A 144,179-nucleotide genomic window follows, 5' to 3' on the forward strand; every position below is an offset into this window, starting at 1 on the left:
CACAGCAGAATAAATATCATGTATTTATTGAAGGTTTGATTTTTTAAATTTGAGGAAAACCATAAATCTCTTTGAGAATCTGTTAAATTCCATGAGCCCTTTCCCCTTATGTATACATATGTGTGTCTGAGCGTGTGTGCACATCTCAGATACGGGTCATGGATGGAGTCCACTCAACGATCCCCATAGAACAGAGAAAAATAGAGGCTAGGGATGGTTTGGAGCCCTGAACAATCTTAAGGCAGGCAGAGTCACCCTTCTTTTGTCTGTTTTATATTTTAGGATCTTTGTTTAAGATTTCATTGGGAAGAGGATTTTCACTGCTTCGAAGACAATTTAAGATCCACTGATGTATTAGAAAGAAAGAGCAGAGGATGAGCTTTGGGGAACAGAGGACCCGCCTTGGAGACCCAGGGTCTGTGTCGTTTTCATCCCTGAGCTTGGGTTCCCTCGTCTCCAAATGGGTTTTGGAGGGCAGGGGGTCATGGTTCCTGCTCACAGGGGTGCCATGTGGATTCAGGGCCCATCCTGCCTCCCACACAGGAGGGCCCGGCCTGTTGACTCTCTGGCTCCGGACAAAGCTTTGCTCTTTGCCTGAGGGGTCCAGGATACGGGTCAATGGGCGTCTCAGCCCGTCTTTCAAAGTTAGCCCGCAGCTCCCTTCTCATTCTGCGCCAGAAGGGAAGCCGTCCACAACCCAGCGCGGCTCCTCCATCCTCTCTTTCTCTCTGCCACTGAGAAAGAAATGCTGACAAGCAGCGAGGGAAAAAATAACACTGGTAAAACTTTCCCTAGTCTTGGGGAATTTACTTTCAAATTTGTGCCGGATAGAGTAATTAGTAAACTTGCTCTTAATAGTGCTGCGAAGATGTAATTTTTTCACACCTCCCCTGACTTTGACACTGCGGCTTTTGAAACTTCATTTTGCACCGTGCCTCATTGTTCTTTAATCTGCTGCACTCTGCATTGAGTATCGCGGAAATTTCGCACTTACTATGTCAATAACATCTGGCAAAATTGCCACCTATTAAGAGTAAGTGTTCTTTTTTCTCCGGTGACAAATGTGATGGTGTATTATATTGGTTTCCCTTGAGAGGCTAAGGAGACGATTTTAAAGCAGACACAAATGCATTAAAGAAATAACCTGAACTCTAAGAAAAGGTTACAGAAAGTCAGAAACTTTTTTTTTCTGGTTCTTGTTCTGGGTTTATTTATTTATTTATGGAGGGAGGGCGGGACTGCAGTGCAGCGACGCGCCACCCGTCTGCTCTCTCCTCTGGAGCAGTGTGTCCCCACCCAGCTCCTGCACTGAACGGGAGCCCTTCTGCACCTAAGCCCTTTCCAGGCTGGGACGGCTAAAGGTGGTGCCAGGACCCTGGTCCTCGGGCCACCTTGGAAGAGCAGGGCCGAGCTGCCTGGGTTGGCTCCACCTCCCATTTGCTGTGTGGCCTCAGGGAAGCAATCTGAACTTTAGGAACCTCTGTCTCTTCCTCTGGGCCATGGGGATCATCAAGGCTGCCCTTTGACGTTGGCCTGAAGGTCAGTGCTGTTTGTCAGGGGTCCTGAACACAGTGGGCCTTCAGGTGAATGGTACCTGGTACTGTCGTGATGACTTAGCCCCGTTCAAAACTCTGTAGGTGTTTACTTCTTTAAAGTCCAAGCCGTCGGGATCCACCGACATCTGTGATCCATGAATTCAAATCCCCAAATTAAGCATCAATGAGACTGGAGCAGGAAGGAGGTGCTCCACAGGCCTCCAGTTCGTCATCCCAGCCAGAGCTCGTCACAGGCAGGGCAGCTTCCTCTTCTATCAGCTGTTCACGGAGAGGAGAGCACAGAGTGAAGGAGGAGACCCGTGCCAAGGAGCTGGCACCTCTGACAAGGGGACTGTCTCAGCAACTGGAGTGCTGTCACTGGCCTGGCTACTGTCTGTGTCCCGGGACCAGCTGGTCTGGCCCAGGCGCCCTCTGGGACAGAGGCAGGTTAGTGCTGAGTTCATTGTGACAGTGGCCACTCAGTAATGAGTGTTTAGTGTGCCTCAGTGTGTCAGCTCGCGGGATGCTCACAGCAGCTCTGTGAAGTTGGTGCTCCTGTTGTCCCCATTCCACAGGTGGGGAAACAAAGTCACGGAGCAGTGGAGAAACTTGCCTTAGTTCTTGTGCATCAATTTCAGAATAAAGTTCACTCTCCCTGCTCTGGCGCCCAAGGCATATGGCCCGATCCTATTTCTTTCTGATCTCAAATCCACCACTCTCCCTTAGCACCTATGATGGGAGCAGTTTCCTGAGTGTCCGCCTTCCCATCTGCCTTGTTTTCACATGGCAATTTCTTCTGCCTGGAACCCCTTCCTTGGCTCTGCTGTCTGGCTCATTCATTCATTCATCTGTTCATCTCTTTCACTGAGGATGATGTTGAAGAAAGGGACATGTTTATTAAACTCTGTCCACCTCAATGTCTCCATCTCTACAATTAACTCTTGTGGGAGATTAAATTCAATAATGTAGGTAAAACTTCTGTTAAGGGGCCTAGGACTTAAGAAATCAGAAGTCATGAATTAGCAGTCCCCGAGACGAAGTGACCACAGATGCGTATTGTCGAGTCCTCATAGGGCACTTAAAAATTTGAATCAGCTGCTGACATATACAAATTAGGAGATTTCATAAGACAAATGTAGATTTCTAATTACTATTTAATAAGGCCACCCTGAGCTCACATCCTCACACGGAAACCATCTCATTGGCCCTGTTAATATGGGGCACGCACTCTGCAGGTTGCCACAGACCCCACCGCTCCCTGGTGCTTCACAGCTGGTCTTTTACTTGTTAAAGATACCAGTTTGGCCCCTGGAGGTGTGTGAGTTTACAACCCTTGCAAATAGTTACTTAAATCCCCTAAGCGATCATTTCTTCATATACACTGTGTATGTTGAGCACACCTGTCTGATGCCAGGTCTGGTCTAGACGCCAGGGATACTGAAACAAATAAGCTCAACCTTCAGACTTGTTTTGGATGTGACCTCTTCCAGGAAGCCTTCCTTGATATGCCTGACTGCATTGGAGGCCCAGGCCAGGTTCTCCCCACAACTTGGGTTTTACCTGTCTTTATAGTCATCACCCAAATGAAAATAGTCAGTTGACTTGTCTATTTCTCACAATAGACTACTGTGCAGTCCTCAATCACAGTGACTGAGTCTGATTGATCTTTGAATTCCCAGCCCTTACACAGGGCCTGGTAGAGAGGCAGCCTCTGGGCTTATTTATCTCAGGAATGGATCAATGAACGGATGACTAGAAACAAAAGCTGAACCTACTGGACCCTCCATCGCCTGTCTCTGAACCAAGGAAGCTGAGCGAGTTACGTCTTAAGCTGCTTCTTGCTCTAAAATTCCAATTCCGGTTCTCAGTTGAAAAACATCAATATTTAGATGACTGTATTTTCTTTCCAAATGCCCACAATATTTTATGTCCTGATAGTATTTACAGGTTGTCCTCAGAGATAACTAATTGGATTTGCCATCCAGCTCGCAGGGAAAACGTATGGAGGATGGTCCCTCATTATTCATACCGGAGGGGATAGCTCGATACCCAAACTTACATCGTTGTGATTCAGAGAACACCGAAATGGTGCGGGAAGAAATAATGTCCCTGCTGTCACCCTGGTCTTTCTTTCGCATTTACCACTTGGACAGAGCCATTTGCATCTGAATTGAACCTGCGTTAAAATTTCGAGTTTATGTACTGCCGGTTATAAACAAAGAGGTTCCAGAAAGAGCGGTGGGACTGCAGAAGCCGATCCCCCCCGTTTCTCGAGGGGCGCCTTCCTCGCTGACCTCACAGCTCTGAGGTGACCCATCTCTTGTGCTTCTGAGGCCAACATTCCCTCTGTCAGTATTTCATTTAAAATGAGAGCGAGGGACAGGACCAGCACTTCGTGAGATGCAAATACAGAATTAACGAGCTCTCACCCCTCCTGTTTCTCTTTGTATTTACCCCCCAGCCCCATTTTCATCCTTGTTCATTTATCTTCCTTGCACCTTTCTAAGCTTCTAAATTCTTTTTCTCTTTGGGGGAAAAATAAAATTTAAAGTGCTGCATTGAAATACTTCTTGTATTCTGTCTCTCCTGCTGGCCTTCGCCTCTCGGAGGGTGTGGACCGTGTCTCCCCTCTTTCACGTTCCTGGTGTGTCTGACATAGCGTGACTGTGATCAACAAAAGAAGGAAAGAATGAGTGAATGATGGAAATCTGACTTTGGCCACCGACAAAACGTCTGTACAAGCCAAGCCCTGTGCTAGTCTTACTCTGTGATTTCATTGAATCCTCGCAACTCAGTGTCGCTGGCATTCTTCTGGTCACTATTATTGTTACTGTTACTATTGTTATTTTCTAGATAAGGAAACTGAAGTGCAGAGAAGTTAAGTGACTTTCCCAAGGTCAATAAGAGGTGAAGCCAGGACTCAAACCCAGGAAAAGTAGTCAGTGCTCATTATAGAAATGTTAGGAATCCATTGTGTGTGTATGTGTGTGTCTAAGACAATTGGTCATAACTTGAAAGTTATAAAGCCAGGATTTGAACTTGTGTCTCTCTGACTCCAAAGCCGGTTCTGTCATGTAACTGCTCGCTTTCTCTGTGGCCAGCTGCAGTGGACAGACATCAGGGCTGGTACTGGCCACATCCAGGATCCTTCAGTGCAGAGACCTTTGTGATGTGGCTCCAGGAACCGCATTTCCTGATGCTGTTTCTCAGGGTCCCGTGTTATCTCTTCCTTTGACGTTTTCCCCTAAACTGCTAAGATCCATCACGGTCTGGGGTTTGGGGCTCGGGGGCAGACTGAGCTTTCCTTCAGCCTAGACATTCACTCTGTTGAATTCCTGTCAAGCTCCCATGGGAAGAGATGGGGGGGAAAAAAAATCTCAAAAAATTATTCATATTTGGAGATGGAAATACCGTTTGGCCACCAATATAACGTTCTTAAAAAGCCACTTTTGGCTAAGTGGAAACAGGGTCTTCATCACTCTACATACTGAGGATTGTAGTAGGCAGAATTCTAAGATGCCTCCCAAGATGCCTGCCCCTGGGGTGCACACCTTACCTCATCCCCTCCTCTTGAATAGGACAGAGCCTGTGACTATGATGGATGTCATTCGCATGGTTAGGTTACATGGCAAAGGTGAAGGGATTCTGCAGATGTAATTATGGTTCCCAATCAGTTGACTTTGAGTTGGTCAAAGGAGATTACCCAGTGTGGGCCTGATCTGATCAGGTGAGGTTTCCTGAGCAGAGAGAGTCTCCGCTTGTCTATTGCCATGTGGTGATAGAGCTGTGGATGAGGGCATGTGACGAGGATCTGATGGAAGCCCCACAAACTCAATGAACTGAGTCTTGCCAACAACCAGTCATCTTGGAAGAGGATGCTGAGCCTGTGATGAGATAGTGGTTCTGGCCGACACCTTTATTTCAGCATGGTGAGACTCTGAAAAAAGGACCCAGCTAGCTGGTACCCAAATCCTGACCCAGAGAAACTGTGGGTAATTAATTTGTGTTGTTTTAATCCTCTAAGTTTATGGAAATTTGTTACACAGGGATAAAAAAGTGACTCAGGGATGTATCAGCTAGTTGTTGATACAATAATGCTGAGTAACGAGCAACTGGGAAAACTTACGGGTTACAACAATAAGCATTCACTGCTCATGCATCTGTTGGCTGGGTCAGCCCTGCTCTTTTCCTCCAGGACATGTGTGGTCTTCCTTGGTAGTGGCAAAAGAACCAAAGGACAAGCAGAAACACATGAGGTCTCTGGGGCCCAGGCTCAGAACTGACACTCTGTCATTCCTGCCCATACACTATTGCCCAAAGCAAATCTGATGGCCGAGACCAAGCCAAAGGGCGGAGAAGTCCACCCACCCTTGAGGCCATGGAAGCAGGGAGGGTTAAAGAAGTGCAGCCCACAATGCAATCTAGCACAGCAAAGAAATGGCAATGGTGACAGACATATTTATTGGTGGTGATAAACAGGAGCAACGACCCCTGGACTTGTCCACTTAAACTCTAAGGATGATGAGAGACTGCATTTTGCTAGGACAGGATTCAGTTAACACTAGTCCAACTCACCCAGATGACTTCCCTCCACCTCCTCAATAATCTAATTCTAGTTTATAATCGAATGTGGGAGTTTGACTCTTAAAATGCATGATTGCCAAGTCGTTTTCTTGATTGGCACTTAGGGTTCATCGCGCTGGAAGTCCGGGAAGGATGCTTCATCCAGGGACAAGGCTTTGGCTGCAATCCAGATTCTAGGAGGCTGCAGATGAAGGACCCCCTCTCAGCCTCTATTCTGATGTCTTAGGATGAGGACAGGCAGGTTCAGGGTGCTTCATCCAGATGGCATCTTTGTTGAAGCAGGATTGCATTCGTTCATTCATGAAAATATGTCCTGAGGACATAGCAAATGTCAGGTAGTGTACTGGACCCCCGGGATGGAGGTGCAAGCAAGACATCATTGGGGTCCTTGAGGGATCATCCTCTAAGGAGGAAGCTAGTCTTTGAAAATAGTCAATTATGCTACAGGGTGGTAGGTACCAGAGAGCTGTGTGCTAGGTCCCAGGATGACTCAGAGAAGGAAGGGAGGCGTTGCCAGGAAGAGTTTCATGGACAGACACGCTTCATCTTTCTTGAAAGACGAGAAGCAGTCTCTAGGGGAGGCGGTGGGACTGTAGCAAAGGGAGCAATGTCTACAGATGTTCTTAATGTTTTGGAGATCACAGACCTTGGAGAATCTGTTGAAAACTATAGATCTTCTCTCGGGACTCAGGATGCTTAAAAGTCTATGAACACAGATGTTTGTCTACTATTTCAGAGCATTTCTCAAACTGTCAGCAAGAGTGGTCTCTTTGGATGTGTGCTTGGAGTTTCCATTTCTTCTGCATTCTTCTTGTTGGCCTTGGGAGTCCTGGGCAGAGCCTGGGCAGACCACAGTGCCCCGAGAAGAGCATTCTACCGTCTCCTGATTGGCTGGAAGCTGCTCACACCTGTGAGACTGGCTCAAGTGCCACGTATTCTCAGGGGCCCCAAGGGTGAGGCAGGGTTCGCTCCCGAGTCCCTCGGCCCAGGCACGTCAGCAGTGAGATGTGAGGGAGGCTGATTCGGTGTCACCTCCTGAGGGACATGAGGTTGCCTCTCCAAGCACTAGCTCAGGGGAGTGCACCATCCTGTCAGTCAAAGGCACCTTTATTTGTATCCTGCGATTACTTTTCTCTTAACTTGTCTTAGTTTCTCTCTCCCTGTCTGACTGCTGATTGCTCAGTTTCTGCCAAGCAGGAGAGAAGAGCCCGAAATGAACCCAGAACTTCTGCAGTGTGAGGCAGGAATTTAACAGGTCTCTGAAGAATCCTGACAGTAGGCCTGGTACTGGCTGGGCTCCATAAAAGGTACGAGAGTTGTTTCCTGGATTACATCGCTAACTCAAGTCTGTTCCGGAGTCATCTTTGCTCCCCTCCACCAAATGGCCCAAATGTGGCCATAGGACTTTTATTCTCCACCGCACAGAAGAGATTAGGCTAATAATAAACAACAACAGTCAGGAATGGATCAAGGCTGGGGAAGGCGACAGTGAAATAAGCAGGAGCAATTCTAAAATCTGACCTTCCAAGCTCGTTCTTGCCTGAAGGCCTGTGTGCTCGTTGTTCCAAGCAGGGAGCTCTGACCCCTGGTCTCCACGTGCCAGGACCCTTCTTGTTGCCAGGGTCTCTCCTCCAATGCCACTGCTCCCCTGGTCCCTGGAGCTAAATTTACCCAGACCGCCCAACGACTCTACCCAACAGCCAGCGTCACTCCCTGCTCAGCACTTCCGACAAGCTGAAACCATCTTGTTCTCTTATTTATTTGCTTCTTTATTTTCTCTCTTCTTCCAAATGGAACATAAGCTCATCCTGCAGCACCAGGGCCCAGAAGAGACGCTCAATAATTACTAACTGGGAAAAAAATGGGGAGTTTTCTGGTTTGCTTTCTGGGGCTCAGAGGCCCCAGACCAGCCTTGGGATTTTCTCATTTAATTTCTCAGCACTCACCTCTCTGCTTCTTAACAACCCCACATACAAATGGGTGGATACACTCACACACACACGCACACAACACACACAAATACGCACCACACACGAACACACGCATAAACACAAACACACACTCACTCACTCATCCAGAGGAGGAAACCTTCACCCCTTCAGTCAGAAGTTGTGTCAAGAGCGCCTTCCCCATGAGGACGTGATTTGAGAAGGCGGTGGGTGGCGGGGTGGGGAAGCTGTCTTTCCTGCAGAGCTAACGGGTCAGGTCCTGAGACACACACCAGAGTCAACCCCTTTAGTTTCCTGACACTAATGATAACCTGAAGAAGATAGAAATGAGACCGGTGTCGAGCGCCAGCCTTCACAGTTGCTGGGAGTGGGAAGGGCAGGACAGAGGCCAGAGGAACAGGAGTGTTCTAAATTAACTTCCGAGGTTTATAGGAGCCATAACAATCTGTTTATCTGTCTTTACCAGCCTCCTAATAGGCAACTGGAGGGTCAAGACTTGAGCATTTAACGTCCCATTACGTGTCCCGGAAAGACTTCTGCCCGGTCATTACTGCTTAATTAGACCCTCTCCCAGTGCCTTGATGAGGCCATAAGAGGAGCCTTCAGGAACTCGACGGTGATGGAGAGTCCCGCTCTGTGGCCATCGGGCACCACACCTGATGCGACAGTCTCTGCGATGGGCAGAAGTGTAGGACGTGGAGTGACCCCAAAGAGCCAGTGGGGCCTAAATCCCTTTTGCAATTTGGCGGAAAAGCTTGCATTTGTGTTGTTTTGTTGGTTTCCAGAATGGCCTTTTTGAGGGCCCCCTTTCAGGATTTCCACCTTACATTGTATCTTTCAGTCTTTTCTTTGTACGTTGCTTTTGTGGGTGGCAGGATGGCATCTGGAAGGAGGGCAGAATGGGGGACACACATCACCACACCTGTCTGCACCTCAGTTTCTCTAGCTAGGAAAGCAGGATATTGATGCCTAGCCTGCCTTCCCGTGGGCCCTTCAGACGACTGAGTGATATCATTGGTGTGCAAATGCTTTGCAAACCATGAACTAGGACATTGTGGGTTTACTTCTGATGAAGGTTAAAAAAAAAGCCTCTGCTCTTTGTAGACAAGACTGGCCTGTATGTTTGCACTTATCCCCCCAGTGGAGCACAATTACCTGCCCTTTTCTACTTTCCCGGCAGTTTTACACACAGACTCCTACAGATTGCACACCTAGCTCTCTCTGATCGGTTACACTCAATCGACTACTTGATCACGTCCTTGCCTATGCACCCTCACTGGATCTTGTGCTCCCATGGGGCGAGGACCGAGCCTCACTCACTCCTGTATCCCAAGGGCCCAGCAGAAGGCCTGAAACTGACCATGTGCACTGTGATGGGCAGGATTGTGTCCCCCCAGCTTCATACATTGACATCCTAACCCCCAGCATCTCAGAAGGTGACTGGATTTGGAGATAGGTCTTTACAAAGGTAATTAAGGTAGAATAAAATCATTAGGGTGGACCCTAATCCAATATGGCTGATGGCCTTATAAGAAGAGGACATTTGGACACAGACATATGTAGAGAGAAGACGATGTGAAGACACGTGGAGAAGACGGCCATCTGCAAGCCAAGGAGAAAGGCCTCAGGAGAAACCAATCCTGCCGACACCTGCATCTTGGACTTCTGGATTCTACAATTGTGAGAAAATAAATTTTTGTTGTTTAAGCCATTCCATACTTTATGGTACTTTATGGAAGGCCTAGCAGATTAATACATGTGCATTTTTGATATAAAAGAACCACCTGTGTACATGTGTGTATTTGCTGTGGGAGGGGGAGGAGGAAGAGGTGGGGCCATGTAGGTAGGTAAGGGGTAGTCCATAGGACCGTGAAGCACCTACTATGCACTTGGTCTTATGCTAGGAGCTCTACATCATTATCTCCTTCTAAGTTATTTCATTCGTTTTACAGAGGAGGAAACTGACTGAGAAAGACTAAGTATCTTCTCCAGGTACTTCTGAGTACCAGGTAGCTCTCTTCTGAGCATCCCTCCTAAAGAAAGCTGCCTTCTTGACATCGCCATGTGGATTCCTCAAGGGCACCTTAAGATCACCTTGTCCAAAGGTGACCAGTTTCTCTCCGCTGCCCATTACCTCCAGCTTTTCCTGCTACCTTTGATGGGGACTCCACCCACGTGGCATTCTTTCGTGGCAAGTTCCTCATCTTCTGGTCCCCATTACAGGTGCCACAAGTCCACCCACTTCTCCCCACCTGAGCAGCCTCCACCCTCACCCAGGCCACCAGCACTGCTCACCTGGGCTCCAGGTCTCCTAGCTTCCTCTCTTGCCACCTGCCAGTCCCTGACTCATACGGCAGTGATGTTTTCAGAGCACACATCAGGTTAAGTCCTTGCCTTGATCAAATAAAACCATTCAGAGGTTTCTCATTCTCCCCACAGATCACTCTTCTTGATCTTCTCCCATTCCGACCTTGCCCCACGTCCCACTTCAACCTGCTAATGCTGCCAGCCGCTCTGGTCCTCTCTCCATTTTCTGAGTGTGCCTCATTTCTTCACGAGCTGGCCTCTCAACCCTATGCTACTCTTCTTGCTCTTCAGTGTCATTCCTCTTTGGCAATAATCTTGGAATTAGGAAAGCCTTTTTAAGCATGACATGAAATCCAGAAGCCATAAAAGCAAAGATTGGTATATTATACTTTTTATAAATTTAAAACTCCCATTTTGCAAAACATGTGATATTTCTTAGACTAATTTCCTTAATATATAAAGAGTTCCTGCAAATCATTGATATAGAAAAACAATCCACTGGAAAATTAGAGAAAGAATGTTAGCATACAATTCACAAAAAAAGAAAACACAAATGACTATTAAAAATATTTTCTCAATTTGTGCATAATAAGGAAAATGCAAAATGAAAATGAAAAGAGGAAAAGGACTCAGTACACATGATGCATGTGAGTGGTAAACCAGTATATCCTCTTTGCAGGACAAGTTGGCCAAATGTATTAAACTTAACACGACTCAGACTCTTTAACCTGGTGGTTCGACTTTAGCAATTTAGCTTTCTGAGGCACTGACACATACTCACAAAAATGTGCTCTTTGTGGCTTTGCTTGGAATAGTGATTGATTGGAAACCACCTAACTTAGATTTGTAGAGTAAATAAACTATCAAATATCCTTGCAATGCAGTACCAGGCAGCCATTAGAAAGAAAGAAGCAGATCTAAATATCTGTTGATATGGAATGACCTCCAAGATAGATAGATACATACATGCATACATACATACATACATAGATTTATTTATTTATTTATTTTTTGCTGAGGAAGATTCACCCTGAGCTACCATCTGTGACCATCTTCCTTTATTTTGTATGTGGGTTGCTGCCACAGCATGGCCACTGACGAGTGGTGTAGGTCTGTGCCCAGGAACCAAACCTGGGCTACCAAAGCAGAGTGTACTGATCTTAACCACTAGCCCATAGGGTGGATCCCTCCAAGATATATTTTAAGTGAAAAAAGGAAAGTGCAGAACAGTGTGCCCAGTATGCATGGGAAGAGCTGTGGCTTTTCCAAGGAAAAATAGTAGACATAGTGGAAGACTGTTTTTGTACCATTGATTTTTTAACAATACATGTGGTTTACTTATTTAAAAAAAATTAAAATTGGTATTTATTCTTAACAATATATTTATTGATGTAAATCTGCATTGTATTTATATGTATATACATAAGTGTATTTCTATAACCATATAAGATAATTTAAAACTATATTACATATTATATCCATAATATGACTTAGGACTATGGCTATGTTATATTATAGGATATGGCTATAATATTACCTATAATAGTTATGTCATATTATATATAAAATACATTAATAGTGCTATAAATACATATAAATACTTATGCAAATATTTATATTCTATTCTAAATGTAGACAAAAACTGGAAGGAAATATACTGAAATGTTAATTTTGGTTTTCCCTGGGCCTGGGTGGTAAAACTATAAGTAATTTTTATTCTCCAATGCATCTATTTTTTTAAATTTGCATTATAGAAATATATATATTTACATATATTTATAATCAGCACAGATTTCTAGGCTGTTTGTTTAGTTTTCTCATTGTTTAATTTTCTTTTCTTATCTCTACCTGTTTTTAAAAACCTAATAATACACTTATATATAATAATATAAATACAACGACATTGATATCTGGCAAGACACACTTTGACATTCGTTATTTCCTCTGGATGCCCTCACCAGTCTGGAAGTAGCCAGAATCTGCATTAGAGCCCCCATTTTACAGATGAGAAAACTGAGGGCCAGTCCCGGTTAGTGAGTGGGAGAGAGGGAGAACCAGGCATTCTTGACCGGCCTGCATGTTGGACTCTCCTCTTTGGACAGGCTCCAGGAAGCGGCAGGGGCTCTCCTGACTCTGGAGCCTGACCTCCTGGCCTTCCAGGGACGTGGGCCCACGACAGAGCCCTGCCATTAGGGGAGTACATGGAGGCGATCTTTAAAGTGACACTCACAGGACAAATGAAGGACCCCTACTCCTTTTTCCTCTCCCTGCTCCACTTCACCACTGTATTTTTAAGAAACAAGATCATGGATCAGAAAGTGGATGGATGGGTGACATCTAAGAGTAATGAGAAATTGGAGAACGCACCCATTTATTTTTCTTCCCTTTGCTGCATTTTTACTTGCCTTCCTTTTTTAAAGTGAAGAAACTTGAGTCTCTGAAGCTGGAGTTCTCCATCCAACCTGTGCCAGATATGTCCAGGTGTGAGTTTAAAATTGGGGTTGTCCGTGCGCACCCCCGAGCCGAGGCCTTTGCCCGCACTTTGGCATTTAAGCTTCCCAAATGCCTGGAGAAGGGGCTTCCTCATTGCCCTCAGATCATGACACTCCGTGCTCGGAGCCCTCCTCCAGCTTTCTTATCCTTTCTGCGGGCCTTCCATCTTCCCCTATCCCTGCCCACCTCTTACGTGATCGCTCCGCTCCAAATGCAGCCCCCTGTTCTTCCTGAGTCTGCCGAGCGGCTCTGCCCTCTAGGCCTTTGAATTTGTTCTTCCTTCTACTTGGGTTTCTTGTCCTCTAAAGGGACATGTGGCTTCTCCTCTTGCTTCTTTTTGTCCTTGCTAAAATGTCACCTATTGTATGAGAGCTTTCTTTACACTGTACATGGATTTCTAAAACTCTACTCTGGAACTCTGTAGGATTCCACGGGCCCTTCATAATATATTTTTCTCCAGAGCATGTATCCTTATGTGGCACGGTGCACATAACCTCCCCCCAACCAGAACAGAGGACCCATGAGGATGCGGACATTTTTGTGTGTTTCCTGCTGTCACAGGACCATGCAGAGGGTCAGATGTGATAATTGATGCAAAACCGCTTTGAAATGATCTGATGCTGTGCTAATAAGAGAGGAGACCCAGCTTCCTCTGACCGCCAACTCCTGGTGGAATGATCCGGATCGTTCCATTTGGCATTTTAATTATACAGTATCTTGCGTCACAACTTGAAGTGTTCTCATTTGATTTATTTACTTATTTGATAAACATTTATTCAGAACCAACTATGTACCAAGCGCCTCAAAAATTCAAAATTGTTCCTTAAGAGCAGAGAATAGAGAATCATGTTGATCTCACCCCAGCTTTCTAATCTCTCCCACCTCATGCCTGGGACAGCGCGGGTTGAGAGTCAGCCTTTCACAAAAGGGAACAACGACAAAAACAAGTCACTGGGTTATGCACATTTCGTCAGCTCAACTGGTACCAAATGCTTGTAGGTTAATGAATTAGGAACACCAGTTTCTTGGTACAAATATGCTCCCAGCTTAGTTAAGAGGTTCTGCAGTTTGAATTTGTTTGGGTGAAAACAAGATGGTTCCAAATTTCTGTGTAAATCTGAAACCAGACAAGTTTCACACAGTTGCACATTTCAAAAAAAAGTTCTGCTCCCGTTTGGTAAGTATTCTGTGTATTTTAAAGGAGAAAAAAAAAATCCCCTCATAGTTTCCAATCGCAAAATGATTCTTTATTTCCTCTCCAAAACCTTTTATGTGCAGGGAGTTCGAGAGTGTAGACCAGCTTCCTGCTATGTGTGCGCAACTCTGGGACGCCGAGAGTCACTTTTGTGACATGTCAGCTCTGAGAAACGCCATGGAACCTGTCAGAACATTCCACGACACATAAATACAAAATGCTCTTTCTTACCCATGTCATTAGGAACCTTTATTTGGGGCTTAAAACCCAGCCAGGCCGATATGAACCCGTATGTTGTGAGCTTTTCCTCCACACACACACATCTTTATCTTTCTGTTATTCTCTGCGTTAACCACATTCTTAAAACTTGGAGCTATGCCAATTTTTTTTTTTTGCAAAAAAAAAAATCAAAAGTTTTCAGTATTGAAATTCACGACAAATTACAGACAGGTTTTTTTCCTTCCTCCTTTCTTTTTTAGAACAACGTGTTCTTAGAGAAGTGTCTACTTACTGAAATGGGAAAATGTGGAAGCTGAGTCTGCCTGTGGATGTGAGCCGCCCAAAGTGTCGAGACTGTGGCTGCCCTGGGCTGAAAAGGACCAGTGTCTGGCCTCTAAGTCATGGGAAGACAAGCTTCGGATGCCAGGCTGTGGTGTGGCTGTAACAGAAAACAGGTGGCCCTTTTGTTTTGCGCCTGCGTTCTTGTGCTGTCGGCAAAGGTGGGCCCCGGCAGAGCTGGCGTGAGTGAGCGTGGCTGAAGGGGTCTCGTTGGTGTCAGGTGGTTACTTATTCCAGCACTACGATGCGTTCCGTTCGGGGCCAAATGTGGTGGCCTCTTCTCATTTACCCCCCCAGGCAAATATCAAGGAAATCCTGCAGTCCGCTATAACCCATGATTTAATATCTCGGAAAAGGTGTTGTGTTTTTATTTTGTTCAAGTGTTTGCTTTAGGGCTGATATTAGCGTTGCTTTTAATACATTCCTTTGATAAATTCTCTCCTCTGAAGAGATGTCTTTTTCTTTTCAAGGCCACACCAAGAATATAACTTCGGCTTATTATTGGAAACTGGTGTCTTCTAGCTACTGGTTAATTCATTATCGCACAGCACAATTTTAAAAGACGCTCACAGCCTAGCTCTTTGGCATTAATATCTTTGCATGTATGTTTGTGTGTCTGTGTCCATGCGAGCACTTCATTTTAACGAGATATGCGAGGGTACTCATAGAATACCATAGTTTTGAGTTATTGTCATGCCCATTTAAATGCTTAGGTAACTATGTAGAAATTTCAAAAATTTAAGGAAGCACCCCAAATTGAGTAATCAAGAGAAATAAGCATTTAATGCAATTTTAAAAAAAGTTAACTCCCAGAAATTCACGATGAACAAAATACCTCAATTTTAAATAAAGACAGAACCTGGTTCTGTCTACCAATATTAGAAGAATGAAATTGATGTGCCGGTTTCTGATATCTCAGGGACGATTTGGGGCAACACCTGGCAGGGAAGCCATTATCACAGATTTTTATTTTAGGATAAAATGTGACAAGCACAGGGGTACGTTCTGAAAATCGGATTCCCTCCTCCTTGGCCTTGAGGTTATTGGATCAGAAGCTCGAGCATTTCTAGCTGAATCTGTTTTCAGTCTTGGACAAATACTTTTTATTTCTTAAAGCATCTTGCAGGGGGAGCTAGGGAGTAGCAACTGCTCAAAGGAGCTCTTTATAAAGAGACTTTTTTTTTTTGGTCTTTGCTGGATTTTGATAGCAACTTTTGAGCAGGGCCGAGAATGGGTGGATGGTTGGTAAAGGTCATTGTCAAGGACGTGGGGTCAATTAGTATGCAGATCAGAGCCAGGGAGTTCAAAGGTATTGTTCCAATTCAATCACATTAGCCAGGGCAGAAATGAACAAACAGCATGACCTTAATCACCAAGCCGTACCCATTCATTCTGTGTGTGTGTGAGTATGCATGTGTGTTTGATGTGTAAGGGTCTGGCCGACTGTGGGACAATATAAGAAAGCCACCCCCTCCCTTATCATTTGTGAAATGCATACATTCCCTTCCGTGTATATGTGAGGGATGATTTAATTGAAGGCGAGCAAGCAAACTGGATTCGTTTTTCAATGCATGCCTTCACACATACCCAGACACATTAAAACGCTTTGGGGAAAAAATCTCACTCGTATAATGCCAAGGTATGTTTTTTTCCCCCTTACTTGCAGACAATCCTATTCAAAATGTGCACATTCTTTCAAGCCCCCTAAGTGAGAGGACTTGAAATTCCACATTCTAAAATACAATCTTTGCAGCCTAAATATACCTTTCAACTGTGTGGTTAGAGCTATCATGGAGATAAATGAGGAAATTTTGAATTTTTAAAACATCACAGGAAGAAGAATTTTTTTCCCCCTCTCTCTTCTCAAAGGAAAACCCAATTATTTTCCTGATTTGCCGGTGTTACACGTTGGAATGTGGGCAAACCAATAGACGCCACGCGTTCCCCGTGTCCTTAAAACCATGCGGCAGCGGAGGATAGGAACACAGATGCATAATGTAAATAAGGTGCGCATTCCACCTATAATTATATCTACAGCACACGGGACATACTTTTGTGTTTTGGGTGGAAATGAGGAACAACACGCGGCTTAGCCTTTGACAAAATGTGCCATTTAAACAGGTTCACCTGATTCTGAAACACTTTGCCCTCCGAGTCGCTGTTTATCCGCGTTCCCGTGTAAGTTGCTGCATCAGTTTGGATAAACAGTTGCTAAACTCAACAATGACTTCGACTCGAGTGGATTACCCCCGGAAGCTGGAGGCAGCGCTGGGGGAGAGTGCCGCCTCGCTATCTTCATTTCCATCTCAAATCAAACATGATCGGTAACTAAGGTTTTCCAAATCCAGTCTCTGCCCCCACCTCTGGCCCTGGGAAGACAGTTAATCATAGCTCACGAAGATGAAAGATGCGCAGGGAAACGCAACTCTTGCTGGCAAAGCTGTACCCCAGGGGGTCGTGGATGCCGGGGGAGGAACCATGATTCCTCGATGCAATAACATATTGAGACACTTCCAGCTTTACACTCGCTATCGAGTAAATACAGGACATCTCACCCATGAAGGGTGATTATGGCTCCTGAAAGCAGGAAACTACTTATTAAAGTCTTGTTCCGGAGCAAAAGAAAGACAAGAATCATTAGTGATAGAAACAAACAATCTGGGATTTTTCTCTATAGAAATATATTTCCTCTTAAAACTGTTTTGCCAGTTGGGTTATTATTATTATTATTATCATCACTAGTATTAATTTTGGTCTGAAATTGTTTCCCAAGCAGTTCTAGTAAGTGGAGGTTTCAAAAGACACTTTTCCGTAGCATCTCTGATTATTTTTGGTAGTACCTTTATTTGTAGCATAATTAAAGGCATTTTAAAATGTAAATCTGCCGCCCAGTTCCATAAAAATATTCATTCACTGTTTGGTATTTCATTTGAAAATATTAAGCCACTCAAAAAATCTTAAAAAACCAAAACAAAACACAGGATCCTTAAAACCGAGCGTTCACCCAATTATTCACAGAGGCATCATGTCTCCTTTGATCCTGCTATTGTGATGTTTTCCCTGAATTTTGGTCTAAGGCAGGCATTTTCCTTTCCTTTTTCTTTCAGCTAAACAAGGTCATAGATTTTTTCCCCCCTAAATGAGGACCAGAAGCCCCCCGTCCAAGATTAAGTCAGTCCTACAGTGTTATAAAAGTGAGCGCTTCTTTCCTATAATAAAAGGTGTTTAAAAGGTTCGCTACAGCTTTAAACAGAATTACAATTTACTTCTTTCAAGTGTCCAGGCCATAAATTCTTCTCAATTCCCTCTCTCTCTCCTTGTCGGAATTAATGAGATCAGATCTGATCAGGGCGCTGATGTGTTCAGCGCCGAATCACACAACAGCGCGCGCCCCGTAATGGAATTTGCATCTAATGCATACATAAATCAAACATCTTTCTGGACATTTTCATATGCATAATGTCATTTCATCCAGTTCTCTCTGTGCAGAGGGGGAGATTTTTCTCTCTGAGAGAATGACTTTCTTTAATGCTTTCATTTTATTTTCGCTGACTGCAGTCCCGGAGAATGCGCTCGGTCGGAGAATCTTTCGGGGCGCGGTTGACAGTTCCTTTTCCAAGAGGGGTCCTTCACATTTATCATGCCTCTTCCTCGGGGGCTTTGTTATGCAAATGTGGCTGAAATTGATAATTCCAAAGTGCTTCATTTCGGCTCCTCGGCGGTTGGAGATGGTAGATAAAAAGAAACTGACAAGACGCACTGATTGCCCTCAATGCATGTAACTCTCTTGCTAACAAGGCTGGATATTGTTAAAAATTCCTATTGTTATGAGGGTGGCGCTCCCATTATGCAGGCCTTGCAAATTTCTGATTTGAATATTAACCCTTTAATCACCCGTTCCCCCCTAACCCCCTCCAAAAAAAAAAAAAATCAGTTGCCATCAAATGGCTTAAGGACCCCAAACATCAAATTATTCTTCTATTATAGTGAACAGCTGCGGTACATTGAAAACACTTCATTAATCATTTGTTCCCGAAGTAAACTTTACCTTGATTTTCAAATGCAAAGAAAGGGGGTTATCTTAAGCAAAGGAGGACCTCTTCCCAAGTGGTAAGGAAAGGTGTGGAGACCGCACCTCCTTGAGTGTGCACAAAGGGCTGAAAATTAATAACTGAGAACAACAGTTTGTGAAAGGAACCTGGCCTTTGCCCGGCATCCTGATCTTCTGCAAACGGCGCTATCAGTATTTTAACTTGCCCACACTCCTGCTTTTTCTGTTCAGACCAAAGAAGGCCTCAGGGAGGGGATGTGTGTCTTCTGTCACACAGAGCTAAGTTTATTTTACCTGTCTGACCAGGCGCAGGAAAAAAAAAAAAATCTCCCGGCATCCTCCTTCCACTACAGGACACAGAAATCTGAATACTATTTCCAGGGAGGAATTGCAAATTGAGGCATCTCTGGTCATTAGCATACCAATAAGGTGCTGGGAAGGACTGGGTTCGTAGGGAGGGCTTGTGGGCTGGGGGCTGTGGCAGCAGGAGGGACCAAAACGCCGGGCACCTGGGGAGTGCGGTGATGGGACATTGGGACATTCCTGCTCAAAGTCGAGGCTGGGCCTGCCCGAATACCAAAACCGGAAGCCAGACTGAAAGGCCTCCTGTTTGCAAACACACACACACACATATGCACGCACACAATTACGAGTTCCCCCAAAAGCGAGCAGACCCGTTCATAGCTTCTCCGATTGAAAAAACAGAAACTTAACAGGAATCTGCCTGTTACCTAATTAAAATTTGGCGACTAGAATTTCTTAGCAGCTTTCCCATGCTGACTGTGTCTCCAGAAACGTCCACCAGGTAATTGGCCTTGCTGTGAAAACTTGGGGCCATTTAGAATTCTATTTTCTTTTGGAAACATTGCTAGTTTAGGGAAAGAAAACCTGCAGATTGGTGAGTTACACTTAAAAAAAATTGTCCCTCTCGAACGAAGCCCCCAAGCTTGGAAAAGTAAGCGTCTCTGAGCTTCCAGACTAGAATTACCCTGATGGTACGCGGCACCCGATGCTCATCAGAGACGGCATCAAAGTGGTTCAGCTCGGTTCTGTAGCCTTGCACAGTGGAACCTGCCAAATAATGGCAAATGAAAGGGATGACAAGCACAACGGGCCTTTCTCACCCCCTGGACTAAGGAGGTGACTCGGAGGGGGCGGGAGGTCTGTGGCACAACCTCTCCCTTGCGTGCACACCTGAGTCATGGTGCAGACACACGTGGATGTACTTGCAAACGTGCGCAAGACACAACACTGTGAACATCCCCCGGAACCACGTAATCACGCACGGACTCATGACACACACAACCCAGGCTGGCTCTCAGGAGCGCTGGCCCCTCTCTTTGGCAGCCCTCACCTGCATGCCAGTCCAGGTAGGAAGGCAAATTAACCCACTGTCGCAGCAGCCCTGCAGAGTCTCCTCCCGCCAGGACATTTTTTCCCATCACCTGAAAACACTAAGCTAAATTTTAATGCCTTGTCATTTTGAGTACCAGCACCCCAGCCCCACCTCTAAGAGATTTTTTTTTTTTAAAACATATTGTTTACTGCAGAAGCAGATTTTGGCGAAGTGGTGAAATCAGGAGATCATCTTCCTATTTATAGTGTCCTTTGGGCCCACCAACTTGAGCGTCTCTCCTGCCTTAATTACGCGTTTCTGTCAAGTCCTGATATTTATGCTAGCTGTTATTAATATCAGGAGTGCGGACCTGTTTGCGTAATTAAGATTGCAGCCCGCACTCCCTAAACTTAGTGTGAGTCATTAAATCAGCAGGTTATAGTCAAAGTTGTAGTCAAAACAATGCTTATTCATTAATATCTGCTATGCTAATCGGCCCCAATCACCATGGGGGTAGCTGAACCTGTGCTGGCCAATCCCGGCCCCGCGAAGGATCAACTGGATTTTAAAAGCTTACACTTTCCTAGGAAAAGAGAAGCCTTATCTATAGTTTCAAAGAAGCTTTTAGGATGCAAGATTTAAAGATGCGCCTGTATGCATTTAATGTCTATTTTATTTTCAATTACACTTTGCAGCGAATCTGAATACCTCACGTTATCTATAGATTGCATGATATCGCTGGGCACTTGAAAGTGAGGTTTTCTGAGTCTATTTGATTTGAGAGTCTTCTTTTCATCTATTGGCAGGGTGGTTCTCCCCACCCCCAACCCCAGTTTCTTTTTAATAAGAAAACTTGGTAGTTGATTTCCATCCGTGTACTCACTGATGCCCAGCAGGTACCGGAGTGTAATGACCCGGTGAGGGGCGTGTGGGCATGGGCCTGAACTGATCCACGTGCATCTCGGGGCCTCAACACCTCTGCCGGGATGTGGGGCTGAGGATGCTGTTCTGTGTGCACAGAGGAAAGGTATAGGAATGTCCTTGCTCGCTGGCATTTAATTTACCAGTTGCCTCTGAGCTGGGGCTTTGGCAGCTTCTGCTGGAATCTGAAAGACAGCCTGTCATACCGAGGGCCTGCTGCCGACTGCTGAAATTGAGAAACTTGGCAGATATGCAAACAGTAACCGGGTTTGAGTTGTTTTGATTACAAGTTAAACAGAGAGCCTTTGGCAGGGCCAACGTATATCTGCCGAGGTTCTCGCTCTCTCCTCTTCTTTCTCTTCTTTCTTTTTCTTTCTTCCTCTTGGCAAAACGCGTGGAGGTGGCTGGTAATTTCTGCAGAATCCCGTAACACCTCGGCTTTGCGGAGCTGGGGGTTTAGCGGGATAAGGAGAAAGGGTGACAGTCTCCCTTTGGACTCACTTTCTGCTGTGTGTAGAATGGGGTTAATAATGTGAAATGTAGCCCTGGATTCAGAGTCTTCAACACATTCAGAATTTCCCCTCTGGGTGGTCTTCGATGATGGAGCCTCGTATTTGTAAATCTTGTGTTATTTAGCAACACTTGGAGGTTTTGAAGATTTAAGAAATACTTGAGAGGGCCTTTTAAAATAAGCCATGTTTCAAAGGTTCGCCCAGAAAGAACCCTAGAGAAGGGGGAGAAGTCTGCGTGGCTGTGTTTCACTTTCATTTCATCCAGGTTTCGACCTTCAGCGCTGTCTGTCCAGTCATGCCCGGCGAGTTCGGGCCCATGACTGTTAACTCGTACATGCTGTGCTGTCTTGCCCTCCTGGTGACTGTATGTGGGGCAAACAGAAAGAAAGAAAGAAAAGAAGGAAATCTCAACCGACGCTATAGAGGTGAAGAGAAGGCCCCAGCTCCTTTCATTGCATTTCTCCGTTTTCAGAGGCTCCTCTTCATTTCAGCCAGGGGTCTGAGGGATCTCTACCCTAACTGAGCTGCTCCAGCCATTTTAAGGCAATACCGTGTTAACTCTGGAGGAAGGGCGAGGACGACATCTAATTGTTGCTGCCATTGTCTCGGGCTGGCTGGCTGGAGGCAGAATTCCGGGAGGCTGTTTCACGTGGCAACAAACACATTTGATTTACAGAAATGAGACTTTTTGTTTCCTCCTCCACAAGTAGAAAGCTGAAACTCTGAACACTGTGACAGAGTTCTTGGAACGAGCCCAGATATATCGAATCAGACTTTTTTTTCAATCTACCAATTTGACCATAAAAAAACTTTATTGAAAAACATAAAAAAAAAAAACAACTAAAAAACACTGGGCTCAGTAATGTATCTCTAAAGAAAGTGAGTTCTGAAAGGGCCTCATTTGGACAAAGTTAATTACTGCACAATAATTGCATTTTAAATTCAGTTTCTTTCTAGATGCAGTAAATTGTAAAGCTCATGATTAGGGAAAAAAGTAAGTTCCTGCACGTACAACTTGTTAATTGCCTTTGTCAGAAACTGACGTCCCACTGCTTCCTCTCCCCTCAGAGAAAGAAAACTGCCTGAGTTGGTAGGAGCACAAGCCCTGCAGACAGGGAGGAGCTCGGAGCTTCTGGACCTCAGGAGCTCAGGACTGCACGTGGGAATGAGGCCAGGTGGGTTCCTAGCATCACAGCGCAGCTCTGATCCTGTGCCATGAGGGGAAGGACAATCTTACTTAGCCCAGTGTTATCTCTTTACCACTCTCTTTTACAGGAACTCTGTAGGTTAATCTTCTCCAACCCTGTGTAATAGCTATAATGGATGGTCCTGTTATTTGTTTAAAAAATTTTTTTAAAGATTTGCACCTGAGCTAACAACTGTTGCCAATCTTTTCTTTTTTTTTTTACTTTCTGCTTTTTCTCCCCAAATCCCCCAGTACATAGTTGTATATTTTAGTTGTGGGTGCTTCTAGTTGTGGCATGTGGAATGCAGCCCCAGCATGGCCTGATGAGCGGTGCCGTGTCCACACCCCGGATCCGAACCAGCGAAACCCTGGGCCACCGAAGCAGAGCGCGCAAACTTAACCACTCGGCCATGAGGCCAGCCCCTGTTTTAAATTTTTTTGTTGTGATAATATATGTTTAACATACAATTTGCCTTCTTAATCGTTTTTGTGTTCAATTCAGCATCATTAATCACATTCACAATCTTGTGCAACCATCTTCACGACCTATTGCTAAAATTTTTCCTCACGCCCAACAGCAATTCTGACTCCATTAAGCAATAACTTCCCACTCTTATTTCTCGCCTGCTTCTGGCAGCCTCTAGTCTACTTTCTGTCTCGGAATTTGCCCATTCTAGATATGTCATATAAGTAGAAGCATGCACTATGTGTCCTTTTGTGTCTGGCTTATTTCACTTAGCATAATGTTTTCAAGGTTCATCCATGTTGCTGCCTGTGTCAGAACTTCATTCGTTTTTATGGCCGAATAATATTCCATTGTGTGGATACACCACATTTTGTTTATTCATTCATCTGTCAGTGGACACATGGGTTGTTTCCTCCTTTTGGCTGTTGTGAACAATGCTGCTGTGAAATGCGTGTACAAATATCTGTTTGGGTCCATTTGCAATTCTTTGGGTTATATATATATAGGAGTAGAGTTTCTGGGTCATATGGTAATTCTAGGTTTAACTTTTTGAGGAACCTGGTGATCCTATTTTACATGCGAGGAAACTGAGTCTCAGAGAGGTTAAGTAATGGTCTATTACATATGAGTGGCCAGTCACAGAGCTAGGATTTCAACTGGGATCTGTCTGATGTGAAAGCTCAGATATGGGGCCAGCCCGGTGGTGCAGTGGTTAAGTTCGCACATTCTGCTCCTCAGCAGCCCGGGGTTTGCCGGTTCGGATCTGGGGTGCAGACATGGCACCACGTGGCAAAAGCCATGCTGTGGTAGGCGTCCCACCTATAAAGTAGAGGAAGATGGGCATGGATGTTAACTCAGGGCCAGTCTTCCTCAGCAAAAAGAGGAGGATTGGCAGCAGTTAGCTCAGGGCTAATCTTCCTCAAAAAAAAAAAAAAGTAAGCTCAGATTCTTTCTCTGTCATATTTCCTCCTCAAAGGGAAAGGGTTCCTTCACTCCAGGAGGACTCCCACCAATTGCAAGGTGGAAGTTCACCTCCGAGGCAGTCATTCTGGGACAGCCACATCGGTGGACCAGCAATCATGCTCCCCTGGGCATTTCTAGTTCCATTCAGGCAAGCCACCAGCCCCCTCTCCAAGCTTCCATCTTGGAGGGTACAGGTCCCCGTACCAATAGGGTGGAATTATTATATACAGACTTGAGTGGCATGTGCCATGTTTTAAATAAGTGCTATAGAAAGACCAAATTGATGTCATTTGTTTTTGGTGGTGGAAGGGACATGTGAATACTGGTGACCTGAAATGATTTGTGAGATTTTCAACTTTTTTCCTCTCTTCTTGTGGATTCCTAAGGCTACTCGTGTTTCCGATGAACACAAATCCCAGGTGTTTCTGAAAACTATCCATTGTTCTGTTCTTGTCTGTTTTCTGTGTGTTGGGCAGGACAGATCCAGTTCTCAGCATCGTGAGTCCGTGTGTATGGATAACTAGAGACTATGCTTTTTCCAACTAATGTCCTAAGTGCTTAAAAGTTATTTCTGTGCTGATTTAACATGGAAAGCGTCCAGGTAGATTAATTTTATGGGCTCTTTTTATGGGGGTAACATTTCAAAGCCTGCTTCTGGATCAGTTTCATCAGATTTCATTGGCACCTTTTTCTTAATCATTCACTGATTCAAGGCAGAAATTTGGTCTAATTTTTAAAAGTTTTATTGTAGTCTTTTGTGAAAGTGATTGACTCTTTTTCAATTCAGAATTTTATAAAATTGCTATTTTCAGCATTTTTAAATCTGTATTAGCCAAGGGAAAATTTTTTTCACTGTTCACCTCAAACGCTCAGAATTGCTATTAAAATCTATTGGGTTAACCAAATCCATTCTTTTTAGAGAGTAAAGTTAAATAACCCATTTTTACACGAAGTGGTATTGAAAATTGTGGATCACTTGAAGTTGCCATTCCACTTGGGTTCTGAGGAGTTTTCAGATTTTTGAGACTGAAAGCCTCTGTTAAAGGTAAATGTCCTTCAATTTAGATAACCCTTGTGCTATACGACAAATTCAAATCATTCTTTCCTCAAGTTTGTTTTGTTTTCAAGGTTATTATTATTTTTTCCGGTTCATCTCCTCTGTGTCCATTGCCCCAACCAGAATGAATTCCCAACTTTCTTCCTTCTAGAGCTACTAACTTGTCCCAGCTTGCCTGGGACAGTCCCAGCTTTGGTACTGAAAGTCCCATGACTGGGAACTTCCTACGTCCCAGGAAAACCAGAACAGTTGGCCTCTCTCCTCCGTCACTCCTCTTCTCCATACTTAAACGTGTGAATTATTACGCCAAGATTCACTGGCACGCAGGTCTTACTAATATGTCAGTGGACTGGTTAAATTGGGTATGAGCACACCACATTATTTCTACTGTGTAGTCACAACTTGTGCCAGTACGGCTCTGATCTATGAATGACTGGATGGACTTTGTGTTATTGATTTGACAGAAGGAATGTGTTTGCTTGTGTTGTGTATTATTCTTTGGGCATATTTGCTACGTGCATAATAGAGCCTACACGTTGTAATGTGCTTGTACAATAGTGCACGTTTGCGTGTGATGTGCCATTCCTGCGTTATGGAAACGTCATCGAATGCATGAGCAAGGCATCGTGTGCGAAGGAATCACTGTGCGTTGTTGACAACACACTTTAAGTCTTGATACTTGGGCTGTTTAACACTTTTTCTCTTTTTTTAAAAAATATACCAAAAAGGCTAGTCTGTATTATGGACTAATAGCTTGCAAAATTGCTTTTTGCAAAATGAATGTCCTTTGAGGCTTCATAAATTCATATAAATAGGCATTTGAAATATATAGATGTTTACATGTCTATCCACTGACTTGTTACAGGCTTTGTGAAGAATATTTACCAAGGGTGTTAAATTTCTCCCCTTTTAAAAAATGTTAAAACGTTTTGGTTTGAAAAGATAGGTTCCCAATCATGAAATTTAAAAACACCTTTAACTCTCCAGGCTCCTGCGATAAAGAAGTACACTGGGAGGAAAAGACAGAGATCCAAAGGGGAAAAGAATGATGATTTCCTTAGTGGCAATAATACTGTGTGAATTAGGGGTCCGTACATTCTGAGTGATTTATAACACTTGAAATTTATTTTAAAAATGGTTTCACGTAAGGAAATAACAAAGGCTGGTTGTTATTCATAGAATGGATGAAAGAACATGAATCTAAATATGGATCCGAACAGCTGTCTCTTAAAAGGATCTTATTATACCATTTATTTAAATTATTTCCTTAAATTTTTCTTTTAGACAGTGCACTTAATCCTGCAAAGTGGCATTCTATATTTGTTTATATTTTAACTTCCTCACCATTCTTCTCCTTCACAGTTTCTCTGTTGGGATAACTCTTGGGCTCAACTTATCAATACAGTATTTATTAACTGCACTTATTTGTCACTTACCTTATATTATTAACTCTGTAACAAGTACAAAGACCATCGATTTTAAAGGGATTTATTATTCTGAGGCTAAAAATACCTTGTTAAATTGCATAAACTTAGCAATTATACATTTTTCCTCGAACGAAAAAAAATCTGAATTTGTTAGTAAGCCAGCCTAAATGGATGTCACCTTTGGTTTTAAAAGCATTAAAATTGGCTTTAATGCCTCTCCAACTCATTTAACATTTATGTACACATGTGGAATGAATAGTTAGAAAGCAACAGAACACCTTGTTATTAAATACACTTTTGTCGTTATGATTAGAAATAAAAGCAATGTTCCCCATTTGGAATATTAACTCATGTAGAACAGAGAGTGATATATTTTTTATGAATTGAAAACCAAGTCAAGTAAATTCAACTTATTTCCAGATACCTTCTAGATTTGAAAGCCAAGTGTCATTGATAACTGTAGAAAGAACTCCTCTTGTGGGTCACATGAGGTTCAAAAAGGACAGTTGACAGTATCCTCTGTATGTCTTTGACCCCATGTGTTGACAAACCTAAAGCTTATCTGATTTTACCTCCATCACATGGAACAGAATCCCCGATTTGGCCATGGGTTTATGTAGTCAACTATCTTTAATTTTCTCTTAAGGAGAAGACAACTCATTTAATACTCTCTTCACTGTAAAATGTGACTGATAATGCAGTGGGTCAAAGACTGGTGTGCCAATTTGAATTATGTAAATTTAGATAGTTTTATATAAAATGTGAATAAAGTTCACTATGTCTTGATTTGAGATCATGTCAATGAGAAAAAAATATGTAGTTTGAAATGTAAAGTAGTAGAAGATTCCGAATTCGTCCCGTCAAGAGAACTGTACACTGTACAGACGCCATGGCTGCATCACGCCCCCTTCTTAATCTGGAAAGAGGACAGATCTGCCATCTTTTATCAGAATTATCCACATGATGTGAGTTTTGAATTGGGTCAGTTCATCAGGAATGGGGAACTTTGGAAATTCCTTGGGGGAAAGTGGGAACTTCTTGTATTGGCAAGAATGCCTGTGAAATCATTTGCATGGTGCCTGGCATGCTGCAGGACCACATGCAGCTGGCATTTCCTGTGGGTCAGCTGAGCAGCACCCTTGGGGATCTGAGCATTGGCTTCCCTGTTGGGGACATGGGGTTTCTCTCCAAATCAGGCAAGCACGTAAATTCCGTTTCATTTCAAAGGACAAGAATCCAGCTGTTTATGGGTCTAGAAGCAGAGTGCAAAGAACTTTATGCTCTCTGTAGTGATCCAGAATGAATGATTACTCTCTATTTCATTATACTAGTCATTTCTATAACTACTTGACCTTAGTGCCTCATTAGAAAAATGCCAAAATGAGTGTTTTCCAAAGTCTGGCTTCTAACTTCTTTTTAAAATGAATGAATGGTTTGTCGTGTCTTTCACAGAAATTGCACAAATAAAATCAAGTTTTGTCCTATTGCAAAGGATAATCATTTCAATTATATGAAAGAAAATTAATTGGTACTATGAGATTACACCCAATCTACTGGAATTTGGGGGGAAAATATTAAAGACCTAAGATAAATTTCCAGAATTGAATTTTATAATGTGACTTTCATCTTCTTATTCCAATACTTGAAAACAATGCTGAGAATTCTGGTCTGAAACTTGAGACGGATCGATATGTGCTGATTCCGTCTAGAGTCCTAGGCAGAAACATATTGAAGCTAAAAACTTCAGGGTTAATTATGTCAGAAGCCTGAGGCTGGGTTGCAAGAGGTGAAGGCTTTTACGACAAAAATAGGTGAAACAAAATTGTAGACACACACTGGGGAGGATATGTTGTTGTGTATGTGATGTATGTTTTGAGAGAGAGAGAGAAAGAGAGAGACAACACTCTAGACCTTGAGAATCAAATTGTTTTCAAATTTGTGCACTGCGAATATTCTTTATTGTAAAAAATGTTTCCAGGCTGTGCCTGATGTCGATGTGAAGTTTCTTCTTGTGATTATAACCCTTGTCTTCATCTGTGATATGTTAGATTATCTTGGAATGTTCATGCTTGGTATACCACAGGAAAAATACTCGGAAAGTATTTATAAAGTAAATAAGCTTTAATTAAATATCATTGTCAAGCATTAATCATTATAGCGCTGCTCCCTATGGAAATAAGGGGGGATATTCAATTTGTTTTGATTATGTGTGAATTTTAACAGAAGCCAGTTTGTCTCTTGCTGTGCTCCTCATAACGGAGCTCTCATGTGCCTTGGTCCAGGAACGGGCGAGGAGAATGCCTTCTGCTGCGATTCAGCATGAGAATGAGTCGGTTTTGATTGTGTACAGGGTAGCGATAAATATTTTGGAAAATGGAGAGAATATCTATACACAAGTGACGCAATCAGATATGGAAGGAGGTCTGTTTCTGTCAGTCCATACTTCCACGTGGACAGGTGCTAATATTTTTATTCTAAGCGGCGAGATTGGGAAATTTTCATCAGAAATATGAAAGTGGCACAAACATGCTGCCAGTTGTCACTGACAGCCAGAATCTTTTTTGGGAACTTCTACCACCTGAACTTCCTGAGTAATTTTTAGTTGAAAATGGCAATCAATTCTACACAAGTTCCAATTTTCCCGATGAACAGTGTGTCATGTCCTTCTTTATAAATCCACAAGAATGTTTTTTAATAAATATTCTGTACTGAAAAACCCCTTGAAATCTGTTGAAGCAAGGGTGGAATGTGGCCATAGGGAAAGAGAAAGGGAGTTAACATCTTTTAAGCTCCTACTATGTGCTGGACTCTTCATTTGCATGCTTCCATCTGATGCTCACAGCAAAATGGAGAGTAATTTGCAAGCTTTCTGTTTTCCAGATCACAAATAGAAGATGGGAGTGTTGAGGGATGTGTTCAAGGTTCCATAGCTGGTAAGTGGGGTTTCTGGAGCAGGACCCAAACTGTCTTGGCTCCAAACCAATGCTCTTTCCACTAAAGCATCTGCTTTCCTTGAAGATGAAGGTTCATTTTTAAAACAATTGTGGCTAATTCCATATTTAGCTAAGTGAAGGAAATGATGAAAAGCAATTCAAAATGAATTAAACAGCAGAAACCTAGCAGACATAAATGGGATCGAATGCATAGCAGGGGTATTGTCACCCCGTTAGTGTTCCAGCTTCCCTTGACAGTGAGTTCCATCCATTTCTAGTCCACTGAGCCCCTAAAGGTCAGGAAAGCACGTGCCACGTGATGAGCTCTACACCAGGTTCCAAAAAGGGACTGGGGAACAGAGAGGAACAAGAACGGTCCCTTTCCTCAAGAGGAACTCTTGCGATGGGAGGCAGACGCATTCATTCATTTCTTCATTGATTCATCAGGTGTTTACTGAATACCCAACACTGTTGCTACGTGGTGAGAACACGGTGGTGGCTGGCCATGGTCATGTTTAAAGACAAATGAAGAAAACAGCCAGGTCAGTAGGATATGATTAATAAGCATAACCTGGGCCTTGAGAGTGAGGAAGAAAGAGAGTTATGGGAGTTCAGTGATGGTCCACCTGGCCAGCCTGGAAGGATTGGGTGGTAAAAGGAAGACTTCCTGGAAGAGGTGCCCAGGAAGTAGTCAGATGAGATAAGTAACTATAACGGCAGGCAGGAGAGAGATGGCTTGGAGTGGATGGGAGAGCTGAGCGTAGGTATTTTGAGGTGGAAGCGGTAGGAGGAAGCCGGAGGCAGCATCCATCATACGCCCTGATGTTCCAACTCCATCCTGTAGCCTCCGTGGCCCCGGGAAGCTATTTGGTCTGGGGAGGGCCCTGGTCAGTGGGGCTTCTTAAACCTATCTTTGCATAGAGGGTTAAAATGAAATGAGTTAGAGGTGGGTTATTACTGGCTGAATTATCTCCTCCCCAAATTCCTGTGTTGAAGTCCTGACCCTCCGGATCTCAGAATGTGACTGCATTTGGAGGTCAAATTTTTAAAGAGGCGATTACATTAAAATGAAGTAGTCGGGATGGGTCTTAATCCAATATGGCTGGCGTCCTTAGAGGAAGAGATTAGGACACAGACAGGGGTAGGTGTGTGGGGACACCGGGAGGAAAAGCCAGCCACGGGCAAACCAGTGACAGAGGCCTCAGAAGAAATCGAGCCTGCCCATAACTTGCCCTGGGACTTCTAGCCTCTCAAACTGTGGGACGATAAGTTTCTGTTGTTTAAGGGCCCCAGTCTGGTCCTTTGTTACGGCAGCCCTAACAGACTGAAGCAGGGGTCCATGCAGGGCACCTGGAGACCAGGTAAGAGCCTGCTGTAGCCGTGCGGGTGAGGGATGAGGTTTGGCCCAGACAGAAAGGAGAGATTCAGGCTGTGGAGTGGACAGAACAGGACGTGGCGGAGTGAGTGGTTGAGGGTAATGAGGGAGGCAGATAAATTGGGAGCATACCTGTGGGGGACGGGGTGATTGGGAGGCTCCTACGCTGAAGTCAGACTCATGGGAGGAGTGGCAGGTGACCCATAGAAGGCAAGTAGTAAAAGACAGGTGTCCTGTTGGAGGAGGTGTGGAAATAAGGACCCTGATTCTTTTTGCAGGTTGACTCGGTTCTATTCATCAACTCCAAGGCTACCGTGGGCCTTAAGTACTGGGGAAGTGAGTAAATGCCCCACTGCCCATGATTCCTTCTTGTGTTTCCCTCTTCCGCTTGGTTTTGCATCAGCGTGTGGGCCTTTACATGGAATGGGAACAGTGGACCAGTGGGATGCCCTGGGCCTCTTTCCCAGACCTGGGCAGAGCGTGCTGTGTTCTCTGCGCGTTTGTACGTTGACCACCTGGGTTGGCAGTGGATTCCCACCTGCTACGTCTCCCTCGGGAACTTTTTCTCTACAGTTATTTCTTAAGAAGACAAAATCAGGGCAAGATCTGTGGATCTGTTTCTTTTTCATTTGCAGTGGGCCCAGCCCTTGTTAACTAATTGCAGAATTGTGTTGATCGCCAGCATTTATGGGGCATTTTCGTAAATGCTAGTTGATTTCAGTGACCCAATTTTTTAGGCTGAAATCAGAATGACCTTAAACTTGGTTTTTCTATTCTTTTTAAGGAGACCTTGACGATTCCCTCGTCTGGGTTCTTGGAGCACCAGAAAAGCCCCCTGTATCACCCCACGTCTGGTTTTCTGATAAATGGCTGGTTTTCATCTTTCTCTGCTTGAAGACAGAGACTTTTTATTTATCCTGAGCTCTTGGAGAGCAAGAAACCTTTGAGAAGTATTTGTTTAATTGAGTAGAATTGAATCCAGCCAACAGGAAGCTGTGGTTTCCTGCTTGCCCAGTAGAATTCTGATGGGCACCTTCCTTCAACGGTTAGTCATTCATTAACACATGTTGGCTAAGCATGTGCTGGGCTCTGTGCTGTGCAAAGGGAGACAACAAAATGGAATATAACAGTCCCTGACCTCAACAAGCTTCCCATCTAGACGCCAATGAAAATGTTCACGTTGGTTTTTTTGTCGTTGGTGGTGATAGTGATGGCGTTCTTTTTCTTTTCTTTAATACTCGTCTCTTATGGAGAAGGTATTCTAGACATATCCTAGTTCTAGATATGCCACCAAGAGGGGACTTAGAAGATAAAGCAGCAGCTCCTAAAGAGTTTCTCGAGCTCTTGTTCTGTGCTGTGAACTGTCCCATGCCCTCGATGTGTGTCTCATTCAGCCCAGGCTGCCGTAATAAACACCACAGGCTGGGTGGCATTTAAGCAATGGGCATTTATTTTCTCCCAGTCCTGGAGACTAGAAGTCCGTGAAAGGTGCCGGTAAATTGCTGGCTTGTAGATAGCACCTTCTCATCCTGTCCTTACAAGGCCTTTCCTTTGTGTGCCTGGAGAGAGAGAGAGAGAGAGGGCCAGTCTCAGGTGTCTCTTCCTCTTTTTATAAGGCCACCAGCCCTATTGGATTAAGGCCCCACCCTTATGACCTCATTTGACCTTTATCAACTCCGTATAGACCCCATCTCCAAATACAGTCACACTGTGGGGTAGGGCTGCAGCACAGGAATGGAGAGGGGGCACACAGTTCAACCCATGACAATGTGTTTCTCTTCTTTTCTCCTCATGACGACTCTTGGAAGTGGATGCTCTCCCTCTCTCCTTAACTGAGATCCAGGAGTGTAAGCTCAGGGTCCCAGACCTGCTAGCAGGCAGAGCTGAGCTCCCCACCTCACTGGGTCTGACTTCAAGGCCCACTGCTGTCACTCCACCTCCCTGCCGAGCGCTGCAGGCCCCCTAGTCAATGGGCCATGGCCAAAGTTTGCAACATCTTTTGTCTATTACTATGTATTTTGTTTAATCAAATGTAATGAGGTTTGTGGAAGCAGTAAACTGAAGTTATTTTCAAGTAGGAACTGTATTTAGCACCGTTAATTGAATCAGTCTAGTTAGTTAGAATAGAGCAGTGGCTGTTTGCCCCGTAATAGGAAATTGAGTTTCTCATAAAGCAGCTAATTCATGTCCTGTTACACTGCAGAACACACCGCAGACCGAGCACCCCGCGTCCGCTCGCGGCCTTCTTGGTTCTGCCTGGACTGCAGCGTGGCTCCGCGCAAGTCATGACGCTCTCGCTGCCTTCAGGCCAGGCTGATGGGAGGGGACAGCAAGAAAACCTCAGCTACTGAGTGGGGCTGGATGTACATGATCACAATGAATCTGCTCTGTGCTGTTAGGCATGAGCGACAAGTGGGGAAAGGAAGTCTCAGAGAGGCTCAGTAACAAGATGGAATGACACTGGGGATGGAGAAGCCTGGGGAAAACCCCAAATAGGGTATGTTTTGCCTGTCCAGTATCCATTCCCCCTTCTGATAACTGTACCGCAATATAACTTCAGGGGACTGGGACAGAACAAAAAAGGCTGCGAAGGCCTGGGTACTCCCGTTGACAGATGGAATGTAGCTCTCCTGCCCCGGACGCTGGCTGCCCTCAGGGACTCGGTCCACCGCTGGAGTCCAGTGGAAGTGCTGTCCTGGAATCTGTGAGGCTGGGTCATAAGGAGTCTTCCTGCTTCCTCCCTGCTTCTTGGAACCCAGGCGCCAGCCATGAGGGAGCCAAAGACGATCGGGAAAGGCTCGTGTGGAGAGGAGCAGAGGGCCCTGGCCCACAGCCCCAGCTCCGCTACGTTCTTGCTAACTTAGGAGTGGGCCTTCCAGTCCCAGTTGGGCCACCCCAGCTGGAGCCTCATGGGACAGAGACGAGCCGTCCCAACCAGCCAGGCCCCAAGTGCGAGCAGAACAAATGTTGATTTTTTAGGCCACTGTTTGTGGTGGTTTGTTGTGTAGCAATTGATGACCAAAACAGGGACACGCTCTTCCCTCCCTAACTCTCTGTCTGCATAGTTGGGTGGAACTGACTCTGTCCTGGCATTCATGGCTAGTCACATGACGTAGGCCTGGCTAATCAGAGCTGCAAATTTCCAAGGCCACAGTCATGCAACTAATCAAACCAGTGACACTCAGTTTGGGGACATTTGTCAGAATTGAGAGAACATAAGTTTGGACTTTCCAGGGGTTGCTACAAGAGGAGGGCCTGCCTGAGGACAAAGCCAAAATGTGGAGAGTGAAACCAAAAGTCAGAGAGAGAGACTAAGGCATGAGGCCATTTTCCAGCTCCTGGATTCAGCTATGCCTGAAGCCACAATGTCCCTGCATATTTCCATTACTTGAGCCCACACTTTCTCTATTTTCATCTTATATCTATTTTTTTCTCACTCACTACCAGAAATTGAAATACAATAAGTTAATTTCCTTGTCCAGAGAGGTACTTTTTATTTCTCTAGACTTAATGCTACTTTTTTTTTTTCAAAATTCTCTCCAAGTCTCATCTATTCCACCTAAACACAGATGTGCCTGCCTCTAATTGCTTATGTGTATCATTTTTCTCTTCTCTCAACCCAACAGCATTAAAAAAATCATTCTTGATGGCACCAGCTGTACCTGAGTACAAACACACTCACTGATATGTGGCTCTTACCTCTATTGGTAAGAATTGTGCCTGGTCCTCCTCAATCACCTCTACCGTCCCACTTCCCCTGCTTATCATTAAATGTTGTGTCTTCAAGGCTTCACCCCTGCTTTTCTGACCTTTCTACCACCCTGCTCTCCCTGCGAGATCTCCTTGATTCCTGTGCTTCATTACCACCTGTGCTGACGATCTCTCATTGAGAACTGAATTGAGGAGCTAGTTCATAAATTCTGGATGCGACTATCTAAGTGCCCAGTTGTGATGGTTAATTTTATGTGTCAACTTAACTGGGTCAGGGGTGCCCAGATATTTGGTCAAACATGACTCTGGGTGTGTCTTTGAGGGTGGTTCTGGATGAGATTAACATTTGAATTAGCAGACTGAGTAAAGCAGTTGGCCCTCCCTAGTGTGGGTGGGCCTCATCCAATCAGTTGAAGAACAGAAAGACTGAGTAGAAGGGAATGCCTCCTGCCTCATTGCTTGAGCTGAGACATTGTTTTTTTCTTGCCTTCAGGCTCAAACTGAAACCTGGGCTCTTCTTGGGTCTTGAGCCTGCCGGCTTTCAGACTGGAACTTACACTACGGGCTCTCCTGGGTCTCCAGCTGGCCCACTCACCCCACAGATTTTGGGACTTGCCAGCCACCATAGTCACCTGAGCCAGTTCCTTATAATAAGTCTCCGTACACACACGCGTGCACACATACACATCCTGTTGGTGCCGGGTCTCTGGAGAACCCTGGCTAATACACCCTTGGACACCTCCTCCTGCTGGCCTCATTAGGGTCTAGAAATGAAGTCAGCATTCCCTTTACTCCCCAGTCCTCCTCTCCAAATGATTCTCCTCTGATGAGTTCTCCATCTAAGTCTACAGCGCCATCCATTTTCCTAGTGACCGGTCTTCTTGGTTCTGGGTTGGAATTGCATGGTATTATCTGCCTCTCTCCCCCGCCAGAAGGCAGGCTTCCCAGGGGAGGGCATCTTCTCTCTGGTGCCCTGCGGAATCCCCGGGACTTAGAACAGTGCTCGGCACACAGCAGACATGCAGCGATTGTCTGAAGAATGGGTGAGATAACAGTGCCTGCTGTGTGGCTGCAGTAGGGCCAGATCCTACGTAAGGCGTACTCCTGCCCACCCCATAGCAGCTCAATGAGCTGGGTGTTCTTAGTCCTATGTGACGGAAGAGGAAATATTGGCAAAGAATCTCACCCAGCTGGCTGCGCTCAGATGCGTTTGTGTAGCGTTGGATCCACACAGGGTCACAGGGCTGCCCTGAAGAATAAGGTCTAATGGTGGGGCTTGTGGAAAACACCCCTGGGACCCTCATGTCTGAAAAAGCTGGGAGCCGCTGTGCTTATACGTCCTGCTCTTCTCCATCGTGCCTCCTCACGGAGTTCTCTAGATGCCTGCAGGGCTCACATTTGACCTCGCTCATTGGAGGACTGGCCCCTGAGGGTTGGTACCATGCCCCTCATTTCTTCAGCATGTCCCCTCCCCTGACCCCTAGCACAGGCTGTGACCCCTCAGTGGATGTTCCAGGAATGTCTGACAGTTATGGTTTGGTCAAGTCATTTCATCTCTTTGCACTGCGTTTAATGCACACAAGTGGCACAACCATCCCTCAAAGGCAGTTGAGAAGGTGGCTGAGATGTGAGTGGACTCCCACAGAACCGTCTCTGTTTATTGTACTCCTCCTGCTTCCTCCCTCAGACAGGGACATCCCCGACCATCCAGGTACCCTAGGTGGAAACCCCCGAGTGTGTCTTCATGTCTCCCTCACCCCAGATCTAAGTCCTGTGACTGTATTTTGTGAACATCCTCAAGTCTGCTCCTTCCTCATTGCCCCATCACTGCTTTGGTTTGGATCTTACCATCTTGGCTGGACCACAGGAGCAGCTTCTCCTCTGGCTCCTGCTGTCTACCTCCTGCCCTTCCATAGGCACTTCCCTCTACTTAAAATGAGCGTCTGGTCATGCCCCTCACCTCTATTAAAGACCCTTCATTCCTCCATTTTCAATGTCAGCAGTGCTGGGTCACGTCCATCTTACCCTTCAGGTCTCTCCTGTCTCTTCTTCCCTTAACGCATCTCCCGGACCGACCCTTCTGCCCTCCTCTGCCACTTTCAAGGGTTCCTGTGATTACATTGGGCCCACCCAGATCGTCCAGGGTAATCTCTCTCTTTAAAGTCCGTATCCTTAATTATGTATGTGAAGTTCCTTTGCCATGTGATGTAGCATGCTCACGGGGTCCAGCATGGAGGGCTTCAACACCTTTGGGTTATTGTTCTGCCTCTTGCAGTGCCTTCGCACCCTCTGTTCCCTGTGCCTGGATACCCAATCATCTCTCATTTGTTGGAGGGCTCTTGCCCCTCTCACATGGCTTTCCAGAAATATTGCTTCCCTTCTGCAGTCATGCCTGTTGGTCCCAATCCCCAACCCCCCATCCCTTGTGTTGTTCACAGGCAGAGCTGTCTTAGAGCGTCAGCCACCTGGCCCCCATTGACTTTCACCAGAACTCATTTCATTTCTCAGTAATGATTGGTTTGCAAGGCAGTCTTCTCGGCTAGGACAGAGGGTGCCCAAACACAGCACCCAGCACAGGGCCTGGCACATAGTAGGTGCTCAATAAATGTATACTGAATGAAGGACCGAAAGAACGCCTGTGTAGACTTCCTTGCTTCCTAAGATGACCGTTTGGCCAAGGTTTGTGCCTCACAGGACAACATTGTACCGAGCTGGCATTTGTTTGCCTTCTGGGGCCACCCAGGACATGTGTGTTATTTGCATGAGTGGTAGGGCAACCTGGTGATCAAGGCAAAGGCTGTGGAACCAGATAAGCTGGGTCACTTGTTAACTCCCCCACTTAGGAGATGGATGACTTTGGGCATCTGAGTTACTCCATCGAGGCCTCAGTTTCCTCATAGGAGAAAAGAGGTTAATAACAATGTCTACTGAAGGACGCTGTGAGGATTAAGCTAATCATGCAATGCCTGGACAAAGGCCACCGTAAACTGGCAGAAGCAATGTTCTCCATGGTGATGCTCCAGAGCCGTGAAGTCAATGGCTGTAGGTTGTTGCCAGAATTAAGATTTCTGGTTTCTCCTGCCATTCCTGGTTTGATAGGGTTTAAAGTTCCTTCTGTAAATGTTCCTAAGTGTCCTGCAACAGAATATCTCTTTGCAATGCACCCAAGGGCCACTCTGTTCCCCTAGAATTCAGCCACAGAGAGAGGAGGGCAGGGTTGGTAGAGAAATCCAGTCAGCACCCCTCAGGGAGGTGCCATGCAGGGACCCACAGCCAGGTGGGCTCTCACTGCAGTGAGCAGACTTCCCAGCAGCCTGGACTCCTCAGGACCCTAAGAGGAAGCATGGCAGGGCCCAACTTCCATCCATCCGCTTCCGACATGTGCAAATCCCAAACACTTGGGCTGGAAACCGGAGGTAGAGACCAGACTTCTGGCAATCCAAGATGCTGGAATTCATTGGTATTTAAAAACACTTCCCTGCCCTTTTTCATTATACAGTCTAACATTTAGAGACTCCAAAATCACTACTTATTAGTACAATACAACTCAGAGAGCTTGGAAGTGGTGTTGGAAAAAAACACTGCATTAAGAAGTAACAGTCTGAGGCAATGCATATGGTAAATAGAGAGTTCTTCATGAAGCACTCGACCCTGTTGGCCTGACTATTCACTGAAGAAGTGCAGGTTGCTGGCGGGAAATGCTGCCCTGTGTTGCCTGAACCAGAAGGTTTGGCAACAAACCGTAAGATTTACTTGAACATTCGATTATGTATCATGTCTGATCTTTCTCTAATGGATTGCTTTGTGCAACTGTTGTCTCCCCAGCCCTGCTATAATGGGGTAAGTTCTGTCCTACTTCTGCAGCCTCTCACCGTGCCTGGCCTTGGTCCGGGAACATAGCAGGTCCTTGAAAAGTACTGAATGAATTGATTTGGAAAACTCGGAGGCTTTGTTTAACTTTCTTTAACTTCTTAGTTAATTCTAAAAGAAATATCTGGGGAAACTATAGAGCAATAGAGAGAATGAATTTTTCAAATAAGTTTGTTTTATTATACTAATATAACCGCATTATTTAACATTTTGTAAACAGAGGTAAGAAAAGAAAGACCACCTGTAATGCCCCAACTGTGACAAGGATGCTATTGGCTCTTCCGTGTATTTTCTTATCCTCTTTCTGCCCATGTGCTTGCTGTTATACACTGCTGCTGCGCCATGTGCCTTGGTGTCTGTGTGTTACGCTTAATGGTATGGTCTTGTGGTTTAGATTTGTGCAGTGATGTCTTTGACCTAGACAGTGAGATTTAACAGAAGCATGAGGGGTTTGACTGCCAGCTTTTGGTGCTGCAACCATGTGACCCTGAATGAGTCATTTCCCTCTCTGCGCCTCAATTCGGGCGTCTGTAAAACAGCCAAGGTGAACCATCCTTGTTCTTCTTGTGGCTCTGCACAGGTGCGTGGCCCCAGTGGGAGAGACACAAATGGTGATGGGCTCCCTAAAGGCCACGGCGCTCCTCTCAGAGATCTTTAAAAAGATGAGTGAGAGGAAAAGAGCAAAATAAACGTGAACTTCAGGGCGTAGGAAGAGAAAAATTCCAATTAAGAGGTGCATCTATGGGTGAACAATGGCCCCCAAACTTTTCTCTTCACTCTCTTTCTGTTCATTATTTTTTTCTTCTTCATCTTTCCTTTTGTTAAAAGCTTCTTGTACCAATTTCTTTTTTCCTTTTAACGTTCTAATTTGAGAGGAACCTATGTAGAGATTTATTTGGCCAGAAGAAAAACCTGTGAAGCTTTTATTTTTAGAGCTATGCTCTGTGGTTTTAAAAACTGTGTTTCCACCACTAAATAACACGAGGGCCATTGAAGCTTACACAATGAGATTGGAAGAAAAGGTAATTTTTAAAGGCGTTTTTACATGAGATCTGTTGAGAAAGGGCAATGACATCAGGTCCTTCTAGACATCATTCACTCCATCCATTAATCAATCCGTTTCAGGTTCAGTGGTGGAGTTTGTTGGTGAGCTGGGAGAGAAGATTCTCCAAATTGGATTTCAAATGCAGTGGCCAATTCTGAGTCTTAGTATATTTCTCATTACAAAAAAAATATATATATATATATATATATGTGTATATATATAAAATCACACATATATATGCATACACATATGCAAACAGAACTTCTTTGCATTAGAATCAGACAGCAGAGGTACGGATTGAACCAAATACATGATCCGGAGTAATGGCCGATGGTATGCAACTGAGAAGCTCCTCTTAGCGATCACCTTATGGCTCTGTTTTAAGCTCCTTAAATATGTTCCTTCATGTTCATCACAACAAGCCTGAGGTAGCCTACTCCTTTCTTTATTGTGTAGATAAGGAAACCAAGGGAGATCCAGTAACTTTCCAAGGCCCCTTAGCCACACATAGTGGAACCCAGTCTGTCTGCCCCAGAGCCCACCTGCTTACCCTCAGTGACTTGCCACTCCTAGGCTGTCTGGAATCGTGGACACATACATCTCGTTTAGGCCTCCTAATAAATAGGTTGTTCCCATTTTACATATGTGGAGCCTGGGTTTTGTTCAGAGGGCTGGGGCGATTCTCCTCGGCTCACGCGGCTGCTGGGCAGCTGAGCACCGCTCTTCCAAGTCTGTGCTCCCCTCATGGATGCCCCCAGGCTGAAGACCTGCTAAACGTCTGCTTCCTTCAGTGAAAATGTTGACGACAGTCCACGGTCGTAGCTAATTCTGAAATGTTACGAATCTAAAGCTATCCACCGTTCAGTAATTAATCGTGTTACTGTTTGTACTTTGAAATAGCTTTTCTTCTCAGAAGAGTAAGTTTGATAAAGATGACTAGCCCATAAGAGTCTGCTTGATCCTAAGGAATTAAAAAGAGCAGCCGGCACAGAAAAGTTCATTCGTGGCGTGGTTTCTCCATGAAACGCATATCGAATTCCAAATGTGACTGTGTTGTTATTGTTTCTTTCGGAGTCAGGAGCAAAATACTTGCTCTGCTTTTCCAGCTATCTCGCCCTGTGAGATGCTCCTGGCCCATCCATTCAGTACTAGAAATTTCAGTGCGGCAGACGAAAACTGGGGGTAGTCAGGGGGAGCGATCAATAGGGCTTTAGAAATTGATGGATGTGAGTTCCAGTTCTGACTCTGTCAGTCGCTCACTAGCCGGCCGGCCTTGAGCTGTGCCTTCAGCTCCCTGTTCCTTATTATCATTATTTGTCCCTCCAGAGCTGGGAGTACTAGCACCTAAGCCCTTGTATATCTGTACCAGGGATGAGAGAAGTGGTGTGTATGGTGCCTGGCACAGTGTAGGCACCAGGATGGGGGAACCAAATCAGAATCTAACACTGAGTGGAAGAGGACTCGGCTGGTAAGTCCAGGAAGTGTGCCTGGCGGGAAGGCCCTTAAATCCATATTTTTTGGACCATTTATTCTACTTAGATTTAAAGTACTTAGAACAGTACCTGACACAGGATTAGAATCAATAAATATTAGCTGCTATTATTATTATTGTTATGTCTTTATTCGAAGAACATTTTGAATCTGCCATGAAGCAAAGGAACCAAATGGCAATGTAAGAGGGAGTTGCAGAATTCTTTTTCTTGACGAAGTGTCATTAAAAGATGCCATTGACAGTATTGGCAGCTTCATTAAGAAGTCTGTTGATGATGGTAATAAGGCTGGCACATTTGGGATTCAGATTGACACTTCTCAAGACAGAGGCAGACTCGGGCTGGCGCGGCAATGCCAGGATACGGCTCAGGATCTGGGAAGGGCTGGGTGCCTGAGAGCGCGGTCTGGCTAGAAGAGTGCAAGCCTGGGATGGGAGCCTGGCGCCCCTGGCCCGCATAGCTCGCTCTGTTCTGTCTGGTGACTTTGTGCTCATCACTCCACTTCTCAGGAACTCAGTTTCCCAAACTGTAGCAGACAGAGCCTGCTCAGCTGTCCATCAGCCCTCAGATAACTGGAGGCTTGGTCTTTCCGTAGCCACAAAATAATACAAAAGAAGCAGAAAACAGGACTTTTCGTAGGCGGTGTCAGTATCATATTTCTGTTCTAGAGAAATGACATTGGAATTGGGGTGAAGAAAGAGTCAAAGGAGGAGACTGGAGATCAATAGGGAAGCTTTGCCATACCCCTGGCAGAAGATGACGGGAGTAGACTAGGAGAGTGGCTGTGAAGGAGGGGCTGGAGACGACCACGGCCCTCACCCAAAGGATGAGGACCCCTTCCCCATTAATGACATCCTGCATTGCACGCAGACTCCCGGAAGCAGCAAAGCTTAACGGGAAAGAAGCGGTCAAGGACTATTTGAGTCTAGATATTTGATGAGATTGATGTGTTATAATCCAGGCTACAGGGACGTGTCCACCTGTCACCAGTGAGTGGCTCGGGGCACTGTAGGAATGTAACCTAGACCCATCTTATGGGTTGTCTCTGAAATCCTGAACAAGGTTTTGGACTGCATCTTCTCTCCTCTCTCCTCCCTTCCTGCTTTCCCCCATCTCATCGTCTTCCTGCCTTCTTTCCATTTTGTGTTTCAAGCAGTATTTATTCCCATCTCCTTTGTGTTAGCCTGGACTTTTTGCAGAGCCAACGAATGGACACACAGCTAGTTTGTGGATTGCTGGTTGTGGATCCCTATGGATCCCTGGTGGGGAACCATTGGCCAATATTTAAGATCCCCATTCCAGCGCAATGCCAGCAAGTATACAGTAGAAAATGGTCTTACCAGTCAGTAAGTATAATTCAGTCATAACAACATTGGATTTTTAAATGGGAGCAATCACTAATAGTGGTTTTAAGGATTGATCCCAGTTCATCCTCCTGCCACTGTGACATCTGTCAGTCAGGTCAAGGCTGCCTCTTGGTCTGTTATCTGATTCACATGTGAATGTGTTTGGGGAATAGGCTTGTACTCAAAATGTAAATAGGTGTTTTACTCTCCCTCTTAAAGCTATTATTGTGTCGCTGGATGTCTTGCTGCTGCTAAGGGTCTGTCAGCATTTACATTACTGAGGCTTATTTTCTAAGGCTTAAAATGCCATTAAAAATCTGTTTGACTTGGTTGTTCAAATGGTCAAATTATCCAAATTTCTTAAAAAAAAAAAAATCTATTCGGCTCTTTATGCATTGGTGAAAATATGCACATTGTTGTAGAGTCTTGGTTTCAGAACCCTTGCCATGTTTCCAAGACTAACAAGCTGACATTTTCCCCTCCTAAACTGAGTGTTATTTTGGTCATTTTGAGTTTTCTCTGTAAAAGTTCCTTGTGTTTATAAGGAGGCTGCTGTTATACTTAGGTGGGAATTAAGGTGGATTAGGGCATTTTCAGCATCCTTGCATTTAGACTTTTGAAGAGAGAGAAAAAGCAAAGATGTGCTAAGTGTGACTGGTGGGCAGGACCTATGCATGTAATAAAATATTCTCTCATTTAAAGTACACAATAGTCTTTCTTTTTTTAAAGATTGATTCTGAGCTAACATCTGTTACCAGTCTTGTCTTTTCTTCTTCTCCTCAAAGCCCCTGAGTACATAGCTGTATATTCTAGTTGTAGATCCTTCTAGATGTGCTATGTGGGACGCCCCTCAGCATGGCTTGATGAGTGGTGCTGGGTCTGTGCCCCGGATCCAAACCGGTGAAACCCTGGGCCAGTGAAGTGGAGTGTGAACTTAACCACTGGGCCACAGGGCTGACCCCCTTGCACGATAGTGTTCTGAGGTAGGAACTCTCATCCTTCTTTTATAATTGAGGAAACTGAGGTTCTATATCAAAATGGCGGAATTGCAGTTCAAGACCAGCATCCAAGCCTTTGCACTCTACTATACCCCATCCTCAAAAATCTTTGAGAAGCTTGTGCTAATCTCAAAGGTCAACCAAGACACAAAATCAAGATTAAAAACTTTTAAGGGACTTTACTGACTCCAGTGGTTTTGATGGCATTTAATTTTCCAAAAGTTGGTTTGGAAACCAAGCTCCCTCTTTTTCTGCCTTCAACAAATATCTGTTGAGCATGCACTATAATGAGCCCTCTTATCTTCACACTTAAGTAATTGTGCTAATATCTGCAATAATTTGCAATTAATAATTTCTACTTCAGAGCTGTCACTCATGTCATTCTTTCTGCTTATAAGGACCCATCTAACTCTTTAAAGCTAAGAAACTATTGTCCTGGTTTGCCTAGGAGGGTTCCAGTCCATAGCCTATTGTCTGAGCTTAATCATCAATGGTTCTATCTTCCCCCTCATAAATGTTGTAGTTTGAATGATAATATATCTGGTCACCCTATGCAGGGGCCAAATCTAGCCTTGGCTACTCAGCAAGACTTTCAGTGAGAATCCACCCTAATAATCTTAGAGATTTCTCAATCTCCTGTTACTGTTTTGATCATTTCCTCACAATGGTCAATTAACTCTTCTCTGAATGTTGCACTTACATTTCTTTATACTGATAGTATCTTTTGTTCCTTATCCTTCGTGACCTCCCCAATAGGAGCAGAGGGGGCTCAATAAATATTTGTTGAATTAATGGGCAAGTGAATTAACTGGAAAGGAAAGGATCCTCCTCTTTCTCCCCTACTTTGGCCAGTTCGAAAGCTTCTCCTCCTTGTGGGCCAGGTAGTGAGGCCGTTTCTGCAGGAGACCTTCTGTACTTCTGTAGGTCTCCCAGGTTACCCAATTCCACTCTGTCTTTATCTGTTCGGGTGCTTATTCCAATGTATGATTTAAAAAAATCACAAGTGATCTCTCCCAGTGCTTGCTCCAGTATAAAGTGAATAAGTGAATGAACGTCTTCTTGACGCATGTGTCTTCACCAGGGTTTTTCTAATAAGGTGGGCACCTCAGGGAACTTCCAGACTGGGGCAGCATTCGCTTTCTTGTAACAAGCCTTTTAAATGGCAATAATTTCATTAAAACACTGAATGTCAAACTTGGGCAGGTGAGCCAGCCCTGATGGCCTGGTGATGAAAGTTCGGTGTGCTCTGCTTCGGGGGCCCGGCTTTCGTTCCTGGGCGTGGAACCACACCACCCGTCTGTCAGTAGCCATGCTGTGGCAGTGGCTCACACAGAAGAACTGGAAGGACTTACAACTGGAATACACAACTACGTACTGGGGCTTTGGGGAGGGAAAAAAAAGAAAAAAAGAGAGGAAGATTGGCAACTCATGTTAGCTCAGGGTGAATCTTTCCCAGCAAAAAACAAAAAAAGAAGAAGAAGAAGAATTAAAAAAAAAAAACCTGGGCAGGTAATAAACTGTACTAATGATTTCATTTACAGAAGGCAGCTCAAGATGCACATGCTGAGATTTTTTCCTCATCCCAAACTCAGATGCACCTGCAGTAAGTTCATTTACCTTTTAGGTTGAAGGTGGGTATTTTAATGGCTGCAATCACATTATGGTGGTTGGGAGTATGGCCTTTGGTTAGAGATATATATTAGTTATCTATTGCTGCATAACAAATTATCCCCAAGCTTTGCGGCTTGAAACAACACACATTATTATCTAATAGTGCTTATGGATCAGGAATCTGGCCATGGCTTAACTGGTTGCCTCTGATTTAGGGTCTCTTACAGAGCTGAAATCAAGGTGGTAGCAGTCACTTCAAGGTTGGATCAGGGAGAGTCTTTTTCCAAGCTCATTCACGTGGCTGTTGGCAAGATGCAGTTCCCCAAGGGCTGGTGGACTGAGAGCATCAGATTCTCTCTGGTGTTGGCCAGAGGTATAGAAGTTCCTTGCCACATGATCCTCTCCACAGGGCTACTCACAATATGGCAGCTTGTTTCCTTCAGTGTGAGGGCCCAGAGAGAGAACCCAAGATGGAAACCCGAGTCTTTCTGTAACTGGTACCAGAAGGGATATCCCATTGCTTCAGCTGTATTCCATTCATGAGCCGTGAGTCAATAAGTCCAGCCCACACTCAAGGGTTGGACATTTCACAGAATGTGAACACTACGAGGTGGGGATCATTGGCGGCATCTCAGAGGCTGTCTACCACAACATGCCTGGGTCCAGATCCTGGCTCTTTCTTTCAATCTCTGTAGGTCTTGAAAGAAATTACTTAACTTCTGAGGATCAAATTCCCCATCAATCAAATGATGTCCACTTTAGACGTGGTTGATAGATGGAAATAATATTTGTGAAACACACATAATAGGTGCTTGATAATAGGTAGTTAATTAATATTATAATTAATATTGGTGAATGCTGGGGGCTTTTGATTCTCAAGCCCACGTCCTTAGGAACACAAGCTCCCTGTGGACCCTATGTCTTCGATTGAGAACGATATCATAGTTTCAAACTTATCTGATTTTGAATTGCTTCCTGTGCATGAGGAAGTTCTCTGTTATTCTGTTCTTCTGGAAGGTGAATATGACACTGACTCTGTTATTTATGTCATTATTTTTAAGCCAATGGAGTCAGCCACACAGTGAGAGAATTTGTTCATTCCTAGTCATATTTCCTGCATTTTCCCCTTGCCATCACTGTCTACACCTCCTTTCCTTTCCCCAACTGTTAGAATTCATTGCATCTGATAACTGCTGCTTGTACAGAGGAACTCTCCCCACCAGGGATAAGAGCTAAGAGGCAGTGTCCTCAGGGTCTGACAAATGAAATCAATATCTGTGTGAATGAAGGACCCAACTTTGTCTCAGGTCTCTCTACCCTAGACTGGGACATCCTTGAAGGTAGGGAGTGTGACGAAGTCATCTCTGTAGCCTTATAGATGCTTCTCTGTATCCATAGTCCTCTGTATCTCTGTGGAGAAGATCTATCTGGTAAACAGCAGGTGCTCACTAAATATTTCTTTAATGAATGAACAATCTCACTGCCCTTTGTGGTTAATTATCATATAGCAGATTATTATACCTGTCTGTCTTCAGCTTCCTTACCTTCGAAACAGGGATAACAATGGTGTTCTTCATGGGGATGTTATGAGGAAATTAAACAGGTTAGTATTGGTTGAGTGGTGGCTGGCAATTAGAAGGCATGCAAAAATGTCATCTAGGGGCTGGCCCAGTGGCATAGTGATTAAGTTCACGCGCTCCGCTTCGTTGGCCCAGGGTTCACAGGTTGGGATCTAGCACTGCTCGTCAAGCCATGCTGTGGTGGCGTCCCACATAAAACAGAGGAAGATTGCCACAGATATTAGCTCAGTGACAATCTTCCTCACACACACACACAAATGTTATCTAATAAAAGTCCTGTAAGGATTTTGCAATGAGTGAATAAATAATGGAAGTGCATATACCTATTGTGGCCTTAATGGGGAGAAAGTCAGCCACCCACATGAGAGGTGCAATGTACAAAAGGTGTGGGATGAACAACTACTGAACAATATTGGCCAAAGGCTATACACCAGATCTTCTTGTTAGGATTTGGCACATTTAACTGCAGGCCCCCACATCCCTGATTATGGACCAGTTCAGTGAGTTTGAAACTGAAATTCTTCTCATATCTGACTTCTACTTTTCCAAAAGTTTCAGGTAGCTCCAGAGCATTTTTGGGATTCAAGTACAGCAAAATACTGAGGTCACACCTAAGTTTGCCAACAGGCACACCTGGAGCAAGGAGACTCCTACCTAAATGCAGATGCTCATTCCCCAGCTCCTTGAGGTCCAGATATACTCCATCTTTTATCACCATCTCCTCAAAACATCCAGTGTGTATTAAACATATTACACATTTGTTGAATACTTGACTGAATAAATGATTAAAATTCCATGGCAGTTTCCAATCTAAATAAACTTACAATATTGTCCAGGAAACTAACAATAATTATAAAATTATAAAATGCATTTGGTGTTAATCTGGCAGAAGGAGGGGCAGAAAACACATCTTGAGGGGTGTGGTGATGGAATCAGGGGCAACCCAGGGGCCATGACTCTGTAACAACAGCAGCAGGCAGGAAGCATGGAGAGGGAGACCCTAAGCCTTGGTCTCTCCCACTGCACGGCCTCCTGCCTTCCCAACCCAAGCACCCTCCTCTCCCATCGTGAATGGATCACCTGCCTTCATTTGGGATTTGAAAAATTTGAAACTATCTTATTCACACCTATGCATGTCACTTCTCGACTTGAAGTCTAACATGCTTCCTAATTTACATATAATTCTTTTGACTCATGTAAACTGCATTAACAAAAAGAGGAGCGATGCGATAAATTACTAGTGACAGAGGCCAGACTGGATCGCAATTATTTTTATAAGCCCCTGGTAAGCAATGATGTTCTGTTTTTACAGCGCATAATGTCCTGGCTTTATTGGGATGCTGGCAGCATCCACGAAGCACGTCTGTGCTAACTAGTTACACAGGTAGTAACTCTGTGAGAAAGTATGGTGCCTGGAGAGGCCCAATCTGCTCCAAAGTTTAGAATTATCAGATGGCGGGCTGGCCCGGTGGCCCAGTGGTTAAGTTTGCACACTCCTGCTTCGGCAGCCGGGGGTTTTGCTGGTTCGGATCCTGGGCGTGGACATGGCACGGCTCATCAAGCCATGCTTTGGCAGCGTCCCACATGGCACAACCAGAGGCACTCACAGCTAGAATGTACAACTATGTACCAGAGGACTTTGGGGAGAAGAAGAAGAAGAAAAAAGGAAGATTAGCAACAGATGTTAGCTCGGGTGCCAATCTTTAAGAAAAAAAGAATTATCAGATGGCACCGCTGCTCCTGGAGTTCTCTAATGGGAGCAAGTGGGGGTGGAAAGTGTGCTGTAGACTGTGCGTCCAGGAAGACTTGGGTTCCTGTCTCCTTCTTGTCATCTGACTAGTTACAGAAACTGAGCTAGCCTCTTACTTCTCTGATATCCCAGTTCCTTGCTTTTCAGGTGGGAATGGTACTAGGGTCAACCAGAAGGACTAGAAGAGGTCACAAGATATCTAAACTAATAATGATACAAGCTAATATTTATTGAGCACTTACATGTCGCAGGCACGAAAGTATGTGTTTGATATGCATTACCTGAGGACACCCCTCTGAATCAGGGATCACTGTTGTCTCTATTTTACAGGCTGGGAGACTGAGAGCTAAGAAGGAGGAATTATTTGCCCATGACACTATAGCTGAACCTCCTGTCTATCCGAAGTTAAAGATGAAACTTTTGGCCGTTAAGTTGTCTTCTCTCTTCACAGGTAAACAATCTCCAGCAACACTCACTCATCCCAGGGAAGATGGGCATCTCAGGATCTCCTGGTGAGGGCCTAGCCGGGCTCTGGGGCATGGGAAGTTCCCACTAGAGGTGGTCTGGCTTTGAGCATGCTGGCTCCAGGTTGTCTTAACAATAGTTTCTCTTTGCACCTGCTAATCAGCTCCCCTGGCCCCAGAATAGGTACAGGGTGTGGTTGTGTTTTTCGAGAATCTGAAAAGCGCAAATCTGAAATTGTGATAGATAATGTAGGAATAGTCTTAGTTTATGCACAGATTTTGAAATAATGCAAACCCTACTTTACATTTCCTCCTCCAGAGAATTAATCTTGAATTGTGCTAGTTTTGAATTACGTGAGGCCTTCGGGAATAGGCCTACATCCCTGGCAAGAAAATTAATCACCCTATAAATGACTTAACCCGCCTCTCAGGGCTTGGTGGTGGAGACTGAAAGCAAGAATGCAAATTAAATGACTCATATCGGCATCCACAATGCCTGAGCTCCCTCCGCTGCCCTTCTGTTCTAATGACTCTCCTTCTCCTAAACTGGCCTCCTCGCTCCCTGCTTCACCCTTCCTGCTACTTGCTGGTTTCCAAACTCTTTCTGGGGCCTTTTGTCAAATGCCACTTCAAGAATCCCCCAAAACTGAATTCACCCCACGATGCAGGGCAGCGTGCTCCTGGTTCTGCCTCCATTTTCTCATCAAGTGGGGTGCAGACACAGGGCATGCCGGGAACGTATTCCTCTCACTGTAGGTAGTCTCAGATTGGCGCCTCATAGAATGTGGGTCCACGTGGCTGAGTCTTCAGCTTTTGGTTGTTTTTTTTTTTTTAAACTAGAATGGGTAGGTTTATGAGAATTTGCAGATGTGTACAATACTGTCTTGGCCATCCCCATGGCAACTTCAGGATGTGAGTTGGTGATTGCTGGTTTAATCTTTATCTTCCTCTCTTCCGCCACTGCAGAATCTAGACCGGGGATCCTTGACTCACAGAAACCACACTTTTCTTGCTAATCTGTTGTCTTCTTTCTCCTGCAGCCTCACTGCTAGGGAAAGGCTAAGATACAGGACTTTCTTTGATCTATTTCAAAGAAAGCCACTGTGGGAAAACCCGGTAGTGGTGGGTGATCTTGTGCATCACCGTCTTTTTCGAGTGAGGAAGTTGAGACCCAGAGGGCCAAAGTGGGAACCCATCTCTCTGCTCTCCTCTGCCTTCCCAGGATTCTTGCATTAATGATAGGAAATGGAGATTCTCGACTTGTTGAGACGTATCTGAAGAATCTTTAAGAAAACTTATATTAGCTTGCTGGGGCTGCCCTAACAAAGTACCGCAGACCGGAGTGCCTTAAACTAGAGCCATTTATTTCCTTACGAGGAGGAAATTTCCTCATAAAGAGGCAGGAAGTCCAAGAGCAAGGTGTCAGCAGCGTTGGTTTCATTCTGGGGCCGCTCTCTTTGGCTTGTAGGTGAGGGTTTTCTCCCTTGTCTTCCCATAATGCCCCTCTGTGCTGTCCATGTCCTGATCTCTTCCTATAATAACACCAGTCAGATTGGAATGGGGCCCACCCTGATGCCCGTGTTTCACCTTAATTACTGTTTTAAAGACTGTGTCCCCAAACACTGTCACATTCTGAGGCACTGGGAATTGGGACTTGACCATAGGAATTTTGGGAGGATGCGAGTCGTCCATAGCACTTCACCCTCTGCTCCCCCCACCAATTCATGTCCTCCCGCATGCACAATGCATTCATCCCTTCCCGGCCCTCAAGGTAGTAACCCGTTCCAGCATCAACCGGAAGTCCAAAATTTTCTTAAATACTACGTAAATCATTTATAGTTGAGACTCAAATTATAACTTATTCTGAGGCAAAATTCCTCTCTAGCTGTGAATGCATGAACCCAGACCGGTTATCTGTTTCCAAAATACAATAGGGAGGCAGGCATTGGATAGACATTCCCATTGCAAAAGAGAGAAATCAGAAAGGAGAAAGGGGTCACGGGGTCCAAGCACGTCCAACATCTAGCAGGCAAATTCCGTTAGATTTTAAGGCTGGAGAGTAATCCCTTCTGGCTCCAGGCTCTCTGTCTGCTGGGCTCACCAGGACAGCCTGGGGCCCACCCGGGAACTTCTGTGACGGTGTCGCATCGCCTCCCACCATTGTCCTGGCAGAGGCCTACGGATTTCCTGAGAACTCGCCGTGTGGCAGAAACACTTCACATGTGTACATGACATTAAATTCTCACCGCACCCCTAGAGGGAAGCTCTGTGACCAAATGGCGGGGAGCCTCCCTTTGTCAGAGGAAGAAAGGAAGACGCAGAGAGGTCACGTTCCTTGGCCAGGGCACATAGCTTTCAGCGGAGGTGCTGGGATCTGAACCCAGACAATCCAACCCCAGAGCCCTTGCTCATCCGACCTCAGCATCCAGGTGAGGCTCCTGCTCACGAGCCTTCAATCATCTCTGACCTGCAGCGTCAGCACCAAGTGTTTGTTGGTTTACTTGTTTGTTCCACGCCCCCAGAAGGAGTTAGATGAAAGAGAAATCGTTGTCTTGCTCCAATCTACATTCTCGTAGCTCAGACAATGTCTGGCACATGATACACTCAACAAATATTTATTGATGATGAGTGAAAGCAGGGAGGCTGTGATCCCTCCTTTGCTTTGACTCACAGAAAGTCCTTCCATTCAGCCAATAATTGGTGTTCGTAAGTGGAATGTGCTTAAGAAGGAACACAAAGCCTTACAAGGTTGTATTATGCCATTTATAAGTGTCCAGTGATCCACTGCTGTGCTCTGACTCACGGAGCTGAAATAAACGATTTGCCTAAAAAAAAGAATTAACATTCATTCCGCCGGTAGAAGCTCTTAATTCCTGTTACACATGTCAGCATATTATGACTGGAAGCTGTCAGGTTCTAATGACTAAAATTTCATTTTTCAGGCTTTTCATGTTGTTTGAGAACTATAGGTTAGAAATAATTCTGCAGCTAAGTTTCTTCCTCATCTGGTAAATTTAGCCATTTCTTTCCTTTCCATATCATTTTTTTAAATATCCTTGTTTACATTAATACCTTGAGTAAACTAACCTCATGCTTCACTCAATAAACAGGGGGAAACAACTCAACAACCATCGTGCTTTTCTTCTGGAAGCTGCTGTCCATTTTATGGGATGTAATGTGATTTGGCAGTTGACAGATTCAATGCAAAATTATTTCTACTTGGCAGAGTGGATCAAAACATGGATTATTTTAAATAAAGAACCTTAGCACAATTTTTTAAAAAATGAAATATATTGTGTACCTTCGTATGGATAAATGACCTTGACATTGACTGTAACTTGTTTTATTATCCTTGAAATGGGAATTTGTTGACATGATATTCAATAAATAGAAATACTGCAATCCTTTTCACTTACCTCAGATACTATACCAAATAGGAATTATTGATCCTCCCTTTATTACACTTGTTTCTGAAATGCTACGTGGAGAACAGGGAAACCAAGTTCCAATTTAAGTTGTTAATAGATTGGTCGCAAAATTTATGTTGTCCATGTCCAACAAATCAAGAATAAAAGCTTATGAAAGGCTAGATCGTCTGCGTTGAATTACTCATTCTTTATCCTGTAAAAAGCCTTTAGCTAGAGAGTGACCAAAGAATTTTAAATCTCTCATTATCTATAAGTCATTGCTCAAAGTGTCCCTAAATGGGATTAAACAGTCGTCCCTCAGGTTCCCTCAGACGACTGGCCCTTCCACCCGCTCCTTGACTTAGATTAAGGCTAATCTTACTCTTTTAGGGAAGGGAAAGAGCTATCTTTCCTTGAATGACTTTCCAAGACTCGAGCATCTAATCCGTCATGGGAAATATTCCATGCAGCGATGACTTATTTCATCTCTTTGTCAAAGGATTTGGCTCGGGGACAAGCACGTCTGAGTGGACTTGATCACCATGTTGGCACCTCCATGCTGCGTGGTGACGCTGGCTCAGGAGGAGACCAGACATAAGCACCCTGCAGCAGCACAGGTGCTACTTCCTGCCTGGTGTGACTACAAGGGCAGGGCTGTGTGCTCTGCGTGCTTACTTCAAATACTCCGGGGGTTAATACAAAAATTCCATTCGCCCTGTTTCCCTATCTCCCTCCTTTTCCTTCCTTCTTTCCTTTCTTGGTTCTTGCTTTCAATTCATAAGCATTTATGGAGCATGCACCAAGTTCACGGCCAACACTGGAACACCCAGATGGATCTGGTTTCACGGTGCTCAACCGGTGTTGGTCTCCTGGGTTGCCCAGACCAGCCCGGGGATGGAGACAACAGCAGGGCATGACAACGTGGTTGGTGGGCAGTGTGCCCAGTGGGAAATGCCTCAGGCTAGGAATGAGGCTGGCCTGGCTGTGACCTCTTTCTCTCTCCTTGACCTTTGGAACCCTTAATTAAATTGTGAAGGAGTGAGTGTCACACAGTAGGCCCTCAATAACTGAGCACTATTATTACAAGAGTGTCTCAGAAGTATATACTAGAGAGGCCTGGGGAAATGTGACCCCTTCACACGAGGGAGTCGGGGAAGGTTTCACAGGGGCGTGAGATGGTTGACCAGGTGCAGCGGACAACCGGACTATGGAAGACCCTGGGTAGAGTGTATTTCATGGGGAGAGAATGAAATGAAATGCAAATACAAATAAACCCATCTGAAAAGTCATGAAAACATTGCCACAAATACCCGAAGGGACCAGGTGGATTCTACACAGGAAGATCACAGACGGGCCACCAGGGAAGCAATGAAATTTTAAGGACTGGAGGGTACTTGCCCATTGTTGCTAAATCTCCTTCTTTCAAAAGTAGCCAGAAATCTGCTTTATGATGCAAAATCTCCAAATGTTTAAGGGGAGGCATCTATTTAAAAAAAACTAAAGACAGTGTGCAAGATAAACCAAATATATCTGCAGGCCACACAAGGGTTGTGGCCTGGCAAAGGTCTATTTCTTGTCTGGACATATAGATTTCATTTTTTCATTCCCAAAATTACTTGCCAGGGACCTATCAGCAATGAACTCAGTAAATGGTACCCTGGTTGGTGCTGATCACGGTGGGATTTGAATGCTAGCTCCAGAACCTAATTAGCTGGCTGACTTGGGGTGATTACTCAGCCTCAAGTATAAAATGATGATTTTAGTACGTGCCTTGAATGCTGTTATGAAGCTTCAATGAGGGGGTGCAGGTGAAGCTCCTGGTATGGGTCTGGTGCGCTGTGTGTGTCTCACAAAGCTTTCCCTTTCCTGGACAGTAGGAGAGTGAGTAAGAGGGAGCCGAGGTGTGGCCAGGTGTGTGAGAGCCAATAGCAGTTTGGACGAGAGAACAATCTACACTGTTCACATGGGGTGACCTTGGGTCTGACTAGGGGAGACTTTGAGGGCTCCTCCTCAGCAAGGGTCTGAAATGGGGTGTGGCCAGTCTATAAAGAATAGCTTTAGGGTCTTGGCAGGGTGGGGAGTGGGTGATCCGCTGGGACCCATTCCAGGGCGGCCTCGTTTCTTCACACACCTACAAGCCTCGGAGACTTGGGTTTCAGATTCTGATGTGACAGGAAGGCAAGTCTCTGGGGAGATGCCCACCAGTCCAGCAGGGGCGGTTTGGCGTTGGCGTTGTGATCCTGGATGCCCAGGGTGGCCTCTCACTTCAGTTGGCATCATGCTGACAAACATTTGGCATGTGTAAAGTTAGGTTTTAAAAACAAGTTCCCTGTTTGTTTTATTTACAAAATAAATCGTGCCCATTGCAGCAAATCTGGAAAACATGGACAAAGGCAGAGAAGAACACAAAAGTCACCTCTCGCCTTCCCCTTAGCATGTGCATCGTGACCCTGCCAATGTTTTCTTGCATTTCCGGGTCATTTATGTTTAGATGGACCATTTTGTGGCCTGGTTCAACATGACGTCGCTGTTAGAAGAAACATCTGTCTGACATTTGAAAAACAAATGGTAGAGACTTTCAAACGTTCAGCTTCCATCTGTCTCCCCAGGGTCCCCCTCTGCTGCCCCTTGCTCTCTCCCACCCCTGCCCTCTCCCCTTCCAACCTCCCCAAAACTGGATTGCAAACCAAGGTCATTTGATTCTCTTCATTTTCTCCCCATTCTCTTCTTTCTTGCAGCTTTTTTTTTTTCTTTTCAAGTAGTCACTCTCTGTTAGAGTTGCCGGATGAAATATAAGATGCCCAGTTAAATTTGAGTCTCAGTTACACAATGAATAATTTCTTAGTGTGTCTCATTGAACCTTTGGGATATACTTACACTAAAAACTTATTCACTGTGTATCCGAAATTCAAGTTCAACTGGGTGTTCTGTATTTTTCTTTGCTAAATCTGCAGGTAAATCGAACAAGCTGACTTTGACTTCTTTTGGCTTATATTGCTACAATGAGGTCCAGGTATAAAGAAATTGAGCTATAAAAGTCAGAATGTCCTCTGGAGGGCTTGGCTGGACTGGGCTGGAAGGGGAGCAAACCAACACATTTCTTTATTCTTATATACGTGTGTGTGTGTATATATATAGTCACGTATGTTTATTTTATGAGTGTTGGCTCTTGTGTGTATATGTGTGCATGCACACGCATATACATGTGTCTACATGCATCATCCTTTTTTTCCAATAACAGCACATTATTAACATTTTTCTTACAGCATTACATATTTTGGGGGCAATATTATTTTTTAAAAATCACCTAAAATGTAATTATATGAATGTAAGCTTACTCTAACTATTAAACATTTTCACCATCTCCATTTGTTTAAATTATAGTTAATGCTGCAGTAAACATTCCTGTAAATATATCTTTATCTGAAGATTTGATTATTCCTAGAGATAGTTTTGTAGGTCTGAAGTTATTGAGTAAAAAGTGGACAAAGAGTTTAAGCTTCTTAAACATGTTACCTCTGGAAGTTTAGTTACTCTCCTTTTATTCAGGAAATATCGTTATTGATGGCTAGAATGCGCGGGACTGGGCTAGACAGACAGCAGGCGTTCCCTCCTGGAGCACAGACTCTGGAGGGCTTCCCTTAATAAAGGTCCCTGCCTCCCCACACTTCTCCAAAGTAACCAAGGACAAAAGGCCAGCTCCTCATTGCTTTAACTTTCCGTTTTAAATTGCCAGCCTCGATGAATTGATTTCATGTATTTGGCTATTTACGTATGGTTTTTGCTTTGAGTTGGTTATGCACTTTGCCCATTCTTTCTTTTGAGATATTTGTGTGTGTTAATTAATTTGTTTGATATCTTTATCTCTGAAGGCTGTTAGTATTGTTTCTGACATATTTCTAGCAAACATTATTTCTTTTGCATTGCATTTTAATTTTGTGTATGATGGTATTTGATAGAGAAACCTTTAAAATTTTATACGGTCAGGTGTACTGAGAACTTTTGTTACGGGCTTTGTCATGAATTTTATGCTTGGGGAGTGTTTTTATTCATCCTGAATTTCAGTATCTGTCTGTATTTTCCAGAAGTCCTTCTTTTTATTGAATTTTTTTTTAAACTTTAAATATAATCTACCTGAGATGATTTGGGGTTTTTCCTTGTAAATCTGTCACTTATTGGGTCATCGATCTCTTTATAATTGGATTCTGATTACTCTTTTCTTATATATTAAGTTTATACACATGCTCTCACATACACTAGTCTGCTTCAGAACTCATTATTCTAATCTATTGCAAGCAAGATTCTAGCCTCACATTATTTCAATTGTCATTATGATGGTTTTATAATAGAGTCAGTTTAAAGTAGGGCATCTTCTCTTTACTTTTTCAAAAAATTTTTTGGTATTTTCATCTAAATCTTTCAAGTGAAATTTAAAACCATCCATGTACCCTCTTGCCCCTAAAATATAAACAAATGGAGATTTTGATTAGAATTGTGTTCAGTATAGATATTAATTTGGAAAAAATTGGCTGCATTATCTTTTTGATCTAAAATCAGTGTGGGCTGGAATTCTTGAGTGACCTTTGGCATAGTGTTGAGGAATTTCAATGAGGGATTAAAGATGGCAGCCATGTGGGATAGATAAATGGAAAATTGGAGCAAAAGATGCCTAAAGAGAATTTTTAAGACTTTTTCTTTGTGTAATATAATATAAAACGGCTTTGGCATTTTTAAAGGCACACCAGTAAAGATACAGATTTTTTTCCAATTCTTTTTGATTGTTGTATTTGTGTTTCCTCTGAATGTGATTTGTGCTAAGATGGCTCATCCTATATCCTACCTTTTTGCAGGATGCTTATCTTGTATCTGGTTAATTTATTGAATTGGCTTAAAGCTATGTATTTTTCTTTCAGTTAATTATGTAAGATTCCAGATATATTATCTAGTGATTTATAAAATTAATGATTATGAATGATTAATGAATATGTTTCTTCTTTATGATATGTGCAACTTGTGTTTACTTTCCCTTCTCATAACATTGTCTGGAATATCAGAACAATGCTAAGTATGAATGGTTGGGGCTGGTGTCTCTGCCCCAGCCTTGACGTGAATGAGGCTATGTCTGGGATACAAGCATTACATATTATATTGACTGTTGTTTAAGAAGAAAACTCTTTAGGATATTCAATATCCTTCTAGTCTTTGAATGCTTTGAAAGATTTTTTTTAAAGGAATAGGTGTTGAACTTAGGAAATTTATTTTGGTTCCTATAAAGATCATATTATGCATATAATTTTTCCAACTTTGTCGTCTTAATGTGGTTTGATAAATTAATTTAATGGATTGTTAATATTAAGCACTCCTCACAGCCCTAGTAAAACATCTAGAATTCTCTTACTCTATGTTTGACTTAATTTAGCTAGTATTTGATTGAGGGTACTGTCTGTGTTCTCATGACTAGTTTAGATATCTGGGGTTCTTTGTCCCGCTATTCATTGTCAGCTTTTGATCTGGATGTGAAGTATCTTTATAGCATGAATGGAAGATTTTTGCATTATTATGTATGCTCTGATCAAATTATGCATAATAATAATTACCCATTTCTTGAAGTTATAAAGAACTAGCAAAATTACTTGGCCTAGGGGTCTTTTGGGGAGATAATTATGTTGAAAATTCTTTTTTCATGTTTTCCCCATGGCTATAGGTTTTCTAAAATTTCCTAATTCTTCTTGGATTGGTTTTTGCTATTTTCAATTTCCCAGAAAATTATCCATTGTATTATGTTTTCAAATGTTTTTATATAGGGCTGTACATGCTATATTTTTATAATTTTTGTCTCATTTGAGACTGTATCTAATTTCTCATGTTCAATTTTGTACAGTTGTTTGTTTTTAACTTGGATGGTTTTTAATAGTGGCTTAATATTTTTCTTTCTAAATACCAGCTCTTATGATTATTTACTAATGCTGTTATATCAGTGTGTAGCTGGTTACTGTCTGACTTCACTGTGTGTATTTCTTAGCTTCTTTCGTCCTTCGATCTGTCTTGCTCTTCTCGAGATGGTTTCTTGTTTTTAAGTTACATACTTTGTGCAATGTGACTTTTTATGTTTCGAATTCTAATTTTTCTTACTATACTTATTGAAATGATTTGGACTTCACTCCATGTGTTGAGTAGCTGTTTAATAGTTTAGCAGCTGTGATCTACATGTAACGCATTATTTGTCCCGAACCATAGTTTCTCTATCCTTGAATTATTGGTTCTGATTAATTACTCAGTCATTGCCAGTCTATCTTCAGATCATATTTTCTGGGATGAGGATGGTGGTAGTATACTTTCTTGCATAGCCAAATGGTTCTTTTTCCTTCACACACGATCCCTTGGCTGGGTATAAAATTCTTGAGTCATGCCATTTTCTTCTCAAAACTCATTAGACTCTGTTTCACTTGCCTCTTGAGAAATTTTGAAATCTGAGATTTGCCACATTTGAATTTTTTTTAGTAGGCAACTTAATTCTTAATTCTTAATTCTTAATTCTTAATTCTACCATCAGCTCCCCAAGTTTGTAGGAAAAAATTTTATCCAGAGATTCAAAGTTCCTTTAAGAAATGAGTTTCTTTAGACAATGCCTCTTTCTAATAATGTGAGCCCGTTTGAGGAAAAAACTCAGATATTTCCAATCTGAATTCTTCTGTATATATTTGACTAGCTTTTCAGCTCTGTTGGCCCTGGTCATGTCCTCTGAGATGCCAGCTTTCTGCACAGTGGGTCTTTGCTCTCTCTCTTCACATCTTCATCTCTCACATAATTTGTATCTCTCTGTCTTCTTTGCCTAAATCTGGGGTCAGCAAACTTTTTCTGTAAAAGGCTAAATAAGGCTAAATGGCTAAGTATCTTCAGCTCTGTGGGCCTTGCACTCTTTGGGGCAACTACTCAACTCTGCCTCTGAAGCACACAAACCCACCACAGTCAATCCATAGACAAGCAAGTCTAGCCATGTTCCAATAAAACTTTATTTAAAAAAACAAGCCACAGGCCAGATCTGACGTCTGGGCTGTAGTTTGCTGCCCTCTGCTCTAAGTTCCTGGACGGCTTCTTTAGTTTGCTTTCTATGTTCTAATTTAACGTCCTGCTATGTAGAGTCTGTTCTTTGGCTCCTCCAGTCAAGTGCCATCTGATGATCGACCACAGGCTTTGGATGGCTGAATTTAAGTCTCAGCTCTCCCACTTACTAGTGTTTTGAGTTGGGCAAGATATTCAACAGCCGTGTGCCTCAGTCCCCTTGTCTGTCAGGTGAGCATGATGAAAGAGGCTACTTGGAGAGCTGTGACAAGAATTAACTGAGCTAAGAGATGTAAGGCGCTTAGAACAATGTCTGGGACATTGTAAACCTGTGGCAAATGTTAGCTATTATTCTTTTATAATTTCTTTCAGATCTCTTTTTAGATCTCAGACTACATTTGAACCTGCTATGTTAAAATGGTTTATTTCTTAGTACGCTTCACATTTTCTATATTGTATTTTAAAGAGAACGTAAAGTAGATGCATTCTAAAATTTCTTAAGTTTGCTGTAATGAATTCTTTTCTCAGGTATGCTTTTCATCTGCGTTTTTATAACACTGATTCTCATTTTTTATACTTTACTTGGGCATGGTTTGGTTTGTTTTATGTTCAGTGTTATTTGAGTAAGAATTGAGCTTTTCCTCACTGTTATTCCTGCCATTTCCAAAATAATCCTCTTGGATCTTAGTTCTAAGGCCACATTGCCATGCAAAGCCTGTTGCCAAATTTCAGGTGAAGAGGTGGAAAATGATGGACCCAGCCTCTGCTTGGTCTCATTAGGATTTTCCCCCACCCTGTCCCAGTTTTTTTTGTTCTGGGATTATTTGAGAAAACTATGACTCTTCTTATTTTGACATATACAGAATTATATTCTTTAAAATTCATTGCTCCTGGTGCTGGTCCTGGATTTCTTTGAGCTTCTGCTTACTTCATATCTTAGCATGCACTATCCTCTTACGTTTGAGTTCTATTCCTGCGCAGTAGCTGGTCATAGGGAGTTCTAGTCTTCCATATGGCTGCAAAAGAGGAGGGTACTGATGAGCAGAAATGAGAGTGAATGGTGGTTCTCAGTGTCTCACAAAGTACTCAGCAGAGCAGGGGTCATCAGCAGGTGTTGTATTCAGTGGTGGAGTCTCCAAGATGCTAGAGAAGGGATCAACAGATGATATACTTGGGAACTTTTTCCTGCCTCCTTCTTGCTGGCCATGTTGCTTTATTCAGAGTTAAGACAGCCACTGACCAATCTTTTGTTCACCTTTAAAGCAGAGAGTGAGAAATTTGTCTTTGAGGTAAGTTGGTTGTCAGGGCTATTGTGGCTTAGGGTGTTTTGGTTTTTACTTATGCATATTTCAATGGCAGTGGGGCCAGGCTTCCTTAGACAGAGCTCCATGACCACCAGGAAATTTCTTGAATGTGACTTTTGTTTTTAAGGAAGAACAGCCATGAGCTAACATCTGTTGCCAATCTTCCTTATTTTTTTCCTCCCCAAAGCCCTAGTACATAGTTTTCATTCTACTCATTTAATAAAGCAATTCTATAAACACACAAATAAACATGACTTACTTATGTTAGTTGGAACATTACCATTTTTAGCAGTCAAAATATCAAACATCAGCAATTCTATATACTTTGATCTAATGTATTTTTGTGAATATTATTATCTAAACAAATGATTCTTACATATGAACAAATGGTGTTTTCATATTATAAGTGATCTTTATCTGCATCACAACTTCTACAGATTAAAAAAAGAAAGAAAGAAAGAAAGAAAAGCCCAAAATATCCTTCCATCTATAGATGCTAGCAAATGACAAAAGGAGTAGCAATACGGGCAATATTTAATGAGCATCTCTGCTTGGGCCCTTCCACGCATAGTATTTTATTAAATCTTTACAATAACTCGAGTGTAAATACTCTCATCCCAACTTTCCCAACATAGTTGTATGTCCTAGCTGTAGGTCATTCTAGTTCTGCTGTGTGAGATGCCACTGTAGCATGGCTTGATGAGTGGTGTGTAGGTCCGTGCACAGTATCTGAACTGGAGAACCCTGGGCCACTGAAGTGGAGTGTGGGAACTTAACTACTCAGCCACAGGGCCAGCCCCTAGAATGTCATTTTTGATAAGACACAAAGTCTAATGGAAAGAGCATGCACTATGGTATCAAACATATCTAGATTAGAATGCTGATTCTGGCACGTAGCTGTGTTGCTTTGATCAAGTCATTTCACCTCTCTGAGATTGATTCTTCTTAAGTATGAAAGTTGGGATGAGAGTATTTACACTCGAGTTATTGTAAAGATTTAATAAAATACTACGCGTGGAAGGGCCCAAGCAGAGATGCTCATTAAATATTGCCCGTATTGCTACTCCTTTGGTCATTTGCTAGCATCTACAGAAAGAAGGATATTTTGGGCTTTTCTTTCTTTCTTTTTTTAATCTGTAGAAGTTGTGATGCAGAAAAAGATCACTTATAATATAGAAACATCATTTGTTCATATGTAAGAATCATTTGTTTAGATAAGAATATCCACAAAAATATATTAGACCAAACTATATAGAATTGCTGATGTTTGATATTTTGACCGCTAAAAATGGTAGTGTTCAAACTAACATGTCAGTCATATTTATTTGTGTGTTTATAGAATTGTTTTATTAAATGAATAAAATGACATGATTCACTTGAAAATCTGGAACACAGGGTTTTGCTGGACCTTAGACTGCCATATAAGTAGCATGGAGAAGAATTTGCTTTTGGAATTGACAGTGAGGATGAGTTCGGAAACTATGAAGCCCAGGGTGAATGCCTAATTCTTCTGAAATGAAGCTGCAGACATATCTCTTGGAGTCTGTGACTGAACGGACAAAACAAAACTTGCATTTGAATTTAGAATTCACTACTTAAGGGACCGGGGGATGCTGGGTGGTTCCTTCACAGCGCTAGCTTCTTAGTCCTCACTCATTCACTAAAGGGTACCTCTTTGGCTTACACCAAGGGCTGACTGAGAGAAGACATTTAGAGTTCTGGGTCAGTGCAGGTCTGTAGCAGGAGCTCAGTATATGGCAATGATGCTCTAGTGAAACGGGTTTTGTTGTTTGTAAGGACAGGGGCTTGGTAGAGAAAGAGGAGGAGGCATTTTAGTGTTGGAAACCACTCACAAAGTGAGAAAAAAAATTGATGCTCAGCACTCGGGAAACAAACAAGAGGTCCAGGCATCGGAGTGGTAGAAGAGGTCACGACATTTTGACAATGGTGCATCCTATGACAGCAGGGTTAAGATGTGAGGTAGATAGCTTTTAAGGTGATTGCCAATGATCAGCACCTCCTGGTATTCACGTCCTTGTGCAAGATCCTCCTCTTGAGTGTGGGCTGGACCTGCTGACCCACTTCTAGCAGATAGAATATGACGAAAGTGATGGGACGTCACCTCTCAGATGAGATTATGAAAGACTGACTTCTGTTCCGTTTGCACTCTCCCTCTCTTGTCTTCTTACTTCCTTACTTGGCTGAGCCAAGCTGCCATGCTGGGAGCTACCCTGTGGAGAAGCCCACAGGGCAAGGATCTGGGGACGACTTCCACCCAACACCCAGGGCAGAGCTGAGGCCTTTAGTCCAACAGCCCCCAATGAACTGGGTCCAACTGTGTGAGTGGGCTTGGAAGCAGACTCCTCTCCCTTTGAGCCTCTGATGACTGCATTCGTTGCCTCCTGTGAAAGACCCTGAAGCAGAGAACCCGATGAAGACATATCCAGATCCCTGACCTACAGAAACTGTGAGATAGTAAACGTGGTTTCAAGTCATTGTGCTTTGGGATAATTTGTTATGCAGCTACAGATAACAAATCCAAAGCATCCATGGGAAAAATAAAGATCCTTCTGTGTGATATTGAGGTCTGGAGTGCCTTGTGTCAAGGCAGTAAGGGTACAGAGTGGCTTTGAGACCTTCCCATCGGCAGAGACCGGTCTGGCAAACAGCTGGTGGTGGCTGGAAAAGGAGACTCACTGAATGGATCTTCCTCAGACCTGGATTTCAAGATCTGGCAAATAAAGTAAATGAGAACAGATCAATGCTGACCGGTGTGGCGACCCAGGAGTTTGTAACCCCATTTCCACCATGATGGACCCTGAGACTATGCCCCTCTGGGACACACAGCTAGAAAAACACAGCTCTGGGGGAGAAGAGGACAGTAGAATCTCATTTTGGAAATTATGCCTCTGAGAGCGTAATTCTTTCAAGTCCGGCTAATCCCTCATCTCCTTCCACTTTTCTGGTTTGTCAGTTGCCTCTGTCTTCTGAATGACAGACTGTCCAGGTGTCACCGGCTCCACATGGAGACATGCCTGATTCCACCAATGTGCCCTCTACCATTTTTGTTGAGCATCACGTGCTAAACTTGCTTCTCAAATGGAAGCGACCTCAGAAGCCTGTGGCATGGTGGAGAGAGCGTGGTCTTGGAGTCTGACCGGCCTGGGATCTGATCCTAGCCCTCATAGTTATGTCCCGGGCAGTCTTGAGGAATTCGCTTAATCTTTTGTGCCTGAGGATCTGAAAGTGGAAAATGGAGGAGAGAATACACACTTCATTGGGTGGTTCTGAAAATTAAACAAGATCCAGATCTGAGCACAAGAGCCCGGGACACAGTAATTGTTGGGTATCGTTAACGGTGTGGTTGCCTCTATTACCCGTATCATTTTTATATGATGGTTTCCATGGAGGGCCCCAGGCAGGCACGTGTGGAGTCATTCTGGTCCTCCTCTGGCTGATGGACGCTGCACTCCCAGGCTCCCACCTCGGAGCTGGCGCTCAGCCCACATGTCCAGCCCCGGGACAGACTAAGGGCAGGGGGATGTCAGGTAGGAGAACCCACTGGGAGGCCTCGCTGTGTGACAGAGCCAGAGGCAGTGCCTGGGCTGTCACCGGTGCCTGGGGACACAGCCAAGGAGGTTTCGGAGGGGAGCCGGATGGGGCCAGCCCTCCTCCCAGTGGGCGCTTTGTGCCCGAGGCACAGCCAGGCTGCAGTGAACAGGGCTCTGCATGCTGTCACCGCCTGTCGCATGGGCCTGGTCAGCCGTGTCTGCACATCCACCTGAGAACCAATCAGGGACCCTCCCTGGACTGAGGGGACATTGCACCTTCAGAGAGGGAATGAAGCCGGGGAAGAAGAGAAAAAACACCAAAAAGGGAGAGGTGCGGGGTTTATTTTATTTGAAGATGGCACATCCTTTTCGTTAAGACGTAAATGGCAGTGGTGGATTCTTCTCTTGGCTTCTCCAGGAAGCTGTATGATCCCCCTGGCCAGGGCTCCCCAGCCGTGGGGGGCCAGGTAAGGAAGAGATGTACACTACCGCATCGAAAATACTGAGCACGCCTAAACTGGAGCGTTTATGAGGCAGAGTGCTTAGGCAACGGGCAGAGGGGCACTTGGACCATCACATTCCAGGGCAAATAAATCTGAGACCCTGGAACAGCCTAAAAGAGCGTAGCATGTATTCTCTCACTGCAGTCAAATTTCCAAGAATCTGGATAATGTTGATGGTGCCACGTGGTGACACTGCAAGAAATTCCTGTTCATCCCGGGTGCAATGATTATTACGGCAGCAAACACCCAGTCGAGGAAGTTAGGCTCCGACCCTGGAGACTAGTCGACGATCGCCTGTAGCATATTGTTCCACTCCACTGGCATCCTAACTAGACAGCTTTAGTTTTAGCATAAAATCCATATTCCAGCCCTTTATGGAGCAGAGAGGCAAACTCCAGTGCTGCCGTTGCAAGCATCAAACAGCATTAGAATGAATTAAGGAGATTAAAGACTCTCAGAGCCCTTGGAGTCCTTCTCCATCCCTCTGTTTTCTCCAAGGAGCTGTTTTAAAGCCAGAGGGCAAATTGGAAAAAGGGAGTGGTAAGAATGCAAACCAGTCATGCCAACCTCACTCTGCAACCGACGTGTGATTCTTCTCCACGCGCGAATTTAGTTGGGGGAGAGGTCTTTAAAAGACACCCAGAGACAGGGGCACAGATATGTTTGGAGTTGCACAGTGTGGTCTCTTCAAAGGTGGGCACACGCGTTGACAGCCATCCTTGCCCCTTGATGGATGGAAAGTCCTCCTTCGGTCCGGCGGTGTGACAGAACCCGAGGAGGGCGTCAGATGTGTGCACTCTGGTGTTTGGAATTTAAGTAAAATCTGTAATTTTCCCCCTGCATTTCCTCAGAGAAATTAGCTATTCTATTCACTGCATAAATTTTCAGGTTTTGCTAGCACGACACTCAGGGTGTTGAATTTTTTATGACAAAAATGCTGTAATAATTGTTGAACAGATGTAAGTGTTGGAGACCCGGCTCTGGCAGACCTCACGAAACCTCGATTAGCAATTTAACCCTGTCGGCGCTTCTGTCCGCCCGCCGGGGAAGAGGAGCTGCAGTTTTGAATTGTTTCATTGGGATGTGCACAAAGGCAAAGAAAGAGTTTTCCGGAGGGGCGGGGAGGTCCTTTAATGAGCTCTTATGCCCAGCCAGGGAAGGAAGAACTCAGTGGATCCTAACCCTGAAATTACCACGTTACCAAGTTGTCTCGCTGGATGATTAATGAACTAATTGACGCGGAGGGACACTTGTCATTGATGAAGTGGCTTCCGAGCATAAGAGAGAACCAACAAAACAGCCTTTCTTGGGCAGCAGAGAAGTGACAGTCTATACCAGCTTCTGGGCTCCGCCCGGCGTAGGCCACCGGGCCCCCATTTACACCTCAAAGCAAAGTCACAGAGAGAGCTTCCTCTCTGCACGCAGTCTACACAGAAGGCAGCCATGGGGGACTTGCCGAGGACTTTGTCCACCGAGTGATGAAAGTATGCAAATGCCTCTGAATCAAAAGGTAAATCAAAAGAAAATGGCAGCCCACAAGACGAGGCGGTGGTGACAGCCCGTCAGCCGCGGAGCCACCCGACAGGCCTGGTGGCAGTGCGGAGGCTGCCAAGAGAACCGCCTGAGGAGGCTGCCACCGAGACAGATGTCACGGCGAGGAGAGCGCGCTTCCGTCGCTTTTGGCGGGGCCTGACGGAGCAGGAAGTGGTACTCCATGTGCCACTTAGGAGAATAATGATACTAATGAAACAGGGAGTTGTTAAGAGGGAGAGGCCGGGGAGAGAGGCTGGCGAGAGAGGGAAAGAATGAAAAGGTCTTTCACAATGTTTGGTAAAGGAGGAATTGAATTAACGGCCATCCTGAGACGAGTGTGCATGTGTGTGTGCATACATAAGTGTGTGCACGCCCATACATCTTTGGTGTAAGGATTTAGTTTTCCTTAAGGGGCTTCAGCCATCTTGGGACATATTGTGGTGGAGAGCATGATAGTTCTGCCTTTTCAGAAGAGGAGGAGTAGCCACAAGGCAATGAGATCACTGGCCTTGGTTTTGAGATTTTCTTCCTGACTTTCCTAGGAATGGACTTTGCGTTTCTTGAGAAGATCTCATTACCCAATATACAGGCAGGGCCCCAGCTGAGGGTGCAGGCAGAGCAGGAGAGATGGAGGCAGGGCCAGGAGAGTGTCCATATCTGCTTTGCTGTGCCCGCCCTGTGATGTCAATAGATGGGTGGGGAACTTCAGCACAGGGGCCCAGAAGTTCCGAGGATATTCAGATCCCAAGTGCTGAAAATAACCCAGGCTCCCTTTCATGGACATTTCAAACTAAAGTTAATATGCAATCAAAACAGCCAGAATGTCGAACATAATAGCCCTGATATGTTTTTTTTTTTTTTTAATTTTTTTTTTAAAGATTTTATTTTTTCCTTTTTCTCCCCAAAGCCCCCCGGTACATAGTTGTGTATTCTTCGTTGTGGGTTCTTCTAGTTGTGGCATGTGGGACGCTGCCTCAGCGTGGTCTGATGAGCAGTGCCATGTCCACGCCCAGGATTTGAACCAACGAAACACTGGGCCGCCTGCAGCGGAGCGCGCGAACTTAACCACTCGGCCACGGGGCCAGCCCCCCTGATATGTTTTTTAAACATCAAAATCTTCTAAAAATTGCTTCTGACTTTGGGGAGAGGCATCTCTGTGTGTCTGTGTTCTAGAAGGAGCTGTTTGGTCTGTACGTGGGGAACCCAATCTCAGAATGTGTATGAAAAATAAACTTTGTTTTTCAAGGTCTAAGACAATTAACTTTCATCTAGGAAGTAATTATAGATAGGCTTTTAGTCATAAATGTATAACATCGGCTACAAAATATAACATATTGGTTTGACCATAAGAAATCCAATTTCTAAAATCTCAAAAAAAAAACAAAAAAACAAAAGCATGTGAGAGGAAGGCAGTCAGTGTAAGGAAGAGCCTCAATACATAGTGATCAAGTGCTTGGAGGTGAGAGAACTTTGCCCTTCATCTTTGTTTCCACCGTCTCTACCTCAAGCTCCATTTATAGGCAGGGCGTCTGCTGGTTTTGCAGTGTGGGAACAATTCTGGTGTCTCCGCCAGTATCTAATTTTTGCATGTACTTCCAGAGGAATTGCCTGTCCATCCAGACAATTGTTGAAAACTCTCATAGGTATAACTATGTGATGAGTCCTTCAGGGCAGCAAGAACTGGGCATGGCCCAGCCTGGTGGGGAGTGAGCAGGGAGCCCTTGGGTAAGAATCTGTCCTGAGTCCAACTAAAGCCTTCACCCGTGTGATCCTTAGCGTCTCAAAGGCTTAATTTCACTATCTAGAAAACGCCGTGATTACCCTCCCCACGGAGGTGTGGCCAGGATTACAGGATGTAGAAAGCTCACATTGCAGTGGGCTTTGTGATGAGTGCTTCGTAAATACGTGTTGTACTGTCACAAAACAATTAGGTGCTAGTAATTGAACCCACAGTATGGGTTCTACTTAGAATTCATTGTACACTTAATTTAACTATAATTATATACCTTCAATTGTAAATTATATGCAGTGGGATTTTGACATTTACTTCTAATATCATCTCACTAAGAGTTGCTATCTGAGAGAATTGTCTCTTTTCTGGTCCAGTCCAGATGTTTCTCTTTTTCATCCATGATCTGCTGGTCCTCTTCACTGTGCACCTTTGTTTTGGGTTTCATGTACTGTACATCAGTCTATGCTTGGACAACCTCTTTTTTTTTTTTTGCATCAAGGTCCTTATTGCCCAGAGCAGAATATCCTCAATCTACAATTATTCAATTCAGAGTTCAAACATTGCCCTCCTCGAATATCTCTGAAGAAGAAGATTGCTTTCTTCCAATGTCCTCTGTCCTGATTCATGACCCTCATTTCTAGGTTGCCACTATTTTATTTAATGCATTCCTACAGTAAACTGCCTCATGTTCTTGGATGACTAGGATGGGGCCCAAATTCATAATAATTATCATAAATCTCTCTATCTCTTGAGTTCATGCCACAGGGCAGGCATTGTGTTGGGCTTTTCATACATATTTGGTTCATGCCATGTCTTTGAGGTGGATACCATTTATTTTCTCCCATTATCCTTTTCCCTGCCTTCTTCTTGCCAATAGAAACCCATTTTGCAATGGCATCAAAGTATATAGCTAAAGGTTCATTTTGCCAGGCTCCCTTGCTACTAGAGTACACAAGTAACAAAGTTCTAGCCAACGAGATACAAGAAGACCGCCAGGAGTCTCTAAGAAAGCTTTTGCTGTCCTGGTAAGAGAGGACAGACCTGGTTAGGGCAGCTCTGTACCTTCTTTTTGCCTTGAACAGTGCTGTGATTCTGGAAGATCCATACCCATCTTGCAGCCATTAAATGATGAACCAATGCACCAAGGATGGCCAGGTGCAAGAAGAGAAGACATCTGGCTTGGCTTGCTGTGGTTAAGCTACTGCATCAGCCTGGGGCTTCCCGCTTCAAGTCTTCTTAGATGAGAAGAAGAAAATCCTCTTTGCTTAAGTAAGTGTAACTTAGTTTTTCCATTACTTGCGGTTGAAAGTATTTCTGATTCCATGTTAATATTTCTCTTTTTCAGATGAGGAAAACAAAAGCTCAGAGAGCATATTTGAATCAGCAAGAAGGAGCTTAGGAAAGCTTCAATGTCTCTGTGCTCCTGCTTGGCTGCAGGGCCCATGCACTGGGCAGATGAAAGATGGCCACATCTTTTTAGACGCTCCTCCCATCAAGAGTTCCCTCTCTTTGGACCCTGCTTGGGTTCTGTAACTACTCTGAGGTAAAGATCATGGCAGAAGTGGTGCTCAGGACTTAAAGTCTGGCAGTATCCACTTCCTGTCTTTTGGAACACTCTCCTTTAAAGGTCTAAGCCATGTGAGAAGTCTGACTCTTCTGTGACCACCATGCTAGAAAGGCCACATGTTGGCATTCTGGTCAACAGTTCAACTACCCCAACCAGACAGCGTGTCACTGTGTGAGTGAAGCCATCTTGGATCTTCAGACCAGCCCCTTGATCCATGAATACCGTTGAGTGATCGCTGTCAACACCATTGGAGCAGAAGAGTCAGCCAGCTGAGCCCTATCCAAATTCCTGACCACAAAATCATGAGGTATGAGTGCTGTTTTAAGCCGCAAAGATAGTTGGTTATGCAGAAATAGATATTGACCAATTGCCATGAATAATTCATTATACTTACAAAATGCCAGGAACTGTTGGAATTGTCTCCTCCATGCTTTATTTCATCTGAGTTGCTTTTGAATATTTCTGCAGAGTCATGGTCACAGCTCTTTGTATCTTATTGCTTGAAAAACTAGACTCATAACCTTCATTTTTCTTCCAACCGCCCCTGAGTGGGTTGGAAAGAACTCATGGGCTCTGGCTGTTTGGTTGCTAGTGACTTTCAGATCTCTGGTTCTAACAGCGTGGCAGATTGAGCCAATGAGTATGGCCTTCCTGGCACAAATACATGGAAATACTGGAGAAATATAATGATATTTAAAAATACATGCAGGAGTTCAAAAGACAAGGAATACTAGGTCCTTGAAATGAAGGTTCAGTTTGATGATATTGTGGTATCCTTCAGGGGTATTGGTTATCAGTCCTTGGGGCTGGAGATTTATTGCCCACATTGGGACAGGAGAGGTAGCTATATGTGGTGGGAGCCAGAACTGGGCTCCCAGCATAAAACATGCACATTCAAAAAATCTGATAGACCAGCAGCAAGAAAACTTGCCTTCTACCTTGGCCTCTGGGTAGGAAAAGAAAGTCTGTTGTGAGAAATCAAAGCTACAAACCTGTGTGATGAGTGGGAGTAGGGTCCAAGTTTACATTGCACTTGGATGTGGGAATCCCAAGTCTAGAAACCCAGGCATGGGTCTCGGGTCCCTGAAGAAGCAATGCAAAGCTGTCCTCTAGGAACACATTCCGAAACGTGGGCCACTGGCAACTCCCACAGATTTAAAAGCAGACCAAGACCAAACCAAATCTACGCCAAAGATACACTCAATAAACAACTACAAAACTCCACTAGGGAAGAAGACACTGGAAAGAAAAGCAAGCAGACATTTCAAGTTGGAGAATGGGCACCTCGACAAGTAGAAATAAGAGAACATTCTGAAAGAGACGATAATATAACTATATTGACATATTAAAAGGGATTAAAGCAGAAGGTGATAAAAAAAGGTTAATTTTCAGGTTGATCCTAGCTAAAAACAGATCCCATACAGAAAGGTCCATGGGTACCATCAGTCTTTTGGAATACAATTATTAAAACCCTTCTCTGTTCCAGGCTGGAATTTTATTCTACGTTCCTGTTAAGTGCAGGCCGCTGGGCAAAGGGAGAACATTCTCTGTGCTAAGGAGAGAACACCTGTCAGTGTTCCTCAGCTGAGTGACAAGTTTGGCCAAGTTCATGACCCCAGGAAAGGGAACTTTCAACTTAGACTAAGTGTTTGTCACTGGAGGAGACTCGAGGCAGAAACGTTGTGCAAAGCAGCCGGCTCTGCCTTTGCGGACAGGCCCAGCTCTTTTGTTTACTGACTATCTCGGACTTGATTCATGAGCCCAAGTGTTCGAGTCACAGTTAAAACCAGGGAAACAAACCAAAACCCAAATCAAGAAATTCCAAACCATAGCGCCACTCGTAGTGGTCCACATCCTTCCTCCAAATATGCACCCACTTAAGGGTCCATGCGACTCACATTTGGCAAACTTCGATTTCTTAGCTGTTGTGGTGGCAGGGTTTTCTTGTTTGTCTTGAAGAAGATGGGGCAGTTTGTACACAGCTGTGGAATAAAGGAAATCCTAATGTATCTTCACAGTGGATTTTGTTTGATGGTTCTATCTCATTTGCAATAACTACTATCCTTTCTCCACTTGGGGAAGATTGATTTTCTCCACAGCCAGCCCTTCCACCAACCCCAGAGGTGGGATCTAAGCGGGACAGTGACCACTGAGCCTTCAGGAGGGAAAGGCATCTGCTTCTCACACTGTTGCTTCTCAACTTTGGCTGCACATCAGCTTTAAAACATTCCAACACCTGGGCTGCACTCAGACCCAAGAAATGAGAATCCTTGAGGGTAGAACCAGACTAGTAGTGCTCGATGGGATACAATGCTTGAGTCATTCTTACTAAAAAATTTACTTACTGAAAAATGATTTGTTGTTTATCTGAAAATCATGTAGAATCTGTATTTTTATTTGCAAAATCTGCAACCCTAACCCAGGCATTAGTGTTTTTTCAAAGCTCCCCAGGGGTATCAGTGTGCAGCCAGTGATTCTCAAAAGTTAGTATGTATTTAAGAATCACCCAGAAAGATCATTGACAGCCAATTCCTGGGCCCCACTTTCCGGGACTCTCATCCCGTACGTACATCTGGGGTGGGCCTGAGCCTTAGCATTCCGAACAAGCTCCTGGGGATGCTCTGGCTGTGGGCCTCTGCCCACACTTTAGGGAGCAGCACCGTGTCGCAGAAGACCTCGGCTCTGAACTCAAGTCTTCCAACCCCTTCTCTGTCCTTCCCACTACGCAGAGATCTCATGGATTTTTCTGTCATCCTTTGGCTGTTCCACAAATGTATTTCTCTTGGTTCTCTTCTCAGATCCCTTGCTTGAGGAGCTGATTCCCTGGGTTTAGCTATATTTGACCATTAATATGTTTTAGTGAGAAGCTAAAGCTAAAAAACCACCCTGAACCCCTCCTAATTGGTTGTCTTTAGGACCCATTATTTTCTCTGCCTCTTGTAAACTCTCTGGGGCAAATGAAGGAAACCTAAGGCACAGTTCTTGTCCTTAAAGGAATTTGTTGCATCTGAGACAAGAAAATTACATTTACAGAAAAAAAAAATAAGGCAGTTTATATACTTGTTTCATATTGAGAATTATTTTCTGAGTAAAAAGAGAAATTCAGAGAAGAACTTCTCAGGCTAGGATCAATGGGGTGAGGAGTGGAAAGAGGAGGCAGGAGAACAATGATTCCAGCACCTTCTAAGACTCCATTTTTGTTTCCAGGAGCTCTACCTTCACTCAGTGGCTTATCAACTGTGTGATCTTGGGAAAGTTTCCTAAACTCTTTAAGCCTCAGTTTCCTTCTTTGTAAAAGTCACACTGAGACTGACTTCGTAAGTTGGTGGAGGATTAGAGACAGAATCATTCTAAAGTGCCCGGGGTTTGGAAGTTCCCAAATTCAGCTGCCCACAGGGGCCAGAGAGGTAGTGTCCACAGGAGCCAGACAGGTAGCGTCCACAGGAGCCAGACAGGTGATTTCGGAGAGGAGCTGCTTCCACTTGGCCCCTCAAACTCCAGCAAATCATTACCATGTGAGAAAACAGCTCAGTGAGCCTCATCTTCCAGTTTTCTGAGAGAAAATGGGTTGTATTTTTGTGGCATCTTCCAGTTTCTAGATAGGTGCAAGCAATTTAAAAACATCTTTATCACAACACCTACCAGGTCAAACCTAATACATCTGCTGGCCAAGTTGGACAGAAGTTCCCCAGTTTGCCCCCTTTGATGCAGACTGGTATAAAAAAATATCTTTCACTTTTTGCTCTTGCCATTAAGACTATGCAAATTGTTGAACTGCCTTCAAATGTCGTCTGTGGGTGTGCCAATTGAAAAGTATGGAAAGACCAATGAGGAACATTGGCAGAATGATGTCCAAAGATATCTCAGGATGTGTGTGCGTGCATGTGTGCCCCCCAACCAAAAACCCCTGGCAATTTCTGAATAAGAACTTGCCTCCTGAAGGTCTATAGGTTTGTGTCCGGTGGGGAGTAAAGAAAGTGCTGGAAACGGGCCCCTAGACTGATCATGAGTCATTCAGTAGATGGGGTGTGCTGGCCTGGGGAAAGCCCTGAGGAAGCAGAGGTGTTGTGCCATGGAGTGGACTAGATCAGGGGTCAGCAAATGATGGACCCCACTTCCTACATGCTTTTGTCAATAGTTGTGTTGGAAGACAGCCATGCTCATGCATTTAAGAATTTTTGTCTTTTCTCTGGCTGCTTTCACGCTGCAATGGCAGAGCTAAGCAGCTGCAACAGAGACCAGACGGGTTTCAAAGCCTACCGTATTCAGTCTTTGGCCCTTTGAGAAGTTTTGCTGACCCCCGGCTGGATTAGACAGCAGGCCTCCGAGTGGAAGGAATGGCCTCTCTGTTGCTGGCTTCTTGTCTATTCCACCTACTCCTCTGCCCTCCAGCCTCTGCTTCCCGACTCTGCCTTCTTCCCACCTTGGGGCTTTTCCTTAGTCACGGTTTCTGCTTCCTTGTAACCTGTGCTTATAGAAGATCTGTTGTGGGCGGTCTCTCCAAGCTCTCACTACATCATAGACTTTCAGCTTCAGCCTCCACCACCGCCATAATCTTTTTAATGTTCCAGCTCAGACTCCGGAGGGGACGACTGTGCCTGGCCCTGTTCTCTATTCCAATTAGATCGCTATAGATGTCTCTGTTCAACCTCTGGATTGACTTTTCTTAGGTCGAGTGGCCGCTCTGCTCCAGCTGATTGACATCTCTGGTACGGCCTTGATACCAAGACCATGTGGTTGGAATCAATTCTCATTCTTAATCTGATCAAGATTCTATCCTGTACTGTGGCTTTATCTCAATTACCTGGTACGACCAAGACTTCTAAGTAGATAGTATCATTCTGGTTTTACAGGTGAAGAGCCTGAGAACTTCTGAGGTTAAAGATCTCATCCAGGATGGACCACCGTGCTGGGGGTGAAGCCAGTCCTCTGGGGAGCTCTCCTTGTGTTACCAGCAAATTGGGTTCTTGTTGTCCCCCCGGACAGAAATCAAGAGAGACAGCAAATGGGAGTGGAAAAGTAAAAGTGTATTAGCTTGTGCACAGGAGAGGCACAAGGGAGCTGGTGTGGAAAGGAAAGAGGCAGGTGACCGGCTAGTTAGGGAACAGGATTGTGGGGCTTTTATTAGGCAAAGGCTGGGGAGGAGGGCCTTGTCATGGCATGGAGAGGTGGGGCTGTGCTTGCACTTGTGATGTCTCCTAGCATGCTACTACAGGCAACGCGTGGATCATTAGCATACTAGCTCTCCACCCCTGGGTGTGATTTTTACTATGCTGATGGGGCTAGGGTGACCTTCAGTGGACTTCTGGGTGCTAGGGTGCATGAGTAGGTCCAGGAAAGTCCAGAGGCTGCTGAATGTGGATCTTAGTGGTCTCTATCTGATTCTCCTAGCTTGCTGATCAGTGAGGGACCTTATCTTGTTAGGCCAGGGGCCTTGCCTCTGGCCCTGTCTCACTAGGCTGCTTCCTGTCTTGCTTGGATCTCCCTAAATCTCGATTCTGTGCTTTTTCTACTTGTCCCCACTATCTCTAGCTGGACCTTGGGCTGGACCTGACTGAATGAGGAGGAACTGTCCATGCAAAGAAGACAGAAGATGAGAGAACAAAGCAAGTAAGAAAGTCCATGTGACCTAAAGGCACAGGCGTTGGGAGAGTAGGAATGTGTGTAGACGGGTTTTGGCCAAATTGGACAAAGTTAGGAAGCGTGGCGGACCAGGCTGGCCTGCAGCCCTGTGGATAGTTTCAGAATTCCAAAGACTGAGCATGGGGCAAGCACTTCCTGGACCCCTCACTCCATACCCAGTATCCATTTGTCTCTAGTAGACCCAGGCAGAAAGAGGACAAATATGATTGGCAAGCTCTGCTGGTTTGAGAGTGTGCCCTTGGTCACAGATGAGCACTGAGCTTAGCAGCCCTCAACTGGAGCTACACATGGCCTTTAAACTCGTTATTCCATCCAGGGAAAACAGATCGCAAAAGGTTTCTACACGGACATCTGATACTCAGAAGAGATTTGCTGATGTAACAATTATTTGCACTATTTATATTCAAATGTTCTTTCAAAAAATATGCAGCATCCAAATTTACTGATAGTAACTGTGTGCAAATCAGGAAACTTATCTCCTTTTTATAGGCTAAAATCAAATTACACTTTACATTTTTCTCACTTGCAGAATATTAGATTGTGGTGTCTAAATGACCGTGTTGATGAAAAAGGTGAATTTTAAGAACAAATTTTAAAACTGCATAAGCAGTTTAATGGGTATTTTTAGAAACTGAAACCGTCGGCCGTTACGTATTTATGTTAAACTGGTACTCACATCATCGCATCTCTTACAGCTGACTCCTGAAAATCATCACGGCTGAGGTTTTTGTTTATTACCCTCTGGACCACAGCACTGCTGAATAAAGTTCTAAAAGGAAAAAGTTGGTTGATGTCCCTGTTTTTTCACCAGAAGAGTCAGTCGATCAACTTGTTTTCTGACCTGTAATCTGAGATCTGATTGAGTTCTCAATATCGTGCAATTCACAGATTCTGTCCCCATTTACGCACACGTTTGTAGTTGTCGCATGGTTTTCAGTGTTCTTAATGAGCTGTTAACAAGCTGTCAATTACCTATGCAAATGAGGGAGGTCGGCATTGAGAGGTGGCTGTATCTGGAGTTAAAGAGTGCTACCTTGGAATGTTATGAAATCAATCATTCTTGCTTTAATAGCTGTCTTTACCCATGTGTCTCTTGTCATGTCTGGGTCTTTTTTCATTATAATACCTACCACATAAGAAAAAGCCCTCTGGGAGTTTTGAAGGTGCTTAGAAAAGAGCTTACCTAAATCTTTTGTAACTTTCAACTTGGCTTACAGATTGACTTGGGGGCGGTCTTCCTTCTCCACCTCTGCCTTTCTAGGCACAGGACACCTTCTGTGGAGCAGAGAAGCTCGTTGCTTTTCCTGTTCTGATGGGAAGGGGTTCCACTCATCTAGATCCAGCTCTAAGGAACTACTGGAGATCCTTGGCCCGTGTTTCCTTTGCAGGAGAGGTCTTTACCCTCTCCACCGCTTCGTGAGCGCTGACAATAAATAAGCCAAGCTAGAATGGCATAGGCAAGCTTATTAACTCAGGGAGGTTTGCTGAGCCCCATGTTCTAGGCACTGTGGATGCAAGAGTGAGCAAAACCAAGATCATTGCCTCGTGGAATGGACATTCTGGTGGGGAAGACAGACAATTAGCAATAACCAGACTAAGGAAATGACACCAAGGTGTGGGAAGGTGATGCATGCTATGGAAAAAAGAAAGAGCAGAGTAAGGAAGATCTGGAGAGGTTGTAGGGGAGGTAGTTGCAATGTAAATAGAAAGCTCAAATGAGGCCTCATGGGGGTGGTTGCATCTGCGCAAAGCCTTGAAAGAAGTGAAGCGGTCAGTTCCAGGAATGCCTGATGGAGAGCGTCCCAGGCAGAGCCAGCTTCAAGCGCAAAGGGCCTAAGACAGAAGTAGGTTCCAGAGCAGTGAGATTGGGGGTGGCAGCTGAAGGAGTTCTGCTGAGGAGAGTGGGTCAGTGAACAGGAAGGACAGGGGTGGGCCCCTTTGGGAAAGCTCTTTGCCTTTTCTTCTGAATGAAATGGGTAACTATTGCTGGGTGTTGTTATTTATTTACTTTTTCTTAACTTTCTATTTGGAATAGTTTTTGATTTACAGAAGAGTTACCAAGAGAGCAGAGCTGTCCTCTACCCGCCTTACCCAGCTTCCTCTAATGTGCACGGCTTACGGAACCATGGTACGTGGAGCAAAACTAAGAAATCAGCTCTGGTGCAGTACTGCTGACTAAAATGCAGACTTTATTTGGATTTTTATGGGTTTTCCACTCTTTGTTTTCTTTTTCAAGATCTAGATTAGTCTGTTCAGCATCTCCTCGGTCTCCTCTAATCAGTAACCATTTCTTATTCTTTTCTTGACCTTGATATTTTTGAAAAGTGGTCAGGTGTTTTGTAGAATGTGCCTCAATTTGGGTTTGTCCTGTGTTTTCCCACAGTTAGCCTGAGGATGTGGATTTCGGGGAAGAGTGCCACAGAGGTGATGTGCCCTTCTCGTCCCATGGTGTCGGTGACATACGACTTATCACTGGTGATGTTAACTTTAATTACTCCATTATGGTGGTGTTTGCTCAGTGTCCCCGCTATAAAGTTACTATTTTTATTTTTCTATATTCTGTTCATTGGAATAAAGTCATTAAGTCCAGTCCACATTCAGGAGAGGTTCAGTAAGTCTGCCTCCTGGAGGGAGGAGTATAGAATAATTTGTTATGTTTTAAAACCACTACGGAAATTAGGAAAATTGGAAGGGAGATACTTTGAGACTATGAAAATATCCTATTTCTGCTTATAGCTTTGCCCACTAACTTCAGCATTCATCAGTATATCTGGCCTGCAGCATTTATCAATATCGTGTTCCAGTGGTGATTTTCTAGGTCCTTCATTGCTAGATTTTGAGCAGGAGTGACATCCTTGATTTCCCTTGAAAAGTGATTCAAGGGTTCATGAATGGAAACAGGAAGCCAGTTAGGAGGCCCCTGCGATGACTCAGGTAAGGGATGATAGTGGATTGGACCAAGAGGGAGGCAGAACTTATAGGATGATATGGTTAGACTCTGGACATAAATGGGAAAGAAAGGCAACAGCATTTCCTAGCAGATTGGCTGTGGAGCTGCTAGAAATGTGGAGATGCCATTGGTAGAGAAGGGGACAACTGAGGATGCAGTAGGTCTGCTGGGCTGATGGTGATGGGGTAAGCCAGGCATTCAGTTGTATTGGACATCTCAAAGGAGATGTTGATCAAGCAGCAAGACAACTGAGTCAAAAGTGTGAGTGAGATTACCTTTGATTATCTTCAAAACGTCTTCAAGCTGAACTTGAGATTTCTCCATAGTGTATCCTCAATAAATGTTCTTATTTTAAAGGTTAAAAGACAAGCCACAGACTCAGGGAAGACACATACATCATATAATCAGAAAAGGATTGGCACAAAGAATTCATTAAAAAACCAAACTACAAATTCATAAGGACAACAACAAACAATAAAGTTGGCAAAAGATATGAAAGCAATTCACAGAAGAGGAACCCTGAGCAGTCAATAAACATTTGAAAAGATGCTCACTGGTAACTAGAAAAAAGTAAATTACTGCAACAGTAGGACACTGCTGTACACCCATCAAATTGTCAAAAATGAAAAGGTCTGATGATACCAAGCAATGGAGAGAACATGTTGCACACGGCTGGTGAGAGTGTAAATTGGTGCACTCCTTTCGTGAGCAGGGCAGAGAAATCTAGTAAGAAGAACTAGAATGTGATTAGGCATACGGACTCTCTAGCCTCACGATGGGGGATCACTCTTGGTCCTAACTCCCTTTAGCTGTACTAGCTTGGGCAAACTATTGAAGCTCTCTGCAACTCACTCCTCTCGTCTGTGAAATGGAGATAATACTATGATCTAACTGTGTTGTTCTAAGAATTAAATGATTTAATATATGCAAAGCTGTTAGAAAAGGCCTTGATCTACAAGTAAAACCAAAGAAAGTGTGCTTAATGAGACAGATGCAGAGAATGTTCACAGCAGCATTGTTTGGTACAGTAAAAAATTGGAAACAACCTAAATGCTTATTCTCAGGATGAGAAAAATGTACATTGGTATGTTTGTTACAATGGAATATTAGAGTGCAGTGAAAATGTGTAAGCCAGTATAAGCAAGTTCTGAAATGAATAGACCTCAAAATCAATATTGAGTCAAAGAAGTAAATTTCACAATATATACATTCTCCATTCAGTCTGCCGAAATATATTGGTTTATTTGAAGTATATGAAAACTCCCTGGCCCCTCACATACGTGTGTTGGAAAAGGGAGAAGTAGGTTAATAGTCTTTTTGTATAATTTTGGATATTCTTCTTTGATACTACACCAAAACTTGGCAAGTGGTAGTTTCTGGAAGGTTAGCTGTAGTGTGAAATCTGAAACCATATCAATGAGTTTTCCATACTTTATTATATTAAAATCCATTGTCTGTCTTGAATTTTGAATGGAGTTGATGGTAGACCTATGTGTGATTTTGTAACATTATACATTGGTCTTTTGAAAAGTATTGGTTCACTGAATTACACAAATCTTTTGAACGTTGATACCTTTAATTATAAAATGCTTTTTAAGATCACATTAATAATGTCACTGGCAATCTCATCAGAAAAGGATATAAGTATTGAGGAGCGTCAAGCTCATGGTAGCAGATAGAAGTCCTCTAAAATTCGAATATTTTCATTTGAATCCTGATATTGCCAGTTCTTTTTTTGAAATGACAGCCTTATTTTATTCATTTTTAAGAAAAATATCTGCTAAATACTCAAGTCTGAATAATCACAATTTTTCTGTCGGTTGTTCTCCAAAATAAGAATGTTATTCCATGAAAAAAGTGGCAAGTTCACCTGGCAGCTCAAACAATCACACACGTGTTTTCTTCGGGACAAATGTCATACTTTGGGGTACAACAAAAGTGTTCTATGCATGCTTCTCACTTTTTTACACAGAATATCAAAAAGAAGCGCCTGTAAGAGTCAAGATATAATAAACTCAGTCATTTTGACTGCTTCATAGAGAATATTCTTAAGGGAAATTAGCATTTTTTTTTTTTTTACTTCATGTGCAGTGGTGAAGAATTCAATAACAGCTAAAAGACTGTAATGCCACTGCCTTGCTTCTTGCTAAGGTGCCAGCAGTTTTACCCTGCATATTTTTTGCACTATCAGAATACATGCTGATAGAGTAAAAAGAGCAACTGATGTCTTAGACTTACTATGGAAATGGTTTTGACCTTGGAGACACCTTGATGGCATCTTGACTGCAGAGAGCTCTTTGTGAACCGGTGCTCTAACACAAGGCCAGATGTTGGTTGGTTGGTTGGTTGGTTAGTTGATTGGTTGGTTGGTTGGTTAGTTTGCCTACTGTGCTCACATGCTCTTCTCAGAGAATTGCTCCAGCTCTCGGTTTCTCAAGTGTGGGTAGCAGTCCACATAATTTCTCTCCTCCCTCCAACCACAACTTGTTCAAGAAAGGGTGAGAACTTGTCCAGAAAGCATCCGATCCATCAAGGTGGTGGTCCTTCAGGTTCTCTTTCTGGAGTTTGAGTAAGTCATAGAGATGTACCTATCAGGCAGTAGTGGCATTGGAAATGGGGGGCCATATTGAATGGAAGCCATTTTTGTCCACCTAAATGTTGACAAGGAAGTAAAGGGGCTGGTATGTCATCTGTAGGTATAAACTTGAGAATGAAACAAGGTAGAGAAGAGGAGGAATGAGAGCTGATGAGATGTTACGGTCATGAGAGAGAAAGGGAGACAGAGATACACACACACACACACACACACACACACACTCACACAGACAGACAGAGACACACAGAGAGAAATAGAGATAGGAAGCAAGAGATGGAGAAAGAGAGATGAGAGGGAGAGAGACTTACAGAGAGGGAGAGAGAGAAAGAAAGAGAGAAACTGACTTCCAATAAAGCCCCTTTTACTTGTGTTAATTTGATTACATTTCCTAACAACATAGAACATGACAAAGGCTCTAGGGGAGATTCGAAGTGAAGAGGGAATTAAAACCTTAAAGTCTTTAATTATGAGAATGCACCAAGAATCTTAAAAACCTCAATAGAAATTCACTTGAAACAAAAACATCAGGACTTTTGGATGGCACAGGAAGTACAGGTCTTTCTTTGTTTTCATCCATTTCAAGAGGACATCTATGTTAAAAAATAGGTTTTAATGTCAGAGTCATACAACTTAGGCTCCTGACCTTGGGCCACCACTAATGCTGATTGCTCTGAAACATATAACAGATCTGGAGACCAGGATTAGGCACCATCTTTCTGCCATATGCCCTCTTTAGGATTCTTTCTGAAATAACCCTCACCAGATTGCCTGCTCATCACCCTGTGGCATCTCTGTGGTCAGAATGCCATTTCTGGCTTTATTTTCTGTTTTCTGTTTCTACATAAGATAATCTTTTTTTTTTTTCCATCTGCAAACTCTAGGGGGTAAATTTTGAGCATGATGCACGGAGGTTTAGCCATGGGACTCTCATTACTGTTAATGGGAATGACAGCACTCAGTTTCAGAGCCCAGGAACATTTACGCCTTGGATGATGGTGTTTTGTGGTTGGTTTTTTAATTGTATTTACAAATAAAGCTAACATACAAACAGCAGCAGCTCCTGGGAAGATGGCATTTTAGAAAATGGGCAGGAGTGAGACTGTCCTTGATCCCCAGCCTAATGCAACCCAGAGTTCGAAAAAGCAGTGGTGGGGTTCTCTGCATCTTTTTTTAAAAAAAAATTGTGTTTACATACACATAACATAAAATTTACCATTTTTAAGTGTACACTTCAGTGGCATTAGGTACATTCACACTGTTGTGCAACCATCACCACCATCCATTTCTAGAACTTTTTCATCTTCTCAAACCAGAAACTCTGTATCTGTTAAACAGTAACTCCTCATTCCCCCTCTCCCAGCGCCTGAAAACTACCATTGTTCTTTCCGTCTCTGTGAGTTTGACCAATCTGGTACCTAATATAAGAAGAATCATGCAATATTTGTCCTTTTGTGATTGTCTTATTTCACTTAGCCTAATGTCCTCAAGGTTCATCCATGTTATAGCATGTGTCAGAATTTCCCTCCTTTTTAATGCTGAATAATATTCCATTGTATGTATAGACCACAAGTTGTTTACCCATTCTTTCCATTGATGGACAGTTGGCTTGCTGCTTGGCTCTTGTGAATACTGCTGTTATGAGCATGGGTGTACAGATATCTGTTTCAGTCCCTGCTTTCAATTTTTTTTAATACCCAGGAGTGGAATTGCATGCTAATTCTATGCTTAATTTTTTATTTGAGGCAATGCCATGACACACTCAATGGCTGCACCATTTTGCATTCCCACCAGCAAGGCAGAAAAGTTCCAATTTCTCCACATTCTCACTAACATTTGTTATTTCCTTTCTTTTTTTAAAATACTAGCCATCCTTTTGGGTATGAAAGTTTTCTGCATCTTGGTAAATACAGGACAGATCATGTATTCTTTCATTCCTTTATTTTATTTTCTTTCCTGGCTCCACTTTCCTTGAGCTTTACAATTCAGAAAACACTCTGTCAGCCCCAGAGTCGATCAGGTGTCCCCACTGGAAGCACTGAAAGTGCCCTCTGTATGTCGCTATTGCTGCTTGTCTTCCCTCCTTTCAAATTTGTGGCTTCTAAGTTTTTCTCCTCCCTAGTCTCTGTATTCTGTTAAGGCAGGAGCTGTCCCCCATACTGACAAGGGTCTGGCACCCAGTAGGCACTCAACAAATAACGATTGAACAAATGAATTTAAACCAACTCTGTCCTATGTGACAAATGTGTCTTTAAATAGGAAGAACAAAGAAGGTTTATTACCAGGATGACTATATCAAAATTCAGAGCGTGCGGTAACAAAATAACACGACTGTAAACACGGAGATGGGAAAAAGTAAATTGACTAAATTATTAGTGTCATTTTGATTTCAGAAAGTGCTGCTTCTTTACACATAAGCAGTTACAAATGCAGCCTATAAAAGTTAATATTCATAACATGATTATCTTTCAATGAAAGTATTAGGGGAACACAAAATAATAATAATGGTAATGTACGGGGGGCGGGCTTCCATGGTAACCTCCACACATCAATTGAAGCATTTAACCCAGGAGCTGTGGCTCTTTAAGGCAGGAAGCTCTGATGCCCAATTTCAGAGTGACCCTCAATAAGCACATTGAAGATCATGATTACTTGGCATTTCTTGATTACTGATTATTTAGAAGGCACTTTGGAAATTACAGATAGCTTGCTCGCCCAGGGGAATTACAATCCACACACGATAAACAGGGTGGAAGCTCCGTAAGGAAGATTAGACAAAAAATATTAGAAGACTCTAAATTTAATTTTACTCCTTCCAGCTCAAGCGACCGATGCTTTTTATTCTTTCCTTCTTTTCTCGCTTTTTAGTTTATTCTCTGGTCATTTGCAAATTTTGGGGAAAGAGTAGACCAGTGTGTTTGTGTGTGGAGGGGGTATATCTTAGGCTGAAGGAATTGTATGAGATGCAAATGGAAATGGGAAAGAATGGTGGTATTTATGGCTTTGGAAAGATGCTGGAGCCCACTTAGCACAATGCATTCATTTTACAAATGATGAAGTTCTGAGGGGGAAGGGGTCTTGGTGGGGCCAAGGACCCTATTGCTTGGTGGCAGCAGAATTGGGTGTAGAACCCAGGTCTTCAGCAGGTTGTGGGATCAAGGTTGGAAGACGATCTTGGGTATAAAACTAAGACATGTGTGCTCAGGAATGAGACACATTATAGAAATAGATTATAGCAGTCAAAGATGATAAAAGTTGCTGGCTTCCACTAATGCAGTCATCGAGATGGGCCACGTGGACCCTCCACTCAGGGTTGACATCCCTGGTCCCTGATAAGCACAGCAGGCACAGTGCAGGGAGTCTAGGGTATGGTTAGGGGCTCACAAAAATTTTTAATTTTAGTTTCCTTGATAATCAGAATAAAAACATAAATAATGAAATGTAAATATAATAAATGTATAGTAATGAATCATCCTCGATTATGTTCATCTTGATACCAACCCAGTTGTAATATAATTTTTAATACTTTCGTGGAGGAAGGCACACACAAAGGCAAAAGTGGCTCAGGCCCACAAAAGTCATGATACAGCCCTGCCTTCAAAATCTCTAATCTGAACTCAAATTTCTCATTGATCACTTCCATATTAGTTCACAGGAATAAAGTCATTTGTGAGTAAGCTGGACTCAAGATCCAACAAGAGGAAAATGACTATATTTCTATATTATTTAAAACTTTCAGTAGCGAGCAGCTTAAAATCAATATAAATTGGCTTAAGCAAAAGAGAGTTTAGTGGCTCTTAAAACTTGAAAGTCTGAGGTCCTCAGGCTTCAGGTACAGTTGGAACCAGGTGCTTGAGCGATGAGATTTTGAATGTGCCTCCTCCTCTCTAAGCACTAATTTTGTCTGCATTGGCAGTGTTCTCTGCCAGAGCTGTGTTGGAGAGATACTAACCAGCAGCTCAGAGCTTACGCCTTACCAGGTTGGCTTTACCAGGCGTTCCAGCACATGTACCAGTAATTGGCACCAGCAGTATGTCAGGCACTGTGCTAGGCCTGTACTTGCATCATTTCATTAAATCTTCAACTCCAGCCTATGAGATAAGATCTGGTCTTACTTCCCTTTTAGAGGCAAAGATGCTGAGGCTTGTGGAAATTAGCTCAAAGCTGGCCCTGAATTTCTCTGACTTGCCAGAGAAATTCAGCTCTGTGATGGCAGAGTAGTCTGAGCTCTTTAACTGGCATAGAGGGCCCTCCAGAAAGTGACCTCAATGGTCTCTTTCAGCCTTGTGGTCCACTCTTTCTTCCTGCTCACTGGACTGCTCTCAAGTTTCAAGTTTTCCTAGCTCTAGACTTTTGCATGAGCTGTCTCTGTCCACAGACTAGTTTTCCTTTTGTCTCCACATCTTCAAATCCTTCTCTGCCATAGAGGCTGAGGTCCAAAGTCTCCTAGCTTCCAGGATACCATAGTGGAGACCAATCTCTGGTAGTCTTCTCCCACACATTATACCACCTTCCTCTCGTGACCACTGGCACTTTCCTGTGCAGTAATCATTACATAGGTGTCACCTCTCTTACTCAAGAGGAAACTTCTGGAGAGCTGAGGTCAGAGTGTATTCACCTTTATATCAGTTCATCCCACCCCCATTTCCTTAGAGGCTCCCACAGAACCTGCCATCCAGAAGGTGCTCATTAAATGTTAGTTCATGTATTAATAACTTCACTCACTGGGCCCTCAAATTACATCAACTGAATGGGCTGCCACATGGGTAGGCTTATAAACACAGTGTGCAGATAAGAGTCAAGAAATTTAAGAGCAAAGGAAAATAAAATATGAAAGAAGCCAAAAACTAAGAGTTACTATACTCTAGCAAATTTTAAGCTTGAAAAATATTATTACCTATTTCAACTACTCTGCCTGCTGCCATTTTCCATAAGAAGAGAGTAAGATGCAGAGAGGTGAAAAGACTTCCCAAGTTGTTAAGAAAACTATTAACTTCCATTTTTGAAGCCTTGTTTTATGCCAGGCACTTCATGCATTATCCCTAATCTTCACAACAACCTTATTGGACAGATGAGAAAATTAAAGGTCTAAGAGATAACAAAACGTTCAATATCACAATCACACTAGTAAGGGTCGATGCCAAGATTTGAATCCAGATTTGTCCAAAGCAAAAATCCATGTTCTTTTTTTTTTTCCCTACCATACAGTACTGTTAGACATATAGGTGTACAGTTGGGACTAAAACTAACACCTCTTAACTCCGAGTTCAATGTCTTCGAACATCCTTGATTATAAGCCCCAAGGGTGAAGACCTCTGTCTATTAACTCACTTTATATAGCATCTCTACTGATCACCATGGGTCATTGAGGGCCTAATAAATTCCTTTTATTAGTGAAGGTTATCTTTGCTATAATAAAAAAGAAAAATCTTTATTATAAAGAAATAAATGATAATTGTAAAATAATTTCGATGTAGAATAAGAGAAAAAAAAAGGATGCAGTCAATTGTAATGTGGTTATGATGAAAAAGGAGGCAGGATGGAATCTCAAACCAAGGATAGCTTGTAATTCCTTTCTTCTTGGCCTGATCTGCTTGCTGCAGCCATCAATTTGCTTTTTTATTACCATTTTTGGAAAAAAAAAAAGGTATCAAAATATCTTTGCTGACCCTCAGTGCAAAACATTGGATCACAGAGCTGAAGGGGAGATTGGCTAGCCATGGAATTGCCGAGGTCAGCAGAATTTCTACTTTCCTGTGACCCAGGCTAAGATACTGCCACAAACTTCTCTGGACCATTATGCTATCTTATTATGTTATCGCACGTATTACCATTTGAATCATCTTCATCATTTATTTGCTTGCTACTACTTTGTTGCCTGTCTCCCCCAATAGAATGTATGTAAACCCATAATTCTTAGCTATCATGCTCATAGGTGTATCCCCGACTCCTAGAACATCGCTTGGCATATAGTAGGTAGTGAAAGAAAGAATAGACAATTGTTGGATGGGTAAATGGAGTTAAAGCCACTCAATGGAACCCACAGTCTATCATGCCTAGACAGTTCCTTGGTCTCTTCTGGCCCCTATTTTCAAATGGATTCGATTTTGCCACAGCTACTGGGAACTGGGCCTTGAAGAATTAATAGTTCCCTAGGGGACAAAGTAGAAGACCATTCCAGGCCAAGGAGTTATTGTGAAAGAAGGAAATACCAACCTTGCATCTTATTATTGTCATGGCTTTCAAAGACTCCATGGACACTTTGGAACTTACCATCAAGGGATTAGATGGGACTTAGAGAGTGGTGACTGAGCATTGATTTTTAGATGATTGAAAGTGGATACCTGCTCATCTGGTGGGATCCCAATCAGGGCTAAACACCTCTTTAAGTCAATAGAAATTGCGATTGCAATCAATGGTCTGCACTGAGTGTAAATCCCCTAGTCAAAGCACTAGGAAGTGATCAATGGAACTGCGTTTTTGAAGTCAATAGGAAAATGGTGTGTAAGTTAAGTCAATGGGGAAAGTTTTCAACTTTCCTCAGTAAACTTTCGATTCTTTGTCGATTTACAAATTGGAATGATGGGGACTGGCTCCCCAACATTAGCAGCTTGCTCTTCAGAAATTCTCACTGGTCTCTCACAATCTGTGAGGCTCCTTGGGTTTCAACGGCAGCATCTTAGCCCTTAACAGATAGTATGGAAGGAACATTATGGTGTGTATGACATAGCAGGTAGTTTTTCTTTCATTTACTTGCAATCACTTAAAGAGAGAAAAAAGAAAAGAGCACCCCAAACAACCTCCCGTCCCTTGTTATTTCAGCAGGTACCTCGTTATAATCAATGAAGTTCCTGAAGAGAAATTGAGCTATTATGGCTGCCTCTTAGTGCCTACAATCAGAGTGAGAATTTCTTGATGAGCTTGATATTCAACTTATCCAGATGACTCTCCTTGGCTAATTAGGACCAAGTGAGCTTGGGGAAATGGAGAGGTTGGTCGGGATATAATGAAAGCCTCACACCCGAGCTACCTCAGAGTTATGAAGCTTGATGGTGATGCCCTGGCATGGAGAGAAGTCAGTAGCCTTTGGGCGTTTGGCCCAGTTGGTTCCACAGGGTAACCAGGAGGCCAGAGAACATAGGTTTATTCTGCCTTTGGTTGTCCTCAGTCGCTTAGTAATGATGGCTACAACCTACATTTCTTACCCTGGTCCCCCCAGGTCCACCAGGAGACAGGGTGGCCAAAATCCTTTTCCTGCCACTTATCAGTTGACTGACTTTAGGAAATAATGATGATGATGATGATGCCGATGCCGATGATGATGAATGCAATGATAATAACAATACTAGCAGTTAACATATATTGAGCACTTACTGTATGTGTAACATTGTCTAAGTGTCTTCCATGCATTTACTTATCAAATCCTCATAGCATCCCTCTCAGTTAGTTACTATCAGTATCTCCATTTTACATACAAGGAAACGGAGGCATATAAAGGTCAATTAACAAGCCCAATACCACACAGCTGGTAAGAGATGGGACCAAGATTCATACCAGGGATTCTGGCTCTAGAGCCCACGCTCATCACCAGCAAGTCAATCCTCCTCCTGGACTTCATTTCCTCAGGGCCATTGCTGCGAGGCCAGGGTGAGTGTGGATGTGAGTGCTTTCTCTGTAAATGACACAGATAGAAATTAGAATGGCCATGCCTTTGGTAACTGGAGTGTCAGACTGAGAGCATGTTACCTCTACCCCAACTCCTGTCCTAGTACTGGAAACACAATTTGAAAGCATGCTGCCCTTCTGATGGACAGGCCGGTGGTGTGATTCTGAGGCATTAAGGAGAATATCATCATCACAACCTTTCAGCGAAGTGCTCTTTGGCTGAGATGATTATCTGCTCGTTCAAAACAGTCACATGTGGCAGTGACAGCCAGTCGGTATGAACAGATCCAATACTGCATTGACATGAATTCTGTCTTCTTGACCCCAGGATATATTTTTCTCCATTGCCTTACATGTTCTCAGTGATTATTCTGCCATTCTGACTTTTTTTGCAGTTTGATTTTCCTCCCTAAAGGATTGTGTCTTTTTCCCTCACTGTGTCCCTAACACTCAGCATGGTGCTTACAATACAGTAGGATCATCTTTCTGTCGGGTTAGAATTTTCCTTAATTAGTGTCAGTATTTTTGCACCTGGTAGTTTCTTAGACTCACATTCTAAATTCTGAAGTTCTGATCAGGTATCTTCCTGCTTTCTCATCTGCCAGTTAGGTACTCTTTCTTGGAACTTTGCACATGGCCTGAGCTAGACTCCATAACACAAAGATTGGTATGCTGTTGCCTGTATTAATCAGGATGAGCTAGGCTCTGCTGCTGTAACAAACACCCCCTAAATCTGACTGACTTATAAAACCAAAGGCTTACTTCATGTTGTCACTATGTAGGCTGGCTCCATATCTTCTCACTGCGGAATCTGGGTTGAGGAAATAACCACTATCTGAAATTGCTGGTTTCATGGGAAAGAGTCCTGGAGGCTCTGGCATCAGCAATCGACAGGGACACACATAACTTCCACTCATGTTAAGGGCCAGAATTAGTCACTCAGCTCCACTCAAAGTCAAGGAGACTAGAAAGTGCAAACCTGCAATGTGCTGGGAAAGTAGACAGCTGGATATATCTGTTAAGCAGCTCTAATGACTTCCACATGATCCTCAAGAAGTCAATGTAGTCTAAACTACAAGAAAGGAATCCATTAAACGAGAATTCAAGAGAAAAAGTGATGAGTACTTTAAATGTCAAAAATGATGCAAGGAGAATAGGAAAAAGAGAATTAACTTTTTTGTGCATCTGTTAGGTTCAAAGATCCTTGCATGTGGGTTCCTCTTGACCTCTCAACAGTCTCATAAGACAGATATCATGAGCTCCACTTTTCACAAGTAGGAAAGTTTAGAGAGCTTAGGATTTGTACCAGGCGAGTTGAGGAAGAGTCGCTCTTTCCCCTATTTCTTTCTGATGTGACCCAGTGGAGGACTTGGTCCTTATCTTATCCCAGAGAGCCCAAGTACAGGGTGTGGCGTGAAATGGATTCTCGGTAGATGATGACTGAAGGAAGGAGCCATTTGAAGAATTGCTTCCTGATTCAAGAACCAGGTTGGATTCACCATATGGAGTTAAGTGTGGTCAATAAGTGGTAGCAGGTGAACCAGAGCCCAACCACCAACTCTGGCCCATGCTTTCCAGACTGTTGCTCGTTTACTCTCCCCCTCAGGGAAAAGCTCTCACACACTGCTTGGGGAAGGCTTACCTTCTTGTGCACACCCAAAACGACACAATCCAAGACCCTTTAAAAATGTTTTTTTCTTTTCCTTGTCTGTTTATTCCTTCTTTTAAAAAATATTTACTTTTTATTTCTATTGTTTTTTGTTCTTTGAAATTTTGGAAGAGAAAATATATAGCCTACTCTGTATGAAGATCTGAAACGCAAACCAAAAAGGTACCAGAAAAGAATTTTTTCTTGCAAATATTAGGTGTTGAGTTGTATTCATTTCTTTTTTTTTTTAATTTTTCTCCCCAAAGCTCCCCGGTACATAGTTGTAGATTCTAGTTGTGAGTGCCTCTGGTTGTGCCATGTGGGACGCCGCCTCAGTGTGGCCTGATAAGCAGTGCCATGTCCGCGCCCAGGATCCGAACCTGAGAAACCCTGAGCCTCCGAAGCAGAGAGCGAACTTAACCACTCGGCCACGGGGCTGGATTCTGTTTTCACTTCTTGAATAAGTAATTCTGCACATTATCAGGTAACATACGTTATGAATCCTACAATAAACACAGAAACATTTGAGATAATTACTATAACAATAATAAAGTAAGTACAAAACACACGATCTGTTATCAAGACAACTCCTTTTTGAGAGGTATGTACTAACTTAACTATTCAAGGAAGCAGTCAGTTGAACTGACGGCTCTGCTTGCATCCAATGATCATTCTAGAAAGATTTTTGAGCACTTGGTCGTAATAACTATTTTAGCTATAATTGTATGTTTTCACTGAGCACTCACTGCATTCAGCTTTGCTGCAAAGCATTAGGTTTTATCTCATTGAATCCTCACGCAGCTATGTGAAACCTTATCAAACAGGCAATCTCATTCTCACCATCATCCAGAGGAAGTAACTAGGCTTAGAGATGGGAAATGACTTGTCCAAAATCATATGGCTGGTGATTCCATTCTGTCTGGATTTCAATGTTAGCCTGTGAACCGTTTCACCCCAGTTCCCCCATTCCTAGTGTGCCAGTTACACAGCCACAGGGTCATATACTTTGCACGTGGGAGGAGCTACTAGGCAACAGTTAGGCCTGCTCCCTAATTGCATATAAGGGGAAACTGAGGTCCAGAGAGGTGGTCACACCCTAGTTATCCTTTCCTTGGTGGCAGGCTTGGGGCTCATGTCTGAAAGCCTTGGACCTCAGAAAGTGAGCTTCCTTGGGCTGTCTCTGGATTCCGACAGAATGAATTAAAACTCCTCTCCACCATAACAGAACTGGATGCTCTCAGACGCATGTGAGGCTCAGTTTTCTCATGAATAAAACGGCGATAATTCTGCATGTGTGTATGTGTGCGTGTGTGTGCTTCACACCTACATGAGGGTTAAATGAATTAATGTATGGAAAGCCTGCCTCATCAGAGATGATTAATCATTTATTTCGTAATTATTGTTAGCGTGAATCCACTGCCCTCTGTACTGTGATGATTTTTTGATATTGCAGTGAGTTACTTTGAGAGATTTTTGTTCGAAGCTAGTTAGAGTTGAGAAGTGAGAGGCTGGGCTTGGCTCATGTGGGAAGGAGAAGTGGCTGCAGTCAATGCAATTCGCATCCTGTGATCTCTACGTCTAGGAGAAAAGAGCTCTAGATTCGAGGAGGGCACTGCCCTCCAACCACCATGCAGTCAGTGAAAGTGAGCTTGTCCTTAGCATGGAACACGGTAAGTAGGAAGCCCTGTCCAGTTGGCCTTGCCGAGGTGATTAAAAGTTATTCTACCAGAGTTTCTGCCCTGGGGACAGACTGGGGAGGAAGCATAGTTCCCAAAGCTCTACTTGGAGAAAGTGTATCACTGACTGTCCCTTTTCCTGGTCCCTGAGGTTGCCCACAAATGACCCTCAAATCCCGGGACTCAAATGAGAGAGCACAGGGGAGAGGCAAGTGTGTGGAGCGGGAGGCAGCCTTTAGCTAGCCCTGCCATGTGCTGATGGAATTTGGGCAAGCCACGCCCCCTCTCGTGGCTTCTGAACCCAATGAGGCACAACGAGGAAGGAAAATCTGGCTCCTTGCTTCTGCCGTTTGCTACAGCTTTGTCAGTTGAGCTCTGTGAGGCTGAATGTCCTTGTCTAGGAGACAACCATTCTTAGCCCAAAGGAGGATATTGACAAGGTCAAGTGCATAGCATGGGTAGAGCTCTGGGGCAAAGCCTGATGATTGGTGCCCAATTAACGGTAATGATGATTATCACACGGAAATGTATTTTATTTTTATTTACATGACTATGAGCTCCTTGAGGACAGGGGCTCTATTTTCGTTATCTACCTACTTTGATGCCTAAGAGTTATCTCATAAACAACAGGGGCAACAGTAACACCAGCATTTATTGAGCACCTACCCCATACTAGATACTGTTTTAAGAGCTTAAATGCATCAACTTCTCGAAAACTTATAACGTCCTTATGGCATAGCTACTGTCATTCTCCCATGTTATGGATAAGAAAACTGGGGCACGGAGAAGGGAAGTAACTTGCCTGAGGTTACACAGGTATGTTGAGATGGTAGCAGGGATTCACTAAGCACTGAATGGATGAATGCGTGGCTTGCCCTGGCCCCTGTCTCCTGACTCTGACTGTGGCCCTCCGTATGCTCCTGTCACCATTTCTGGCTGCTGTGCAGTTGGCTGGCTGGATTTGGCAGTGGCGATGGAGATGGCGATAAAGGGGCTGTGATGTGGCCTGCCTGTCACAGATGCGCAGCCATAGTGAAAATCATGGGAGATTAATAGGGAATAATGGGTTAGTGAGTAGAACACTTCTACGGCTTTCCACACACAGAAGCCTCACATCTATCCAGGCGCAATTAGCTCTCCAAGCCAAGATGCATAGGCAGGAAATGAAAGAGGCTTGCGGTGATTTTATTTTTATACCTGGGTCCGCCCTTGGTTCCTCGGCCTAGTTAGCACTTTGGAAGCTCCAGCTGACTCTGCACTGCCTGCTGGCTCTAATACGCTTCTATTCCAGCTTGCTACACAGCCCGAATGTCGAACACACGAGGCAGACAGCTGCCCGGAGGCATTCTCCGTGGAAACTCTCATATCACAACAGAACTCAGCTTTCCACTATCACGCCATGCCTCTTCCTTCCATCAGCGAGCATCGTAGCAGGTTGCAGATGCCAGGCAGTGTCATAGAAATGTCCTAATAGACACATCCGGGGAAAATGGGGCGGCCCCCGTTCCACACTGGAAGCCTTTCTAGCTTGCTTTCTCCTCCAGATAAGCAGATTGAACATCATTAACCGTTCTTAGTAGATCTATTTGCATCCTATACCACAGGAACCTAAAATGATAACCTTAAAGGAAATTACCATTGTTTTCTTCACAGCCGCCCCAAACTCCAAGACATTTGCATGAGAACATATTTTGATTTTTCACCTTCCAGAAGATGGACTGTATCTGTTTCCCTGAATGCAATAATTATTTTATTGCCCTGGCTTCTATCTGGGCACACATTCCATTTTCAAATGTAAATAATCATTTCCACCTTTAATAAATTAGATGGAACCTGTCTTGCTCAGAGAATGAACATTTCAATATCTTCAGACACACAATGACATCGTATCAATATTTAAAATCATTTTATGCATGTATTCCAGGTTGTCCAACTTCATTAAGGCCATTCATCAAGCCTCTAGCTAGAGTGTATTCCCATTGGACTTGTAGGCCTGGGGGCCTACCAAACAGAAATTTAAACTAACTTGCCTTTTTAATTCACATTATTCTCAAATATTCTCTTCTTTAGCTCCCTGCCATGACTAAGGCATTTAGACTGGGCCATGATTTGGTACATGCCAACACTTAACTGACACAATCCCCATTAGTATGTCAGGATATGTGTGCCCTAGTAAAATACAGTATCCATTCCTCTCTCTTTGTTGATAAATTACCCTCTAGTTCTTTACTGAACTTGGTAATAATTTGAGTTTATTGCTCGATGTTTCCGTTAAATATTTACAAACATTTTAAACTATGTATAAATGAAATCTCCAGTGTTTTGCAAATCTCATCCTCTCCCCTAACTGTAAAATAATAAATCTCTTGATCTATTTTTTATATTCCTGAAGATGCCCTCATGTGAACACTGGATGCTGGGAGTAAGAACCTTCCTGCAAATAAGATCAGGCCCTCTCCTGGCCATCTCTGTAGCTCAGGCCAGATTTGTTTCCCAAGATGCGCGTTATCTAGCTGACGCTGAAATCTCATGCTTCCGTGCCAATGAACAATTAAGTCCATGCTGAGGGAGTTGCAATAAATCCTTCTCAAACAGGGCACCGACCCGGAGAAGGTTGGAGAGGAGGCTTCCTCCAGAATGCCACCTCACTGGGCAAAGCCAATGAAACGCAGATTCATACTTCAGGGGCAACCAGGCGTCCGTGAGCGAAGTGGCTCTGTAAGAAAAAAGAGAGATGTTGTGTTAATTTCTTGGGCTGCCTAACAAAATATCCCAGACGGGGTGGCTTATACAACAGATACGTATTTTCTTACACTTCTGGATGTTGGAAATCCAAGCCCCAATAGTCAGCAGGTTTGGTTTCTCAAGTCCAACCTCCTTGGCTTGCAGATGCCACCTTCTCACTGTGTCCTAACGTGGTCTTCCCTTGGTGCACACGTTGCAGGTGTCTCCCTGTGTCAAATTTCCTCTTCTTCTAAGGACACCAGTCATTTTGGATAGGGCCCACCCTGAAGGCCCCATTTGAGCTTAATCACCTCTTTAAAGGCTATATTTCCAAAAAGAAACATTCTTGGTGAGTTAAAAGTCTTCCGTGTTGGGCAAAGTCTATTTGTCTTTGATTCATCAAGCACAGGCCCATTCTCCTTGTGAAAGGGTGGTAAAGCAGCTCATGTGTTCTCTGAGGTTCTTGGGAGCTCTGCGGCCAGCTTAGCTTCTCTGAGTTCCTGCTTCCTCTGGGGTCAAGTGGGGATAAAGATCACTCACATGACAGAGTTGTTATGAGCATTAAATGACCTAACAAATGAGAAATTGGCTGGCTGACAGTAGGCGTTCAATGAATGTCAGCAAATCTGATTTGAATGGCATCAGGGAGGCAGCATTTAAATTTGGGGTTAAAAATGCACAATGCTTGGTGAGTTGGAGTGGAAAAGTGAAGCTATTCCAGGTGAACGGAAAAATGGAGTATTGCCTTTCCTCCATATTTCTTCCCAGTTTGGGGACTTTGTTGGGATTTATTTTTTAATGTTGGGTGATTGCTTTCAAGTCAGTCATGTGTTCAATGGAGTAATAGAGCATTATTTGAGTTTCATCCAAAATGAAGTGCTTATGTAAAAAAAAATAGTTGAAGAGCTCCCATAATATTAAATTGTTCTGCACTGTGCGTGCCCAAACCCTCGATCCTTTCCAAATTCAGTACTTCACAGTTTTAAGAGCCCTTCATTTTAGAATTGAATGGGGTGTTCTGGGCACGTGCACTGTGGGCCAATTTAGGCTCCCTCGACTGCGCTGATGATGTGAAGAGTGCTCCAGTTATGCGGAGCACAGCCGCAGCATGCATTTGCTGCTTTCATGAGCCCCTTCTGAGCTGGAGTCACACTGGCCTCTGGAGTGTCTGTGCCCATGTGGGTAACTCTGGGGTGGACCTACTCCAGACCTTGAGGCCTCCAGCACATTCTTGTTCTAGTTTTGAACAGAGGCCTGGGTCGCAAGGAGAACTGCATGATTAGGTAAGGGAGTGTGGGGTTTATTTCCACAAGGCCCACCACGATGACATCCCTGCACAGTAGATTTTTCTGTTGTTGGAAGGACAGAGACCGATAGTAATTAAAGTGCTCCCATGTGCCACTTGCAAGTATGTAGACTTGTGCAGGTCTGTTTATGCACAACAACATGGTGCAATAGTCACACAACGTGAAGCCTGAAGCTCAGAGAGAATAGGAAATGTTTCTACAGATATGAAGGACCAGGCCTGGGCCTGGAAACCCATTCTGCCTTATTCCAGTGTCCATGCCTTCTTCACAGCTGGCAGGCAATGTAGGGAAAATCAAGTCTTTGGAATTAGAAATGGAGCCAGGCCTTGAACCAAATCTTCTGACTCTCAGTCCAGAGTTCCTTGTACTTGCAAGAAATTGGTGCCGTTTGCTGACAAAAGAATATTCCTTGGATTTCTCCAACATCAATTTCACCATCATTTTTATTCACAAAGAACAAACAGCTTATAAAGATAGACCATTAGTTACTGAAGCAAGTTCTGCCAAGAGACAGAACCACAGATCGAGATGTATGGATGACCGAGGCACGGGGACAGCATGGGGCTGTCCGAAGTGATGAGGTCAGACAGCTGCCTCGCTCATGTCCATTCTTTTAGTCTCAGCTTCCCTGACCCCATATTCTAAATTAGATCCCTGACCTTCTCTCTCAAAATGCCCCATTTCTCTTCCTTTTTGGATTTCAGGTATCATGCTATGTAAAGTACATGTTTATTTCAGGGACTTTGTTTCATGTCTGTAACGTCCAGGTGGAGGGATTCTAGGGATTCTTCCCTAGAGGGTAGGGTCTGCATGTGTTTGGTTTGAAGGTGGACCTAGGGCCTAGTAGAGAGCCTAGAATACAGTAGAAACGCAACAAGTATGATTTGAAAGGATGAATGGGAATTAATCTCTTTCTTCCACTTCTCCGGTATGGTGGAGGGGAACCTGTTTTTGGACCTAAAGTCCTAAGGCTGGAATTCATATCACATTTTTGCCCTTCTTTTCTGGGTAAATGTGGGCCAGTCTCTTGATTCTTTGGGCCTCAATTTTCTCATCTGTAGAAAGTGAATAATAACACTCCTCTCCCAGGGTGCTGTGAAGATGAAACGCGAGTATCTGCAAAGTGTTCCACCCAGAACTTTGGACTTGGTTACTGTGTACTGGTGTGCTTCCTGGCTCTGCCAAGGGCTCTGTACTCCAGGATTCCCTGTTTCCTGGAGTCTCAGCCATTGGGAGGAAAGGGTTTGAGACAAGGAAAAGGCTTTTTTAGGTTGTTGGTGATGAACCACCGGCTACACAAAGCCTTTGGTGAAATGAGCACAATGGCTGGGTTTATTCAGGTGATGCTCCAATGGGATCCCTCACTGAATCCGCCCTCTCTCCCTTGGGATGGCAGTCACCTGTAGACCAATCATCTTTGGACACGAATAAAGACCTAACCCCAGGGATGGGAGACGCAAAATAAAGATTAAATAAAAGTGAGTCAAAACAGGCCAAGGTCAGCATTAATCTCAGCTACTCAAGTGCTGGACATGGCAGTTCCAGCTTTCCAATGCAACAGCTCAGTTGGTGAGATTATGTGGAAGTATTTATCATTATGTGGCATGAACCCAACATATTGTTTACCAAAAATTGACTCTGCTTTAAAAAAAAAATTGCTTGTTCACCTCATTCTCAGTTCCAGGACATGTGTTCTGCCATATTCCCTTTGTCCCCAGTTCCTCAGTTAGCCAGTGGGTCCTATTGTTCCTGTGATGCGTTCAAACAAATAGACAACGAAGCTAAGAAACTTCCTGTGTTGTAGTCTGTTCCTTGCGTGGTTTGTGCTCAATGGCTCTTTGTTCATGTTCTTCTCTTTGTGTGCCTTGCTTTGCTTTGCACATGTTATTCTCTAAAAATCCTACATTTTTGTCTTCTTCCTGCTGGTCTGGCAATATGGTTAGCATGAGATGCTGGCCCCCTGCATGAACCCAACACCACCGAGGCCATAAAATTAAGGAAGAAGTAAATGGACCAGAACAGGAAATATAAGTATTAAGAGAAATCTTTGGGGAGACTAAAGATGGCTATGATGATCAGAGGATGCCTGTATATCATTTTTAGCAGGATGGTTATAAAAGGGAAAGTTTGCATATTTTATCTTTTCTTTTCTCCACATTACCCTAGGCATATCTCTATTAACCCCATGACCTCTTTGAGGCAGAAAAATAGCAAAGCCAACCCAGTGGTGTTGGGGGTCAGTGAGGAAATACCACTGACCAGTTTGGGGGTGTTTTGGATACAGGTAACAGCAGCACAGGTCAAGGGCCTTCTCCACTGAATGTTTGCATCTCTACTTTCTTCTGTGTCCTCAAAGGACGGAGGGAGGGAGAAAACTTCTTTGGGAAGAACCATGCCTGGAGAGAAAGACAGAAAGCTGCTGTGGGGCTTTGGGTTACAAAATAAATGGAGCAGCCAAGCCCAGACTTGGATATCAGAGATCTTTATCTGAGGACACATGTGTCACTCCTTAAACTCTCGAGGAGGATGGAAGTGAGGACAATAGGAGCACAGCCACAAAGAAACTCCAAGCCTCACACACAAGGACATTGGGATCATGTTGCAGAAATAGGCAGTTACAAAGCATAAACAAGTGGAAATACTAGCTATAAAACATATAATACCGGACATAAAAAATTTAGGAGGTGGAGCAAAAAACATAAACAGTGTTGAAGAATAAATTAGCAAGCTAGATCAGATTGAAGAATTCTCTATGGAGCAAGCAGATATGAAGAGTTAAAAACTGTAAAAGAAAAGTTAAAATAAATGGAAGCCATGAGCACACGTCAATATAAATATAATAGACAATCATAGAAGGAGAGAAAAAATAAAGACAGGAGAGGAAATATTTGAAAAACAATAATGACAGAACAAAAGAAAGAAAAAATCATACTAAAAGCTCTTATGGAATGTCAAACAGAATATATAAGAGAAAAATCATACTTAACATAATTATACTTAAGAACACTGAAGAAAAAATTAAAAAAAAAAAGCAACAAGCTCACAGAGAGAAAGAAGAGATCACTTATACAGAAATAACATTCAGATTAAAGTCTTATTTTTCCATAGCAACACTGAATCAAGAAGGGAGTGGAGAAATATTTTTGAAATGTTGAATGAAAATAATTTTGTGTTTAAATTTTATACCCTGCTAAACTGTCTTTTAATGTCAAGACAATATAATCATATTCTTAAGCAAATAAGGCCTCAGAAGACTGACTATCCAAACACATTCTCTTTGAAAACATTTTTGGAAGAAGGACACAGTAGAAGGCTTTGAGGAAAATGAATACCAAGGGTGAGTATGTAACCTTGTACACTATATCTTGCATGTGTGTGCATCTGCGTGTGTGTGTATGTGTGTATTTAAAGCAATCTCCAAAAGGAATCAGGTGAAGAAGGTGCTCCCCTGCATAATAAACATGGTCAAAATTCTACGTAATATAGCATAATACCAACACGTTTCCTGGGATGGAAAGAAGTAAGGAGTTAGGGGAGGTGTCTGCACAACTAGAGAAAGGAGAAAACAACCTGTACACTTCTTATTCTGAGGAAAGATACTGATCCTGGTTCTCTCTGATTTACCCACCACCCTGAAGCCCAGTTTCTAATCCTGCCTTCTCTACTTTATGGCTGAGTAAACTGTGGGATATTTCTCAGACTCTCTGATCCTTAATTTCTTGCTTTCAAATCCTGGATGATAAAGCCCACCATGCATGCGAGGTTCTTTGTGCAGTTTTGATGTAGAGTATGGCCTTTTCTACACAGTTGCCCTGGACACTGTGCAGATGTTGGCCCTTAGTGCCTACAGGTAGAAAACCATCATTTTTGTTGGTGCAAATGTAGCTTATGCTTCATCTCCTTTCTCTCCCAGAACTTGCCACAAGGAAGGTGACAGCAAGATATTCTTGTCTTTGGGGGCTAATGTAGCTTAGGAGTGGAAAGAGGTAAATCAGATGTGGAAATCAAGTTTCTCCCACCTATTTATATTTTATAAATACGATCTTCAAGACTTTGCAAACTGTTGCTTTTTCAACCCAATACACATAAATATGGCTCAAGAGATCAGGGCTCCTGCAGGGCCATTAATTACTCAGTTTGTTCCCTGGGAGTAAAGCACGGGCACTAAACACATGTTCATTAGGACATCTTAATTGGAAACAAAAATCAGCACGCATTAAATCATGCCGCAAACATGATTTTAAAAGAGTAAAGCATGCTGGTCAGTTTCCATTTGGATTTTGTTTTATTTCATTTTATTCTCAATTCTCCCAAAGGCCAGGCACAGCAGTTTCATGATAAAAAATAATGGCCTGAGAAACCTCCTTCTGTAACATCCCCACGGCTGTGTGAGTTTGCATAACTCAAATGTGTCTGGAGGGACCCATTTTTTCCTCTGGCCCTGCTGAGAGTGTTGGGGTGCCTGCACATGGGTGTGAGTTGGATCTCCTAAACTGCTACCCTGGGATGCCCGAGAAGATGGTCTTTGGGGAACAACGTGTTCCTTTTTTCTTCTCTCCTTTATTGCGTTTTTTCAAGTGACAGAATTCCAAAGTTCCCATCTCCTAGTCTTAGATGTGAGACTAGGGGACCCTAGAACAAGTTTTTATTTTTACAAAGAGAGTATAGCAACTCGCCACTGCCACGTGTCTTTCTATTGCTGCCATGTATTTTACTCAGGATCCTGGAATGACAAAAGGTTCGAAATGCGATAAAGGACATCAATTGGATTTGGACACAAAGAGGTGTGCGGAGAGTCCTCCTTTCTCTTGGCACTTTTGTCTTTATTCTTTGATTAAAGTCTTTTCTCTTACTTACATCCCCCATTAAGATGTCTCAGTGTCATTTAGGGTGTTAATTGAGAGGAGGTTTAAGCTCATCAAAGCGATTATAAGTGATAGTTAAAAATTTCTATATATGGCCTGTGCTGGAATCGGCACGGTGGGGTGCCATTTTTTCTTTTATCCAACTGACATTGGTAATAATAGATGAAATTATTACTAAATCGCAGCTGCAGAGATGATATCATGATTTTTTTTGTGTGTAATCTTTGATGAAAAATTAATTTTTGAGAGGGATAATTTAAAATGATTTAAATAGTATTATACTGAAGTCCTTGCCGGTAATTAACACCAATCTTGTCAGAAGTGAAACCACTTTTGCAGCTGTTTCTAAAGATACCTACAGTATTTGTAACTTTTCTGTGAGTAAAATTATAGTGTTTGGACTTTATTTTTACTGCACAAGGACCATTAGAAGAAAAAGGCGTCTGATAAAAACCTTTATTCTTTGAGGCCCAAATCCTGTTCTGTGTTTGAGGCCCCACTCCCATGGTAGTTTAATTATCTTTAGTGTGGACCAGGGCAAGAGTGGGTCTTTATTTTCCCTTTTTAAACACATTAAAGTGCTTACAGCAGATACTGCGTACACACATCTCTTTAGTCCTTAAATATTAGTTACGTAAGAACAAACAACCTGATATGCACAAGATTTAATTGACAGAACAGATGGCTGGTCATAAATGTTCGTTCATCTTCATCAGTGACTTGACTTTCTTCAAAATCGACTTTCATCACAGTGGCAAAAGCATTCTAACCAGAAATAGCTGAAAATAGATTTTTCTTTGCTAGTTTCTTTGTACTTTAAATGACAGAAGTGAGGAAGTGAGGCGTGTGTGTGTGTTTGTCCTATATATAAAGACCTGCAGGAGAGGCTAAAAAAAGAAATATAGTGAAATTTAAATAGGAAAAAAAATGAATGAGGAAACGGGAGACCTGCATATTCTTCTGTGTCTGAGTTTTGCTTTCTTCTTTTTTAACGTGCATGCTGATTTTTTGACAAGATATATGGCACTAGATATTCATGCCAGTTGCAGTATGTGTCAGTTCGTAATTTTTCTTTCCCTCCACTTTTGTGCTGAGAAGGAGAGGGAAGGAAGAGAGAGGGGGAAAAGGAATGAGTAAGGGGAAAATGAAGGCAAGGGCGGGATGAGAGGTGAAAGATGACACAAAGACTTCGAAAATTGTTAGACTGGGTATCTGTTCATTAAAATTGGAGCTACAGCTTTAGCTTCTGCTGTGGGGGCAACTTTATCCCACTCGAAGGCAATTGTCACTCCTGTATGCTTCTATTAGGGAAAGAAAGAGAAAGGGTAACAATGAAATGTCCTTTTGCAAGCAGAAAAGCCAGTTTATTGGTGGAGGTGTGGTGTGCTTGCCTGTGAAATTTGCAACAGGGAGATGCCATCAGATAAGTTTGCAATATGGAGATGCCATCAGATAAGATCATCTCACCCTGTAATCCGGGATGGTTTCCCTTTGAGCCTCAGGTGACTCTGTTTACACCTCACTGGCCAAAAGGAGGGGGCCTTTAGGAGTGAGAAGACTTGCCCATGCAGGATGTTAAATTGGGGCAGGCAAAGAAACCAGGGTGCCATTTTTGCAGCTGTGAACATTAAAAATATATATCTTACTTTAAGTTGACTTTCTGAGTGCTTCCCTGTGCCAAGCGCATTGCAGGCATTAGCTAATTGAGTCCTGGTATAAAACCCGAAGAGTGGGGTCCATTATCTTCCTTCTGTCCATGAAGAAAGAGAGGCTTGGAGAGGTGAGCAAACTGCCCAGAACCACGTGGTTCACAGCAGCAGGACTGGGATGCAAAGGCAGCCCTGTTGGAAGGGAAAGCCTGTGTCTGTCCACACCCTTCCACTCCCCACTGCCCCGGACTCTCTTCACAGGTGAGGATAGGATTGGGGCCCCTAATTGTTTCTTCCATGGCAGGCTGGCTCCTGTAGGGAGGGGAAAGTGAGAGACGGGAGATCGGAGAGCTCCTCCCAGCACTGCTGCCCCCCTGCCATATGGTCACTCAGGATCTGAGGTTCGAGAGGGCAGCCTCAGGCCTGGCATGTCCACATTAAATCCTAGTGCCTGGCACAGGGCTGGGGCCGGAGAACGTGCACAGCAAATGCTGGTGGAAGAGCTGACGGGATTCACTTCCCCTCTGGAGCTCCATGACCACCCAGGCTCCTCTTCACTTTGATCTCTGGTCCTAGAACCCACAAAGTTTAGAATTAGAAACTCAACCTCTTAATATCGTTCAGAACCACGCCGCAATGTCATCAGCTTCCTGCAGCTGGAGCTCCTGCAGCCAGGTGCGCCTTCGTTCGGAAAGTGTATTCACGTATACAATAACTGTCACCAGATTTTATTTTAATGATTTGTTTCCAGGTGGGTCTCTCCCACCAGACTGTGAGTTCCCTGATGGCACAGACCAAGAGTTTATTTACTTATGCATTTATTGAGTTAATTTATTCATTCAACAAGCATTTCCTAAGGACGTATCAGCTATCAGGCCTTGTGCTTGGCACTGAGGACGCAAAGATAGACAAGCTAGTCCCTAGTCTCAAATCGCTCATAGCCTGGTGGGAAACAGACTAGTAATAGGTAATTGCGTGAATAAATTCCTGAATAAATAACAAAGGAATTAAATCTGATATACCTTACCGGAGAGGTTGGCCAACGTTCTCTGCAAAGGGACAGACAGTAAATATTTCAGGGTTTGCAAGGCATGAGACCCTGTGGCAACTACTCACCATTGCCATTGTAGCTCAAAAACAGCCTTGGACAGTCCATAAGCAAATGGGAGTGACCATGTTTCAATAAAACTTTATTTATAGAAACAGGCAGTAGTCCACAGACTGAAGTTTGCTGACCCCTGCCCCAGGGCCTAGGCCTCATCCACTGTAAAGACAAAATACGTTGAGATGAGTCCTATTTCCAAGTGTGTGTGTGTTGGCTGGGGTGGGATTCCTTTCGATCTTTATGCTACTAAGGGCAGGTCGCCTATCTGTCCATTAGGATTTGCAAAGGAAATGAGGATGAGGATTGAGACAGAGGAGTTTCACCTGGTCACAGACCTCTGTTCTTTATTCCCCCTGGGGCTCCCGCAGTCCTGAGAAAACTTGCAGGAAGGCTCATCTCTTTGGCAAGGCTGGAGGGTGAGGCAGGCATGGGCAGAGCAGAGCGCAGAGCCGGGCCAGCCAGCAAGCCCAGATCCTGCATATCAATCAGTGCCCCTGTGAGAGCACTCCATTGGCTGCAGTAAAAACCTGGGCAGGCCTCGTGCCCCTGGCTGCTTCTGATGCGTGTTGCCTTTTACACGTATGCTTCCAGAGGAGGATGCAGCATCCTGGAAGCTGAGAAGTTTGGTCTGTCTTCACTTGGGTGGTCAGAGCTCTTGGCAAAGGGGCCCCAGTTCACCTCTCTGACCATCAATCCAGTAGGTCATGGCCCTTACATACGTGTCCACGCTTTTAGGACGTCAGGTTGGGCTAAGGGACATGGCTGGCTACAATGTGGGACTTACACAGGACTGGAAAAGGATGACAGGTGATTAACACAGGCATTCACACATAGATGGGTGTCTAGATTGCCCTACTAATTTTAGGTACTTTTGTTTCCATTTCACAGATAAGGCTAATGAGGGTCGGAGAGCTATGACAGCAGGTGGAATATCCCGCCCATCCAGGTCTTGTGGACTACAAAGCTAATGCATACCCAGTTTCAGGGTCCATTAACGTCCCTTCCAGTCCTGAATGATTTAACCAGCCTTCAACACTCTGTTCACAAACACTTCCTTCTTGAAGCCCTCACTGATTGCCCCCGAGTGTACAGGCCTCATGTCACCTGAGTGCCCAAAAGACTTTATCTGGCCTTCCAGAGGTGCACGTCACCATCCGTCCTATGTTCCTGGTACGCGTGTACAAGCTGTCTCTCAAATAAGATGAGAGTGCCACAGAGCAAGGTGCTTGTCAGTCCATCCCAGTACCCACCACAGCACAGTTTTTGACACGAAATGAGCATGCAGGGCATGTGTGTAGAGTAAGTGAACAAAAGAAGGAAGGGATTAAATATAAAAATCAAGCAGATAATGGGTCTCCTAGCCCCTTCACATCCGCTCCGCACCCCAAAAGAACTGATTCCGCTTGAAGAGGAGAGGAAGAAGGCTCATAGCAGAATGGTCATCAGAAGGGCCGGTGGGGCTGGGAGGAAGCGATGGCCAACCTGGTTTCGGATCTCGGCTCTGCACTTAGCAGCCTGGCGTGTGTGAGTGAGTGTGGGTGGCCTTCGGACCTCCCAGGTCCTCGTTCCTCATTTGTCATGAAGGATCATGGCCACTTTGGAAACTCAACTAAATGATGAAAGTAAGTGCAGGCCTGGGAAATAATTGCTAATCCATGGGATTATGAACTTGTCTTGGTGGCTCCTGGACCCCAGATGGGAAGCTCCATGAGAGCAGGAAATGTGTGGTTTGTTCATCACCATATCCCGGAACCTAGCAGAATCCTAACCTAAAATAGGGCTCAATAAATCCTTGTCTTGAATCAAGGAATTAATAAGCTGCTTGTTTGTATGTCCTGAGATCACTCCCAGGCCAGGGAGGCCGGCTGCCGTTGGTCCCACCCAGCATCCCAGGCAGGCTGCGTGGCCTGTTGCTGCCCAGCCTTTCACACCAAGGCCCAAGGTCATAGAGGCAGCCCTGGGAGAGGGGTGGGCTGAGTCTGTGCAACTCTCACCCTCCCCTGGGGCCTCCACAGACTGTGGGAATACTGCTGAGGACCCGCGGGGAGCAGCCTGGAATGATCGGCTGTCTCAGGCTGACTCCCTGAGGGCGAGAGCTCTGCCAGCGCCTGGGTCAGACTTGTTCACACAGGCTGGCTTTGTCCAGAGCCTCAGCTGGGCCCATCTTCCCCGGGGCTCCCACTGGGCACGGCGTCTGCTTCTGGTTTTGTTGGGTCTTGTACCTTCAAAGGGGCCACACTGTGAGCAGATGCTGCACCCCGCCCCCTCCTCGCCCCCATGAGTGCCTGGCGGGGCTGTGCAGATACAGGCCTCCCTGTGATTGGAGTGGGGTGGGGCCCAGATGGGAGCTGAGCCCACGGAGATTAGGCCCCAAGAGGGTGGATTAATCATTCCAGCCATCACCCCAGTGAGGGTAGTGTGACTCAGACTGAGCAAACAGTATTGCCCACGGCGAGCTGGCGGATGTTTGTCACATGGGCCCAGATCTCCCCACTCTCACACTCAGGTGTGTGTGCTCCCTGGTCTTGTGGCCTGTTTACCACCTTTCCAGTTGGGACAGTGCAGGGCATGCAGTAGGCACTCAGTGACTATTTGCTGAACGATTCTGCAGCCGTATTGTGGGTTTGATTTTAAGATCACACCCACTTGTGGACATGTCTCAAACAGACTAAGGATTCGGATGAATTTTTCAAATACTACTTGAATTTACAAGGAACCAGCCAACTGAGAAACGTCCCAATGGGTTTGTCTGTCAGAGCAGGGGTTGTCAACCTTGGCTCGATTGATTTCGGGGGGCTAGGTCATCTTTGTTGCGGGGGGCTGTCCTGTGCCATGTTGTGGGATGCAGCAGCATCTCTGGCCTCTGCCCACTAGATGCCAGTAGTATCACCTGTCCAGTTGTGACAACCAAAAATGTCCCTTATATCCCCTGGGGGGCAAAATGGCGAGGAGCATTGCTCTGGAGGAATTTTCTGAACTCCTTAGGAAGGATGCACTCATTTTGAGAACTGTACCTCTTGGTGTGCCTTCAGCCGGGCCTTTAGGGCTGGGTCAGGATGCTCAGTGGAATCCTGTAAGCTGTCCCTAACATGAGACAGATTTAAAGTGATAGATTTAAGAGACAGTATACACTGCCCCAGAACACCCATGCCCCCTGCCTTAGTTTCTGTGTTTTCTCTGCTCTGAGTTTTCCTCCTTCCTGCCTTCTCTCCTCCTGGCCTGTGGAAGTCCTTCTGGTTCATTTAGGTCCAGCTCTGATCCCATCTCTTACATCAGGTTGTTACCAATCCCGGTGAAATGCCACTTCTTCTCTATGCTCTAGTTGTCTTTAAAACTCCTCTTTGGGGGCAAGCCTGGCGGTGTAGTGATTAAGTTCATGTGCTCCGCTTCAGCAGTCTGAGGTTTGCGGGTTCAGATCCTGGGCACGGACGTACACACTGCTCATCAGCCATGCTGTGCTGGCGTCCCACATACAAAATAGAGGCAGATTGGCACAGATGTTAGCTCAGGGCCAATCTTCCTCACCAAAAATAAACAAACAGAGGTGCTGGCCCCGTGGCTGAGTGGTTAAGTTCGCGCGCTCCGCTGCAGGCGGCCCAGTGTTTTGTTGGTTCGAATCCTGGGCGTGGACATGGCACTGCTCATCAGACCATGCTGAGGCAGCATCTCACATGCCACAACTAGAAGGACCCACAACGAAGAGTATACAACTATGTACCAGGGGGCTTTGGGGAGAAAAAGGAAAAAATAAAATCTTAAAAAAAAAATAAATAAATAAATAAAATAAACAAACAGAAAAAACAAAAAAAGCCCCTCAACTTTAGCATTGATTCCAGACTTCCTTGTATCAGTTCTTACTGAATGTGGGACAAGAACTTTTGTGCTGAGATCCAGATTGACCATCAAAGGGATGACATGGAGATCCTTTAGTTGGTATTAACAATCGTTATTTTGAAGCTTCTTGCAGCAGTAGATTCTGTGACCCTGAGCTCAAGGGCTCTAATTTGGTGAAGTATGGAGATTGGTCCATAATAAATGTCCAATAACACGTATAAAATTGAACTGAATTGTCAGTCTTTCTGAGGTTTGAACATACACTTCTGTTTCCATAAATTGTCTGTAAACCAGGATAAAAAGGTGTACCTCATAGCACCACTCTGAGAATTAATGAAATGAGGCATGTTGTGGGAGGCAGAAATCTAAGATGGCACCCCAGATTCCTGCTCCCTTGTGTACACTCCCTGTGTAGCTTCTCCTATCAAGTGTATGAGACTGCTGAACATGACGGGATGCCACTCCTTTGGTTATATTGTATTATATGGCAGAAGGGATTATGTGGATGTAACTGAGGTCCCTCATGGCTTGACTTTGAGTTAATCAAAAGTGAGATTATCCTAGGTGGGCCTGACCTCATCAGGTGAGCCCTTAAGAGACAAGAAACAGCAGCAAACGCTCTTCAGTTGGCCTTGAAGAAACACTCACATTGTGAACTGCTTCTGGAGGGGCCCCATGGCAAGGATCTGAGAGTGGACTCCAAGAGCTGAACATGGTCCCTGGCTGACAGCAAGCAAGAAAACAAGGATCTCAGTCATGCAGACGAAAGGAAACAAATTCTGCCAACAACCATGTGAGCTTGGAAGAGAACCCCAAGCCTCAGATGAGGCCTCAGCCCAGCTGACACCTTGATTTCAGCCTGTGAGACCCTGAGCAGGGAACTGGTTACACTGTGCCCAGATTCCTGATCTGTAGAAACTGTGAGGTAATGAATGGGAGTTGTAGGTCACTTTGTTTGTGATAACTTGTTACGCAGCCATAGAAAATCAATACACGTATAAAGGGCTTACACATGGTCCAGTATAGACTAAGTGCTCAATGAATGACATTGTTCTCATTGCTCTCCTCCTTTTCCTCCTCCTCCTTTTCTGTAGAAAGTACAAAGCTCCATCCTCAAACCAGACGGGCATGAAATACAGCTATATTTTCCCTCCTACATTAGTCTGCTAGGGCTACCATAACAAGGTACCACAGACAGAGGGTCTGAAACAATGGAAATTTATTTTTTCACAATTTCGGAGACTGGAAGTCTGAGGTCAAGGTGTCTGCAGGGTTGGTTTCTTCTGAGGCCCCTCCCCTGGCCCTGTAGATGGCGATCTCCCTGCATCCTCACATGTCTTCCCTCTGTGCCCGCCTGCGTCCAAACCTCCTCTTCTTATAATAACACGAATCCTATTGCATCCGGGCCCACCCATATGACTTCATTTAACCTTAATTACCTCTTGAAAGACCCTGTCTCCGAATACAGTCATATTCTGAGGTGCTGTGGATTGAGACTTTAATATATGAAATTTGGGGGAACAGTGCGTAACACCTCCTAAGGTTTGAGTTAATTTCTATTTCAGGCAATTTAATCTCAGCATATGCAAAGAGTCCTTCTCTGTCATCCTTTTCCCTATCTTAGGTCTTGGATAAATCTTCAGGTCTTATTTGTTCCATGGGTTCCATCTCTGCTCCCCTCAGTTTCATGGAAACCTTCTTGTGGTCAGACTGGGTGCAGGGAGTTGGTGAGGCTGACCAGGGCCCCCAGTGAAGGCCTAGGCATTCCAGGAAGCCATTTATTCTGTTGAGTCCTAGCATTTCCCTGGGGCTCCACATAGAATAGAAGGCCAAGCTGTGTCTATTCTCAGCTTCCACAAACCTATGTGTGGGTGGGTGACCTGGTCCTCTCTCTTTGGATCCCCCAGTGTCTACACCTTCATCTCTTCCTTGCATCTTCCTTCTCTCCTAGGCTGGGGTCAGGAGGCCAAGAGGGAGAAAGCTGTAACTCCTCCAAGCCTTCCTGCCTTTGTCTATATCTCATTGTCTCCCTAAGGATCTAGGCTTTGGGAAGACCAAAGGCGGGGAAACACAAGCAGCATATTTTATTTCTGCCTTGATGCTCTCTACCTCTGAAGCAATGAATACAAGATGAGTCTGGCTGTTCGAAGATGGTGGAGGGGGAATTTCCAAGGAGAAAAGAAAAAGAAAACTTTAGTTCACATTTCAGAAAATACTATCCTGTCTCATATTGCTTAAAGCTCAGCCCAGGGTTTCTATCACAGCTGTTTTTTCAAATATTCTGTTCCATTGTCTCCAGGAGAGTTCCTTCAGTTGTTAGATACGATACTCAAAGGTTTGATGGGGCAACAGAGTTGAAGAAGCTGGCGAGCTTGCAAAATTTAAGACTCCTGGCAAAACCCAAGACTAGAGTTGACGCCTTCATTGAGTAATGGTCTCTCAGACAATCTGCCTTGGGTGCTTGAAGAGAAGTAAGTGCATTTAAATAAATATATTAAGTCAGAATTAGGTCAAAAACACTTTTAGAGAGAACACGTGATAGGAATGTACACAAAATGGTTTTAAAACATTTGCATTCTAATTTGGGAGCCAGCTGGATTAACTTCATGTGTACTGGGCACTCTATAAATTCCTTCTATTTTTCCTATTGGTCTGATAGAGCTTCCATCTTCTTCACTGAGTCTTCAACTCTATGCACAGGGATTGGCAAAGTGGTGGTCACTTGCCTGAATTTCCACCAATCATAGATCCTCACATCCTTGGCCATCAGATTGGTTGCATGTGGGCATGTGACTCAAACCAATCTGAACCTTCTTTTGTGATTTCTTAAGATGGAGATTTGTGTGGGTGAAGGTAGGGTAGGTAAGTGGGAGGTGGGGAGAGAAGGGAAGATCTCTGATCTGTAAACTGTGAGGATCTAAGACCAGGAGTGTCTGTCAGCCATGGTGTTAGCCTCATGGAGACAGAGAGCTTGAGAGCATGAAACCAACTTGCTGAGCAAATCAGAAGCGGAGAGAGAAAATTCTGATGGAATTCTCATCCCTGATCCTGCTTGAACTCTGGGCACCCCACATTTGGGTTATATGAGCCATAGATACCCTATTTTGCCTAAGCTAGTCTTGGTTGTGTTTTTGTTGCTTATAAACAAAGTCAATCTTGACCAAGGAAGAATTATGTCTCAGCATCAAGGTAACGCAAGGCAGGGGAAGGCGATGAGCTCTAAGTGCCCCATCTCAGACAGACTTGGGTTCAGACTTGATGCCCTGGTGCTCCATTTGTCATCTCTGTGAACTTGGGCAAGATATTCAACCTCTCTGGGCCTTAATTTACAGAATGGGGAAATTAGGATAATAAAATCCCTTCTGAATCTGAAGGATGTTTGGTTTGGCATTTTTTTCCCCACTCTCCATAATCAGTGCTCAGAAACTTTGCCTTAAAGCCAATTCATTCATACTGCATGTTTATTTTTGCTTATCTTTTGAAATTCTCAATCCCACGAACATACATTGCAGACGTCCCATTACAATGTCTCCTTCCCTTGACTAAGGCATGTCACAGAGTGAGCGTGTGATGCAAGATGTGACAATCGATATTCTTCCAAGGACTTTTCACCCTAGAGAAGAAGAGGGGTCATGGAGCAGCCATCTTCCCTGACACATGGAGAAAGTCTATATCTCATAGGAGAGAAGAGTGCTGAGCAGTAGCAAAAAAGAGAGAAAGAGTTTGATGACATGGAGTACTGCCACCACTGAATCCAGTTTCATCCTGAGCTAGGAACCCATTAAGCATACACATTGCTTTCTTCAAGCTACCTTGTATTGGGTTTTTACCATTTGTACCTAAAAAATTTCTAATACCAGGTGGCCAGATGTCTTTATTTGCCTGGGAGAGTCTTGTTTTCATGCCTTTTATCGTGGGGTAGTTATTAATATCGTCTAACTTAATTCTCAAAAGCATCCTGGTTTGGATAATGAATTTTGTGTTTTTCACCTGGTGCATGTGTGCCAATACAGCGTTCATAAATGATGAGAGAATCATATATCCTCAGAAAAGTTAAGGTAAAAGAAGAAGAGGAACTGAAAGACTTTATAGAGAGGTGAGCTGCTGTTTCCTCAGCACTCAGAGGGGAACAGAGGGTGGGATGACGGGAGGGAAGGAAGGTGGGATGGGAGGAAATTATGACAGAGGAATGATCCTGAAGATGATTGATTTACAGCACTCCCCTTGGCTCCCTGCCTTTAGGGGGTTACCTGGAAGGGAAGTCTCCCCACTCTGCCATCTCCTTGATGTCACTTCTATGTCCAGTCCCTTCCTGGGGATTCTATGTCCTGGAGAACCCCAAAAGTGCTGTTCCTTAGGAATAATCAGAATGCTCACCACACCCAGTCCTCACTTTCTAGTTAGAGATGGCTGGTGCTGGCTGAGTTTCTAAAGGAGTGCAGCAAAGGGCCATCCATGAGCATCCTCTCTTTTTTTTGAGGCACTTTCTATTCATCACCTATTTTACAGGGAACGACAAGGGTGAGCAGTTTACAAGAACATTATTTTAACTGTGGATTTTGCTCTGTGTCTTCCAATTTTCTGACTTCCCTCTTGGCATAGGTCAAGGTGACATTTTTATTCCCCCCAGTGGTGAAACTAACTTCAAACAAGAATGAAAAATGCCAGAATCAAATTGGAAGTAAAAGGATCCAGAAGATGCTACCTCCTGAGCATAATGGAACATGGATGGCGCCTGAAGAGTTCTTTGCAAAGTTCTGAAGAAAGCAAAGATGTTTCGAGGACATGTGCAGCCTACAGTACTCCACAGAGACTGGAGCCCAGTCTTATGAGAGAATGCCAATTTGAAGAATTTGGAATAAAGAATTACTCAGAAATAGAAACTGTTTTGGCAGAGTTGAAATGTTATATCAGTACAGAACGACTTCAAAATTAATGGGCAGAATTCAATTTTGTTCATATGCATGCTCCAGTTTGGGACGAGAGTCAAGTGGAAGGGCTACGTGAGGCTTTCAAAGGCTTTGGATTTCAGACAAATCTTCCTTCCCACAAGTTAGAATTTAGAGATGAGTTTGGCCAAAGCACTATGTGTATTACACAAGTATGCATGAGTTCAGACAATGGCAGTGACCAGTAGGGACAATTTCCACAGCACCCAGGTCTATGGAACATCACTTGAGGCAATGTGTCAACCAAATTATTTTCTGGCCCATATCACAACGTCGTGGAGTCTGGAACCTAGTCCCAAGGCTGCTTAATTTGCCAGGGAAATGTGCTGCGCCCTTGTAAATGCGGAATAGCAGCGAGAATCCTGTGTCTGAATCCTGTATCTGTATCTGTCTTTCTCTATCCATGTCTATATCATCTGATGATGTCTACACACCCAGACACACTCAGAGCCCCCAGTCTGGTTCAACAAGCACTCACTCAGGACCCCCTCTGCGTGAAACTTTGTGCTGGGCTCTGGTGCTTCAGTGAGGAAGATGTCCTGGCTCTTTCCCCCATGTGTCTACAATCTCTTCAATGCTAAATAGAGGAGCAAAAGTACTGACTACCACATTTGGAGAGCCCATTGGCATTTGCGACACTTGCATGTCAAACAATCCTGTGAAGAAGAAAAGAGTTGTTCTTCCCACGTAGAAAGGCCAAGTAACAAATTCAAGGTTGCCCAGCCATGTAGAAGCCACATCTCCACCTCCCGCCTCTTCTTGTCACTTTTAACCATCTCACTTTTCTGTCTGACATTTTAAACTCCAGTAAGTGAACCTTCCTAAGAGTGGATATAGTGATGAAAAATTAAAAAAAAATAGAAAGTAAATCCTTTAGTGCTTTGTACCATGAAAATACACATGGACAAAGGGAAGCACGAGTTTCTTTCCCCTGTGGTTAATATTGTGACTTTAGATCTTGGGGACCATTTTAGTTTGAATTTGTTTCTCCTTTAAGCTTTCTGAGACCATTTTTGAGGGCCAATTGCCTGGTCTAGTCTTTCTGTCTATCCTTCCTTCCTTCCTTCCTTCCTTCCTTCCTTCCTCCCTTCCTCCCTTCCTTCCTTCCTCCCTTCCTTCCTTCCTTCCTTCCTTCCTTCCTTCCTTCCTTCCTTCCTTCCTACCTTCCTTCCTTCCTTCCTTCCTTCCTTCCTTCTCTCATCCATTTACTTATTCATTCAACAGATATTTACTGGCTGCTCCTCTGTGACAAGGATTATACTAGGGGCTGGTGATTTAGAGACAAATTAAATACACTCTCTGTCCTTGAGGGGCTCACAGTCCTGTTGGGAGACAAGGTATAAACTTAAGAGATGGTGTGATAAGCACCTACCAGGGATGTGCAAATAGGTAAGAGGGTGATACATCCACTGAGAGGCTGTGGGGGGCTTCACAGAGGACATTTAGTATAGCCTGTAGAGTGGGTGTAGGAAGGAACCCAGACCAAGTGGACTGCCACGCCAGCAGGTGAAGCTGCTGGAAAGTAGCCTCATGGGAATTATCAGCTCCTGGTGAATGATAGACTCATCAGCCAGGATGGCTGCAGGAGGAAGGAGTGCATGCCAGTGGCCTCTAGTGATACAAGCCTTGGCCGGTGGCCAGAGGGGACCCATCCTCCCAAATCTGGGGTTATTGAAGCTGTTCAGTGGGCATCCCTGCTCCCCATATCTGTATACCTATATATGTATATACATATATGGACTTGTATATATGTGCATGTGTGCATGTGCATGCACGCACGCACACACACACACCTATACAATCATACAAATAGGTGGATTTTTTAACCCAATTTTAGCACAGGATGCATATTTTTCTCCATCTTGCTTTTGTTATTGAGCCATCCATCTTTGAGAACATCTCCATCAGCAAAAATAGAGCGGTCCCATTTTAACAGCTATGGAATGTTCCATTGGATGGCTATACCAAAGCTTATTTAACCAGAATCATCTTGTTGAGTATTAGTTCATTTCTGATCTCGTGGAGATGATGATTATGACAAGCTCTTTAGGTAATTCTATTATCCACTCAAATTTAGGAATTTCTTGCACATTGACTAATGCCAACATCTTCACTTGCCTTTCTGAGTTTCCCATAATCTCTTCACCTCATTGATCCCCACTCCCAGTGGCTAACTCCTATAGTCGTCAAGACTCGTTGTAGATGTTACTTCTCCACCCTCACTTTCCTCGTCTTTAGAGTAGTTGCAGTGCAGTGCCCACTGCCGCTGGTGGTTGAGAAGACTAAATGGGTTAATGTCAGCAGAGATCCTAGAACAGAGCCTTCCCATAGCAAGAACTGGGCAGGGGCCAACTATTCCTCTTATGGCTATTCTTATTACTAGGAAATGCTCCATGTCTAGGATGCTGAAGAGCTGGATGTTGTTATTGCCCACTCTCCAGAGGCACCGAGATAATTATGATTCTCTTGGAAAATAATCAGTTGATCTACATTAACTGGGGAGGCAGTGGGTGAATTGATCTCTCTTACTTTTTGATATAAACCTATTTATGGGCAGGGACCTCAGGACTTGGAAGCAGAGTTTCTCTATTGACACAACTATTGAAATTACTCCTCCAAGATTCAGGTGGGATGGAATTCAGGAAGCAAAGCTGCCACTGCAGTCTCCTCCTTCCGTAGGGCAGATGCCGGAAGCCACAGCTTCCTTCTTCTCAAAGGAGAGGAGCCTCAGGGATGCCAGCTCCGCAGTACATAGGCTTCCCTGCGCCTCAGACTCCCGCGTTTCTGGAGAGGGAGCTGTGAATTTCTGGGATCCTGTTCAGAGCTCTTGCAGTGTGCTCAGAGATGATATTAAATGTTTTATATCATTTTGGCCATGATACAGCCACGCTTACCTCTGATTCTAAAGATGCTCGGAATTTCATTAGGCCTTTCCTCACTTCCTGATGCCCCTTCCTCCCCAACTCTCTTCTTTACAAATTAGGAAGGAAGCGATATGTTACAATTTCTAAAACACCGTAGGTGGGTGTTCTCCACCGTGCTTTCTCACCAACGTGTACATTGGATATATACATTTTCTCTAGGAAATCAGAGATTGCACATTTTATATTAAAAAAGACTCTTCTAAAACACATGGCGATGCTTTGACCAGTCTGCAAACTGTAGGGTGTAAACACTAAGCCCAGGTATCCAGATGTTATAAAATGCCCATTTGATGCAGCCTTTATTCACCATCACAGGCTGCTATCTCACAACACAGAACAACATCCCATGGCAAACTTTGCTTTGCTTCAATCAGATAAGCACGAATCCTGTAGAACTTCATTTGTCTAGCCTACCCCCAACCTCCAGTTCTGGGGAAGGGACTTATTGCTTTGAGATTTTCTGCCTTCTAGAGACAGCCCCATCGTCAGTAAGCTCACAGGGAAGAAAGAAGATGTGTCTTTCCATATCCTCGGCTTTCACTGTCTCCCACAGAGGGGGATGTAGGCACTCAGTTGGGCAGGCGGTTGCTAACCAATGGTTATTCTGCACAAGGGCAGCTAGCCTGTCTGCTGGGTGATGGGGATACTAAGATGAATAGGACTGAGTCCTCACACAGGAGCCCACAGGCATGTGTGGGAGATGGACAGGTACAGAAACTGAGACAACAATGGGCTGCCGAGTGGGAGAGTTTAAATGACTAGGAGATATAAGAAAGCTTCCTAGAAGTCTGGTGCTGAAACTGAGGTGTGATGGATAGGTAGATGTTCCCTAGGCAGATAAGAAGGGAAAGGTAGAAGGAACAGTACGTTCTAAGGCATGGAGGCATGGGGACAAGAGTGCATTCATAGAAAACAAGTTTAGGGTAGCTGGACCATAGAATGCAATAGAGCGGAGGAGGTGATGGTGGCATCTCCTCTTCCATTGGTTGGCTCCTCTTTAATGGAAGAGCATGAAGGAGCATCCTCACCCAGCTGGCCAGGCCAGAATCATCACTGGCTTCTCATATCTGCGTGGGAGCTCTGAGAGCTGTTGACTACGTCTCCTTTCATCGCATCTTTAGTTTGCCCCTTGTCCAGACCTCAACATGTTAGAAATAGGCAGCCTTGGGCCAGCCCCGGTGACCTAGTGGTTAAGTTTGGAGTGTTTTGCTTTGGCAGCCCGGGTTTGGTTCCTGGGTGTGGACCTACGCCACTCGTCTGTCAGTGGCCCACATACAAAATAGAGGAACATCGGCAACAGATGTTAGCTCAGAGTGAAAGTTCCTCAACAAAAACACCCCCGAAAAACAGAAATAGGCAGCCTCCTCTTCACTTTCTCTACCTTTAGCCATGTTTCCTCTGTCTGTCTTTTCAACCACATTGGAACAACTTCTCTAAAATAGGTCAGTCAATGGAAGTGTTAACAGCATTGTGTTCCAAAGTGTGGTTTTATATCAGAATCACCCGGAGTCGGGGAAAGTCTTTAGAGAAATGCAGTTTCCTTACCCCTGCTCCAGACCTACAGGACCAGAATTTGGAGATGGGGCTTCGTGCCTGCCTTAAAGACACACACACAAACACACACATACACACACACAATCACACACAGTGTACTGATTGATGAGTTGAGTGATTGATTGACCAGGTAATATGGACACCTTGTACAAAAATTTAGAAAGCACAGAAATGGTATGAATAGCAAAAAATAATTCTCTCTTATCCCTGTATCCTGGTCATTTATTTTCTTTACTCCAAGAAATGTTATGTAAATAATATATACAACCAATAGTTATAAGCATTTTTAACACAATGGCAGCATGGAATACACTGCTCCTAGTCTTGCCTCTGTTACTTAGCCATCTATCTTTGAGATAATTCCCATCAGTATATAAAATTTTCCCCGTTTTAACAGCTGCAGTGTATCTCATTGTATGAGTATAAAAACATATTTAACCAATATTCTTTTGGTGGACTTTGGTTTGTTTCCAATCTTGTGAAGACAACATTTATTACAAACTTCCTAAGTAATTCTGATGCCCACTCCATCCTTCATAAAGTGTAATCTGTAACCTGGATCATCCATTATCTCTATGAGTTCATTTGTCACCATGTTTCCTTATCTCTGGGACAATTCAGAGTTTCTCTTACAGAGTCGTCTACGTTTTGTGGTGTCACACCTTCTTGCCTTGGCTTCTAACACTCCTTGTATCTCAGGAGCCTTTCATCCTCAACCCTAGCCCCCGTTCTTGGTTTTCCATTTTCGTATGCTGACTGTCATCTTCCACCTTCAGTCCTAATCTCATCTTTCGTTTGCATTGGTATGCAGATTACCATTTACCGTTTCAGAAACAGAGAAATCTTGCCAAATTCAGAATTAAAAGTTCATATCCAAGATGGCAATGGGAGTCATTAGAACTGGCCCAAGGCAGTTCCGCTCTCAGGAGTAAAGTCAGTTTGGCATGAATTACCAGCATGTATCTGACAAACGACTCGATGTTTGTCCTTCTTGCTGCGACTTCTTTCTGAGTTCCATTTCTTTTACTAACAAAGACGACTCTGCCGTGAATGTTCCCTCATCCCTGATGGCTAATTTTAGTACTCATTTTCAGTTATACGTGGAGTGGGAACCGTGGAAAATCAGGCATGACTTTACATGTTCTCCCACACTTATATGTCTTATATGTCCAGCCCTCCCTTCCCTTCTGGCTCTGAGTTTGTTACAAAAAGGACTTAGAAAAGTTATCAGTTCCTGTTTTTCTGCCTTCCTCCACATTTTAAGATTTTCTCCGTAAATAACCTCACCAACTCTGTGATACTCTTGCTTAGACAAGTCGGTATGGGGATATTGACTTTGGCTTTCTGTCATCATGACTCCAAGGGTGGGCTTGTGACCTAGGCATAGCCAATCAGAGTACTTCACCCCCATCCATCCACCTGATTGGTTTAGAGATGGGCACATGATCCAACTCCTATTCCAGGAAGAGATAATCTGACTGGCACATTTAAAGTCAGGTGTTCAGCTCTGGGCCAACCAACTGTGATCAGGAGGCTCTGGTCACTTGGTAAAAACAGAGATGCCAGAGACCCTTCCTTGCCATGTTGGGAATGAGGGAGCTCTCAGTGAAAGGGACTTTGTTCTAAAGTGGACTGACTTCCTTAAAAATTGCATTTATGAACTCAGCTCAATATTTTAATTTGGAGGGGGAAAAGCCTTTTGCATAGTCGTGGATCTTTATGCCAGTTCCTTTGAAATGAAAAAGTCTTCATATATTTTCAGTCCGATCACCTCGTTTAGCAAATGAGGCAACTGAGACCTAGAGCAAAGACGGGAGTTGTGCAGCTCACATCAGTGAGTTACCTTCAACACGGTGCCCGGAGCCAGGCCTCGTGACTCCAGCCCAGTGCTCCTTCCATTACCCCACGCTTCCTCTCTCTATCTTGGTTTTGTGGTTTCCTAAAAGGGAGGCAACTGAGGGAGCATTAACTTGAAACGTAGGAGAACGCCTCAGCCTTCAATCCATCACCCAGTAAGGTAGCTCTGCAGGACCCGGGTGAATGATAACGTGCTCTTCTTGGACCTGGCCTTGGCTTCTCAGCTGGTGCTCCATCATCCAGAGCCTTGTTCCCAGACATTTTCATTACAGACTACGCCCACTGTGATGGATGGGCACCAGGCCATTCCTTGTGTACACGCCAAGATGCTTTTATAAAACCATTAAAAGAAACCTTTCTGAAGCAGAGTGGTGTAGGAAGTGAATTCCTGAAGGTTAACATGCCTCGGATGTAGGTTTGGCCACAAGCGAGAACCCCATATGAAAACCTGCAGATGGAGAGCCTTCAGAGGGGGACCCAGTCTACTCTGCCTTGCCTTTGTAGCCTGTCCTTCACACACCATCACCACTACCACCACAACCACCCTCAACAATGACTGAAACGACAACTGCTACAACTACAGCAACAAAAGGAGGGGAAAAAGATGCTCTTACAGAGAGTAGTATCCATCTAGCCCCGCCTGGGTGTTGTGTGTGACTGGGGTTTCACCCAGTGGTTTCAGAGAATAGAGGGAATGGTCAGTGACCTTGTCCTCTTTGGAGTCATCGGTGGTTCAGGTAACTGTGTCCCCAGTATCAAAGCCCCGCAGGAACAGAGAGGACATTGCTGTCCTTTGATGGGAAGAATAAATTAAATGCCTAGGATGAGAAATATAATTGGTTTGCACATAATGAAAAGTTCAGGCAATACATCTTGGCTATGTTCATGCTGAATCTGGAATACGTGATCATAAATAATGCTTCTCTTTTATTAAGAATAATGATTATTATTTTATTTAATCTGTAATATTTATTTTATTATTGCTTTCCTGCAGATCTTCATAACAAGTCTCCTTCCGCTAAGGTGACCTGAGGATGTCTCTATTGTTTGAATTACTCAAACCAACACACTTCTTCTAGGAACCTGACCTTGAAGGGTCACTCTCTCTCAGTGGTGTGCTGGTTAATGTTTAACAACCGGCTTTCCAAAAAAAATCCTCTGATTTGTAGTGTTTGCTTATTTCCCTGGTGTAAATACTCCCATCATGGCCAATTTTAAGCTTCCAATGTGATGTTACTGAACTGGGGGTTGGAAAGAGATGGGCAGCACCGAACCACGAGTCACAATAGATATAAATAACCTCAAGGGCATAGATAATAGTAAAATGCAGTAGAATAGTTAGAAAGTGTCAAGTTTGGAGTATTTACTACATTTGTGTTTAATGCAATTTATTTAAAGGTAAGTTTACATAATTCAATTTTTAATATCTGTGTTTACCAATTAGATTGCAAAGTTTCTCAGGCTTCTACACTTGGATCTCATGAGCCAGTATGAGCCGGATCACAGCACACCTCAATTTTCTCATCTGTAAAATGAGGGTAGGACTGATAGCTGCCAGAGGGAGTAATAGGGTGATGAGATGAGTTAAGGCATGTAGAACACTGAGAGGAGAGCCTGGCCAGAGAAAGTGCTCAATAAACCACATCATCAGTGTCCTCCTTTACGGGTGCAGGTACACAGCTCTCAGTGGCCATGCCAGGCTTTGTGGTTTTGTTCTCTTATCTGAGGCCTAGCTCTTTCCATTGCACCATTTCTGGGATGCTCCTTTTTTTTTTTTTTTTTTTGTGAGGAAGATTGGCCCTGAGCTAACATCTGTTGCCAATCTTCCTCTTTTTTTTTGCTTGGGGAGATTGTCACTGAGCTAAGATCTGTGCCAATCTTTCTCTATTTTTATGTGGGATGCAGCCACAGCATGGCTTGACAGGTCGTGCTAGGTCCACGCCTGGGATCCAAACCCATGAACTCTGAGCCACTGCAGCAGAGTGCGTGAACTTAACAACTATGCCATGGGGTCAACCCCTGGGGTACTCCTTAAGTTTCACAGTATGGGGTCTTTGCAGAGGTGGTATGGCATGGAGGAAAGAAAACAGACATGCAATTCAGGCACTGCCGCTTTTGGAACCTGGTCTTGAGCATTTTCCCTTAGCTCATTGAATGTTGGTATTCTCACCTATAAAATGGGTTTTGGTAAAAATTGAAGAGAAGTAAATGAGTAATGTGTGCAGAGTATCTCACACATAGTAGGCACTCAATAAATGTTAAAGATATTCCTTTCTGCCATGTGAAGTAGTTAAACATTCAACAACCAAGATGCCATCTTTTGAAGCCTAGTTGGACTATGTCCGTCGATATACCAGTTTAGGGACACAGGCCTACCCTACTGTGTCTACAGGACCCTAAATAACATACTGATGAAGATTTCCACTCTGAGTTGAACATGTCAGCCCCACACTACTGGCACCTTGAGAAGACTTTCTTCCATGACTGCTCTCTTTACATGTGTATGTGTCTGCTCTCTACTTGCTTAACTGAATCCTTCTACTCACAGCCCAATTGTTTGATATATTTAGTGTTTTCAACTAATTGCGCCTTGAAGTCTCATGGCAGTCCCCATTTCAAACATTTGGCAACATTCCTCCTACTTCATTTCTACTAATGAAGGGAGTAGTCTGTGCATCATAATCAGTTTAAAATCATGACTTGCCTTATTAATAAATATCAGGTTGATACATGAAATTGTATTGGCTGGGCCCTCATTAGGCAGCCCGAGCTGTACCAAGAGGGAGATGCTCGTATGTTTCTTCTGTAAGGTCTTATTGCTCCTTTCTCTTTTTTATTCCTTGCTTTTTGCAACTCAGAAAAACAAACATATCTTGAGATTTTGATATTCCCTAATCTGATCTCATTTAATACACTTCATTCTTTAAGTACATTTCCTTCTTTCCTTACATCCTTTCTTGCTTCCCTCCTTCCGCTCCTTCTTTCCTTCACTGAGCCAAGGGACAGAGACACAAAAATGGATGAACCACTGTTTCTCATCTGGAGGAGATTCATGGTCTGTAAGTGATGCCTCCACCCCTGGTTTACTCTGCTCTCACCATCCTGCGCTTCCCACACCCCACACCGCAGACTCACCCCTGCCTTAAATCCCCTTCTATCTTCTGGGAACTTTCTGCCCCTGGATCTGCACCTGGCTGGCCTATCTTGTCTTCCAGGTCTTAGAACAAAGGCCTTCTCCTCGTGGAGGCCTTTCCTGATGATCCCAGTTAAATCAGCTTCCTCCTAGCATCCTACTCTCTCATGTCGCCCTCCTCTGTTCCCTCCCAGCCACTGCAACCATCTGAAATCACCGCGCTTGTTCAGCAGTGTTGCTGTTTATTGTCTCTCTCCCCTGCTAGAACATAACCTCCAGAAGGCAGAGGACTTTGTTGGTCTTCCTCATTGGAGCTTCAAACAGTGCTTGCACCAAGTAGGTATTCAGTAACTATTTCATAAAAGAATGGCTCGTTAGGGGAGACACACGAGTTCACCATTGTATCAGTCTAATGGGGCTACCCTGACAAAGCAGCACAGACTGGGTCGCTTAAACAACAGAAATTTACTTTTTCACAATTCGGGAGGCTGTAAGTCCAAGAGCAAGGTGTTGGCAGGCTTGGTTTCTCCTGAGGCCTTTCTCCTTGGCTTATAGATGGCCTCTTTTCCCTGTGTCTTCACATGGTCTTTCCTCTGAGTGTGTCTGTGTCCTAATCCCCTCATGTATAAGGACACCAGTCCTATTGCATTAGGGCCCGCCCATGTGATCTCATTTAACCTTAATTACCCCTTTAGGGGCCCTGTCTCCAAATATGGTCACATTCCTTCTGAGGTACTAGGGCTTAGGACCTCAACATATGAATTTGGACTGGGACACAGTTCAGCCCGTAACACCCAGAGAACTGCGGCAACAATGGGAATGAGCTGTTCAGGTACCCAAAAATGAACCATGTGAAAATAAGTCTTTGAGGGCTAAGTTGCTCAAGCTCTATTCCTTCAATGTCACTCTTCCACTCTGTCTTATGGAAGACATGACATGCTGTTCCCTTCACCATCTGCCATGGCTCCACCTGGACAACGTCTACTTATTTTCCTTGATTCAGCTCAGTCGTTGATCTAGGGCTGGGATTCAAAGCTTCCTGCACTTTCTTAGAATCGTGTTGCTGCCCTCCATCATATCACGTTATCACAACACAAGGGGATTGGGGGTTTTCTTACCTAACTTCCCTACAGATTGGGAGCTCTTTAAGATCATGAGCTCCACCTTTCATTTCTGTATTTCCCTGAGTTATTTGGTAGGCATTCAATAAGGGTCCACTCTCTGGATGATTAAGATGGAAGTTAGTTCTGATTCTGACTTTGGTCTTCAGGTGTATTAGGGTTCTCCAGAGAAACAATACCAAGAGGATATAAATAGATCTATTTATCTATGTATCTATCTATCTGTCTGTCTGTCTATCTATCCGTCTATTGACAGAGAGTTTAAGGAATTGGCTCCCATGATTGTGGAGGCTTGGTAAATCCAGCATCTGCAGGGCAGGCTGCCAGGCTGGAGACCCAAGGAATATGCAGTTTGAGTCCAAAGACCTTTTGCTGTCAGAATTCGTTCTTGTTCCATCTTTATTCTATTAAGGCCTTCACCTGATTGGACGAGGCCCACTCCCGTTACGGTGGGCAATCTGCCTCACTGAAAGTCCACCAACTTATATGTCAATCTCATCTCAAAAACACCTTCACAGAGACAGCCAAAATAACGTTTGACCAAATATCTGGACCCTGTAGCCCAGCCAGTTTGACAAACAAATTTAACCATCACACTAGGGAGGATATTTTCTTTGCTGCATCTTTGTAAATGACCAGCTTACGTGAACAACCTCGTTAGTGATGCAAACTAAGGTACTCCACGATAAAGCTGGAGGTTCAGCTGGGTTTAGCCAACCCACAAGGCACCCCCCACTGGTGGTTGTGAGAGGTGCCATTTGTAAATAGCTTGGCCTGCTGTTTCTTTTTTTGTGGATAAGCTAAAGGGTTTAGTCTCTGGATGCTCATCTGGCAACCTTTCCAAGAACTAAATTTGCTTGCAATTCAAGTGAGACATTTCGGCTTCACTTTCCCTGTTCTGTCTCATTCTCTCCTAAGTACACTGTTAAATAATGGATTTGTGGAATGACTAATAGGCTGCGATGGTAGAGGCCGATCAGGAAATGTGTGGGCGGCCAGGATGCTGAGACCATCGTGATGCAGATCTCCCTCTGGTTTTGGTTTGTTGGTTTGGGTTACTTCTCTTCCCCCACTTCTCCTTTTCCCACTTCATCCCCTCACTTTGGGGTTTGTTGGGGTTGGATGGAAGACACCGGAGAACCCACCTGAGCAGTTTACTTTTCCCAGAGCCCTGACGATAGACGATGCAGAGGAGTGAATGATGTGGATGAGCTAGGCGTGCAAATGTCTTTTCTTGAGAAGCATGAGGGAGAAAATACATTTGTACAAATTGATTAAACACCATCCACAAAAAGACACCAAGGCAACACTTTCCAAACAAATTACTGCAGGCTATTGCAAGTCCTTGTCAGAGTGTGTAACCTCATGCTCTTGCCTTCCCAATCCTTATCAAAATCTTGGTGTGAGAAATGATAATGTGAAGACGCCGGAAGGACCTAGGGTGCACAAGTGCTTTATAGGATTTAATTTGTCCTATCAGATAGACACCGAGTAGGTGTGGCAGGACCGTCCCTTGCCTATCAAACCCCTTCTCATCTTCTTCCTTAGTGATAAGATCCTGATTTCACTTGGGGTAGCAATGAGCCTAGATTAAAGCACTAACAAATAAATAGCAACCAACCTTACCTTTCCTGGTTTCCCTTTTGGCTGGGAGTGGTGGTGTAATACACTTCTGACCAACAGGACACAAGTAGATGCCTCTGTGTGGGGCTTTGGTGCATATTCCTTAACGTCAGTTGACTCAAGTGGCACGTCCTTTTGCCCTTGAACTTCCTCCTTCTTCCCGTTGAGAGAGTGACATGTTATCTTTGACCGTAGATCGTCCTGTGAATGTGCATAGGCACAGTTATAGCACACATGCATTTGTATGTATAAACACACATACATGCACCACATGAACACATCCTTGTTCACATATGTGCATGTTCATATGCAAACCTGCAATATGTACCTACGCACACAAACATTACAGGCCTGCTGGCACATGCAGGGCGCACACGTTAAACACACATGCTTGCTAAATGCATAGTATATACTGACATTCCCCTTTATCTGCCGTACTGAAATGGGTACGCATTTATGTATTCACATCTACCCATGGAGGCTCAATGCCTTCACACCCTCCTGTGTACACACAGACTGGAGGAAAGGAGGAGAGGTTGATATCTATAGGGAACGTAACGTCACATCTAAAGAATGATTTGGGTTTCATCCTGGGGAAATTACAGTTCACCAACTGCGTGTGTAAAACTGTGCTGGGTGCTCTATGGAGGGTTTGGTTCTCAAGGAATTTAATTTTCAACAGGAGGGAAAAAAGAGATGTCTACATGATCACCTGAAAACCACTAAAACCAATATGAAGAACATCACAAAGCTGTCTATCAACATCCACTATGGAGGCAAAGGTGGCCTGGGGGTTCCTGGGTCAGCATCCTACCGGAGATCAGGATTGAAAACCATGTGCACTGACCAAGACTGCCATATAGAGTTGTGCAGGATGTTTACTGCACAAGGGGCGTAGACTGATATCAAGCCTGTTCTTTGCTCCTTAAGCCATTCACTTGCCGTGGAACTGCACCCTCCAAGAAGAGAGGGTGTTTTTTCTAAATTGCACAAAGAAGCCCCATGCGCTGGGGACAGAGAGTCACTGATCGTGTTGATGGTACTTGCGAGTGGTATGAAGATGAGAATTAGGGAGAAGTAGAGGATTGAGGCTATGATACCTCATGTAGGCCCCTGTGTACTAGCAGGTGCTTAGATCTCAGAAGAAAGTCATTCAGCTCCGAATAGTTCTCCTATCAGATTCCTCGGCCAGTGGTCCTCTTTGCCTCTGCACTCTGCCTTCACAGCTGTGAGGCTTACTATGGTGCGTGGAGTTAAACGAAAGGGATGGAGCATACGAAGCCCCCCAAACTCCCTTTAACCAGCACAGAGCAGCACGGAGAAATTGATTAAAACATGCATCCACCTAATAGAGCGGCTGGTCCCAGTCTGGAAATTAATTAATGCTAATAGTACACAATCAAAACTGCTTTTGGAGATCTTCTTAGAACATTAACTAAAATGTTCATCTTTTTAAAGCATTTGCCCAGACCACCGAGACTAAAAGCTTCACTTGTTCCACACAAATGTGAAGACGAGGAATGAAAAAAAAAAAGAAAGAACGAAAGAAAGCAAGCAAGCACATGCAGGTTATTTCAAGCCTTATAATGTTAACTTTCTAGCTAACCTGGGCTGCTTGGAGGGCCTGGGAAGACGGCTCTACTAGCCCCAGAGATGGAGGGGCGCCCTGGGAAGCGGGGAGGGTCATTTGCATTTTACATTGTGAACTGAAGAAAAGGGGTGAGAACTGAAGGGGTAGCTGAGGACCTCTTGGGTGCTGTCCTGGGTGAGGGTGTCAGGGAGACAGTTCCAGGCAGCATGAAAGGTTCCTCCACTCAACGAAGTGGTCTGTGTCAGTGATTTCCAAACAGGTTTTGTCGCCTCATGCCTCTCAGTTACGCAGCATCTGCCCGTATAATGAGCCTTGAACTTAGGCTGCCCCACCACGGCTGCCATGCCGCAGGGTTAGGGGCATTTGGATGTTCCAGATCCTTTTACTCCAGGAAGAGTCCTCGAGGCCCTTCCCTTAAACTTATCGTTCAGTCATTGATTGGCTCAGTCATTATTTGCCTGGTGCCCACTGACGAGCTGCTGAGCCATACCTGCTCCCTCGGAGCTCAGAGTTTGATGTGGGAGACAGACACACAGATAGAGAAAGGATAGTGTGTACATGTCATAGAGATGTACCCAAAGGGGAGCTCAGAGGAGGGACACCTAACCCAGCATGGGGGGGGGCGGGTGGAGGGCTTTATGGAGGCGGGGTTGACTGAGGGAAGATTAGGAGCAGGGGTCAGGGGTGTGGGAGTGTGTGTGCATGTTGAGTGTGCACTTGATTATATGCACACATGGTAGCGTATAAGTGTGTGTGCCTATGTATGAGTGTGAGAGTGCATATGCATGTATGAGTGAATGTGTGTGTACGTGAAATTGTGAGTGTATGCACGCATGCAAGTGTACGAGTGTGTGAGTGTATGTATGTGTGTGACTGTGTGTCGGTGTATGAGTGTTAGAGACTGCATACGCCCGTGTGGGAAACAGTATGTGTATGAGAGAAGGTGAGAATATGTGCAAGTGAATGCATGTGAGTATATAAGAGTGCGTGTGAGTACATATCCGTGTCTGTGAGAGTGTGTGTGAGCATGTGTGCGTGTGTGAATGCATGAGTGTGTATGTGAGTCTGTGCAAGTATATGCATGTATATGTTCCTGTGTGTGCCCATATGAGTGTGCATGTTTGTGAGTGTGTATATCTGTGAGTGCAAATGTGAGCGTGTGAATGTATGTGATGCTGAGAAAAGCCAGGCTGAGGCAGTCATGGGGACACGGGGACAGAGGCAGGCATGGCAAAGTGGCCATGAAGGAGTGAGCAGGGCTGGTCAGAGTCTGAGGATGGACGCCCGCTACCGCACAGGAGGAGGGAGAGCAAGTCACTGCCATGGACGTGTGTTGGCCTGGTTTAGGAGATCTTGTATTGTTCTGCAAGATCGAAAGGAGTCAGTGACAAAACCAAGAGAGAAAACCTATATTGGTGGTGATGGTAAAGCTCCATTATTTGCTTAGATCCTATTTTTTGAGGCTGTTTGCCCAGATGTTCTCTTTCCTGAGATAGGGGCAGAGCTTCTCAACCTGAGTGCTACTGGCGTTCAGGGCCAGCTAGTTCTCTGTGGTGGGGCTGTCCTGTGTCTTGTAGGAGGTTTAGTTGCATCCCTGGTATTTGTGCACTAGATGCCAGTTCTGATGAGCAAGGCTCATCAGACATTGTCAAATATCCCCTGAGGTGTGGGGAGAGTTGGTGAGAACCACTGGATGAGGGCAAAGAGAGATGAGGAAGCCGGGTAGACGGTGTCACCAAATCCAAGGGCTGCGCCTGCTGACCAGCGCCAACCTGGCCAACCTTGGCTCCTAAAAGTGGCAGCAAATTTCAGCAGCTGTACTCCTCTAAGGCCTCTGACACTTTCACCTTATTTAAAGTTTGGATTTGCATGTGTTTTTATTGCAAAACTGGAATAGAATATTGGAATAAATTTTGGTCTCTTTTTAAAAATGTAATTTTAACCACCCCATCGGTGCTTGCTGAGAACACAAGTATGTGGGAGATTTTCATTAAAATAGGACCATCTATCTTATCACATGGTTTTCTCAGTTGAGGTGAGCTCATTTAAAAATCTAAATTTCTTTGATCTCGTTTTCAAATAAACTGTGATAAGATATACACTAACATTTTAATAAAAACAATCAATTTCTTTTAGAGTTAATCATTTTCTGGCATCAAGGGAAAGAAGGCCACAGCCGGAATCCAGGCCCAGGATCTCCTAAGCTGGAGCTGGGAGACCTGGGGTGAGTTTCTGGTCCTCAATCTCCTCTTCTGTATAATGGGAATTTTATCTGCTCTCTTGGACTGTTGGAGAATCCAATGAAATCAGGTCTACTAAAGAACTTTGAAAACTGAAAACATGCTATATAAATAGAAAGATTTATTATAAGAGTAATTATAATTCTATGGAAAGATCAGATGGAGTCAAGCCAGGTGTCAGGGGACACACATCTTAGATGTGCCACTACCTGATTGTATCAGTTCGGATATGTTACTCAGGCTCTCTAAAATTCGGTTTCTCCATCTGTGAAACTCGACAGCAGAACTCACCGCATGGGGTTTTGAAGATGACAGACAAAAGGGTGCACCAAATACTGGACACAGTGTGAGACAAAGAGTGCGAACTCAAGAAAGAGAACTATGTCATTATTGTAACCACCAGGGCTATCATTTCATCACTCTTGTTAATTTCTCATACACTCAGCCCAAATGCACCTTTAAAAAAAAGACATATGGCTTGGTTTTTAAACCAAAGTTATGTCTTTTGGATTGGTGTGTGGACGGGGCATAATATACACCTTTAGTCTCATTTTATTTGCACAATTGCAGTGACCTATCTTCCGGGCGATGCTTTTAAAGGGTGCTGCTATAGGATCATCAAGCACATGCCAGGCTGCCCTTGGCTAGTCACCTGTATGTGGAAACTCGTATTCGATCCTCGTGAGATCAAATATACCTAATGAGATGGTAATTTTATCAGCCCCATTTTACAGATGAGGAAACGGAGAGCATGAGATACAAGAAAGCAACTTTATCTTATACTCTGCCTTATTCTCCTACAATAGCACCCACCTCACAGCAGGTACTCAATATATACTGTGACCAACTCAACGGACAGAGGGACGAATGGAGAAGTTCAGTTCATCCCCCAAGATAGTCCCAAGTGGAGGAACAGGGATGTTCAACCAGACAGCCTAGCTCCAGTCACACTTCCAGGCCTGTGGGACACGGATGCGGTCCCTGCCAGGACAGCTGCCCTGGAAATCCTTCCTGCAGCACTTTGTCCATCCCTATCTGACAGCACGTTTGCATCCTGCCTTCGGTCAACACCATATGCCCACCTCTCTTCCCTATCAGAATGTAAGTTCCTCGCAGGCAGGTTTGTATCTCTGAGCCACCACTGTACCCTTACCCCATGTTGCTTGATGAATATTAATAAAAGATCTGATGGCTGTAAGACATATAGTTTCAAAGCAGCCTCACCATAATACCTACCAATGAGACTGACAGTTCTCATTCACTTAGCACCGAATAGATGCCAGGCAAGGTACAAGCATTTTCTTGTTTTATCCTCAGTGGAGTCCCATGAAGTTGGTATCATCATCATCCTCCTCCTCATCATCATCCCTGTTTCACAGAGGAGAAATAGGAAGAGCAGAGACGTGAAATGACCAGCCCAAGAAGACAAGAGAGGTGTCAGAGTGAGTCTTCAAAGCAATGCCAATGGGCAGTGACTTCATGCACCATCCTCTCCTTTCTCCATTCTCCCTTTGGGACACAGCGCCTTGCCTCTCCAGGTTTCCTCCACCCCTCCTGGACACTCAGAGCTCTGGCTCGTAGTGGAGAGAAAAGCTAGGCAAGCCCTGCTCCTGGCTGGTACTGCGGCCACTGAAGCTGCCAGGGGCGCCTCAGGGCCGCTCTAGTTTTTCCATGGAGAGAACAGTTGGGTCAGTTTGGCTATTGTGCAAATTTTTGAATCATTAGAAAGTCATTCCTAATCACTGGCCTTAGATTTTTTTGTTGGTGGCCTTGTCGCTCACCCCACCCCAAGGTTGGAATCCAGTGGGTCTTAACTTCCCTGGGGATGCGTTAGTCATAGGCTGCTTCCTCCTTCCTGTCTCACAGCCTGCAAAGTGCCGCAATTCGAGCTCAGAAGAGGCAGCTGCCTCCCTTTCATCTCTCAGGCCCTCCTTCCTCCCCTTCAAACCTCACCTTCCTGCGAGGAGGATCCACAGCCTCCACGTGGGGCCTTTGCCATAAAGGGACCTGCGCTAGAGGCTCAGTGCCACCAGCTTGCCCCACTTGTCCGCTGCTAGACAGAACAGCTCATGTATCTGACCACTTCTTTCCTTTATTGGGAAAGAGGAGAGTAACACCCGCCTTGTGCAGAGTGAACGCCTTGTGCTTGTGAACGGCTGCACCAACCGTTGTCTCAAAGGGAAACCGAGTCACCGTGGGCTGTTGAGACTTGACCTCACAGTGCTGGCGCTGTACTGAGGGCTAGATCCCTCTTATTTCACGTTCCCCGCTCACCTCTTCCTTGGGTTGCCATTGATGAGCCCTGCCCCGCCTACCCCATCAGCTTGTCTCCAGAGTGATGTCTCTGAAACACATCCTGTGCTCACAACATCACGATCTCTCTTAGAAAAACGTCCAGATGGGCTCACAAGACTCTCTGGGAACTGGCTCTGCTCAACCCTCCAGCCTCATTTCACCCAGAAACCCCTGTGATATTCTCAACTCCGGACACCAGCACTGCTCCGGGATGTCTAAAGGCCCCTCACATTTACCCCAACCCAAGCCTGTGGGCCCACCCTTGCCACACACAAGGGCCCGCATGTCCCTCCGACACAGTGCTGACTATGTCCCATTGACACCTCATGCTTTTCCTTTTTCCCTTACTAAATGGAGACCCTCCTGCGGACTGGGGCCTCTCCTAGTCACCTCTCTTTTCTAAGTGACTGCCCAGACTACATTTTTGACCCAGAGTAGACAATCAATAGAGCTTTTTGTACACATGAAAGATTTATCTCGGTACCTCCGGAAAGAATGATGGGACTTGCATCAACTGACAGGATTATTATTGGAATTCATTTATTAAAAAAAAAAAACTTCATATATTTTATTATCCCAAACACTGCATTCCAAGACATTTTTTATGCCAAACCTGACAAATGGATAGCTTTCCCCAGATTTTTTTTCCTTTTAATTATTTGCATTCATTTTCTGTTTCAAAGACATTTTAACATTGGGCAACCAGCTGATGGCTTAAACAGACATTATTAATGGGAATATTAGAAAAATTAAAATCAGAACTTTTAATGTAAATTGAATGAAATGCTCAACCATCCAGCCAAATTGAATGGCTGATTATTTGTTCTGAAGGCACAGGAGGAGGCGCCTCGATTTAAGAGGCGGGTGGGGGGAGCAGACAGGAAGTGAGGTAGGAAGGAGGAAGCAGGAAGTGCAAGTCCCAGTGCTGACCTTCAGGAGCTGTGTGACCTTGGGACAGTCTCCTGATATCCCTGAGTCCGAGTTTCTTCATCTAGACATTGAAGGAGCTAGATGAGTAAGGGTTTCTTAATATGAATTATGAGCTTTCTGTCCATTCAGGGAGAGCTGTGAAACCCCCAAATTACATGCAAAATTGTCACGTCTATGCATTTTTCTCAATGGAATGCCTGCAACTTTGATCAGATTTTCAGACAACTATAACTCAAAGACACTTAGTAAGCACTAAACGAGGTAATTTCTAAGCTTTATTCATCTATTCATTCATTCAAGTAACAAATATTTATGAGCACATGATAGGCATTCTGTAGGCCCTCGAGATATGGTCATGAACCAAAAAACGTCTCCACTCTTGAATTCCTTCCCAGTTGGACCATTTTCTTCACTCCTACTGAGAATCTTTCCCTGGGCATCAACTGCACTGACCTTGGAAGGCAAACACCACTTCTCAATTTTGTGGCTTTGATCAGGTGTGTAGATCCAGGCAGTGCTGGGCCTCCAGGAGTCCACTGTAGGAGGCAGAAGAGCCTTCTAGAAAGAGCTGTCCTAGAAGAGGTAAGTCAGCTGACAAGGCTGGCCTGGTCTCAGACCTTGGGAGCTGTGGATGCAGTGGGCCTGGCCAGTCCTGGGGCACCAGGTGCATGACATGTGGGAGAGCATTTCCAGAGAGCACAAGGCGGAGTGGCCTCCACCCCCACCAGCTGCTCCCACTGTGGCCGGCCCAGCCCTGAGGCAGCTTCCAGGGAAGGAGAGGGAGGAGATGGAAGTCCTAGAAACAAGGGGTGCACTTTGATGGGGACCAAGTTACCCCAATGCCAGGGAGGGCAGACAGAGATTTGCTGGTGGATTTTGAAATGCTGTGTGACCTCATTTAAGCCCCATTTCTGCACGAATGTGGAAACTCATGTCACTCAGTTATTCTTGTTTGGCTCAGTAGTCAACACTGGGCCTAAAGGGGCCACTCTAAGCCATCCTGCCTGCCCATTATGGGGGCAGCTGGGCCTGGCTGGGGGTGGGCCAGGAGGGGTCATCTTCTCTAAGGGCAGTGGGAGCTGTTGTGGCCCAGAAGGGGCCCAAGGCAAGGAGGCTGATGCCTGTCTTCCAGTCTAAGGGGGGAGCCAGGCTGGGGATGGAAGACTTCGTCATAGAATCAGAATCCAGGGAGACCCCACAGGAAGTGCTGCCAGACAAGACACAGGGCTCCCAGGTAAGTGTCAAGTTCAGATCCATGGGTGAATAAGTTTTTACGATAAGTCTGTCCCCAGTATTGCATGAAGCATGTATCTCCTAAAAAATTATTGAGTGTTTATTAGAAATTCAAATTTAACTGGGGATCCTGTATTTTTATTTCCTGAATTTGGCAACCCATCCAGAGGAGGGGGACAAGGAAAAGGAGAAGGACCAGGAGGGAAGCAGGGATGACTGGGGCTCGTTTCGCATGGCTGTTATTTTCGGATTGTATGAGTGGATTGGACTGATTTAAGGAAAACAAATCCATCTAGATTCCAAAGTAATAAAATTTAGAAAAGTTCAATAGTAACGGGTAGCATTTTTGAGTCCCATATGTTGGGTCTAGTCCTAAGTGTTTGAGACCTATGGATTAATTTAATCCTCACACAGTACTGTGAGCAGGTGGCTGTTATGCTGTCTTGCAGAAACAGAGACAGAGGCCTGGAGAGGTTTGGGTACCAGCCCCCACCGCACGGGGCATCAAGGCACAGAGCTGCGCTTCACTCCCTCGGACTTCAGAACGCATCCCGAAGTTCACCACCTCTCTGTCCTGAGAATTGGCCCTGGTTAATATCTCTCCCCAGGAAACTTCTCTTGATTTGACTGACAGGTTCCCCCTTAGATCATCTAAGGCAGAGGTCAGCAGACCTTTTCTGCACAGGGCCAGATAGCAAAGCCTGTGGCCATAAGGTCTGTCTCGCCACTCACTTCTCCCATTGTAGCATGAAATGAAGGAGCGTGGCTGTGTTTCTATAAAACTTTATTTACAAAAACCGGTGGCAGGTCTGATTGGTGTGCTGCCCTCTGATATAAGAGCATGCAACACAACCCTAACAAAGGTGAGTGGACGAGACGGAGTCAACTGGTAACCGGCAAGCAGTGGTGAGTGCCTTGTTAGCTAGAATGGCCCCTTGCACACAGTAGGTTCCCATCCGGGGGCTTGTTACTAATTTACTGAGAAAGCTTCCGTTTATTTAAAACATGAAACAATTGCATGAATTCCCTGACTATACAGGGACAAGCGTGTGTCAACTGCAAGAGAAGGTGTACCTTGCTGGACAAAGGGCCGGCTCAGAGGCCCCACCTTCAGAACCTCAATCTGGACTCCAGCATCTGCTGGTTGTACCTCCTTGAGAAATCATTTAATCTCTCTTAGTCTCAGATTCCTCATTTACAAATCAAAGCCAGAAATACTTATTTCATGAGGTTATGTGGGGATTGAGGAGTTTGTGTCACTTATAATAGTGTCACTTAGCTCTCACTTTACCTTGCAAACCCTCCCAGATTCCTTCTCCCCCCTTCTCCTCCTTTCCCAGGTGAGCACACATCCCCCAGCGTTCAGAAAGACCCTGCTTCCTTTAACTGGCTCACGTTTTAAAGGAGCAGAATTTCTCAGTTCCTGCTGCCAGATCGTATTTGCTAAACAATCATTTTGCTAACTGGGATTCAGACAATGTAGGAAGAAACACTTGAAAACAGTTTTAATTGGTGTTGAAAATAAGAAGTGAGAAAGTCAGAGCATTATTAAATTTTGCCGCCATAATGACCATTGTAGAATTGGCTGGTTATTTCCCCATTAGGGCATAATGACATCTATTGTTGGCGGCTCTGTGTTTGATTATAAGATAATGACGATAATTCATTGTTTGCTGCTCTTTACCTTGAGACAAGGTAACCACAAGTTTAAAGGAAGATGTACAAGAGGTAAATTATATGTTGCTAAATATGAAACAGCACCTCACTTGTCCTGGTTTATAACAATAAAAACAACAATTTTAGATAGAACATATATTTAGTAGGTTTTTCCCCTAGAACAGACAGAGACACTGATCTTTGCATAATTACTACAAAGGAAAATCCCGCTAAATTGTTAGGTTTAGATACTATGCAAAACCATCTTCTTGAACTGCGGAAAGAAAAGGGAGCCTTTCTGAACCTTTTGCTTGCTGTTTGAACTAAGCCTTTTCTGATCACAGACCTGAAGCCACCCCAAAGATATCAGGGCAGGGGTTTCCAAGCACCTTTGTTAAATGCAGTCCCTATTTGCAAACACGGTCATTCATGGATTGGTTGCAGGCAAAACAGATCGTGTTCTCAACCTCGGCCTTTTTTCACTGAGTCTCCTGTCTTCTGGATGGTCAGCTGTCATCACCTCCTGCCAGGGTTGGTTGCACCTGCTTTGCTGTGGTCTTCTGACCCTCAGGCTCGCCTACTGGGGTCTTTTCTCCACCAGCAGATGAAAGAATCTTTTAACCCTCACATCAGATTTGCTGCTCTTCTGGAAGAGTCTGGGCGTTTCTTCCAAAACTAAACATACTCTTACCATACAATCCGGCAGTCACACTTCTAAATATTTACCCAAATGAGTTGAAAACTAATGCCCACATAAAAAAACTACACGTGACTCTTTATAGCAGCTTTATTCATCATTGTCAAAAACTGGAAGCAACAAAGACGCTCTCAGTGGAGGAATTAGTTTAGATGTTCGGGTGACTGGATTAACAAACTGTGGTAAATCCAGACAACGGAATACTATTGAGCAAATAAAAGAAATGAGCTATCAAGCCATGAAAAGACATGGAAGACCCTTACGTTGCTGGAAGAATTGATGCGGTCAACTGAAAGAAGTGAATCTAAATTCCAACTATATGACATTCTGGAAAAAGCAAAATTATAGAGAGAGTGGAGAGGCCAGTGGTTGGGGTTGAGAGCTGGGTAGGTGGAGCGTAGGATATTTTAGCCCAAAGAATCTGTTCTGTATGTTACTGTAATGGTGGACACATGACAGTAGGCACTTATACAACTTTTGTACAATATAAGGAGCAATCTCTAATATAAACTATAGGCATTAGTTAATAATAATGTGTCAACATTGGTTCATCAATAGTACCAAGTGCAGGGGTTGGCCCTGTGGACGAGAGGTTAAGTTCATACGCTCTACTTCAGCAGCCCAGGCTTTGCCGGTTTGGATCTTGGGCACAGATCTATGCACAACTCATCAAGCCATGCTGAGGTGGCATCCCACGTAGAAGAACTAGGATGTGAAACTACGTACTGGGGCTTTGGGGAGGAAAAAAAAAAAAAGAGGAAGATTGGCAACACATGTTAGCTCAGGGCCAATCTTCCTCACCAAAAAGCAGACCTAAAAAAGAAAAAATAAATAGTAGCAAGTAAACTCAATGTAACAAACACTAAGGCAAAATACTAATAATGGAGGAAGGTGTGTGCCAGATACAGAGAATATGCAGGAATAGTCTGGACTATCTCTTCAATTTTATATAGACCTAAAACTGCTTCAAAAAAATAAATTTTATTAATTAAGCAAAAAACAAATATCCTATAGTTGAGCATCTCCCTCAAATGAAAACCCAAGTCCTTACCATGGTCACAAGACCCTCCATGATCTGCCCCTGTTGATGGTTCCACGCTTAGCTTATTTACTGTGCTCCAGTCCCACTGGCCTCCTTGCTCGTCTCCACGCTTTGTGCCTCTTCCTCGCCCAACCTGGAGGGCGCGTGCCCCAGATGTGTCCAGTCTTGCTCTTGACTCATTCAGATCTCTGCTGGAACACCACATTCTGCATAGAGGACAGCATTCCTCCTCTCTTCGTCACTCCTCTCACTGGCCTTTCGTTTCCTTCTTAGACATTGTTCTGTATATACCTGGGTATTTTCTGCCCCCCCCCCACCCCCGGCATGCTTACTGCTGTCTCTGCAGCACAGGGTCTTGAGCATAGTAAATGCTTATTTAGCATCTGTTGAATGAATGAAGGTAGAGCTGCTCTCACCCTCCTCTTGTAGGAGGCTCCAAGCTGCCTGAAATCTCCTGGAGATTTACTTTTTAAGCCACAGTTTTAGCCCCAAATGCTTTATCTCACATGGTGATGTAGGGGTGTGGGGCTCTGCAGGACCTGTATCATCAGTTGGGGTGTTGCCCTTGGCACTCTTCAATTCGGGACGTTTGGGGGAAACTCACTACCTACTTCATGGCCTTGCAAATGTTCTTAATAAAGCTTGGGAAAGAACATTTCCCAGGCCTGAACACACACACACACACACACACACACACACACACACAGAAATGCTAAATTTGAGGTGCTGTAGCACGGTTCAGTCTCACTACATCCTGCCCGTAGTCAGAGGATGCAGACCTGCAGACAAGTCACTATCCATTCACACAGAGGATGGCAAGGTCCTCCTGGCCCAGGGTCAGGCCCATTGGTGCCTCCTACCCCAGCTGTTCCAACAGGGCCTTCAGTCATTGAGGGTGCTGAGTGCCCCAGTGAAAAATTCTCCCCATGTCTGGATGACACCGTCTTCCCCAGGCCTCCTCTGTGGACTTTCTAGTTCTGCTCTCTTCTCTCCTCTGGTAGAACACCATACCTAGGGATGTGGTCTCTGGAGCTGGAGTGTCTGAGTTTGAATCTCAGCTCCACAACTCATTAAGGGTATGGCCTTGGAAGAGTTACATAAGTTCTTGTGCCTCAGTTTCCTCATCTATAAAATGGAGGGGTGGATAAGACCAGTACAGATTAAATGATTTCCTACATGTCAAGTGCTTATAACAGGACCCAGCAAATTGTTGGTACAAATGACTTCCACCCCTTGTGATCATCCATAATAGCGGTGGCATTTTGAAACTCTCCATTCCCATGCAGCCTCAGCCGACTTATCTCCTCTTCAAATCTGTGCTTACACATCTTGGCCACTTCTGTTCTAGGTGGATGTCCAGGGACTCTCTCTTCAGTTTTCTGCATTATATTTAGACAAGGGAAACTAAGGCTGGAAATTGTAATACGGCTGGGTCAAGGTGAGCAAGTCAATATCATGAAAGGGATACAAAGCCACCGTGATCTGTAGGAGATGCTGACATCTGCTTCTTCCCTGAAAACATCATGGTAAAACCGCAGAGACGTATGCAGCTCAGCTGAGCAGCTACAGAGGTGGTCCTTCCCTACTGTGGACGTTGTCTATTTCTTCGAGACTCAAGATGGGATGGCCATGAAAATCCACCTCTCGGAGCTCCAGAGCATGAGTGACCAAGAGCCCCAGCTGCTATGGCCTGGAATTTATCAATCATCGTGTCAGTGCCCAGGCCATGCATCCCACAGGCTGCTCCCTGCCAATTACTGAACCCAGCGGGCCCATTCCTGGGAACCCCAACTCCTCCATTGGGCAACTTTGCTCGAGGACTCCCTGAGGGCCTTGGTGAGCATCCTTAGGCTGCACTGCAGATGAGGAGATTCCTACTGGTCTCCCTTCCTTCCCTCTTTCATTCACTTGGGTCAGACCTACAGTATCATGGCTCTCCCAGCCCCTGGCTCGCTTTCCATCTTCAAGTGTTTCCCCTAATAAATCTTTTGCATGTCTAATCCTGTCGGTGCATCTGCTTCTCAGAATGGACCGACAAAGTGAAAACCTTTGTCCCAGTAAAGTACATCTGTACACCGGCATCCAGAACCCAGAAACTTTCAAATGCCCTAACTACATCCTTTGTAAACCTTCATTTAAGAGTACCTGTATTCATTGAAGCATATAACAGAAGAGTTGTCTGTGCAGACTGAAAAGGTCACTTTGCTTATTCACTCAACAAGCATGTATTACTTGTCTACTCTCTGCCCAGTCTAGAGCCAGGACCAAAAACGCATAGCTCCTGCCCTTGGGAAGCCCTGTGCAGTTGGAGGAAACAGGCAAACCAATTATAAAATTCAAGTAATTTTTGTTGAAACATGGGTGGGCATGGAGCAGAAAGAGGGATACCCTGGGGTTGAATCTCGGAGTAGGAGTAGTTTGACAAGAAAAGAGAGAAGAACATGCTTCCTTGGATGGGGAAGAGCATCTCCTAAGCCAAGGTCTATAAAACAGCACGGCTCGAGAGCCCACCAGGCTGATGCAGCTTGACCCAGCAGCTCAGTGCACAGGCTCCAGAGCCAGGCTGCCTGCATTCACTACCTACTGGCTGTATGGACATGGCCAAGTATTTTCTGGGTCATATGCGGACAGCACTATCTCACAGAACTGCTGGGCAGATTGAATAAGTTTCTAAGTACAAAGCCACTGAGAGCAGTAAATATACATACTCTTAAGTATTGTCCATCATTTGGCCAGGGTATAAAAAAATGTCCTGCAAGGAGGTTTAAAGGGTGATTGGATTACACTGAAATCTGTAGTGGTTTTCTTCGCAGACAGTGATTCTGGAGTTTCTGAACTTTATGTGCTTACTAAGAGTTGGGCATGCACCATCTCTGAATTTCGTACTCAAAGCGCAGGAGGCACCAAAATACTCCAAGTCTGTCTCAGAAAAGGGCATAAACATAGAAATACAGCCTCCCAGAGGAATCTCAAAACCATCTGGTCCGCCCTCCCACCCAAAGCAGGAAACCCCCTTCACAGCATCCCAGAAAAACGGTCCTCCAGCTTCTGCTCACACACTTCCGGAGACGAAGACCTCACTCTGGCACAAGGTGGCTCGTCCAGGCGCTCCCCAACTGTCAGAAAGTTTGTCCTTACGCCGAGCTTAAGTCTGTCTCCTGTAACTTCTACCGCTGCTGCTAGTTTTCCATCTGGGATTTCAGAGAACAAGTCAGCTCCCTCGCCCCTGCAAAAAAAATGTTTAAAGCGTGTTGGCTGCTTCTGAATCTTTCCCCCAGGGTAATTGTGCCCAGTTCTTCTCACAGCTTTCCTGAGGACCTGGCCTCCAAGCCATGCGCCATCTTGGTTGCCTGCATCTTCGGAGCTGGATTCCAACTTGAAGCTGGGTGCTGAGACTTGTCTTATCTCTGTGTTCTGGAGAAAGCTAGCACCCCAGTTTTAGCCTGCTGTTGGAGGGGGGCGGGTCCTTCTTCCCCTCTCCTGGAATTTCTTCCCAAGTGGAGGGAATTCTGCTGGCATAACCCTACTCGCCAATCTCTGCCTCTTCATTTGCTCTTCCCTGGGGAAGGAGGGTGAACTCTCTGGGAATTTTGGAAAGAATGCGCTGGGATGCTTGGCTCAGATCTCTCTTTTTGCACTGGGAGTTATCTGCCCAGAGAATGTGAGTGTGTCTTATCCTTTGATGCTGTCGGTTTTATAGAACCAGGTTCCCCACACAAAGGTGTTTGGGGTACTCCCATGCTGGGACTGAAGCGTTAGGAAGCCCATCCATCTGCAGCTATCTGCCTCCTTCTCCATGAGCTGCTTGATCAGTCATCAAGGTGTCCTGTGACGTCCATCTGCTGACTCTGGTTGACTTCTCAATAGGTTTCAAACTGACATAGGGGGAAGGGCTGCTCCTTATGATGTCCTGCGTTAGCAAACCCCCGAAACTGTATGTGGCTGTTCTTTGGGAATCTTGATATTTCTGCCATTCTATGCTTACTGTTACACACACATCCTCAGACTACATATAATCACGGGTATACAAATCTTAATAGCTATACAGTATTTTTAGATTGCATAAGAGATTCTCAAAGAGCTACGTAATTGTCTTCATCTTAACAGGTTCCTTTTCAGACTTACCAGCAGTGGTTTCATGAATGCCTAATCTAGACAAGCCTTGATGAATTGGCCTGGGCAAAATCGTCTCATAATCCAATTCAGCCACTGTTAGATCGCCACCACTTTAGCCTTATCTCATCGAGACCCATGACCTTTCAGATAATCATATTCTCCTCTCCATGCATCTTTAAGTTCTTCTGTAATAGAGGGGGGCATCCCCCCCCCCCCAGCATGCTGGTGCTCCTTCCTTAAAGAGATCCCAAATCTCTCACTGTCTCCATCGGCCACATGGCTAGAGCAATGCTTTTTCCAAGTAGTACTTTGTCAGAAAAAAGCAGAAGTTGAAAAATTTGGCAGAAAATTTGCGTGCATATCCAAGCTGAATATTCCTGCTTTTATCTTTCATTTAGAAAATATAAAGTCTGACTTGTAATTGTTCTTATTACATGCACTTAAAAGTCCTTTTCTTTAACACCCACCTTGAAATTAGAAAGGTTCACATATCTTAAAAGTCCCAAATAAAGTGTTTATTTTTTAACATTCATCTTGAAAATATGTAGAGATGGAATATCTTCATAACCTAGAAAATATTTTTTTTCCTTATAACTTCCTATGTAGAAAAAAATCTAAATGTCTGGACCCCTAACAGTAACTTAATCAAATGTTTTGCCTTCCAGTATTAGTTGGGAAAAATATGTATTAAAATAATTATTTTTCTTTTAGAAGGGTAAAAAAGGACTTGAACCTATGTAAACGATATATGTGTGAAGGCAACACTTTGATTCAGAAAATATTTGCTGTGTTTCGTAGGACCAGAGTGTTCTCATCCATTTCTGTGGCTCCTTCTGTTTGGAGAGATTAGCAGACATTTGGTCCTGTCCAAAATGTTCATAAGACATTTGGTCCACGCCAAAAGGTCCTTGACATTTGGTCCTGTCCAAAACGTCCTTGAGCATATTTGGTCCATGCCAAATGGTTTTGGACAGGACCAAATTTCAAGAACCTTTTGGTGTGGACCCAATGTCTCCATAGACGTTCTGGACAGGATCAAATATGACCGGATATCATGGACCTTTTGGCATGGACCAAATGTCTTGTGGACGTTTTGGACAGGACCAAAAGTCCTGCAAATATCAAGGACCTTTTGGCGTGGAGCAAATGTCTCCACAGACGTTTGGATAGGACCAAATTTCCTGCAAGAGTTTGGACATCCAGAAGTTTTCTCCTCTGCCTCCTCTGCCCCTCACCATCTGTGCAGAGGCCTGGCTGTTGCTTCTCTGGAAACTTGTTGCCAATGCAGAACTGCCTCCCATTCCTAATGGAAACTCAGCAACCTCCCAGGACCCTCAAATTCCAACTCTGCCTTCATTTTGCCTCTCTCAACCAAAACGGAAGTGAATCATTTAGGAAGCAAGGGGAAGTGAGATAATTATTTCAACCGATTCATTGCGGGAAACAAAATTTTCTACCAATGTGCACATCAGGCAGCTTCCCAACATTTTTTGTGACCTGATCCCATCCACCTTGCCGATGTCATCTGTCAGCTGCTGGTGACATGTGCCAAGTTCCAGCCACTGTCAACCAGCCCAGTCCCCTTGTCCATTTTCTTGTTTCCTACCGGTACACCCATTTAATTCTCTCTTCTCTCTCAAGACTCATTGTAGCTACCGCCTTTGCTGGAAATCCTTTTCTGACTTCCACGGAACGGACCAGATGCCGTTCTTCTTTCCACACACAGAAGGTGGCTTCCCCGTTGGTATTTTATAGAGGAGGAAGTTGAGTCAGAGTGAGAATAAAATGACTTTTCGGAAGCTGGGAAGCATCACATTTAAGACTCAAAATGAGGTTTTCTGACTCGAAGGCCAGCATTGCTTCTTGTCTATGACACTCTCCACATCCTCTCTAAAACACAAGTAATTAGACCTATCTCCCAGGAGGGGAGTAAAGAGTAAATAAAATGAGGCATGCAAAAAGCCCATTTTACCAGCAGTAAACTGCTATAAATATGACGCATCTTATCATCAATGTTGAGAAGCTGGAAGCCTAGATTCTCCACTTCTAAGCTCTGTGTCGTCAGGCTAATGCCCCTTCTGAATTTTAGCTACCTCCTCCGTAGTTAATCAGTATTAGTATGTACTATAGGACTGCTGTTGTCTAAGACGTGATCAGTCTCCCTGGTATATGGTAGGTGCTCATTAAAAGTCAATTTCTTTTTTTTCCTCTTAACCCATACTTCTATATAGATCAAAATAACCTAATATTTTTTTCTGATTGTTCCATCGAATACATTTCAGATTTTAAGACAAGATCCAGACTGAGTTCTTATAGTTGAAAATATGAATTCCTTAATGTCTATTTACTTAGGGGATGTTATTACATATCATCATTGCCTGTAAACTAAACTCCAATGATTTCCTATTGATTTTAATATTGCAGATCAAGATATACCAATCATTGCTGATTCCAATGTGACAAAATTAATGATCTCCATCGATTTCTCTGCCCTTATTTAAAGTAGCTTCCTTCACAATTTATAAAGATAGAATTTTCTTTTAACTAGCATTTCCTAGGAAATTATATAGAATTCTGTTTATGGTTAGAAGCCAAAAAATAAAATACTTACTAATAAAAGGAAGAGTTTCTTTGGGTTTCTTTGTATATATACCTAGAGGTGGGATTGCTGGATCATTTGGCAGGTCTATTTTTCGTTTTTGAGGAAGCTCCATACTGTTTTCTGTAGTGGCTGAGCCAACTCATTCCTGCCAACAGCCCATAAGAGTTCCCTTTCCTCCACATCCGCACCAGCCTTTATCGCTCGTCTTTTTGAGAACAGCCCTTCTAACAGGGTGGGAGGTGATATTTCATTGTGGTTTTGATTTGCATTTCCCTGATAATTAGTGGTGTTGAGCACCTTTTCATACAACTATTGGCCACTTGTATGTCTTCTTTGGAAAAATATGTATTCATGTCCTTTGCCCATTTTTCAATTGGGTTATTTGGTTTTTTGCTATTGAGTTGTTTGAATTCCTTATATGCTTTGGATATTAGCTCTGTGATGGATATATGGTTTACAAATATTTTCTCCCATTCCGTCGGTTGCCTTTTCATTTTGTTGATTATTTCCTTTGCTGCACAGAAACTTTTTCGTTTGATGTAGTCCCACTTTATTTTTGCTACTGTTGCTTTTTCTTTTGGTGTCAAATCCAAAATATCCCTGCCAAGTCCAATGTCAAAGTGCTTTTCCTCAATGTTTCCTTCTAGGAATTTTATGTTTCGGGCCTTATGTTTAGGTCTTAATCCATGTTGAGTTGATTTCATGTATGGTGTAAGAGTCGCGTCCAATTTCATTATTTTGCGCGAGGGCATTATGCTAAGTGAAATAAGCCAGACAGAGAAAAGAAAAATTCTCTGTGGTATCACTTCTCTGTAGAATCTTAAAAAAGAAAGAAGAAAAGTTTATCTCATAGAAATAGAGAGTAGCATGTTGGTTTCCAGGGGCTGGAAGGAGGGCAAAACAGGGAGAGGTGGGTGAAAGGGTACAAACTGTCAGTTACAAGATGAATAAGTTCTGAGGACCTAACGTACAGCATGGTGACATAGTTAACAACACTGTATTGCATAGTTGAAATCAGCTAAGACAGCAGATCTTAAGGATTATCACCAAAAAAAAAAAAAAAAAAGCTAAGCATGTGAGGGATGGATGCATTAATTAACTTGACTGTGGGAATCATTTCACAGCGTATACATATATCAAATCATCACGTTGTATACTTTAAACATACTACAATTTATTTGTCAATTATACCTCAATAACGTTGGAAAAAATAAAATACGTTTTTAGGACACACATACACACACACACGCACACAAAACCACAGAGACACAAGGAAACTTTCGGAGGTGATAGATATGTGGATAGGTATACCAATTATACTTCAATAAATCTGAAAAAAAATGTGGTACATATCTACAATGGAATATTATTCAGTCTTCAAAAAAAAGGAAATCCTTCCATTTGCAACAACATGGATGAACCTAGAGGGCATCATGCTGTGTGAAATAAGCCAGTCACAGAAGGACAAATATTGCATGATTCCATAAGAGTCAAACTCATAAAAGTAGAGAATAGAGTGGTGGTTGCCAGGGCCCGAGGGAAGGGGGAAATGACTTGCTTCTCAATGGGTACAGTTTCACTTATG

The 144,179-nt window shown here is 44.1% G+C and overlaps 1 long non-coding RNA gene across 8 annotated transcripts; it reads left to right on the top strand.

Annotated features, from left to right (window-relative positions):
- The first annotated feature begins 14,507 nt into the window (after window positions 1-14,507).
- Window positions 14,508-112,812, top strand: LOC123286896 (uncharacterized). Of its 8 annotated transcripts, none has more exons than XR_011504780.1 (12): window positions 14,508-14,782; window positions 22,510-22,616; window positions 29,921-30,015; window positions 44,850-44,939; window positions 48,580-48,700; window positions 68,888-69,074; window positions 69,151-69,679; window positions 74,905-74,982; window positions 77,051-77,143; window positions 77,399-109,502; window positions 111,045-111,127; window positions 111,634-112,812. It is a non-coding gene; the product is annotated as an uncharacterized lncRNA (long non-coding RNA). The 8 variants fall into 8 exon arrangements; XR_011504776.1 differs by having other exon boundaries at window positions 44,850-44,911; XR_011504775.1 differs by lacking the exon at window positions 29,921-30,015 and having other exon boundaries at window positions 44,850-44,911; window positions 77,399-90,355; window positions 109,331-109,502.
- The last annotated feature ends 31,367 nt before the right edge of the window (window positions 112,813-144,179 follow it).

The sequence above is a fragment of the Equus asinus genome, chromosome 7 (assembly GCF_041296235.1).
Source record: "Equus asinus isolate D_3611 breed Donkey chromosome 7, EquAss-T2T_v2, whole genome shotgun sequence".
NCBI lineage: Eukaryota > Metazoa > Chordata > Mammalia > Perissodactyla > Equidae > Equus > Equus asinus.